Raw genomic sequence first — 139,646 nt, 5'->3', positions numbered from 1 at the left:
ACCAAGGTAGTGTGTTCAACATTATTATGCAGCTGTAAAAACAGTTAATATCACACAGAACCGAAGGGAATGTGGAGAGCAGGAGGGGGAACCTGGGTCCCCAGTGAGACCCTCTCAGCGAGGCTGGGCCTGGGTCGGGCTTGGAGGGTGTGACTGAGAGTTTGCTGGACAGGACGCCACATTTAGAGAGCCTCCCGCAGTGTAGGTTTCAGGGCTGCTTAACAACCAAGTGCAGAGCATGGTGGCTGAGCTGGTGGCTCTGGATCCTGCAGGCTGAACGCAGAACCCTGAACATTGGAGGCTGGTCTGGAGTCACAGGACGTGCTTGCTCTCTCTGCTGAGATGATCACAGGGGGACCCAGCTTCCCCTCCTGCCCTCTAGCAGCCATCAGACTACAACCACTCCAGAGGAGTGAGCCCAGAGGAAACTCGGGAAGGAAAAGACAGGATACTGGCCCCAAATGGTGAGGTGTGTATCGAAAGGAATAATTTCAGTGAAATGACCCTTGCATCTTCCCATACATAGAAAAGTGCTGAATTCCTTACTTTTAGATGGTGCCTCCAGTTTGAAGTCCTTTTAGATTCTCGCTGAATAAAACTTAATTCTCAACACCTAGGTTATAAATATTTTAATGTCTACACATATGGAGTAGACACTTTCCAAAGAACAACAAAAGAAGACAAATCTCAACATTTGGAACCCTGGCACCAATGGTGGACACTCCCCCAAAGATGCAACTGATGGAGCGATTAGAACAATCCCATCACCCCGTTTTCCAATAGATCGTGGAATGGACACTGAGAGTGGGGAACTGTTACAGGGAAGAACAAAATCTGACTCCATGTTTTAAAAAATTTTATTAAAAAATAAATCTTTTACTTTGACCTTTGCTTCCTGTTGGTTTGTTTGCTACAAGGATACTGTCCATACGTAATGGCCTGCCTCAGGAAACCCTGCCCCTCTGCCTTTGTTCAGAGCCTGTCCACCTGTGGATGGCTACAGGAAGTAACACATCTCCTCCTAAGGCTGGCCATTCCAGGAGATATTTGCCAGATGAATGGCCTTTTTACTTTATTTCCTCACATCCCCAGCTCTGTGTTCTATAAAGGACACTGGCATCCAGACCCCAACAAGATGGTTTCTTCAGGATATTAGTGTGCTATCTTCTTGGTCTGCAGCTTTCTGAGTAAAGTCATATTCCAGGCCTCAGCACCTCACCTCTGATTTATTGGACTGTTTTGCAGCAAGCAGAGCGAACTTGACTTGGTAACAATCCTACATGCCTGTGGTAAAAAAATGAAAGCATAAAATCGAAGCAATAATGTAACAAATTCAATAAAGACTCCAAAAATGGACCATATTAAAAAGATCTGAAACCAAAAACCAAAAAGAACTTAGTGGTAGTCTGAAATACTCAGAAAAGAAGTTAGTGCCCCCTTTTCCAGTACCCCTGGAGCCACACTGGACAGTTAGGCCCTGTCCATTCAGCACCCTCTCTGGACCCCAGGTGGAGGTGCTGCTGCCCTCAGTGCTCACCTGGGTCTCAGGAGGTGGAAGAGACACAACCTACAGGGTCTCTCCTCTTGTCCAGGGGAGCATCACACCAGCTACCCGGTCTCCCTGTCTCCCTGCCCATAATAAACACACCATAAGGAGGCCAGTGATGCTGTGAACAGCTGACTGCCTTGTCCTTGTGAGATTTGATGTGAAGACAACACAGAGAACCATCCAAGAAGGATCCAGTCAGGAGTAAACCCCTCTTTACAGGGACCCTGTGAGACTCAAGCACTCACTCTGCCCACTCTGCTCCAACTTTTGGGAAATGGCCTTTGTCATTCTCTGGACAGGAGGTGGGAGGGACAGCCCGGTCTCTCTTCCACTTCCTGAGACCCAGGTGGGCACTGGGGGCAGCAGCACCTCCACCTGGAGTCCAGAGAGGGTGTCCTGAATGCACAGGGCCTAATCATTCAGTGAGGCCGGCCCTTGTCCACAGCTCACTGACCTGCTGCAGGGTCTCGGGTTCCCCGGCGTCCAGCGCACCCATTGCCAACCCCAGCTTGAGGCATCTTAGGAGCCCCTCGCTGGCAGGCAGCCAGGGCTAGAAAGCTGCATACCCAGCAAGAAATAAAAATTTCCTCCAGGTTCATCTCCACATAAAAGGGAACTGTGAGCAGATGAAGCCACCTAAGAGAGGGCCAAGTTAACACTAAGGCTGAAGCCCTGTTTCATGTTTCCCAGGCTCACAGGCACCCAGCACTTCCTGTTAGCTGCAGTAATCAGTGCTTTGCAGTTCCTTTTCACATTCTTATACCAGACTTTCCCCCCATTATCCCATCTCTGTCCATTATTCCTTGGAGAAGTATATGGAAATGTCTCTGAAAGCATCTTTGGTCTAAGGAAATCAGTGACTTACTAATATAAGTCAGACCTTGGAACTGGGCCTTCTCCTCCACCTCGTGTGCAGGGAGTAGACTGAAGCTACAGGATGGTCTCCGTGAGACAGGGATGAAGACTTTCCTTCCTGACTGTGTCCTGCTTAACTGAGCAAGTTCAGTTCAGTTCAGTCACTCAGTTGTGTCCAACTCTTTGCGACCCCATGGACTGCAGCACACCTGGTCTCCCTGTCCATCACCAACTCCCGGAGTCCACCCAAACCCATGTCCATTGAGTCCGTGATGCCATCCAATCATCTCATCCTCTGTTGTCCCCTTCTCTTCCTGCCCTCAATCTTTCTGAGCATAAAGGTCTTTTCAAATGAGTCAGCTCTTCGCATCAGGGGCCCAAAGTATTGGAGTTTCAGCTTCAACATTAGTCCTTCCAATGATCACTCAGGACTGATTTCCTATAGGATGGACTGGTTGGATCTCCTTGCAGTCCAAGGGACTCTCAAGAGCCTTCTCCAACACCACAGTTCAAAAGCATCAATTCTCTGGCACTCAGCTTTCTTTATACTCCAACTCTCACATCCATCCATGACTACTGGAAAAACCATAGCCTTGACTAGACGGACCTTTGTTGGCAAAGTAATGTCTCTGCTTTTTAATATGCTATATAGGTTGGTCATAGCTTTCCTTCCAAGGAGTAAGTGTCTTTTAATTTCATGGCTGCAGCCACCATCTGCAGTGATTTTGGAGCCCCCAAAATGAAGTGTGCCACCGTTTCCACTGTTTCTCCATCTCTTTGCCATAAAGTGATTGGACCAGATGCCATGATCTTCGTTTTCTGAATGTTGAGCTTTAAGCCAACTTTTTCACTCTCCTCTTTCACTTTCATCAAGAGACTCTTTTGTTCTTCTTCACTTTCTGCCATAAGGGTGGTGTCATCTGCATATCTGAGGTTATTGATATTTCTCCTGGCAATCTTGATTCCAGCTTGTGCTTCCTCCAGTTCAGCGTTTCTGATGATGTACTCTGCATAGAAGTTAAATAAGCAGAGTTAAATATAAGTTAAATATAAGTTAAATATACAGCCTTGGCGTACTCCTTTTCCTATTTGGAACCAGTCTGTTGTTCCATGTCCAGTTCTAACTATTGCTTCCTGACCTGCTTTCTACAGATTTCTTAGGAGGCAGATCAGGTGGTCTGGTATTCCCATCTCTTTCAGAATTTTCCACAGTTTATTGTGATCCACATAGTCAAAGGCTTTGGCATAGTCAATAAAGCAGAAATAGATGTTTTTCTGGAACTCTCTTGCTTTTTCGATGATCCAGCAGATGTTGGCAATTTGATCTCTGCCTTTTCTAAAACCAGCTTGAACATCTGGAAGTTCATGGTTCATGTATTGTTGAAGACTGGGTTGGAGAATTTTGAGCAAAAACAGAGCCTTTTCCTAACTCTCCCTGGACACAGAGTAGTTGATGATGCTAGTGTCCTGTTCCACCCCACTCCACCACACCATCTCAGACAGGACCAGGCACGCCCATCATGTGTATGTCACAGAGATTACTCAGTGGCACAGGCAAGCATTCTGTGGTCCTTCAGGGACCAGCTCCGTGTCCTTCCTATAGAGCTGGCTTACAGCCCAGCTCTGCTGCCTCCGCCTCTCACCGTGGACTTCCACTCTGTTCTCCCAGTATCAACCTCAGTGCTCTCCTCTGGGGATCTGTTGGAGCTCATGACCATGCCACCACCTCAAGGCCAAGGTGCCTGTGGAAGAAGAAGATGCTGAGATAGCCCAGACCACTGTCCAGAGCCAGGTCTGTCTTCCTTGGGTGGAGCGTCCAGGGAAGGAAAGTGTGGGGAAAGTCAGGGTGGGGGTACTGCTGGGATGGATGGGATGACCAGTTATCACAGACCAGCCTAATGTGAACTAGATTTGGCTTCTTTGATTCCTGTACAATTCGGCCCCTCTGAGGAAAGGCAGTGGGAGATTTGTGCCTGTGGGTGACGGAGTGAGTCCGGAGGAGACCTGGAAGCCCCTAACTGCTGAATTGGGGTCAGGCTGAAATCAGGGCTCTGTTCCAGTGTGGGAGAGGGAAGATTTCTCCAAAAAGCATTTTGGGGATCTCCGCCTGGATACTCTGGGAGAATCTGGGCATAACATGGGCTCCACATCTAAGGGACAAATCCCTCGGCTAGAGGACATCTGGGTCACATGGGCTGAAGGAACTGGGGTTCCTCAGAAAGAGGGGATTGGGGGAGTCATTTGGCTGATGTAGAATGCGCAGGTTGATAGAATGTGGGACCTTTGAGGCTGAGGAAATTGGCGGGGGCTCTCATTAAGGGGCTTTAGGTTTCCAACATGCAGGACAGTTTGGGTCTTGAGGAGGACGGGATTAAGAGTTCCCAGGCTGAGGTATTCAGGGTCTCTGAGGTTAAGGAAATTTGGTCTCTCTGCAGGTGCTATTTTTAGGGTGCCTCAGGCTGAAGGGAACTGTGGTTCCTCTAGGTATTTGGGGATCGCAGCACCAGGGGATTTGGTGTTTCTGTGGGTGAAGGGACTTGTAGTCCCTAAGCTGACTATACATGAGCTCCCTTCAGGTAGGACCCGGGTTCCTCAAAGTTGCGGGGACCTGGGGCTTCCCAGCCTGGAATTTGAAGCCGTCAGGCTAAGGGTTTACGAGGGTTTCGCAGGGTGCGTTCCCGTCAGTCTCCCCGCTGTCCTCCGGCGCTGGGAGCTGGGCGGCCTCTAGTCCACCCTCGTCTCGTCCTCCGCAGCTGAGGCGAAGCCAAGGGCGAGCAGCGGGCTTCTGCCGGCCTGGCAGGCGCAAGCCTCCAATCGGCGTTGCCACCGAAGCAGTCCGGCCAATAGGCGCCGGCATAGTGCGGAGCGCGCAGAAGGCCCTGCCCCACCGCTCGGGGATTGGCTGCTCTGCGTTCCACGCGTGTCTGTCTTGAGGCCTCCGGCGCGCAGGTGCATCTTGGCTGTTTTCTTTGCTTGTTTTCGGGCGTAGCGTCTTAGTTCTGGAGCCTCACGTGGGCAGTGGGTCCTGAGGCTGGATGTTTCCTTCCAGTTCCCTGAACTAGAATCTGGGCTCCACCTGATTTGTTGTCCTGCTCGCGAACTTTCTCCTCGTCCACCTGTGCCCTACCTTGTGAAACCCAGTTTTGGCAAGAAGTGTATGTGATGAGTATCAGGGGGAAACGGTGTAATTAAATTCTGACGAGACACAAGATAAACAGCATATTGGTCAAAGATTTAAACGCAACGCATGGAATAATAAGTATATTAGGAAAAATGTGGAGGATTTTAAACCTCAAAGCAGTTGAAGCAGTACTGATGAGTAATCTGTATATTTAATGTAGGTATGGGCTTCCCTGGTGGAAAATCCTTCTGCAATGCGGGAGACCTGGGTTCGATCCCTGGGTTGGGAAGATCCTCTGGAGGAGGGCATGGCGACCCACTCCACTATTCTTGCCTGGAGAATCCCCAATGGACAGAGGATCCTGGCTGGCTACAGTTCATGAGTTTGCAAAAAGAGATGACTGAGCGACTTAAGCACAATGTAGCTATTAAAAGGCTGCAGAAATGAACTGTAAATAAACCCCAAAGCCCTGCAAGTGTTTTCCATAAAAGGAGGCACCAAATTGGAGGACGATGGATCCACAGAGGAGAGTTTGCTTGACACTTACTGGCTCCACAAGATAAAATGGGGACACTGTTTCTGACCCTTACCTAGCTTTGCTCACAGAAAAATAACATGATTTCCATGTACTGGAAGCAAGACAACTGACTGTAGAATTATTATCAAGGCGGGCCAGGAGTGTTGGTTGGGAGTCTGGATGGAGAGATGTTAACAGAAAAGTGGGTTTGCCTCTTGGGGGATGTTGAACCAGAAGATACAACCCACCCAAAGCTCATGGGAAGGAAAGGTGTATTACTTGCCGAAGTACGGAGAACAGCAGGGAGCTTTCCAGAGCAGTGTCTCTCCAAACTGCAAAGATGGTGAAGCTTTAATCTATGGAAACAGGCCTGTTCAGGCTTCCCTGGTGGCTCAGATGGTAAAGAATCCGCCTGCAGTGCAGAAGACCTGGCTTCGAGCCCCAGGTCGGGAAGATCCCCTGGAAGAGGGCATGGCAACCCACTCCAGTATTCTTGCCTGGAGAATCCCATGGACAGAGGAGCCTGGCAGGCTACAGTCCACGGGATTGGGAAGAGCCAAACACAACTGAAATGACTTAGCATGCACGCTGTCTCCATGGTGGCTGTTCTTAGTCGACACTGCAGCATCGATGGAGGAGGGGTCTCATTTCTCCCCACACTCTCCACCCTTGGTTCTTTGTAGAGTGTTTGACAATGGCCATTCTGACTGGTGTGAGGTGATACCTCATTGTAGTTTTGATTTGGATTTCTCTAGTATTTAGCAAGACTGACATCATTTCCTGTGATTTTTTAAAGGGTATGAGTGAAACCTCTTGTAACGGACTTCTTGAATGTCTGCCCTGTTTTTCGATGAACACTCCTAGAACATTTCTTGAGGGCAATTGACAACCTCACAGGCCTTCTGAATATTAAGTGTCCATCAGCCCAGCTTTTAACGCTGTTGTTATGGAAAATGGCCACAGAGGGGGCAGCATTTCTTCATCATTTCAGTTCAGTCTCTCAGTCGTGTCTGACTCTTTGAGACCCCATAGACTGCAGCACGCCAGGCCTCCCTGTCCCTCACCAACCCCCGGAGTTTACTCAAACTCATGTCCATTCAGTCGGTGAGGCCATCCAGCCGTTTCATCTTCTGTCATCCCCTTCTCCTCCTGCCTTCATACTTTCCCAGCATCTGGGTCTTTTCCAAGGAGTCTGTTCTTCGCATCAGGTGGCCAAAATATTGGAGTTTCAGCTTCAGCATCAGTCCTTCCAATGAATATTCAGGACTGATCTCCTTTAGGATGGACTGGTCGGATCTCCTTGTAGTCTAAGGGATTCTCAAGAGTCTTCTCCAACACCACATTCAAAAGCATCAGTTCTTTGGTGCTCAGCTTTCTTTATAGTCCAGCTCTCACATCCATCCATGACTACTGGAAAAATCATAGCTTTGGCAAGATGGGCCTTTGTTGGCAAAGTGATGTCTCTACTTTTTAATATGCTCAGTTGGTCATAACTTTTCTTCCAAGGTGCAAGCGTCTTTTAATTTCATGGCTGCAGTCACCATCTGCAGTGATTTTGGAGCCCCCCAAAATAAAGTCTGACACTGTTTCCCCATCTATTTGCCATGCAGGGATGGGACCAGATGCCATGATCTTAGTTGTCTGAATGTTGAGTTTTAAGCCAACTTTTTCACTCTCCTCTTTCACCTTCCTCAAGAGGCTCTTTTGTTCTTCTTCACTTTCTGCCATAAGGGTGGTGTCATCTGCATATCTGAGGTTATTGATATTTCTCCTGGCAATCTTGATTCCAGCTTGTGCTTCCTCCAGTTCACCGTTTCTGATGATGTACTCTGCATAGAAGTTAAATAAGCAGAGTGACAATATACAGCCTTGGCGTACTCCTTTTCCTATTTGGAACCAGTCTGTTGTTCCATGTCCAGTTCTAACTGTTGCTTCCTGACCTGCTTTCTACAGATTTCTTAGGAGGCAGGTCAGGTGGTCTGGTATTCCCATCTGTTTCAGAATTTTCCACAGTTTGTAGTGATCTACTCAGTCAAAGGGTTTGTTATAGTCAATAAAGCAGAAATAGATGTTTTTCTGGAACTCTCTTGCTTTTTCGATGATCCAGCAGATGTTGGCAATTTGATCTCTGGTTCTTCTGCCTTTTCTAAAACCAGCTTGAACATCAGGAATTTCACAGTTCACATATTGCTGAAGCCTGGCTTGGAGAATTTTGAGCATTACTTTACTAGTGTGTGAGATGAGTGCAATTGTGCGGTAGCTTGAGCATTCTTTGGCATTGCCTTTCTTTGGGATTGGAATGAAAACTGACCTTTTCCAGTCCTGTGGCCACTGTTAAGTTTTCCAAATATGCTGGCATATTGAGTGCAGCACTTTCATAGCATCATCTTTCAGGATTTGAAATAGCTCAACTGGAATTCCATCACCTCCACTAGCTTTGTTTGTAGTGATGCTTTCTAAGGCCCACTTGACTTCACAGTTCAGGATGTCTGGCTCTAGGTCAGTGATCACAACCGTCGTGATTATCTGGGTCGTGAAGATCTTTTTTGTACAGTACTTCTGTGTATTCTTGCCATCTCTTCTTAATATCTTCTGCTTCTGTTAGGTCCATACCATTTCTGTCCTTTATCGAGCTCATCTTTGCATGATATGTTCCTTTGGTATCTCTGATTTTCTTGAAGAGATCCCTAGTCTTTGCCATTCTGTTGTTTTCCTCTATTTCTTTGCATTGATCGCTGAAGAAGGCTTTCTTATCTCTTCTTGCTATTCTTTGGAACTCTGCATTCAGATGTTTATATCTTTCCTTTTCTCCTTTGCTTTTCGCTTCTCTTCTTTTCACAGCTATTTGTAAGGCCTCCCCAGACAGCCATTTTGCTTTTTTGCATTTCTTTTCTATGGGAATGGTCTTGATCCCTGTCTCCTGGACAATGTCATGAACCTCATTCCATAGTTTATCAGGCACTCTATCTATCAAATCTAGGCCCTTAAATCTATTTCTCACTTCCACTGTATAATCATAAGGGATTTGATTTAGGTCATACCTGAATGGTCTAGTGGTTTTCCCTACTTTCTTCAATTTCAGTCTGAATTTGGCAATAAGGAGTTCATGGTCTGAGCCACAGTCAGCTCCTGGTCTTGTTTTTGCTGACTGTATAGAGCTTCTCCATCTTTGGCTGCAAAGAATATAATCAATCTGATTTTGGTGTTGACCCTCTGGTGATGTCCATGTATAGAGTCTTCTCTTGTGTTGTTGGAAAAGGGTGTTTGTAATGACCAGTGCATTTTCTTGGCAGAACTCTATTAGTCTTTGCCCTGCTTCATTCCATATTCCAAGGCCAAATTTGCCTGTTACTCCAGGTGTTTCTTGACTTCCTACCTTTGCATTCCAGTCCCCTATAATGAAAAGGACATCTTTTTTGGGTGTTAGTACTAAAAGGTCTTGTAGGTCTTCATAGAACCATTCAAGTTCAGCTTCTTCAGCGTTACTGGTTGGGGCATAGACTTGGATTACTGTGATATTGAATGGTTTGCCTTGGAAACGAACAGAGATCATTCTGTCATCTTTGAGATTGCATCCAAGTACTGCATTTCGGACTCTTTTGTTGACTATCATGGCCACTCCATTTCTTCTGAGGGATTCCTGCCCACAGTAGTAGATATAATGGTCATCTGAGTTACATTCACCCATTCCAGTCCATTTCAGTTCGCTGATTCCTAGAATGTCGATGTTCACTCTTGCCATCTCTTGTTTGACCACTTCCAATTTGCCTTGATTCATGGACCTGACATTCCAGGTTCCTATGCAATACTGCTCTTTACAGCATCGGACCTTGCTTCTATCACCAGTCACATCCACAGCTGGGTATTGGTTTTGCTTTGGCTCCATCCCTTCATTCTTTCTGGAGTTATTTCTCCGCTGATCTCCAGTAGCATATTGGGCACCTACTGACCTGGGGAGTTTCTCTTACACACATGGGAAATAAAATGAATACCCTAAAGTGCTCGTTCCTAAACACAAGTGATGCTCACATGCATTCTTCCCTTCTGAGCTTTGATGGTTTCCAACATAAAAAAGTTTATAAAGTAGTTAATGGTGAATGAGTTTTAGATGATGGGACTTTCTGAAGTTATTCCACAAGTACTACAAGACCTGAGAGATGAATGTAGATATTCCATGTGTCCCTCGACAGAAGAATGGACAAGCAGAACATGGTCCATCCACACAATGAATGTTGTCCAGCCTGAAACGAAGGCAGTTCTGACACAGGCTACAGTGTGGATGGACTCTGAAGACATTATACTCAGTGACATAAGGCAGACACGGAAGAACAAATGATGTTTGAGTCCACTCATACAAGGTCCCTAGAGCAATTGGCTCCATAGACACAGACAGCAGGATGGTGGGTGCCAGGGGCTGAGGGAGGAGAATGGGGACTGAGTGTCTCACGGGGACTGTCTGGGTTTTGCAAGATAGAAGTAGCGACTGAACAACACCACACACAAGCATGCACTGCAGCAGCATTTTCAACAGCTGAGACATGGAAGTAACCAAAATGTACATGGACAGGTGAATGAATAAAGAAGTCATATATGCACAGAATGGAATATGATTCAGCCATGAAAACAAATGTCATTTGCAGGGGTAATCTAGAACTAGAACAATCATAGTAAGTGAAGCACTTCAGAAGGAAAAACTGATACCAATGAACACTTTTATAAAAGCGAAATGCACGCACAGTCAGGAAACAAACATGGTTACCAAAGGGGAGTGGGGGGTGGAAGTGATAAATTAGGAGGCTGGGATTCATTTATCCTCACAAATACATATAGAATATAGGATCGACACGGACCTACTGTAGAAAGGGGGTGCACTACACACTATAACAACATGTATGTGAAAAAACAAAGATGAATCAGAATATGTACGGGGATAACCGATGAAGAATCTCTCCACCAACAAACACAGCACCATAAGTCAGCTATCCTCCAAAGGAAGTAAACGCTAACTTTAAAAAAGAAAAACAAGGGTTAGTGAGCCACAGGCTTCTGGCATGTGCCAGAATAAACCACAAACTAGGAGAACCCTAAAGCTCTGGTTACCGTAGTAACAGGAGTAGGGCGTGAAGAAATCCTGTCTCCTTGTGGCCATCTCCTGCAACAGAAACTTTAAAGCTATTGCTTATGCTGCAGTGAAATAAGAAAAGGTTTTTTCTCTACTTTAGCTGTTCCTGATCTACAGTCTGCATTGATAACTAAGCTTCCTTCTTTTCAGAAGATTAACCTATTGACTGTTTTGAAACAATGCAAAAAGGAACAAGAACGTAGGAACCTTATACCCTTGTGGAAATAAATGTTTTTGGGGGGAAATAGACAGATGGCCTTAACCCCCAAGCTGGTAGAGGAGAGAACACAGTAGACTTGTGCCTCAAGAGCTATGTCTCCCCTGATGGGGAATCAAGGCTCACACAGCTGGGGCTCGTGGTCAGAGGCTGAAGATAAACAGCAAACATAGAAGGATCCTACATGCTTTCCTTTCGCTTTGTTTCAAAACAGTCAACATGCTGGCGTCAGAGAGCCCAGTGACTTGGGTCTGGCAGGCAGCCCCAGGAGTCGGGGCCATTGTCTTTTGTAGATTGCACTGTGGCTTTCTTTTGTGATTGCAAAAACAGAAAAACAAACTATAAGGGGAGATTTGCAGAGAGAGTACCGTAAAGTTAAGCATCAGGTTGTGACTAGCATAAAATTAAAATATAATAGATGTGAAATGTGGCTCATGCAGAGTTAGAGGGCAATAGGCACAGGATATCCCTGGAGAAGGACATGGCAGCCCACTCCAGTATTCTTGCCTGGAGAATTTCATAGACAGAGGAGCCTGATGAGCTACAGTCCATGGGATCACAAAGAGTCAGACACGACTGAGCGACTCATACACACACACACACACACACACACACACACACACACAGGTGCAGGATAGAGCTTACATAATAGGCTAGTCTTCTGAAAAGAAGGAAACAATTATCAATGCAGGCTGTAGATCGGGAACAGTTAAAGTAGAGAAGGACTCAAAAGGCAAAAGAGGAAAAACTATTTCTCATTTCACTGCCACACTTATAAACACTTCATATTCACAGGACTACTGGGTTCTAAATGATACGGGCACTTTAAACATTTCAGTAACTGAGAATAAATAACAACTGGGCAGACTGTAAAGAAGAAAATTTCCACAGTCATTTCCACACACACTAGTTAAAATCAAAGCCCGTGAAGACGTGCTGCAAACCAGGAATTGTTACAGACGTGCAAATCAAAACCACAGTGAGAGAACACTGCAGCTGTTTGAAAGGCCATCCTCAGTCTACAAAGGAAAACAGTGGAGAAGACGCGGAGGAAAGACAACACTCGCGGTGCTGTTGAGATGTAGACGCTGAGGATCACTGTGGAGAGGAGTATGGAACTGCCTTTGTTAATTTTTAGTAGGACAAACATATTGATCCCAGCCCAGGTCACAAGAGGACTTAAAACATGCCCAGCTCAGCGCTCCCTCATCGTCAGCACCAACAAGGGAAGACGGTGCTGAACAGCAGCCCCGCCCGAAGCGGCAGACAGCCTCGGTGAGGGACACACAGGCAGGTCTCCGCCTCGTCGGGCAGTTAACGAGGCTCCCCCTCACAGCAAAGGGCTCTTAACTCCAAATTCATCTTGCCAGAGAAGAGCATCGGACATAAACTGTAAACTAAATCAAGTATCTTTATTTTTAAATACAAATACAAAAAGTGAAGGATAAAGCCGTAAAAATTACACTTCAAGTGAGTAAATTACAAACCAAATCAACTATATATTCTGACTCACATATAGAACGGAGGAGGAGGGTGGAAGCCACAGACTCCGTCAGTGAGCGGCCCTTGACTGCGCGGGCACCGCCGAGAGCTCCGGGCACGCCAGCCCCAGGCTCGGCTGCAGACGCAGCCTGAAGGGAGCTGCCCCGTCACCCCGGAGGAGCGGAGAGAACCCAAGTCTGTGCCTTCAGGCGCCTCTTCTGCCAGGCTCCACGCAGAAGGCTCAGCCTGAGCCGCGTTCTTCATGTTCTTCTCCTGCAGGTCAATGGTGGTAAAATGAGGCGAAGGAAGTGCCCAGAAGCTGGGCCCCTCGCCTTTCTGCAGCTGTTTTACTTTCTTCTCCAAGTGACTTTTTTGAATCAAAAGAGAAAGGGCATATTTCCACAGTTCTCACCAGATTTGGGCTTAAAAGTTCCTCCATCTGGGGCCATTGTTGGGTTCTTATCACTCCTGGCTACTCCTCGTCCTCGTCCTAGGGTTGGTTTGGGTTCTCTTCTTCCAAACCAAGGCAGGAGTCCTGGGGACAGTGAGTGGAATTTCTTTCTTATCGGGAACACACACAACACCTAACAAGATACGATAAGCGCAAGGCTTTGCATAAATTTAAACTGTTTGTCCTGCAATACCCTCTTTGCTTCTCGCTGTTTGATTCTTCTCTCTATTTCAAAATCAAAGCCAATAGGCACAGTGGGTGGCTTCTCTGGCAGTTTCTTAGGGAAAATGTGCCCACTGTAAAGAATTCCAGAACCCAGTTTCTGTGCTTTAAATTTGTAGAGCCCTGCTTCTACAGGATTACATTTCTTGGATTTTCCACTTGTTTCCAACACCTCCACCACCTCCTGCTGCATTTTAATTCTCTTCTCTGACTCTTGCTTCTCACTACTTTTTAGGATCTTCTGTATATGGGAAGAAAAACCTGGAAAAGAATAGATATGCATTTATGCATGGCTGAATTAAGTTCCTGTACACCTTATATAAACACAACATTGGATATCAACTCTATTCCAATATAAGATCAAAATGAAATTGCACAGAAAGGAAAAGAAAAAAGGGGCATGAAAAATGCTGCCGCCTTGTGGCCGTTTTCCATAACAACAACGTGAACGTCAAAAGCTGTGCTGATGGACACTTAATACGCAGAAGGCCCATGGGGTTACGACTAAACAACATCCGCCTTCAAGGAATGTTCTAGTGTTTATCAAAACACAGGGCAGATGTTCAAGAGTCAATTGCAAGGGGTTTCACTCATACCCTTTAAAAAAATCACAAGAAGTTATGTCAGTCTTGCTAAATACTCAGTCAGCCAGTCAGTTCAGTCACTCAGTCATGTCTGACTCTTTGCGACCCCATGAACCGCAGCACGCCAGGCCTCCCTGTGCATCACCAACTCCCAGAGTTTACCCAAACTCATGTCCATCGAGTCAGTGATGGCATCCAGCCATCTCATCCTCTGTCATCCCCTTCTCCTCCTGCCCCCAATCCCTCCCAGCATCAGAGTCTTTTCCAATGAGTCAACTCTTTGCATGAGGTGGCCAAAGTATTGGAGTTTCAGCTTCAGCATCAGTCCTCCCAATGAACACCCAGGACCGAACTCCTTTAGGATGGACTGGTTGGATCTCCTTGCATTCCAAGGGACTCTTAAGAGTCTTCTCCAACACCACAGTTCAAAAGCATCAATTCTTCGGCACTCAGCCTTCTTCACCGTCCAACTCTCACATCCATACATGACCACTGGAAAAACCATAGCCTTGACTAGACGGACCTCTGTTGGCAAAGTAATGTCTCTGTTTTTGAATATGCTATCTAGGTTGGTCATAACTTTCCTTTCAAGGACTAAATACTAGAGAAATCCAAATCAAAACTACAATGAGGTATCACCTCACACCGGTCAGAATGGCCATTGTCAAACACTCTACAAAGAACCAAGGCTGGAGCGGGTGGGGAGAAATGAGAACCGTCCTCCATCGAAGCTGCAATGTCGACTGGGAACAGCCTCTATGGAGACAGTGTGTGTGCTAAGTCACTTCAGTCATATCTGACTCTTTTCGACCCCATGGACTGTAACCTGCCAGGCTCCTCTGTCCATGGGATTCTCCAGGCAAGAATACTGGAGTGAGTTGCCATGCCCTCCTCCAGGGGATCTTGCTGATCCAGGGATTGAACCCGTGTCTCTTATGTCTCCTGTGTTGGCAGGTAGGTTACCATTAGCGCCACGTGGGAAACCCATGGAGACAGTGTGAAAGTTCCTTAAACAACGAAACTGAGAACAAAATTACAATATTCCTGTCGACTTAAAAAAGACGCACAACCTAAAAGTTGAGAGTTACGTTTTATTCGGTGGGAATTTTTAGGACTTCAAGCCCAGGAGACACCATCTCAAGTAACCCTGAGAGAACTGCTCCCAGGAGATGAAGGGAGAAGACAGGTTACAGAGAACTCTATAACAAAGGGCAGGTAGTCTGAACATCAAAAGACTGTTGTTAAAGAAAACCAGATATCCTGAGTGGAGGGATTTCGTGCTTTTGTGTGTATGGGAAGATGCAGGAGTCCGGGCCCACTCCTTTCCTGTGCACCTCACCTACCTGGGGCCACCATCCTGTTTTCACATCCTGAGGTTCCTTTCCTCAGGGATCACCTTAGGCAGTGTCGGCAGTCTGATGGCTGCTAGAGAGCAGACCCAAGACAGGCAGGTCATGGTGGAGAGCTCTGACGGAATGTGGTCCACTGGAGAAGGGAATGGCAAGCCACGTCAGTATTATTGCCTTGAGAACCCCATGAACAGTATGAAAAGGCAAAAAGATAGAACACTGAAAGATGAACTCCCCAGGTCGGCAGGTGCCCAATACGTTACTGGAGATCAGTGGAGAAATAACTCCAGAAAGAATGAAGGGATGGAGCCAAAGCAAAATCAACACCCAGTTGTGGATGGGACTCGTGATAGAAGCAAGGTCCGACGCTTTAAGAGCAATATTGCATAGGAACCTGGAATGTAAGGTCCATGAATCAAGGAAAATTGGAAGTGGTCAACAGGAAATGGCAAGAGTGAACATTGACATTCTAGGAATCAGCGAACTAAAATGGACTGGAATGGGTGAATTTAACTCAGATGACCATTATATCTACTACTGTGGGCAGGAATCCCTTAGAAGAAATGGAGTAGCCATGATGGTCAACAAAAGAGTTTGAAATGCAGTACTTGGATGCAATCTCAAAAACGACAGAATGATCTCTGTTCATTTCCAAGGCAAACCATTCAATATCACAGTAATCCAAGCCTATGCCCCAACCAGTAATGCTGAAGAACCTGAAGTTGAATGGTTCTATGAAGACCTACAAGACCTTTTAGTACTAACACCAAAAAAAGATGTCCTTTTCATTATAGGGGACTGGAATGCAAAAGTAGGAAGTCAAGAAACACCTAGAGTAACAGGCAAATTTGGCCTTGGAATATGGAATGAAGCGGGGCAAAGGCTAACAGAGTTTTGCCAAGAAAATGCACTGGTCATAACAAACACCCTCTTCCAACAACACAAGAGAAGACTCTACACATGGACATCACCAGATGGTCAACACCAAAATCAGATTGATTATATTCTTTGCAGCCAAAGATGGAGAAGCTCTATACAGTCAACAAAAACAAGACCAGGAGCTGACTGTGGCTCAGACCATGAACTCCTTATTGTCAAATTCAGACTGAAATTGAAGAAAGTAGGGAAAACCACTAGACCATTCAGGTATGACCTAAATCAAATCCCTTATGATTATACAGTGGAAGTGAGAAATAGATTTAAGGGCCTAGATCTGATAGAGTGCCTGAGGAACTATGGACAGAGGATTGTGACATTGTACAGGAGACAGGGAGCAACACCATCCCCATGGAAAAGAAATGCAAAAAGGAAAAATGGCTGTCTGAGGAGGCCTTACAAATAGCTGTGAAAAGAAGAGAAGCCAAGAGCAAAGGAGAAAAGGAAAGATATAAGCATCTGAATGCAGAGTTCCAAAGAATAGCAAGGAGAGAGAAGAAAGCCTTCCTCAGTGATCAGTGCAAAGAAATAGAGGAAAACAATATAATGGGAAAGACTAGAGATCTCTTCAAGAAAATTAGAGATACCAAGGGAATGTTTCATGCAAAGATGAGCTCAATAAAGGACAGAAATTGTATGGACCTAACAGAAGCAGACGATATTAAGAAGAGGTGGCAAGAATACACAGAACTGTACAAAAAAGATCCTCACGACCCAGATAATCACGATGGTGTGATCACTGACCTACAGCCAGACATCCTGGACTGTGAAGTCAAGTGGGCCTTAGAAAGCATCACTACGAACAAAGCTAGTGGAGGTGATGGAATTCCAGTTGAGCTATTTCAAATCCTGAAAGATGATGCTGTGAAAGTGCTGCACTCAATATGCAAGCAAATGTGGAAAACTCAGCAGTGGCCACAGGACTGGAAAAGGTCAGTTTTCATTCCAATCCCAAAGAAAGGCAATGCTAAAGAATGCTCAAACGACTACACAATTGCACTCATCTCACACACTAGTAAAGTAATGCCCAAAATTCTCCAAGCCAGGCTCTTCAGCAATATGTGAACTGTGAACTTCCAGATGTTCAAGCTGGTTTTAGAAAAGGCAGAGGAACCAGAGATCAAATTGCCAACATCTGCTGGATCATGGAAAAAACAAGAGTTCTAGAAAAACATCTATTTCTGCTTTATTGACTATGCCAAAGCCTTTGACTGTGTGGACCACAATAAACTGTGGAAAATTCTGAAAGAGATGGGAATACCAGACCACCTGACCTGCCTCTTGAGAAACCTGTATGCAGGTCAGGAAGCAACAGTTAGAACTGGACATGGAACAACAGACTGGATCCAAATAGGACAAGGAGTACATCAAGGCTGTATATTGTGGTTACCCTGCTTATTTAACTTCTATGCAGTGTACATCATGAGAAATGCTGGACTGGATGAAGTATAAGCTGGAATCAAGATTGCCGGGAGAAGTATCAATAACCTCAGATATGCAGATGACACCACGCTTATGGCAGAAAGTGAAGAGGAAGTAAAGAGCCTCCTGATAAAAGTGAAAGAGGAGAGTGAAAAAGTTGGCTTAAAACTCAACATTCAGACAACTAAGACCATGGCATCTGGTCCCATCACTTCATGGCAAATAGATGGAGAAACAGTGGAAACAGTGGCTGACTTTATTTTGGGGGGCTCCATACTTACTGCAGCCATGAAATTAAAAGACACTTACTCCTTGGAAGAACAGTTATGACCAACCTAGACAGCATGACAGTTATGACAACCTAGATATTAAAAATCAGAGACATTACTTTGCCAACAAAGGTCCATCTCGTCAAGGCTATGGTTTTTCCGGTGGTCATATATGGATGTGAGAGGTGGACCATAAAGAAAGCTGAGCGCCGAAGAACTGATGCTTTTGAACTGTGGTGTTGGAGAAGACTCTTGAGAGTCCCTTGGACAGCAAGGAGATCCAACCAGTCCATCCTAAAGGAAATTAGTCCTGAATATTCATTGGAAGGGCTGATGCTGAAGCTGAAACTCCAGTACTTTGGCCAGCTGATGCAAAGAACTGACTCATTGGAAAAGACCCTGATGCTGGGAAAGATTGAGGGCAAGAGAAGAAGGGGATGACAGAGGGTGAGATGGTTGGATGGCATCACCAACTCAATGGACAGGAGTTTGAGTAAACTCTGGGAGTTGGTGATGGACAGGGAGGCCTGGCGTGCTGCAGTCCATGGGGTCACAAAGTCAGACATGACTGAGCGACTGAACAAGCCACACAGTCAATGGTATTTTGTTACAGCAGCCTCAACAGTCTCTGACAGCAAAAGAATTGACAACTGCTCATAGAAGCACCAGTGAGCATACATGCGCATGTATAAGCATGTTCATAGCAGCATTATACACAATAGCTGAAAGATGGACGTCACAAATGTCCATCAACGTATGAATGGACAAACCACCTTTGTTATAAACACACTGGAACATTATTCCACCATAAAAAGGAGTGAAGGATAAGACAGATACAAAAGGTCACATCATGTTTTATTCCATTTATATAAAAGATCCAGAATAGATAAAATCCATAGAGACAGAATGTAGACCCGTATCTGCAAGGGGCTGAAGGGAGGGAATATTGGAGAGAAACTACTTAATGAGGAAGGCATTTTACTTCAGTGATGAAAAGGTTCTAGAACTAGAGAGAAGTGGCGGTTGCCCATCAATGTAACTGTTCTAAAGGGCACAGCCTTGTGTACTTTACCATGGATAACTTTGTTATCTAAGTTTCACCTCAGGAACATATTAAAGAAGATTCAAGGGTGGTGTTCCTGTGTGCCATAATGAAATGACCTTTCAGAAGCAGGTGGATCTGAGCAATGTAGGGCTATGTGGCCATGGATGTTGCTGACACCCCACCTGAACACTTTTCCCCTACCTGCTTTGAGTGCTGAACTCATAGCTGCCTTTTCCCCAGAGACCTGCCCTTGCTAAAGCCGGAGCCACTGTGAGCTAGACACTACACGTCATCCCTTCCACATCTTCCTCTTCACACGCTTTGCTAAGTGGCACAAAAATCCTCCTGGTCTCAAAGTGGGATCACCCATGCGGGACCGTCTGCCCTCCAGAGCTCCCTTAGGGAGAGGCAGGCTGAAGCCGGCCCCTAGCAGAGACAGAGAATGGCCCCAGTAACTCAGCTAACCAAGATGTGTTGTCTTCTGGGCTTTGCTTCTATGAGAACTGATGCAAAATGGCTATGCAAGCCCAATACTCATGGTGACTTTTATGGTATTTGAATCATATCTCAACGAAGCAATTATTTTCTAAACACATTATTCATTTATAATAAAGGTTTTTTGTTGTTGCTCTTGTTTTTAAAAGCCTATCGCACCAGGGTAACACTGAATTCAGGTTACATTTCTTAAATTGAAACTGTAAGCATCAATAATTTAAAGGGTAAAAATGTTTGTTCTTGATTCCCAGACAAATACCTATTTTTTAAAACCCTAAATTCCACTGAAATGATCTCTGTGACAATAAGCGAAGTTAACCTGGTCACCCCTGCTTGACAATCACGGCCATCTCCCCCCATTTAACGCAGCTGTTGGTCCACCCATTCTTTTGTGACTTTTTGCTTAAAAAAAAAAAAAAAAAAATCCATACCCACAAAGCAGGCACATCAACTCAGTGTTTATGTAATTCAATCTTTATTGTAAAAAAAATTTTAATGGAAATGATGTACAAGATGATCATAAAAGCATTCTAGTGAGCGACAAGCCCTGGAGATAAATGGAAAAGGTGGCAGGTCGGTTCTCAGCAGCCCTCGCCACCCAAGGAGGCTCAGAGCCCACATCAGTCCCCAGAAAAATGAAATACGGATTTTAAAAGAAGCTTCCTAAAGTCAATTGCTTATCATGCATGCCTTGTGTGTGGCTGTACTGACCGTGATGCTCACAGCAGTGATGTCTGTGTATTAGTCTGCGGCCAGACCAGTCACCTGCTTTTTCTTGATGTTAACAGCAAACTTGGGCCTGTGATCTTGGCCTTGCTGTTCATCAAAGTACTGGCCGTATCCAGAAGAGCTCTAGAAAAACTTAAGGAACAAACAGCTCTCTGCTCAAAATCATTCTTAAAATGACTGGTTTAGTTGGGAGCCTAAACAGGAGAAAAGTCAGGAATTAGAAATCGTCCTCTTGGTGGAAAGGCAATGAATAGGCCCTGACATCAGCTCTCGGGGAGGGGGCGGGGGAGACCCCTAAATATCCTTGATGAGACACAGAGAATATTCCCATTCTCTTAACTGCCCCATATGCCCTGTAGGGTCCGTCCCTCATTTGGCTTCAGGGTCTGCTATGGGCCTTACGCCTGTTACTGGCGTGTACTGAAGGGTCAGCTTTCCCGGGGCACGGAAGTCAGGGTGGGGGTGCCAATGGGGCAGCTGAGTTTGTAGGCGGTGTGGCAGGGACGGCCTGGGAGAGTGCCTCCCCTGAGAGCTGAAGCGCTGCCGAGGGAGGTGGGCCGTGGAGAGTCCTCCTGTGCTCACGAGGGAGACGGGCTCTGCTGGCGGCCCGGCTGCTCCTTGTCCAGCATCTCCTCCTCCTCCTCCTCCTCCCGCTTCAAGTCGATGTTCTGTGAACAAGCGGCGGGTGAGGCCTGGCCTTGCGTGTGCCCAGGTGAGGCTCTGACACCTCCAGGGGCCACGCCCACGAGCATGTGCTGCCTGCCAAGCCAGGTCTGCGGGGCTAGCTCTGCACCCTTACGGAGAGAGGCCGTTCTCTCGATGCCACCTGACATTTGCGCCGGACCTACCTCGAGCTCCTGCAACACCTCATCCATGAAGTCCCGGGAGTTCTGTTTGTAAGACACAGCTAGTCGGATCGCATCACTGAAGAGCTGGGGCAGTGGGAGGGGAAACGAGGCTTTGGGCACCACTGGCCGGGGCTCTGCCTGCCCTGCACCCACTGGCCCATCATCATCATGCATCCACACGACACTCCACCCTGAGGTCAGCACCTTTTCCCCGTCCCCTGACCCCGTGCTGGTCAATATGCCTTTTCTTCACCAGACCCAAACCATCACCTCCCCTTCTGTCGACACTCACAACGACCCCTTCCTGTCACTACCTGGGCCCCCAGCAATGCCGTCCTCACCAACAGCCCTGCAGCCAGCCCTTCTCTCCACCACATCCCCGGAAACATCAGGCCTTCCCCACCTCACCAGACCGTCTCTGCAGTCTCCTGTTACCTTCACAACGTTGGTACCATCAGCAGCTGAGACAAAGTACAGGGGCAAGGAGAACTTCCTGGCAAAATTGAAACTTTTTTGGGTCATCTTCATGTCTGCTGTAGAGAGAAGGTAGGACATTGGCCTGTCTACCAAGGGAAAAGGAGGGAGTCTTGAAGGGTGGGTCACTGGAGGTCCCCATTCCAGGAAGTGGGACAAGCAGGGACACTCAGCAGACATGTCATATAAAGAGCTCATTCAACTGGGACCTGTGTCTCAAGGAGGCAGGTTGGCTCACGTGGATATTACTGGAAGGGGAGTGATGGCAGGCAGCCAAGGGATCTATTTTGGGAGGAACAGATCACTGGTGGTTTGATGGCCCAGGAAAGGACGACGAAACGTGTGGTGGTGGGTTCCCCCACGAATTGCTGGCACCCAGGTGTAGGGGTGGCCTCACCATCGATCTTATTGGCCACCACAATGCACGGAATCTCCGGCCTGAACTCCCGCAGCTCTGCATACCAGGTGCTGAGGTTCCTGTACGTGATTTTCCTCTGCACATCGAACACCTGAATCAGCAGAGGAAAGAAGCCCAGGCGCGTCGCCGTCTGCATATCCCCCAGGCGACAGGCACGAGCCAGCAAGACGGGCCTGGGAGCTCAGCCCACAGGCTGCTCCACACGCAGCCCCTCTCACCACAAGCCTTGCCCACGCTTCTCAGAGAATCCCTCAAGAGCCTTCATTCTGCCACCTGACTTCCCTATTTTAACCACGGGTACCATTTTACTTATTGTACCATTGATAAGTCTGTGAATAGTGAACGTTTTTTGTTTTCTTAGTCTAATCACTGCCTACCTGTCTTTAAAGCCCCTTTACGATCGTCTTCAATGTCTGCAGAGTACCCTTTCAGCTGTTTTACCTTTAATTATAAACTTTTAATTTTATATTTTAAACTTTTACGAAGTAACTTTTATTATTTTTCAGCTTACCATTTTATGAACTGTTTATAATTTATACTGTTTACTTATTTAAAATTACCAGCAAGAAGCATGAACACTGACTAGCTCTAAGGGCGAGCAGGCCAGAAGTCCTAAGATGCTTCAAGTGGCCGCTACAAGGATCCTTCCAGCTCCTCAGAGGAGCTCCCCAAAAGGTCAGCTGCTTGCCACCAAGCCATCTCCCAGAACGGACTCGCAGGTCCAAACTGCCCCAGCACAGCCGTGGGTCGAGAGAGAGACAGCCCTGTACCCTGCTGGGGCAGCAGGTCTTACTTCTTGGGAGCAGCCGTGCCTGGGGCCAGGGCTCCCCCCGCAGAGCGGCGGGCTCCAGCCAGCAGCTGGCTGCCTGAGGCAGCAGCAGGCCTGCTGAGAGGCTCTCATGTGGCACCCCCAGGCCCAACTTCAATAAATGACCATGTTTTATTGAATTCCCAAAAAAGACGTCTTCTAAAATATGCTTGTCGTGAAACCTTGGGGATCTGCTTCACTCCTGCCATCATCGCCGTCAGAGCTTTGGCCCCGGTCGAGTTTCCTTGTTTTGAGCTGAGGAGGCGCTGGTTAGGCGGAGCAGCACAGCCTTTGCAGAACCCCACCTCCCTCCAGGGCGATCAGGTCCCCACGTGGCCAAGGCCCCCCCCAGCAAGCTGGGGCTGTGAGAGGCACGGGCAGACACAGGCACGCAGGCAGGCTGGCAGGACAGAAGAGGGCCACGGGGCTGACAGGCGCGCGTCCCAGGCCAGAGGCCACGCCTGCGGGCCCCAGCCCACCCCGGCCGCCTCCCCCGCCCGCTCCTCTCCTTCTGTCCCTGCACAGCCCATTGCTGTTTAGTCAGGAAATCATGTCTGACTCCTTTGCCGCCCCATGGACTGTAGCCCACCAGGAGCCTCTGTCCATAGGACTTCCCAAGCAAAAACACTGGATTAGGTTGCCATTTCCTTCTCCAGGGAACCTTTCCGACCCAGGGATCAAGCCTGCGTCTCTTGCACTACCACTGAGCCACCAGGGAAGGCCCCCTGTATAGGTATTAGCATTAAATTCTTGAAAAAGTGAAGAGACTTTGTACCCTAAGCACAAGGGCAGGACAGGGGCCCCAGAGCGGCTGTCTGACGGAGACAACTGCCGGGCAGGGAGCTGCCCATCATGAAGCCCTGAACCTGCTCCTCCTGGTGGAAGGGCCTCCACACACCCCTTCACCCTCACCCCTGACGAGACGCTGGCCCAGGCAGGCTCTCACCCAGAACCTCTGCAGTCTGAAGCCTGCCCTGATCCTTCCCCCGGAACCCAGCCCTGGTGAGGAGGGCTCAGGCCCTCATCCCTTCACCCCTCATCCAGGCCTGCCCGTGCCTCCCTCATCCCTTCACCCCTCAGCCAGGCCTGCCCGCGCCTCCCTCACCCCTTCACCCCTCAGCCAGGCCTGCCCGCGCCTCCCTCACCCCTTCACCCCTCAGCCAGGCCTGCCCGCGCCTCCCTCACCCTTTCACCCCTCAGCCAGGCCTGCCCACGCCTCTGCCTCCCAGCAGGCTGCATACCATGATGCAGGCGTGGGCCTTGTGGTAGTAGGAGGCGTGCATGCTCTGGAACCGCTCTTGGCCTGCTGTGTCCCAAAAGTCTGCAACAGAACATAGCTCTGACTGCCCGAGGGGGTGGAGAGGCGCAGGGCCCGAACACGGAGCATCTCCGCGGTGGCGGGGAGGGCGGGCGAGCGCTCCGCTCACAGGTGTGTAGTCCGCATGTGATGCGCTCAGCGGTGCATCGGGGCGGCCGAGGGAGGCGGGGGCCAGGAAGAAGGAGAACGCAGACAGGAGACCCCATGAGGGGCAGGCTCAGAGCCCGCCCTCCCCCACCCAGTAAGACACAGGGCCCTCCAAGGTCAAAACTAAACCCAATTCCCATGAGTGCTCAGCACAGAGGCCAGATGTGTGGCCTGGCCAAGGGAAAGGCTGTAATCCCACCAAAAGCCAAACCTTTGTGGAAGACAACACTCAGGCAACACCTGTTATTTTCCTGACTGAAGAGAACTGAGGAGAACCTGTGTGCTTCTTTCCGCCTCCCCTTGCGCCTCCCGCCCCTCATCTGAGCCTAGGCCCTCGGTTCCGCCGCCTGACTCTCCCCTCCCGACTCTCCCTCTGGAGAGCTGGGGCGGCTCAGCGCTGCACTGCTCACCCACAAGGACGGTCTTGCCGTCTACCGTGGCCGTGTGCTTGTACAGGGTCAAGGCGTATGTGGACAGCTGCTGGGGCTGACTGCATTTAGGTTAAGGAAAACAATGAATAAAAAGAGACGCAAGAAAGGTGCTAGGGGTGGTTGCTGGTGTGACGGAATGGAGGCTCGCTCTCCTTTTTTAGAAAGTTATTCAGATTTTAAATTGAGTGAGTGTTGCAGACAGAGGACCAACCTCAACCTCAAACATCACAGGCACAATCTCCATGAAAAGTGAGGGGCAGGAGAGGCTGGGATTGTGTCCTGGCCACCTGAGTACATGGGAATACACACAATGGACTCTTACAGAGCAGCTGTCCGAAGCGGCATCACGTAGTTGGCAAATGCCACTGTGGATGCCCCAGCTCACTATGGATGGGGCTCTTGCAGGCAGAGAGCAAACCCAGCCTTAAGAAGCAACACAACAGCTCCAGGGGAAACAAGCCCCCTCCTTAAGCCAGCCAGCTGACAAGCTGCTGATGAGCAGCAGTTTGTCTGTGTATGAAACCCTATCAGAAAGCATGGGGAACACGACTTTCTGAAGTTGCAAGAAGCTGTGTGGTTTAACCATCAGAGTTGGGACAACACAGGTGGGTGAGCATATAGAACTCAGGAGAAGGTGAAGTAAGATACACTTGGACTCTGCCTTGGGAGGCTGAGGCCCGGGGCAGGGAGGAGGGGGCGCCAGGGCTCTTCTTACCCATGGTTCTCAATGGACTCGCTTGGGACGATTTTTACAAATCATCTCAGTTGTCTCATTCCAAACTTGCATAGTAACGACAGTTCAGGAAAGGAGGGTGGGGCTGGCAGATCCTTCTTCAGAAAGTTGATTCACACCAGAGAATTTTTAAATTATAGAGAGCTCAAGCTCTGAGGTCAGAAATGTCAAGTGACTTAGCCACTGCCAGAGCTACTGAGGAGGAGGTGGGGTGTCAGTGCAGGCATCGGACGAGGTACGGTTAGCCACTGCACTGCCTTCCTGATATAAAGCAAATCCAGATGTAAGTGAACTTCAGAGTATACTGCAGCACGCCATGTAGGTCAGCTGGTGAGAGACCAGCATGAATGAACGTCTGCACTCGCTCACCTGCCCCTCCCTGGACCCCTAGAGCAAAGCAGGGGCAGGGGCGTAGGGGCTGAGTTGGCATGGGAGCATTGCAAACTTGAAGGATACAATCCATCCATGAGGAACCTCTCCATGAGTCTGTAGGGAGAACGTGCAAGGTGGTCAGCCGCATCCCTCAGCACTCCTGCCTCCTCCTCGCACTGCTGCACCACCCAGGGGTGGGACCCTTGGAAGCCAGCTGTGGCTCCCCCCAGTTCCTTCCTCAGCTACAAGCTCCCTTTCAAGGACAATGCCCAGGGACCACCCATCCACCCTCTTCCTGACTGGGGCTAAGTTCTTGACACCCTTTGGCTGTAACACTGACCAGCACCCACAGGTGCTTTTCCTGTGAGCAGGGACCGCAGTTTAGGGAATAAACAAATGGTGGTACATCTACACCAGGGACAACCACCCAGCAATGAAAAGGAACAAATTACTGATCTACCCCAACCCAATTTAAATGGATCATAAGGGTATTACGCTGAGTGAAAAAGGCCAACTCCTTTTACACAATGTTGCCAAGATGGGGTCACTACAGAGATGGAGTATGTTAGTGGAGGCAGGCGGGGCTAGTAGAGGGTGAAGTGGGGTGGGTGCGGCTACACGCGCAGCCGCGGCCTCCACTGTGCTGGCATAGCTGGGTATCTCGACTCCAGTGATGCTACACAGATCTACATGTGATGAAATGACACGGAATTATACACAGGCATTGAACAAATGCTGATTTCCTGCACTTGATCTTGTACTCTGGTTATTTAAGAGCTAACCAATGGAGACAGTAGGTAAAGGATACACAGGCCCTCTCTGTATTCTCTTTGCAACATACTGTAAATCTGTTATTTCAAAATGAAAAGTTAAAGAAAAAACAAACAAACAAATCCCCTCACAGACTGGGAGAAGACACGTGCAATGCCAACCACTGACGAAGAATCAGTATACAGAAATCATGAACAGCTCTGATACCTAAGAGAACACACATACAACCTGGTCCTGAGAATATGAATAGGCAACTCAGATGAACAGCTAACAAACAGATGAAAAGATGCCCCATCTTTTAATGATTTTATGCAAATTAAATAAGATGAAGTAGCACACTCATCCATTAGAGTAACAAAATTGAAAAAGTCACATGACAGTCACAAAGTTAGGGACTTCGTGAAGCAACAGAAATTCCTATACTGTGCAGTAGGAGTGAGAATCTATCATACTACTTTGGAGAGAAAACGGGATAACTCAAAATTTGACCTAATGCTAAAACTGGGCAGTTTCACCCCAGCTCTAAATAGAATTTGTGCCCAAGATGATAGGCATAAAATATTCTCTGCAGTACTGTATCTAATATCATAAAAATGATAATTTTTCATAACTGCTCTTCAACAGAACTGACAGATACAGTTTAGTACAAAAAAGTAAAAAAATATTACTGAGTGCCTGCCATATGCTGGATGCTAGGCTAGGCACCAGGATATAACACTGAACAAAACAGATGGAAATTCCTGTCTTTGTGAAGCTTACATTCTACTGGGGAAGACAGACAGACAACAAACACACTCTTAAAATATGTACAGCCATGTGCATGGTCAACGGATTTAGAACCAACAGCATTACTGCAATTCAGCAGGTCGAAGGATTGTTTTTGGAGAAGGAAATGGCAACCCACTCCAGTGTTCCTGTCTGGATAATTCCACGGACAGAAGAGCCTGGTGAGCTACAGGCCATGGAGTTGCAGAGTCGGACATGACGACTGAGCACACGCACACACACAGAGGGGAGCTTTACCAGTAAACGGTGTGGAGACAACTGAATACCTGTGCAGGAAGAAAATGAACCTGGAGGACACTACACAAAGCGGTGGGGTAGGAAGTTCAAGGCGTCACTCCCTCAACTGGTAACTGGAAAAATGACCAGAATCAACCATTTCAGAGCTCTGGTATCTGACTGGACTCAACAGCCAGGAGCGTGCTGGATGAAAGGAGAGCGCTGGCCTTGTGCAGAAGACCACGCACAGACCAGCAGCAGCTCCACACCCCGCAGGCCCACCGAAGCCGTGCAGTGACTGGTGCTCCGCGTGTCTGGCTAGCAGTGGAGACGCTGTCCTCAGAAAGTCTGTCTTGCGTGTTGTGATCAGCTGGTAGATCCCCAAGGAGCCAGGTCTGAGCTCTCTCAGGCTTCAGAGGCTTCCCCTGCAACTACTGGAAATTTAACAGGATAGGACTATCCCGTTTTATCTTTTCCATTTTGGAGCCAAATATTTAAGGAAATTTTTATCAGGTCACTGTCTGACCACAGATAATGGAATAGAAATATCAATGACCACACACAAGAAAGAATAAACACTTTGTAAAAAGTATGGAAAAGTTACAAGTAGACACTCCAGCCCTAAACAAGCAGAAATCAGCCATATCCAAGGAATGGGAATATCTGAGTTCCAAAGTCACCACTGGAGAAGGAAATGGCAACCCACTCCAGTATTCTTGCCTGGAGAATCCCACAGACAGAAGAGCCTGGAGGGCTACAGTCCATGGGGTTGCAAAGAGTTGGACATGACTGAGTGACTAACACAAACAAAGTCTTCAGAGTAAAATACTCAGAATGTCTAATTCTAAACCAGAAAATTACAAAGCATACAAACAGGAAGGTATAGCCTATTCACATGATAAAAAAGAATTTGACAGAAATAATACCTGAAGAAATCCAGATACTTGACTAGTCAAAGATGTTAGATCAATTATCTTAAATATGCTCAAAAAGCTAAGGGAAACCATGGACAATGAACTAAAGGAAATTAGAAAGCAACACATAAATAGAATGAGAGTATTAATAAAGAGACAGGAAATATGAAAAGAAACAGATATTCTGGAACTGAAAAGTACAATAATTTAGGTGAAAAACTCACTAGAGGGTTTCAACACCACTTGAGAAAGCAAAAAACAGTTTATCTTCAGCAAACTTGAAGTTAAGGCACCAAAATCATCTAGTCTGAGAAGCAGAAAGAAAAGCAAGTGAAAATGACCAGTGCCTAAGGATCCACAGACAGCATTAATCATCCTGACACAGGCATCACAGATAGAAGACAGGAGGCGGCAGAGAGGTTATTTGAAGTAATAATGGCTAAAAACTTCCCAAACCTGATGCAAGACATGAATACACACACCTGGGAAGCTGAACAAACTCCAGGCAGGATAAACTCACACTGTTCCACATCACAGGCAAATTGTAGGAACTGAAAGACAAAATCCTCAATAAAATAAACAGCCAATTTCTCATCAGATGCCATTGAGATCAGAAGGCAGTGGAAACATAACTGAAGTCCCAAGGGGGAAAAAAACTGTCAACAAAGAATTCTATGCACAGCAAACTATCCTTCCAGAATGAAGACAAAATTGGGACAACTCCCAGATAAATATAAGTTGACGTGGCTCATAAGCAGTAAATCTGTCCTAGAAGAAACAGTACAATGAGCCCTCCAGGTTGAAATGAAAGGATTAAACAGTAATTTGAAGCCACATAAAGAAATAAAGGTCTTCAGTAAAGGCAGCCACAGAGGCAAATATAAAAACAGCTCTCTCATACTCTCGGTTTATAACTCCCCTTTTTTCTCCTATAAGATTTAAAAGACAAATACATAAAATTATAGTTATAAATCTATGTTAATGAACAGTTAATGTATAAAGATGTCATATGTGACAAAACAATATAAAGGGAAGGGACAGAGTGTTTGTATGGTATTATAGTTAAATTGATATTCAAATATGCTGTTATAAATGTTAGATATTAATTATAATCTTCAAGGTAACTATTAATACAAAATTTAAAAAATTATATATGAAAGAAAGAGACTCAAAACAGTATACTACCAAAAATCAACTTAAAAAAAAGTGTAATGGAGTAACTGAGAAATAAAACAGGAGACATAAAAAACAAATAGTTAAATGGCAGAAGTAAATTCTTCTTTATCAGTAATAACTTTAATTACTGTCGTTGTAAATGGGAATAGATAAAACTCTCCAATTAAAAGTGAGAGACTGGCAGAGTATATTTAAAAATATGTACCAAGTATGTGCTAACTGTAAGACACTTGCTTTAGATACAAGGTCAAAAAGAGGCTGAAAAACAAAAGGATGATAAAAGATATTCCATGCAAACAGTATTCAAGAGAGAATTGGGATGGCTATACTTCAGCCAGACAAAACACACTTTTAAGTGACAAATGTTACGAGAGATGAAGGACATTATATACCAATGAAAAGTTCAATCTGTCAAGAAAATAGAAAAGTTATAAACATATATGTAAAGAACAACAAAGTTGTTCCAAAATATACGAAGTCAACACTGACACAACTAAAGGAAGAAATAAACAGTTGAACAGTAACACGTTAAGATTTCAACATCCCACTTTCATAATGAACAGAACAATGAAACAGAGGACTTGAACTACACTATAAACCAAGCAGACCCAACAAACGCATACAACGCATACAGAACACTCTATCTAACAACAGTAGAACACACATTCTTCTCAAGTGAACTCAGCTTAGGCCACAAAAGTGTCAATAAAAAGACTGAGATTATACAAAGTATCTTTACAAATAAAATGGAATGCAACTAGAATAACAGAAAGAAAACCAGAAAATTCACAAACAGTGCAAATTAAGTCAACAACATAACTGTACGTTTAAAGGCAGTAGATATGAAAGACCAAGCTAAACACAAAGCTAGCAGAAGGAAAGAAAGCATACAGATTAGAGTGGAGATTCGCAGAAGACTGAAGAGAAAGACAAGAGTATCAGTGTAACCAGAAATTAGTTCTTTGAAGAGATCAACAACATCAACAAACCTTTAGGTAGACCAAGAAAAGAGAGAGGACAGAAATGATCAAAACCAGAACTGAAAGCTGGGAGAGTAACATCAGTCTCATAGAAACAAAAAAATTACAAGTGAACACTATGAACTGCTGCATACCAATAAGCTGGATAACCTAGAGGAAGTGCACAAATTCCAAGAAACACACAAACTACCAGGTTCAAAATGCAACAGAAAATCTGAGTAGACCTATACCAAGTAAGGAGAGTACATCAGCATTCAAACACTCCCTGTAACTAAAGGTCCGGGACTGAATTACTTCCCTAGTGAATTCTACCAACCATTTCATGAACAAACACCAGTTCTTCTCAAACTTTTCCCCAAAACTGAGGAGGGAACACTTTATAATTCTTTCTATGAGGCCAGTGGTACCCTGATTCCAAGACCAGATGACACTATTAGAAAAGAAAACTACAGGCCAATATTTCTCATGACTTTAGTTGTAAAAATCCCCCCAAAATCCACTAGCAGACTTCCCTGGTGGTCCAGTGGTTCAGAACCCACCTGCCAATGCAGAGAACACAGGTTTGATCCCTGGTCCGGGAAGACTCCACGTGCTGTGGGACAACTAAGCCATGCACCACAATGAGCCTGCATTCTAGACCCCATGCCCGGTGGATCCAGGGAATTCGAAGCGGGGATGGCATCGGCGAGGATCAGGAAACAATTGTTTAATTAAACGTTAATTAAGGATATAAAGAGTAATAGAATAAGGATAGCTCAGTAGGAAAATTCAGTGAAGAAAAGAGGCTGAAATAAGGATAGCTCAGTGAGGAAATTCAGTGGAGAAAAGAGGCTGAATAATTCAGCCAGAAGGTGAGAGAAAGAACGACATGGGGAGACCAAGTTTCCGCGAACAAGGCCCGCACTTTATTTTCCAAAGTAGTTTTTATACCTTAAGTTATGCATAGAGGATAATGGGGGAAGGGGTAGAGTCATGCAGCAAGCCAGGCTTTCTTCCTGCAAACTTATCATATGCAACAGCTTAGGTGATTTGCATCATCTTCTGGCCCGGAGGCCTGTTAACATTTTAAGACCCTTTCTTCAGAAAACTTATTTTTCTCTAAAGGAGATTGGTCAGGAGCCACCCTCCAAAAGCATTAGATAAAGTTGCATTCCTACAGAGCAAAGGTGTGGTGGGCTATAACAAGAAAAAGAATTAACTCAAGGGTCCCAGGTTACAAACATTAAAGCTACTACTTACACCAATTATATTAATCAATACACTGCTAGGGACACAGCAGGTAAGGGATATGGAAACTTAGCAGCAAACATTGGCCCAACAAGTGAAAATCCCTTCACCAATACAATTTCTAATCAATCTTTTAACTGCTCAAAGGAATCTGTATTTAGACAGTTTAGAACATCTCATGCCTCTCACAGTTGGGAGGCTCTGAGCAATCACATGTGGCCGGAAAAACCTATTCAGGCAGGCTAGAGGACTTCCAAAGGAGTTTGTAGGTTGAAACACTGTCACATCCAGGAATTATTAACTGGAGCTGTAAGCTAACTCTTTTTTCAGAGAGAGGTAGTGGGGGACAGCCCCCCGTAAAGTCACAGGTGTAAGTGAAAGCACAAAGCAGAAAGTAGGCAGACTCTGGTTTGGGGGGTAGATGCTTCCAGGGGAACTCCTGAGGCTCGATCCCGCCTTTGCATATGCCAAGCCTCCTTCCTCATGACCTTTGCCATGGGCGGAGCTCGCTCCCAGCACCCATGCTACGTGACAAGAGAAGCCACCACGTGCAGAAGCCCGTGTACCTCAACTAGAGCAGCTCCTGCTCGCTGCACCAGAGAAAGCCCATGCACAGCAACTAAGACCCAGAACAGCACAAAAAAACACAACCCACTAGCAAACCAAACCATATTAAAGGGATTATATATCATCACCAAGGGAGATTTATTCTCAATATAAAGGTGGTACAACTTAAGAAAATTAATCAAACATATATAAATAGAATGAAGGGAAAATTCCACATATTTATCTCAATAAATGCAAGCAAAGCAACTGACAAAAACCAAACACCATATCATGACAAAAACACTCTATAAACTAAGAAGAGAAGGCAGTCACCTCTAGGATAAAAGGCCACATATGAAAACCCCAATGCTGTAAAGAGCAATATTGCACAGGAACCTGGAATGTTAGGTCCATGAATCAAGGTGAACTGAAGTGGCCAAACAGGAGATGGCAAGAGCGAACATAGACATTCTAGGAATCAGCAAACTAAAATGGACTGGAATGGGCGAATTTAACTCAGATGACCATTATATCTACTACTGTGGGCAAAATCCCTTAGAAGAAATGGCGTAGCCATCACAGTCAACAAAAAAGTCCAAAATGCAGTACTTGGGTGCAATCTCAAAACCAACAGAAAGATCTCTGTTCGTTTCCAAGGCAAACCATTATCACAGTAATCCAAGTCTATGCCCTGACCAGTAATGCCAAAAAAGCTGAAGTTGAATGGCTCTGTGAAGACCTACAAGTCCTTCTAGAACTAACACCAAAAAAAAGAAGTCTTTTTCATCATAGGGGACTGGAATGCCAAAGTAGGAAGTCAAGAGATACCTGGAGTAACAGGCAAGTTTGACCTTGGAGTACAAATGAAGCAGGGCAAAGGCTAACAGAGTTTTGCCAAGAAAACACACTGGTCCTAGGAAACACCCTCTTCCAAAAACACAAAAGATGACTCTACACATGGACATCACCAGATGGTCATATCGAAATCAGATTGATTATATTCTTTGCAGCCAAAAATGGAGAAGCTCTATACAGTAGCTGACTGTGGCTCAGATCATGAACTCCTTATTGTCAAATCCAGACTTAAATTGAAGAAAGTAGGGAAAACCACTAGACCATTCAGGTATGATGTAAATCAAATCCCTTACAATTATACAGTGGAAGTGACAAATAGATTCAAGGGATTAGATCTGATGGTCCGTGACATCGTACAGAAGGCAGTGATCAAGACCATCCCCAAGAAAAAGAAATGCAGAAAGGCAAATGGTTGTCTGACGAAGCCTTTCAAATAGCTGAGAAAAGAAGAGAAACTACAGTCAAAGGAGAAAAGGATATGCCCATTTGAATACAGAGTTCTAAAGAACAGCAAGGAGAGATAAGAAAGCGTTCCTCAGTGATCGATACAAAGAAATAGACGAAACCAAGGGAAAGACTCGAGATCCCTTCAAGAAAATTAGAGATACCATGGGAACATTTCATGCAAAGATGGGCACAATAAAGTACAGAATTGGTATGGACCTAACAGAAGATATTAAGAAGAGGTGGCAAGAATACACAGAAGAACTACACAAAAAAGATCTTCACGACCCAGATAACCACAATGGCATGATCACTCACCTAGAGCCAGACATCCTGGAATGTGATGTCAATGGGCCTTAGGAAGCATCACTACAAACAAAGCAAGCGGAGGTGATGGAATTCCAGTGAGCTATTTCAAATCCTGAAAGATGCTGCTGTGAAAGTGCTGCACTCAATATGCAAGCAAATTTGGAAAACTCAGCAGTGGCCACAGGACTGGAAAAGGTCAGTTTTCATTCCAATCCCAAAGAGAAGCAATGCCAAAATGTTCACACTAATGCACGATTGCACTCATCTCATATGCTAGCAAAGTAATGGTCAAAATTCTCCAAGCCAGGTTTCAACAGTACATGAACCGTGAACTTATAGATGTCCAAGTTGGATTTAGAAAAGGCAGAGGAACCAGAGATCAAATTGTCAATATCTACTGGATCACTGAAAAAGCAAAAGAGTTCCAGAAAAACATCTATTTCTGCTTTATTGACTATGCCAAAGCCTCTGACTGTGTGGATCACTATAAACTGTGGAAAACTCTGAAAGAGATGGGAATACCAGACCACCTGATCTGTCTCCTGAGAAACCTGTATGCAGGTCAAGTAGCAATAGTTAGAACCAGACATGGAACAACAGACTGGTTCCAAATTGGGAAAGGAGTACGTCAAGGCTGTATACTGTCACCCTGATTATCTAACTTCTATGCAGATTACGTCATGCGAAATGCTGGGCTGGATGAAGCACAAGCTGGAATCAAGACTGCCTGAAGAAATATCAATAACCTCAGATCTGCAGATGACACCACACTTATGGCAGAAAGTGAAGAGGAACTAAAGAGCCTCTTGATGAAAATGAAAGAGGAGAGTGAAAATGTTGGCTTAAAGCTCAATATTCAGAAAACTAAGATCATGGCATCCGGTCCCGTCACTTCATGGCATCTGGTCCCATCACTTCATGGCAAATAGATGGGGAAACAGTGGAAACAGTAAGATACTTTATTTTGGGGGGCTCCAAAATCACTGCAGATGGTGACTGCAGCCATGAAATTAAGAGATGCTTGCTCCTTGGAAGAAAAGCTATGACCAATCTAGACAGCATGTTAAAAACCAGAGAGACATTACTTTGCTGACAAAGGTCCATCTGGTCAAAGCTAGTTGGACCATAAAGAAAGCTGAACGCCGAAGAATTGGTGATTTTGAACTATGGTGTTGGAGAAGACTCTTGAGAGTCCCTTGGACTACAAGAAGATCAAACCAGTCCATCCTAAAGGAAATCAGTCCTGAATATTCACTGGAAGGATGGATGCCGAAGCTGAAACTCCAATACTTTGGCCACCTGATGCAAAGAACTGACTCACTGGAAAAGACCCTGATGCTGGGAAAGATTGAAGGCAGGAGGAGAAGGGGACAACAGAGGATGAGGTGGTTGGATGGCATCACCGACTCGATGGACATGAGTTTGAGTAAGCTTCGGGAGTTGGTGATGGACAGGGAAGCCTGGCGTGCTGCAGTCCGTAGGGTCGCAAAAAGTCAGACATGACTGAGTGACTGAAGTGAACTGAACTGATGAAAACCCCAGAGTTAGCACCACACTCAGTTGTGAGAGACTAAAAGCTTCACCTCAAAGTGAGAAATAAGAGGATGCCTGCTTTTGCCACTTCTATTCAACACAGCACCGAGAGTTCCAGCCAGAGCCCTGTGATGAGAAAATCGTTAGTTTGAGTTTCTTCCTAGGCATTTTACAGTGACAGCCCTGCTCCACCTAAAGTCTGGGCATTGAGATGAAGGCTTAAGTTTAGGACTCCTGCTACAAGTTCCTGTTTTGCTTTTCCCAGGGCATCTTTTAAAATAAACAGCGTTGAGGTTGAGAAAAGTTAAGTTTCCACTGTGCCAACCAGCAAAGCCCCTAGGGAATTATTCACAGCTCCCTGATTCCAAAGATATGTTAATAACAGATAAAAGTGGAAAACAAGGTGGAACTGGGGCTCGCAGGATATAAGACTAAACAAGGTATCTGGTCAGGGGCGGAAATGGATGTGTGCCCCACAGCCCCAGAAACTGACAAGCAGGCTCACACCTGTGGAGACAGACTGCTGCACTGCAGAGCCTCGCTCAGAGTCTCAGGGGAGTCCCACCTGTGCACAGAGGCGCTGCATGTGATCGAGCCAACCTTTATGCTGGTTACAGTCAGTCATCATTTCTATCCACTCTTCTCAGTCAGTTCTTCCAAGAACATTTCCTCACCACCTTTCTTCAACCTGCTGCTGGTTATGCTAGTCACACTTTTCACACTTTCCTCTCCCCGTTCCCACTGTGTGCACCTTGAAATCTCTCAGCCCACAGACGACACACAGGAAAACCTCAACTCTCACCTCACCAGAACTGCTCCAGCAGTCTGCCAGGACTCACCTGGCAGAGAGGGTAAAGCTCACCTCTCTCAGTTCTGACTCAGCCCTCTCCAGCCCTCCTCCCCAGACACACACAGCTGCTGATGGAAGGCTCCCTTGTTCCCCCACACCTGGGCTCCCTCACCACACCCACAGAAACCATGCTCCTCTGTGCTTCTGGAGGAACAGAGGCACAGGTTCTGCCTCTAAGAACCCAGATCTGTTCTGGGCCTGGCTTTGCTCCCCTAATCCTCCAACATACTTGGACTTGCCCACAGCGCTGTCTCCCAGGCAGATGATTTTCACATTGTCATCAGCATCGTATTTCTCCTGGTCCAGCTCACAGGGTTTGGCTTTGTCCCTAGCCATTGGCTCCTGGCTGTAGAAAGGGCATCAGCTCAGGGGAGGGGGATCTTGTCACTGCAAAGATCAAGAAGAGGCTGTTGGTAAAGAGATGAGAAGTCCCCTCAACCAAATTCCCTTCCTCTTCCTGGACAGGGGAGACAATGACCTGATGAGAGAGGAGCCCCAGGAAACACTATTCTGTTCTATTCACTACCAACCTGGCTAGCACTTGCTGAACCATGGCACTGTAATCTTGTCCCCAACAAGATCTTCTTAGAGTGGTTTACCCTGCGTCATCTGTTTACTACAGCTATGCTCAGGACCACAACTCCCACTCCCACCTGGAGAGACTATTCTAAAACCATGTTGAAGTTTCACAAGTTTTATGTACAAACATTTGCTCACTTGTGAAGCAGGGGCAAAAATCAACGTTTACATCACATAATCAATTTGAGACATTGTGTGGGCCTGAATTATCATCGCGAATGACAGACCACACAGCCAAAGACGTCTCTTCCAGATCCTCTACCTCATGCTTCTCACCTCCACCTCATTTTCCATCCTACTGAAATCAGTAGCTGTTTTTCCCTTTCCCAAACCTGGCATTTCTAGGCCCTCTTCTCTAGGGTTATTTCAACCTCTACTAGTTTCAAGGATCTCCTAAATGCTGATGATGCCAAATCTGCATCTCCACAGAGACCGCGAGCCCCTCAGTGCCAGACTCAAGTATGCAATTGCCTACCAGGGTTTGACTAGCAAACCACTGCACACAGGCAAAAATGACCTGTGAAACCTAAGCCCCGCCCACCCCAAACTCACTCTTCGCATCCCTTGTCTGTACATCACCAGACACCCAACGCCAGCACCGAAGTGTAATATAATCTCTAGCTCTATTCCACTATCCTCATGTCATCACGCCCAAATATATTAATAACTTCACAAACATTACTGAGACTGTGCCACAGTCCACACTCTGAGCTCAACGATGCAACAATGCAGCTGCAGCGCCCACACTTACTCAGCCTTAAATACCGGCAGATCTTGCACAAGACACGAAGGAAAACTCTACTGTGGCAAGAGCTATGACAGAGGTGCACACAAGGGTGGAAAATACCAACAGGACCCCTGAGTTTCCCTGACCGCAATGCTATTGCTTCTGCTCAGGTAGGGAGGGAGTCAGCCTTGTTCACCGAGGCACCCTCAGCCTCAAGAGCAGTGACTGGGAAGTGGCAGATGCTTAATAAGCATAATAAGGGGCTGCCCCTTCCACCTCCACCCTGCAGCTGGAGCCAAACGCAGCCAAACCTATTCTCGAAGACCTTCAATGCTTGTCGATATTCTCGCGACCCACTGGATAAGCTCTCTTTCACTCAAGTAGTTTTCGAGCACCTCAACCTCTTGGCCAGAATGGGCTGCCCTCGCCTCCCTCCTCCCACCGTTGCCAGAATCACTGTCCCGTTCTTTCCCCCCAAGGCCCTCCGTCCAGCTGCGGGCCCGAGGACGGCCTTGAAGGGGCGCTTCCCACAGGCGAGGCCGCCACTCGCGCCGTTTCGTCATCTCGGCTGTTCCCGAGCGAGGACTGGAGACTAGCGGCGCCGCAGGTCTGTCCGCCCACGGCCAGCCGCCCTCAGGGCCCCTAGCCGCCCTCGGAACCCGCCCGTCCCGGATTCCTTCCACTATCGGACCCCGACAGTCAGCCCAAGGCCCACCGCCCCTCACTTGGCGTCCAGCTCTGCCCGCGTCCCCGCAGCTGCTACGCAACCGCTCAAGGACTTCAGGAGGGCTGCCCGGCCGAAGGCCTGAAGGACCCCGGGAGGCTGGCTCGTGCGATGCCGGGCCGGAGAACCGCCGGTGAACCAGCATCCGGATCAGGCCGGCCTGGGGTTTCCAACTGCCAGAGTCTGGGTGGGCTTCACCTGGGGACTGAGCCAGGATCCAGGCGGCTTTACGTCTCGGGGAGTGAGTGGAAAGTGGGAGTCCGGAGTCTAGGGAAGTGGGCCTGAGGCGCGGGGCGGGGCCTGAGGCGCGGGCGAGGCCTGAGGCGCTGGGCGGGGCCTGAGTCGGGGGGGTGGGGCATGAGGTGTGGGGCGGGGCGTGAGGCGTGGGGGCGGGGCGTGAGGCGCGGCGCGGGGGACTGGCGTTGGCCACTGGTAGGCGGCTGAGGTTAAGAACCGGAGTCTCCTGCATTGCAGGAGGACTCTTTACCAACTGAGTTATCAGGAAAGCCCTGAACAACCCTAGAATCTCTATATCCGTATAGAGATGGCATCTCATATACATAGAGGACTGATTATACAATGGATAATGCAAGAGACAATCTTATAAAATGGGCAAAATAAATGATACAGATCAAAACAATGATTAGTATAGCTAGTTGTCATCCGGTCGAAATAAACCATTAAGTCCACAGGAGAGCGTAGTGAGAAAAACATGTATAATCTTTGTTTTCAAAAATATACTGTAGCGATTTGTTGATACCTACTTAAGTATGTATCAGCCTATACATACTCATGTGCACTGGTCTAGCCTATTTCAAGTCCAATCATTCCAAACATAACCCTCCAATTTGTTGCAATTCTATCTAGTCATTTGTCTCAATTTTATAGCAAAAGGACAGAAACCCTAGTGCATTCATATAGACCAAAGATGCTAGGATGGCTCAGTCTAATGGGCTAAAAGTACATATTTTGTCCAAATTCCACAAAATTTTATGCCAGTGTCTATTGTTTGTTTTCATATCTTATTCAAGCTTCCATATTGTATTTAGTTGCATTGAGTAGCATCAGCTGCATGCAAGGAGTTCTGATAAATTCTTTTTTCATTTTTATTCTGTTACAAATATTTTCTAATTTTCCTTGTTATGGCATCTTAGATACACCCATCATCTGCCAGTGGACATTTAATTTCCAAATACATGTGTTTAAAGTATCTTTGACATTAATTTCTCATTTTGGTATATATTTCTCATTTAACTGCTTTCTTCTCTGCAGTCACTCTCTGTGTTTTTTCAGTCTTTTAACTTTATTGAGACTTTCAATGGCTGAGTCAAAGATCTCTCTTGGTAAATGTCACCTTGCACTTGAAAATATGTGGCTTCTTTTCAAATATCTTTTGACATTAATTTCTAACATAATTGCACAATAATAATAGAACAGACTTTGTATGACTTCAATACCTTTAGACCATGAAATTTTTGCACCCAACTTTATGTCCCTGTACGTTCCAGTGTCTCCTGGTTTATAGTCTTTGGGAACTTGAATAGAGTTTGTATCCTGCTGTTGTATGCACGCACGCTAAGTCACTTCAGTCACGTCCAACTCTTTGCACCCCTATGGACTGTAGTCCAGCAGGCTCCTCTGTCCATGGGATTCTCCAGGCAAGGATATTGGAGTGGGTTGCCATGCCCTCCTCCAGGGGATCTTCCTGACCCAAGGATCAAACTCCAACATTGGTAGACAGATTCTTTACCACCAGCACCACCTGGGAAGCCTGAAAATTTATCTGTCTGGGTGCATCAGGTCTTAGATACAACATGTGGGGTCTTTAGTTGCAGCAAGGACTTTTAATTGTGGCATGTGGGATCTAGTTCCCTGATCAAGGATTGAACCCAGGCACCCTGCATTGAAAGCAAGGAGTCTTACCACTGGACCTATAAATCTTAATTATGTTGAATTGGTTCATAGTGCTTTTCAGGTCTATTGTATCCTTCTACTTTTCTGTCCATGCATTCTGTTAAATTTTGAGAGTTTGATATTGAAACTCCAACTAATTATCTACTTAAAAAATAATTTTAATATACAGTAGAATTGTGTGTAACTTTGTTCTGTATTTTCCAAGTCTCCTGTAAATGTGTTACCATACTTTCATAATTTAAAACGTTTAAAAAACACATTACCAAAAAAAAAAGCAATTGAAAAGTGGGCAGAAAAAAAAAAGAAAAAGAAAAGTGGGCAGAAGAACTCAATAGACATTTTTCCAAGGACAAAACGCACATTAAAAAAAAAAAAAAAAAAACGCCATCAGGCATGTAAAAAGATGTTCAACATCACTAATCATGAGGGAAATGCAAATCAAAACCAGAGTGAGAAATCAGCTCATACAAATCAGAATGACCATCATCAAAAAGAACACAAATAACAAATGTTGGTGAGAATGTGCAGAAAAGGGAACTCTTGTGCAAGTAGGTGGGAGTGTAAAATCGGTGCAGCCGCTGTGGAAGACAGTATAAACCTAAAAAACCAAAAATAAGCCATATGACCTAACATTTTTTCTTTTATGAGCCTTCTCTGTTCAGCAGCACAGTCTATGGAGTACATACATTCTTGGTTTTACCGTGAGAATTGTAGGTCTCATCTCAAATTAGTGACTTGCCTTTACACTATACTTATATTTATTTTATTTCCATATAAGGCACTTTAAAAATGACCTTTCTAGTGGTATATTTTAGAAAATTTTGAAAGAGATTTTAATATAATACACTAAAATATTTTTTATTTTTAAAGATACAGTCTTTTTAATAATATCTCATGATGAATTTAACTTGACAGTTGAAGCATGATGTGGTAACTATGTTATACTGTTTAATTCACAGATTTAGGACAATGTTTGATTTTAAAAATATAACTAAGGTGAAAATAAAATTAAGTATAACCGGGTGAGACTGCATAGTTATGAGCAGTAAAGCACTAGGAAACAGTGACTGAAAATATAAACTTCTCTCTCACCAGTGGTCATTCATCACTTTGCTTTCAGAAGCCTAAAAGAAATTGTCTTCATTGTTTCACATCCAGTCTGGTAAAGCTAGGCATTTCTTAGCTTACTCAGTATAACCTTGAATCGCTGAAATAAGTGAATCGAAAGAGCCAAAGGTTTTTTCTTGTCTGAGACAGCCAAAGATGAACATATGGAGGATTTCCTCACAGAAGTCTACCTTGATAGACTATCAGGTACGCCTGAAATCAGTTTCCACGGGCGTTTTATATTCTTGTAGTATGAGTTGCAACCTATGCTCACCGTTGTCTACTGGACATCTCCACTTCCAACACTGGTCCAATACTAACAAATGTCCGTGGATACCGAAATAGAAAGAATGCTGCTTGTTCAGGAAAGTCAGCTGCAGAGATGCCTAACTCCGTGGGGCTGCAACCAAAGCCGCACACTATGTAACCATGGCAGCAACGTGGCAAGTGCCTCAGCACGCCTCCGCTCAGTGCTGCGCCCCGTCCCACGTGCCAGACGAGCCCGGGGACGCATGTGTGGCGCTGGTCCACAAAACCAGCCAGCAGTGCGGGCAACGGCCGATCTCGTACTTTTCTGCCCTGCTTTTCTCCATTCCTGCATCCTTTAGGGTTTAGTTGATTTTTTTGTACTGTAACTTTTTTTCACTTTTTAAATGTTAAAATGTATATATCAAGATTAACCATTTTAACTCATTTCTAAGTGTACAATTCAGTGACATTAAGAACATTCATATGTAACCTTCACCAATGTCAATTCCAGAATTTTTTTGTGATCCCAAATAGAAACTCTAACCATTAAGCAATTGTTCCCCATTCTGCCCTCCCCTAAGCACTGGTAATGCTAGAAAAGTAATGCTCAAAATCCTTCAAGCTAGGCTTCAGCAGTATGTGAACAGGGAACTCCCAGATGTACAGGCTGGATTTAGAAAAGGCAGACGAATCAATGATCAAATTACCAGTTTGATCAACTGAACCATAGAAAAAGCTAGAGAATACCAGAAAAATATCTACTTCTGCCTCACTGACTACACTAAAGCCTTTGACTATGTAGATCACAACAAACTGTGGAAAACTCTTAAAGAGATAGGGATACCAGACCATCTTACCTGCCTCCTAAGAAAGCTGTATGCGGTCAAGAAGCAACAGTTAGAACTGGATATGGAACAATAGACTGGTTTCAAATTGGGAAAGCAGTACGGCAAGGCCGTATATCATCACCCTGCTTCTTTAACTTCTAGGCAGAGTACATCATGCGAAAGGGCGAGCTAGATGAAGCACAAACTGGAATCAAGATTGCCGGGAGAAATATCAATAACCTCAGATACGCACATGACATTATTTTATGGCAGAAAGCAAAGAGGAATTAAAGAGCCTCTTGATGAAGGTGAAAGAGGAGAGTGAAAAAGCTGGCTTAAAACTCAACATTCAAAAAACAAAGATGATGGTTTCTGGTCCCATCACTTCATGGGAAATAGATGGGGAGAAAATGGAAACAGCGATATACTTTATTTTCTTGGGCTCCAAAATCACTGCAGGTGGTGACTGCAGCCATGAAAATAAAAGACTTGCTGCTTGGAAGAAAAGCTATGACAAATGTAGACAGTGTATTAAAAAGCAGAGGCATTGCTTTGCCTACAAAGGTCCATGCAGTCAAAGCTATGGTTTCTCCAATCAGTTCAGTTCAGTCGCTCAGTTGTGTCCAACTCTTTGTGACACCATGGACTGCAGCATGCCAGGCCTCCCTGTCCATCACCTACTCCAAGAGTTTACTCAAACTCATGTCCCTCGAGACAGTGATGCCATCCCACCATCTCACCCTCTGTCATCCCCTTCTCCCACCCTCAATCTTTCCCAGCATCAGGTTCTTTTCCAATGAGTCAGTTCTTCACATCAGGTAGCCAAAGTATTGGAGTTTCAGCTTCAACATCAGTCCTTCAATGAATATTCAGGACTAATTTCCTTTAGGATGAACTGGTTGGATATCCTTGCAGTCCAAGGGACGCTCAAGAGTCTTCTCCAACACCACAGTTAAAAAGCATCAATTCTTCAGTGCTCAGCTTTCTTTATGGTCCACCTCTCACATGCATACATGACCACTGGAAAAAACCATAGCCTTGACTAGACGGACCTTTGTTGACAAAGTAATGTCTCTGCTTTTCAATATGCTGTCTAGGTTAGTCATAACTTTCCTTCCAAGGAGTATGCATCTTTTAATTTCATGGCTGTAGTCACCATCTGTAGCGATTTTGGAGCCCAAAAAAGTAAAGTCAGCCACTGTTTCCACTGCTTCCCCATCTATTTGCCATGAAGTGATGGGACCAGATGCCATGATCTTTGTTTTCTGAATGTTGAGCTTTAAGCCAACTTTTTCCCTCTCCTCTTTCACTTTCATCAGGAGGCTCTTTAGTTCTTTCCTTTCTGCCGTAAGGGTGGTATCATCTGTGTATCTGAGGTTATTGATATTTCTCCTGGCAATCTTGATTCCAGCTTGTGCTTCATCCAGTCCAGCGTTTCTCATAATGTACTCTGCATATAAGTTAAATAATCAGGGTGACAATATACAGACTTGACGTACTCCTTGCCCTATTTGGAACCAGTCTGTTGTTCCATGTCCAGCTCTAACTTGCTTCCTAACCTGCATACAGATTTCTCAAGAGGCAGGTCAGGTGGTCTGGTATTCTTGAATTTTCCAGTTTGTTATGATCCACACAGTCAGAGGCTTTGGCATAGTCAATAAAGCAGAAGTAGATGTTTTTCTGGAACTCTCTTGCTTTTTCAGTGATATAACAGACATTGGCAATTTGCTCTCATTCCTCTGCCTTTCTAAATCCAGTTCAATCATCTGGAAGTTCACAGTTTGTGTACTGTTGAAGCCTGGCTTGGAGAATTTTGAGCATTACTTTGCTAGCATGTGAGATGAGTGCAATTGTGCGGTAGTTTGAACATTCTTTGGCATTGTCTTTCTTTGGGATTAGAATGAAAACTGCCCTTTTCCAGTCCTGTGGCCACTGTTGAGTTTTCCAAATTTGCTGGCATATTGAGTGCAGCATTTTCACAGCATCATCTTTCAGGATTTGAAATATCTCAATGGGAATTCCGTCACCTCCACTAACTTTGTTCGTAGTGATGCTTTCTAAGGCCCACTTGACTTCACATTCCAGAATGTCTGGCTCTAGGTGAGTGATCACACCATTATCTGGGTCATGAAGATCTTTTTTGTACAGTTCTTGTCTGTATTCTTACCACCTCTTCTTAATATCTTCTGCTTCTGTTGGCCCATACCATTTGTGTCCTTTATTGAGCCCAGCTTTCCATGAAATGTTCCGTTGTATCTCTAATTTTATCGAATAGATCTCAAGAAAATGCCCTTACAGTGTAACAATCAACACAGAGGATGCACAAATACCTTGAGAGATGCTGAGAAGCTTTGTCTTGGGTTTGACTGTTGGAGTCAAGTAGCTAGCAGTTGCAACAATCAGAGACTTCTTAAAGCCACTACTGCAGTCTTGCTTGCTAAAGAGGTTCCTGTGTACCTTTTTTCAAAATAACTTCCTACACCTCTTATATATCATATGCAGTCCAGGAGCTCAAAGCAGCTGGAGATGTGATGACTATTGCCTTTCACAGCTCCAGGGAAGACAATAGACAAAGGGTATTGGGAAACTGGTGTTTAGATCATATCTCACGATAATGTGTGTGCGCTCAGTCGTGTCCAACTCTTTGGACGCCATGGACTGTAGCCTGCCAGGCTCCTCCATCCACAGATTTTTCCAGGCAAGAATACTGGAGTGGGTTGCCATTCCCTTTTCCACCCCATGATAAAGAAAATCCAAAATGTATAGGGGATTGTGTGGAGCCCTGGAATGGTTCCTGGAATGACAATTTAGTGGATGCCAGCTTACTGGAGAGAGACCCTCTATAAGACACTTATAAGAGACAAATGGGAGATCTGAAAAACAATGATTTTCACAGGGACTCAAAGACCACGTTGAAATTTGTTCATATATCATTTCATTGGCCAGACATGACCATGTGCAGTTGACTTTGCGAGTGTTTGGTTTAAAGCCTTCAGTTCCATGACCAGAACAAAAGTTCCTGATTCTACATTTTCTACCACTTAATGCCCAAATAGGAAGAAGGAGAATCTGTGCTGGAAATTTCTCTGAGGCTGGCAGAGAAAGAAAATGCTCAGATATGCTATCCACAGCTTCTGATGCAGACCAGCTGGCAGAGGCAGAACTTCCGGAGGATGGTCAATGGAAAGTTTTCACGGGAAATGAGTTAGCAACTTTCTTTGTGGGGAGGGCTGAATATTTGGTTGCTGGAGGAAAAATCAATCAAGAAATTCTGATGTGAATAATTATGTATTGGCCACCACAGTCTCCTCCAAAATTTTGAATTCAATTGCACTTTTTAAAAACTTTATTTTGAAAAAACATTACCAGATTTTAAATGGATTAGAAGTAGGATAAATGACCTAGAAAATGGGAAAGAAATCATTTTTGAACTTTAAGAGTCTTTTGGTTTTCTGTGTGAAACTTCAGTTTTCAATAAAAATGGGGTGAGTACAGCTGTTGCTGTTGCTGAGATGTTATATTAACTGGAAACCATAACCATAACATTGAGCCAGTAACCCATTAAGGTTTGTGAAAGATAGTCATATTTCCAAAACTTTATATTTCTTGTGTTATGCTCTGACTACCAATAAAAGTATATTTGAAAGTCTTCACAATATTGATTCTCCAAAAGAATATCTACCATATTGCATAATGGGACATTATTTCTTAATATGACAGCAGACAGCCTAATAAGAAATCTGTGCTGCCTGGGAATAAAAATAACCAAATGATTACATTTGTTACCAAACCCGGGTTCGGCCGTTCAATGTTCAAAAGACAGTAATCAAGAAGCAAGTGTCAGCAGACAAGAGAGGTGTTCTAATTAGAAAAGCCAGCAATTGCGGAGAAGATCTGTGGAGTAGACTCATGTCCCAAGACCAAATCCAAAGATTCTACTTGGCCATGACAGCTTTTAAAGGGAAAGGGTAATCTTCCTGAAGGGGAGATAATCTCAGTGATTTGCTGAGGCAGGAGGCTGGGCCCCACAGTACTGTGGGCAGGAGGCTGGGCCCCACGGTGCTGTGGGCAGGAGGCTGGGCCCCACGGTGCTGTGGGCAGGAGGCTGGGCCCCACGGTGCTGTGGGCAGGAGGCTGGGCCCCACGGTGCTGTGGGCAGGAAGCTGGGCCCCATGGTGCTGTGGGCAGGCTGCCTGACTCTCCCTTCAGCTCTTGTCCTGCCTACCTGGTCTACCGGCAGGGTTGCTAATGGAGTTTTCGGAGCAGAGAGTTCATCATCCTTTAACTACTTAATTCTTTATTCTCACTTCTCTTTATCTAGGAAAAGAATAAACAGGTTAATTCAGTTCTTTACAGGTTAGAGGGGAACAGAAATGGGCAAAAGAACTGCTTTAACATTTGCTTTTCAAATGTCTTCAGACAAGCAGGACAAAACCAATGGTCTCTGCGCAGAGTCGTGCACATCACCCAACCAGAGTGATGCTGCCTTACTGAAAGAAGTGTTGGAGAAACTCACTGAGGTTCTTCAGTTAATTAATCAAGTAATCAATAGTTGCTCTAAGAAAGAAAGGGACAATTTCACTTGAGCCAATTTCAGGATTATAACCCAGGAGAGAGTCTTTCAGAAAGCTCTGAAAACTATTCTGCCTACTAGAGGTCAAAGAAGAGTTATGTCATTTTTGATACTAAGGATTATATATCAGATGACATGCTCATAGTTTACACAATCCAGATCTGCCTGTACAAGGCCGTAGTGGGTCATCGTTACTCTTTCCAAGATTAAGAAAGAAGGTTCTCACCTAAGGAGGTCTAGTTAATGCAGACACACAGCACACACTAAAGGGGAGAAGATGCCCAGACTGGGAGAAATTTTACTTTTTTTTCTTGTCTTACAACAAAACGTGAATTTTATTTCATCACTCTGATTAAAGCTTTATTGAACCCAGTAAGAATAAACCGGCCTGGCACCCCTTTCAGGTGGGAACCAGTGAGCCGCTGCTTTCACTGGCACAGGGGACAGAGCAACAGAGCTGCCCGGGTCTCGGTCGGCATCCTGTCTCTATCTCATCTGCCTGAGTGTCTCTTTTCATGTTATTTTATTCAGTTTTGGTCAACTAACTAAACAAACTGTGTAAATTTGACATGAAATTATCTGAAGGGAAATTATTTAAACTTTTCATAATCTTGAACAAAAGTCACTACATTTGAGGTATCATAACAGCATGTTGTTCTTCCTTTAATAAAAACACAACAATACAAAAGTGAGTTTACTAATTAAAGTACGATTAAGTTTAATTTCAGTCTTGTAATTGTGTATAGCACACTTTAAAAGAGGTACGTGTTATGTGTAATTGCAGAGTTAGTTAACGAAATTAATCCAATTAGCAATTGATGCTTTTGAACTCAGGTATTGGAGAAGACTTTTGAGAGTCACTTGGACTGCAAGGAGATCAAAGCAGTCCATCCTAAAGGAAATCAGTCATGAATATTCATTGGAAGGACTGATGCTGAAGCTCCAATACTTTGGCCACCTGATGTGAAGAACTGACTCCTTAGAAAAAAGCCTGATGCTGGGAAAGACTGAAGGCAGGAGGAGAAGGGGACGACAGAGGGTGAGATGGTAGGATGGCATCACCAACTCGTTGGGCATGACTTAGAGCAAGCTCCAGGAGTTGGTGATGGACAGGGAAGCCTGGCACGCTGCAGTCCATGGGGTCACAAAGAATCGGACAGGACTGAGCTACTGAACTGACTGACTGGCAAGAAAACAGCACTGTTCCTGGATCACCGTGGAAAGGTGCTAATGTCACATCACAGGTAGTTATTTACAATGAGAATGTCTACAGTAGGGCAGTTAGCATTTATCTATGTGGTTTCAGCACCGTACACAATACAAAGCTGGGTACTGTCCCCTGCTTATTTAACTGATATGCAGAGCACATCATGAGAAACGCTGGGCTGGAAGAAGCGCAAGCTGGAATCAAGATTGCGGGGAGAAATATCAACAACCTCAGATATGCAGATGACACCACCCTTAATGGCAAAAAGTGAAGAGGCACCGAGGAGCCTTCTGATGAAAGTGAAAGAGGAGAGTGAAAAAGTTGGCCTAAAACTCAACATTCAGAAAACAAAGATCATGGCATCCTGCTCCATCACTTCATGGCAAATAGATGGGGAAACAATGGAAACAGTGACAGACTTTATTTTGGGGGGTTCCAAAATGACTACGACAAAGCCTTTGACTGTGTGGATCACAATAAACTGTGGAAAATTCTGAAAAAGATGGGAATACCAGACCACTTGACCTGCCTCTTGAGAAATGTGTATGCAGGTCAGGAAGCAACAGTTAAAACTGGACATGGAACAACAGACTGGTTCCAAATAGGAAAAGGAGTACGTCAAGGCTGTATATTGTCACCCTGCTTATTTAACTTATATGTAGAGTACATCATGAGAAATTCTGGGCTGGAAGAAGTGCAAGCTGGAATCAAGATTGCCGGGAGAAATATCAATAACCTCAGATATGCAGATGACACCACCCTTATGGCAGAAAGTGAAGAGGAACTAAAAAGCCTCTTGATGAAAGTGAAAGAGGAGAGTGAAAAGGTTGGCTTAAAGCTCAACATTCAGAAAACGAAGATCATGGCATCTGGTCCCATCACTTCATGGGAAATAGTTGGGGAAACAGTGGAAATGGTGTCAGACTTTATTTTTGGGGGCTCCAAAATCACTGCAGATGGTGATTGCAGCCATGAAATTAAAAGACGTTTACTCCTTGGAAGGAAAGTTATGACCAACCTAGATAGCATATTCAAAAGCAGAGACATTACTTTGCCAACAAAGGTCCGTCTACTCAAGGCTATGGTTTTTCCAGTGGTCATGTATGGATGTGAGAGTTGGACTGTGAAGAAAGCTGAGCGCCGAAGAATTGATGCTTTTGAACTGTGGTGTTGGAGAAGACTCTCGAGAATCCCTTGGACTGCAAGGAGATCCAACCAGTCCATTCTAAAGGAGATCGGTCCTGGGTGTTCTTTGGAAAGAATGATGCTAAAGCTGAAACTCCAGTACTTTGGCCACCTCATGCAAAGAGGTGACTCATTGGAAAAGACTCTGATGCTGGGAGGGATTGGGGGCAGGAGGAGAAGGGGACGACAGAGGATGAGACGGCTGAATGGCATCACCAACTCGATGGACGTGAGTTTGAGTGAACTCTGGGAGTTGGTGTTGGACAGGGAGGCCTGGCATGCTGCATTTCATGGGGTCTCAGAGTCGGACACGACTGAGCGACTGAACTGAACTGAAAATGATTACAGATGGTGAGTGCAGCCATGAAATTAAAAGACGCTTGCTCCTTGGAAGAAAAGCTATGACAAATCTATATAGCATATTAAAAAACAGAGACATTACTTTGCTGACAAAAGTCCATCTAGTCAAAGCTATGGTTTTTCCAGTATTCATGTATGGATGTAAGAGCTGAGTGCCAAAGAATGGATGCTTTTGAACTGTGGTGTTGGAGAAGACTCTTGAGAGTCCCTTCAACTGCAAGGAGATCCAACCAGTGCATCCTAAAGGAAATCAGTCCTGAATATTCACTGGAAGGACTGATGCTGAAGCTGAAGCTCCAATACTTTGGCCACCTGATGTGAAGAACTGACACATTGGGAAAGATCCTGATGCTGGGAAAGGTTGAAGGCAGGAGGAGAAAGTGTCGACACAGGATGAGATGGTTGGATGGCATCACTGACTCGATGAACATGAGTTTGAGCAAGCTCTGGGAGTTGGTGATGGACAGGGAAGCCTGGCGTGCTGCAGTCCATGGGGTCACAGAGAGTTGGACACGACTGAGCGACTGAACTAAACTGAGCTGACATAGTGCTCAACACTTGGCTCACAGGACAAATTCAGTACCCAGGCCAGCCAGGAGGGACAAGCTGTAGCTAGCAAGTCCCAGCCTTGTTTTTTTATATTTTTCTCTACGAATAACACCATGGGAATGAATATGTTCTCCTTGATTGAGCATATCAGAACTCAACTTTCTGGAATTTGGGGAAAAGGAATAATGAATGGGGCAAGATCAAAGCATACATTAGAAAGTAACAGTGAAAACAAACAGCAGAAAGGTCAGTAAGGCCATACAGGATATGCTTCTTGAGAAGGGTGAACCTACAACCACCCAAACACAGGGCACACAGACTATGGGCAAGTTGCTGACTCGTGCTTATTCGTTATTATAAAAGCAGATAGTGAGCCGATTGTTGTCCTTTATTAGCAATCATTAGAGAGAGACCTAGCTTTAAGAGGGGTTGTTTTTTGTAGTTCAGTCGCATAGTCGTGTCCAACTCTTGGCAACCCCGTGGACCGCAGCACACCAGGCTTCCCTGTCCTTCGCCATCTCCCAGGGTTCCCACTGAGTTGGTGATGCCATCCAGCCACCTCATCCTCTGTCGTCCCCTTCTTCTCCTGCCCCCAATCTTTCCCAGGGTCTTTTCTAGTGTGTCAGCTCTTTGCATCATGTGGACAAATTAATGGACCTTCAGCATCAGCAACGGTCCTTCCAATGACTATTCAGGGTGGGTCTCCTCTGGGAGGTCATAAGTCACAAATCCAGTCCCTGCTGGCTTGTCGTCCCTTAGGGTCCTATAGGAACTCGGAAGGAGATTTAGGAGAAATAAAAAGGAATGCAATACAGATTGTAAAATAAGATCTCTGAGGAAAAGATCAAAAAGTTAAGACCATTTTGTTCTGGAGAGGAAAGAGCTGTAGATGTGGTTTCATGTCTTGTTATTGAGACTTCTATTAAAGGACTCAAAGAAAGAAATCATAAGATAAGCTGTACTCTATCTCCAGTGAGGACAGAAAATGAGGGACTCCAGATCTACTTTACTGGGGCTGAAAAAAAAGCGTGAAAATTTGAGATTTAACTTAAGTGGGAATTGTCATGAAGTCTTCTATTTGAAGTCTTTTTTATGTTAAAGACAATAAAAAATTAAGAACTTTCCTGGTTGTCCAGTGGTTAGGAATCTGCCTTCCAATGCAGAGGACACAGGTTCAATCCCTGGCCGGGAAACTGAGATCCCACAGGCCACCGGGCAACTGAGCCTGCCTGCTGCAGCTGCTGAGCCCACGGGCCAAGCCAAGAACTGATGGAGCCAAAAACAAACGAATAACTTTTTTAAAAAGAAAATAAAACATTTAAAACTTAAGAAACATACTGAATGACTTTTGAAGGTTCCTTTCAACTCTTGCTTTTTTAAAAACTCATGTGGGAACAAAGATGATGTAAAGAACACTGAATGTATTAATAAACTTTTAGCTCCATATCTAGAAGAATTAACCCACAAAATAGGTTTTGTATATTTTGTGTCGTAGACACATGAGTGTAATGAATTAAGACCTGCTTGGATGTTATTTTTAATTTAACCTGGCAAATTGAGACGTGAACACCATTTTGTTCACCTTGAAAAATGTAGAGCATTAAAAGGACACCTGAGGATTTAGTTTTAAATATAAAGTGTTATTTGGATGTAGTAACATCAGCAGACAGAGGTTCCAAGAGGTTGGATATTTTGGAATATCTTTATAAGAAATGGACCTCTCATTTCTGAAGCAGGTTGCTTCTGAAATCAGTGTTGTACTATGAACTGTTCCTATCATTATTTCTTTCAGTCTCCCATTGATGTTTGTGATGCTTGAAAAATCCAAATTCTGCTTGGATATATTTATTTTATGCCTTTTTCTACCTCCCTTTTTCCCTAGGAGTCCTTCCATATTTTGCTCTAATATCAAGAGTTATTGCCCTACCACATTACTGATACCAAATCTTAGCTGTGTTCATTTAGAATGCTTTAAACTTATTGATAGACTACATTTGTTTATGGGAAAAACTCCCCAAATGAAATATTACTACACATCTCTCAGAACCCCTAAAATTAGAAGAACTGATCATACTGAGAGAGTTAACTTAGGCAGGTTAATAAGGAGTCCAAGCCTAAGGCCCCTTTAAGGAGGAGGCAAACATTCTTTCTTTTTCACATTCTTTGCCTTAGACAGGTAGCCTTGTAGGCAACAGTATCTCTTGTTCAAAGGCATGCCTTTTTTTGAACTTTATATATGTTATGGGAAAAGCTCTGGGTAAAAACTTCCACAGCCTTGAGCTCGGGCTTTACCTGTTCCTTCTGACTAATCTCATGCTGATGTCATCCCAGGATGTATGTTACAGTAAAGGGTTTGAACAAAATTCTCACCACCTTGAAATATTTTTCATCTATTCTCAGCAGCTAGTTGACAAGTATAAACCACTTGAGCCAGTGAGGCGGGGACTGTCCTGTCCCCTTCTGACGTCCATGTCAAAAGCTTTTTCTGTCACTTTCACTTTAAATAAAATCTACAAAAAAAACTCTGAGTGACCGAGAAGGTCTTTGGTCCCAGAGTTAAATCCTCTCTTTCAGAGACCACAAATCCGGTGACATGGTTCACCATTCACCACTAAGCTATCAAGACCAGGTGTTGGTGAGGAGCTCAAGAACTGAAACTCTCTCCCACTGCTGGTGGAATGTGAAATGTTTAAACCATTTTGAAAAACCACTTTGGCAGTTTTAAAAAATGCTACGCATACACCTACCATAGGATGCAGCCATTCCACACACACTCAGCCAAGAGCTATGAAAGCACATGTCCATACAAGGACTTGTATACAAATGCACATCGCTGCTCTACTTCACATGGCCAAACATCCACCAACAATGAACAGAAAAACCGTGGGATAGCTGTGTGATTAAAGGGTCAGCAGTAAAAAGGAATGACTGCTGAACACACTGCCGTATAGATGAACCTCAAAATGATGATGCTGAATGAAGCGAGACAAAAAGAACTGCTTGATGTGTGATTCCATTTGTATAAAATCTTCAGAAATCCAACTTAATACATAATGAGAAAAAGCAAATTGGAGACTGTCTGGAGCCAGGGAGGAAAGGGCTGGAGGGATTACAAGGTCCCACAAGGAAACTCTGGGGAGTGGTGGATATGCTCACTACACTGACTGCACTGACACCTTTGGGGTGCAGTCACAGAGCAAAGCTTACCCCTCTTGTACCACCCAGCCATTCCACTCTGAAAGCACGTCTCCACGCAGACTCATCCGTAACCAGAGAGGGTCAGTGATGATTCTTTACCAAGAATGTAGTTTCTTCAGAAAACATCAATAAGCTAGCTTCTGTTTCTTGCTCATATTAAAAATGAACTACCTCCATTTTTTACCTTCCATTTAAAATGTACTACAATTATATTCATTGGTTCATTCAGCTTTTCTTTGTGAATATTAGATGTCATGTACCAATCGAATGCACAGTTAGAGCCTCCGCCCCTTTACCTGTTATCCTAACATGCCTGGTTTTCCAGTGTCTGAGTTTCACCATGTGCAAGTTTAGCCACTGTTGAATCATTTTCTGCTATTCTTCCTAGCAATAAGTTTCATTACGAATTCTAAGTTTTGAGAATACTGGTCATGCCTGACAATCCTGTAAGGAAGTAAGCGTATTCCTCAGATGCCCGACCCCTTTTGGGGGTTCTGCACACAGCTGTTCCATTTCCTCCCTGCTCCTCCTGTCCCCATGCAGAGGCTTCTGCTCCAGAATCTGTGAGCCGTTCTCAGGGCTAGAGCGTCCGCAGGAACACGAAGGCAGATCAGAGAGTCTCACTTCACTTACAAACAGCCTCATTCATAATTTAAAAATGAAAATGTAAGCATCAGTTAGGTTGGCAAGGATTGATGAATTTGCTGTGAACCAGTGTTGTCTTACATGTGGGGAAATGTGTTGAAAGACGAGAAGTCCCCTTCTGGGACACCACGGGCTCATAAATGCCCCTGCTGTGGAGCACAGTTAGAAACAGGGGTCCGCGTGTGCTAATGTGGAAATGTCTGCGTTTGATAAGTGGAACAGGAAGTCAAAGAGTAACATGGACAAGGAAATAGAAGAAGGGGATTAGGTTCTATTCACGTGCATGAAAAGCTTGCACAAGCCATCGGAGAACCCACTGCCTGTTCTCTGCAGGCTCCCGGCAGAGTGCTTCTTGAGCTTAGCCCTGTCCCTCCAGGAAGGAGACCCAAGTGTCAGCTGCAGATCACAGGCCCAGGGGGAAATTTTCCACCTCAAGGAGGAGAGAAGACACAACTAAAGACAGAGTCGTCTCGTGGGTCTGTCTCTGCACCAGGAGAGCGTGGCCTCCAGCAGACTTGGACGCACATCCTTCATTTTCAGTCAGCTTACCTCAAGGGAGTGTGCGGCCCCTTGATCTAATATGCAGAGACACCAGCATTTAATAATTACCTGGACTATGACCCCAGGTCATCTTGTTCTAGTTAAAAACCACAGCTGACTTTGGCAACTACAAGCTGGCACTTGCCATCCACCTCCACAAGAATGAACTCAGGCGCCGCTCCAGCCGCTGACCTTCAACACCCTCTGAGCAGCGTTCAGGGTGGACGGCAGAAATGAGGCTCTTGGCGCTCCAGGAAAACTAACAGGACTGGTCTTCAAACAGTTAGATATTTTCAGGAGCTGGCTTTACAAAGCCAACTCTTCAATCTCCTCATATCTAGAAAAGCACTAAAATCCTTCAGGATGATGTCTGCTCCTCATGACCAGCAGTAATCTTCAGGAGGCCAGCAGAAACCTCTAAATAAAATGTGCTTGATTGCATGCACTCCCCCTTCACCAAAAATCCCACAGCTACTGCCCTTCCCCCACTGCCTCTTTGGAGCAGTTTCTCAGAGCTATCTCAAGTGCCATTTCTCATGCTAGTCTTCATTTTGCCCCCAAATAAAACTTAACTCACAACTCACGTTGTGCATTTTTTTTTTTTAAGTCAACATCATTTGTACAATACAAGGGTGAATGGAGGCAGGGTAGACTTGATGAGGGATTAAGTTGGGGAGGGCATATAGGAAGAAGTCCAGAAAGCATCTCTTAGTGTATATATATTTATATTTGTATTTATATCCATTTATTTCATCTTTTTTTCCCTCAGGAGTGAGGGCTTCACTGGGTCCGTTGAGAACGGGTTCAGATCAGGAGGAGGCATGTTGTCCTGGAAGGCCTGTGGTTTCCATTTCATAATTGCTCTTTTCGTTAAGAAAGGTCTTTCCCTTCAAGACCTCTATGAGCTGCTGCAGTCGCTTGGCAAAGGAGAGTGCCTGGGGAGGCCTAGTGGAAGGCTGCGGTGGGGGTGGTCGTGGGGGTCGGGGGGCAGGTGGGACTGAGGGTCGGGGGCTTGAGGGACGTGAGGGTTGGGCCACGGCAATAGCTTGCTGAGAGGGAGGTGGTTGAGGAACGTGTTGGAAGAACCAAGGTGGGCGAATGGAAGGCTGAACGGAGCCAGGGCTCGCTTGGGCTGCTGGAGTAGAAGCAGGGGGAGCGGTGGGCAACTGAATCATGTGCACCGTGTTAGAGCCTATCTTGGAGGCAATCCAGTTCAGATAGGACCAGGTAGACGTGTAGACTCCGGGGCGCTTAGCTCGGGCACAGCCTACCCCCCAGCTTGTGATTCCCACGACCACATAGCTGTTTTCCACGCTGTCTTTGCACATGAGAGGCCCGCCGCTGTCCCCCTGCCCAGAAGGATACAGAAGTCACGCTCTGCCTGAGCCACGCTCCCTGCCCAGAAGGGCCGTGGCCTCTGGGCAGGTCATTTCTGCAGTCACATGGCCTCCTGCTGCCATGAACACAGGCAGTTATGGCAGAGTTTGAGGTGGTGCCAACAACTTCTCTGGGGCTGTGAGAAGGGGAGGGATTCCATGGGTTTTCTTGCGCTGATGGGGAGGACAGACAAACCCATGTGTCTGTGCACGGTTTTACGTGGGGACATGAACGTGTGTGTGCAAGTGGATTGGACCCTTTTGTGTTCTGGTGAAGAGAGGTAAATGTTCTCTTCTGGGCAGTGTTCGGAGGATATGATCTCTGTGTGAGGGTGGAAGAAAGCTCTACCTATGGTGACTGAGTCTTTGTTGGGCAGCGTATGCGTGTCACCACCCAAGCACATAGTGACTACAGGCAGTGGAAGACAGGACCAGGGAGGTTTGCTCAGGGATCCAGAAAGGAAGTGTCCACGAGCGCACCCGGTGGAGAGTTACCTGGCAGGTGTCAATCTTGCCTTCAGGGTACCCTGCGCACACATTGGTTGAACGAATGCGCCCATTGTACCATCTGGTCGAGTTACACAAGTCGAGGTCGATAAGGTCCACATGCGCCTCCTGCAGCACAGGTGATGTCCTGCGGGCTACAGCCAGGTGACTCAGTGGTCAGTAAGCATAGAAGACGTCTGGGAAAGCCCTGCCTTCCTCCCGCCACTGAGCCCCCAATGGCCTCAAATGCTCCACTTGAACCTAAGAGCCAAGCAAGCCTATGCCCCCGGCCTCTCCTTATCCACTCCTGAAGGGAAGAAAGCACAGCTGGAAGAGCACACGAGACTTGGGAGATGGAACTGGAGGAGAAGGAAGGAGGGGGACTGTGGACAGACGACAGAAGGAGGGCGGCGGAGGCAGCTGAAGAGTCATATACGTGAAGGGTGGATGCTGGCTTATGGAAGTTTGCTATGACATTAACAATTATAACAAGGACATGCTGAGCACTTACTTTGAGTCACACAGGCTTCATCTCATTCACTCCTCATAGGCACTTCATGAGTTAGAAACAGTTATTCCCCTTTTCTCCAATCAGGAGATTGGAATGCCACTTCCCAAGGTCACAGTAGGGAACCCTGGACTCACACCAAGGATTTTCGTCTCTAGACTCAAGTCCAGGACACACCGTTCACTCTGGCTGTAGGTCATCCCCTGCATTCTAGCCTCCATCCAGCCATGGACAGGACCCGCAGGACTTGGGCTGATGACTCCCTCCCATGTGCCTCAAATCTTTATTCAGATCTGGAGGCAACAGACCTACGGTGGTGCCTCCACACACAGCAGACCTGTCAGGGGCACAGGCGGTTGAAATGACCATTGAGGCCAGGTCAGAACTTCCTTTATAGCCTCAGATGCTTGGCCATGACCAGGGGTTAGGAAAACCCCAGCCTGCACTGTGGCTGGAGCAGCCAACATTGCATCCTGCCTGGAGCCCAAACCAAAGGCCAGGTACTGGAAGATGGTGCTGTGAAAGTGCTGCACTCAATATGCCAGCAAATTGGGAAAACTCAGCAGTGGCCACAGGACTGGAAAAGGTCAGTTCTCATTCCAATCCCAAAGAAAGGCAATGCCAAAGAATGCTCAAACTACCGCACAATTGCATTCGTCTCACATGCTAGCAAAGTAATGCTCAAAATTCTCCAAGCCAGGCTTCAACAGTACATGAACCATGAACTTTCAGATGTTCAAGCCGGATTTAGAAAAGGCAGAGGAACCAGAAATCAAATTGCCAACATCCGTTGGATCATACAAGAAGCGAGAGAATTCCAGAAAAACATCTGTTTTATTGACTATGCCAAAGCTGTTGACTTTGTGGATCACAACAAACTATGGAAAAATCTTCAAGAGACCAGACCACCTGATTTGCTTCCTGAGAAATCAAGGTCAAGATATGCAGGTCAAGAAGCAACAGTTAGAACTGGACGTGGAACAACAGACTGGTTCCAAATTGGGAAAGGAGTATGTTAAGCCTATATATTGTCGCCCTGCTTATTTAACTTATATACAGAGTACATCATGTGAAATGCCAGGCTGGATGAAGCACAAGCTGGAATTAAGATTTCCAGGAGACATATCAGTAACCTCAGATATGCAGATGACAACACCCTTATGGCAGAAAGTGTAGAAGAACTAAAGAGCCTCTTGATGGGAGTGAAAAAGTTGGCTTGAAATTCAAGATTCAAAAACAGAAGATCATGGCATCTGGTCCCATCACTTCATGGCAAATAGATGGGGAAACAATGGAAACAGTGACAGACTATTTTCTTGGGCTCCAAAATCACTGCAGATGGTGACTGCAGCCATGAAATTAAGACAATTGCTCCTTGGAAGAAAAACTATGACAAATCTAGACAGAACATTAAAAAGCAGAGACATTGCTTGGCCAACAAAGGTCCATCTAGTCAAAGCTATGGTTTTTCCAGTGGTCATGTATGGACGTGAGAGGTAGAGCATAAGGAAAGCTGAATGCTAAAGAATTGATGCTTTTGAACTGTGGTGTTGGGAAAGACTCTTGAGAGTCCCTTGGACTGCAAGATCAAACCAGTCCATCCTAAAGAAAATCAGTCCTGAATATTCATTGGAAAGACTGATGCTGAAGCTGAAACTCCAATACTTTGGCCACATGATGAGAAGAACTGACGCGTTGGAAAAGACCCTGATGCTGGGAAAGGCTGAAGGCAGGAGGAGAAGGGGACAACAAAGGATGAGATGGTTGGATGGCATCACCGACTCGATGCACGTGAGTCTGAGCAAGCTCCAGGAGTTGGTGATGGACAGGGAGGCCTGGCGTGCTGCAGTCCGTGGGGTCACAAAGAGTCAGACACAGCTGAGCCACTGAACTGAACTGAACTGGAGCCCAAGAGCCAAGGCGACTGTACCCTCTGAATCACGTGGTCCCACAGGCAGGAGAATCCCAACAGCCCTGCCATAGCAGCACCCACAGCCAGTCACCGCCCAGAGGGTTTGAACACCATGTGCGGTACAGGTGGGAAGGGGCAGACTCGGAGTGTAAGGCCAGCAGGGAAGCCCATGGAGCACCGTGGCTGGGGAGGGCACCAGCAAGCATTCGGTGGATGGCTGCTGAACGCGTGTCTGCAAGGCTTCGGTTATGTTCCCAACTTCCTTAGCCCCCACTTTTCCTTCCCACCTAAGCAGCATGGAGGGTTTCACACATTCACTGCCCTTTAGGTACAGGTGACATGGAACTAACAAGCACAAGCCTGGCTTGTTGGTCATTAAAGTGACCCTTTAAATCTATGGCAGAGCCTACAGCCTTGGAAGCCATGCAATTCCTTGTTAAGAGACAGGTGTCCTGAGACACAAAAGAGCTTTCTCAATCTCAGCACCTTGGTTTTAAATATCAAATGCCAAAAAGCCTGCAGAAACTAAAAGTCTGATGGAAAAAGAGACCAATTCCCAAAAGTACTCTTCCAGCCCCAAAGCATCTGAGTTCAAGGAAGTGGTAGGTCCAGATAAGGAAAGGTCAGAAGGAGTATCACAGGAGCCTGGGGGTTTCTTTAAGACTTGGCCCTGGAAGACCCAGGTTCAATCGCTGGGTTGGGAAGACCCCCTGTAGAAGGGAATGACTACTCACTCCAGTATTCTTGCCTGGAGAATTCCAGGGACAGAGAAGCCTGGCGAGTTACAGTCCAGGGGGGTCCCAAAGAGTCAGACACAACTGAGCGACTAAACACTTTCACTTTTTAAGGGATGGGTTTGCAAAAACAAACAAACAAAAAGGGATAGAAACTGCATTAAATTCAAGGTGATTATAGAACAAAGAGGCCTTGTGTGACGTCCAGGATATAGACGGGAGCCTACAATTCTCCTGAGCAAAAGGAGAGCAGAGGTGGGGTTGAGGGTTGTTGAATGGAAACCCTGAGATCAGCCTCCCAGGGACTGCAAGAACCCCCGAAAGCTGAGGACAAGGTTGGAGAGGTGGACAGAGCAGGGAAGGGGGTGGAGCAAGAAGAAAGTGTGCGCTTGCTCTGGGAGCCGCGGCAGAGCCTCGGACACCAGCAGCCAGATAGAGGCTGACACCCCAGGCCAGGGAAGAGACTGTGAGACACCCTCCCCGCAAGGCGGCACAGACAGCGGCCCTACCAAAAGCCAAAATCAACTTTGAGGGAGGAGAAGATAGAAGACACAAAACACACTGAGGTTTAAACCCCAGGAGGCCCAGATTTTCCACCAATGAACAGATGTTCCATCAGTGAAGAAAGGAGACTGAGCGCCAATTCAGTTTCAATCATACGTTCACACCCGTGACATGACTGGTGAAAATTCACGTGCCCACCTACGGGAAGCTGAAAGCACAGCTCACGCACAGAGGCCTGTTCTACTCGGTCTTGCCCCACTGGCAGAAACATGCTGCCCAGGCTGCTGACCCACACAAAGTCACGCCCAGCAGCAGCCCCTTTCGCCGTCTACAGAGGACGCTCGCAGTAACAGCTGGGTGGGACTGACGGCCGAGGGTCGGGGGCAGAGATGGCCAGGAGGGGCCACGCGCAGGAGTTGCAGAGCTTGGAGACCATGTGACCCGGCCCTTCCATTTACAGATGGGGAAACTGAGGCATGGAGAGGGAAATCCCATCCAGAGCCCTTCTCCACCTGCTGCCTGCCTCAAGGCACGACCCCCACCTCCAGAGGCAGCCCTGGAGCTCCAGGCCCAGCCTTGACCCCATTCCAAAGATGCCGAGGCGCTCTTCTGTGCGTGCCGCCCAGCCACCCCTGGTGGCCACACCAGCCACTGGCAAGGGGCCCTGGACACGGAGCTTCACTCTCAGTTTCTCTGGCTGTGAAAGGGGACGGTGACAGGATCCACTCACAGCACAGGGCTAGGGACTGGGTGGGGCTCAGGCAGGCATCAACAGATTTCCCCTTCACCTAAGACCACGTCAGCGGGGTTTGCCCCGCCCGTACTCACCATTCTCACGTAAGAATCCCCAGCCAGCCACCCAGCATGTCTGGGGAACTCTGGGTGGGCCTGCCCTAAACTGAGGCAGGCAGCCTGGTCCAATGAAGTGCCCACAGATAACAGGAGGGGTGATCTTTATGAGAGCAATGTCGTTGGCCTCTGAGCTCGCCGAGTATTTCTCATGAATGATGATTTTCTCAACATATCTCTCCTGCAGAGGCGGCTTCACTGGCTTATTGCTCCCCCACTCAACTTCCTTAGCTCCAAAGATCAGCCTCCAGTCGGTCACTTTTCTGTGGGCACAGAGGTAAGCCAGGTCACACTGGCTGCAGACTGGCTGATGACCATGACCCTCGGAGGGCCCCATCCCCAGCAGGTCCGGGTCAACCCCGCAATCTGGTTGCCACTAGGCCCAGAGCCTCAGGGACCTTTGGCACTGAGACCCTTGGAGAATGCCCAGTTCTAAGAAGAGCCTTTCTGAAGACCCCTGCTGCGAGTTCCCGCACATACTTTTTGATCCTGAAGCAGTGAGCGGCAGTGAGCAGCCAGTGGGCGTTCAGCAGGGAGCCCCCACACACGTGGTACCGCCGGTTGTTGTGGTATGTGAAGATCTGGAGGCTGACCATCCAGGGCCAGGACCCGTGGGCAGCGTCTTGCCCGCCGATGATCCGCATGCCCCCCTGCCGGTTCTGCCGGAACCGTGTCCCACAGGGGCCACTGAGGAGAGACCACAGGCACTGTCCAAGTCAAGGCCATCCCGGCGCCTCCGCAGCGGGGGGAGGAGGGCCTGAGGCTGGTCACAGGGGAGCAGCCATGGGGTCCCGGGCCAGCTGGGGTAGCCCCAGGGTGGGGGTCCAGGGGGCGCAGCTGAGCAGCGGTGCTGGGGGCCGTGCCGGGACAGGCGGCCAGGGGCTCCAGGAAATGTTCGGTGGGGGGGGGGGGTGGGGAGTTTTCTCCGGTCTTGAGGTCACAAGGTGGGTTCAGAGTGGCCACAGGCAGCTGGGACAGACCAAGGGCCCTAGCAGTGCGGGAGATGGCTGGGGGGGGAGAGGGAGCTAGCGTGGGCGTGAAGCGGGTGACCCCGGTGGAGGCTCAGGAAGGAGCCAGAGGGGCTCGGAGCTGCAGGGCTGGGCTGGGCGGCAGCAGGAGGACAGCTGCGCAGGTGGAAGTGACCCGGGGGAGGCGTGCGGGGCGGGGCGGAGGTGAACGTTCAGGGCTCTGTGTCACCGGTGAGAAGGAGGGAGTTTCTGGGATTTCAGGATACCCTGGGGGCTTGGGAGTCTACACATGGAGTGGGGGGTCCCCGAGGTGCTGCATGAGGACGCCCTGGGATCTCTGGGGTCAGCGCAGGGCTGGGGGGAGGTGCTTCCCTGGGTCTGCAGGACTCAGTGTTCAAGAGGCAGTGAAGCCAGTGACTGGCGGGGACAGGGGCACCGGGGAAACCGGCCTGTGCTTTGCGGAAGCCCCAGAGTTCCTCTCAGGAGAAAGCTCTAGATGCCAGGGGCCTGGGGGCTCCGGGCTGAGGATGGTGGGAGCAGGGAAGGTCCGAATTGGTGATGTGGGGCAAAAGCGCTGTGAGACCCGGGGGAATGCTAAGGCCCCAGCTTGGCTTTCTGCAGAGCCGCAGACAGAGGGAGTCTGGACCGGGTCGTTACTCAGAAGACACCCTCCCCCCACCCAAGTTGTCTGACACTTACTCACACGTGGTGTTATCTCTGGCGACCACAGATACTGCCAAGACCAGCAGAATGGCAGTTGGCAGCATCTCTGCCAAAGTCCTGCCCCAGCCAGGCCTGGAAGCCCAGTGACCTCACAAAGCTTCATGGCCTTCCGACCAATCAGCAGGGTGACGTCCCACCCCCACCCTCCAGAAACCAGGCCTGGCGGTTCATGCTGGAGCGACTTCCCGACGTCTTGCACAGCCTCATGCAAACTGTAACCACGGTCAGCCCCCTGTGAGACCTCCAGCACGTCAGCAGCTCAAGGGAGTCAGGCTCTACAGACCGACAGACCTTAACCCCGTAGGCAGCAAACTCTTTCCCTCTGCCAAGGCTGTGCTCTCAGGACATTTTCTGAAGACCATTTTGACTTTCCCTAGCTTAGAACTATGAAGCCCACTTTTCTGTCCACAAAGTCTCATATCTTCTACCTGGATCTCTCCAGGTCTCCTTTCTGGGAACTACGCGAAGCAGAAAATTGTCTTCTGTACCTGAGTGTCAGGAATTCTCAGCACAGTTACCTGAATGTCATGAAATAATGCTTCTTCTGCTTGTCAGGAGACAGCATCTCATATCCCAGAACAGAAAAATGCTCAACTCACCTACCTGGATGTTAAAGTTCTACCTTCCCTGCAAGAGCGTGATGAGGTCACATCTCTACCTGCTGGAGGAGCAGTCTCAGCGCCTGTACCTGGGCACAAGGTCTCAGCTGGCCTATCTGAACGTCAAGGAGTCACTCCTCACCTACGTGACAGTCACGAGGCACCACCTACCTCTCCTACCCAAGTGTCAGGACACCGCCTGTCCTCTTTCCAGGTACAAAGCGTTTCAGATAGTCAGATGACCTCACTTATTCTACCTGAGCATCTTCTCTAACTGAATGTTCTAGTTGCGAGGTGGGTGGATGGCATCACCAACCTGAGGGACATGAGTTTGAGCAAGCTCTGGGAGTTGGTGATGGACAAGGAGGCCTGCTGTGCTGCAGTCCACGGGGTCGCAAAGAGTCAGACAGGGCTGGACGACTGAACTGACTGAATTTCTCATCTCATGTAACTTTCACATCACATCCTCCTCAACTGAACATCCAGTAGGTCGCACATATCTTACTTGCTGATGGAAGCTATCATCTCCTCCCCCTGACTGTGAGGATCTCTCCTTTCTTCCAGCTCAGGACCTAAGACCTCAGACAGGAGCGTGACTTTGTCCCATCTTCTCTACCTGAGAACCAAAAGGTCTCACAGCCTCGGAGTGTCAGGAGGTTGCGTCTCACCGCTGTGAGTGCTCTGCAGCTTCAACCGACACACAGAAATGCTGGGGTTCCCGTGTCCCCACTTGACCGCCAGGCAGTCTCCCGGCTCCTGCTGGAGGAGGTCCTGGTCTCCCTGTCGGAATCCTGAGCTTTCATATTCTCTGAGCACCACGAGGTCTCCTCTCCTACGTAAGTGTCCGAATCTTCCATCTCAACCGCCTGTCTGGTCTTTCCTACCCTTCCTGAGTGTCTTGAGGTCTCATCTCCACTATCTGAGGGCCATGAAATCTTGTATCTCCCATCTGAGCACAAGCAGGTCTTACAGGCCCTGAGTGTCGGGGGGTCCTGTCTCCACCTGACACGCCTCATCTCTTCTGCTCTGTATCTGGAGGCCCTGCCTCTTCTCTCTGAGTGACCAAGGGGTCTCCTCTCTCCCGCTGTAGCACACGCACGTCTCGTCTTCCCTCTGTGAGCCTCCTCATCCCTGGGCATCAGGCATCTCCGTCTCTCCTGTCTAATCGTCAGGACATCTCATTTCCTCTCCAGAGTCCAGAGACATCCTCTCATGCACTTCGTTGTCAGGAAGTTACCATTTTCTCTACATGACTGTCCCTAAATCTACTCTCCCTGCGGGTCAGAAGGTCTTGTCTCTCTTATTACAAAGCCAGAACACACCTTTCATCTTTATTTACTAGGAAGTGACAAGGACTTATCCCCCTGGTGAGAAGCAGGATGATTTAATTTCCTTACTTGAGTTCAGTATTCATTAGTTCCCTTCCTGTCAGGCAAGAGGTTTTATTTTCCTGATAAAAATGCAATCGGATCTCAAGAGTATCAGCTATTTGAGTGGCAAAAGGTTTTAATCCCTGCTGCATGTCGAGGTCTCCTTCTCCTCACCCTGAGCGTGAGGGGCATTTGTCTCCCCTCCATCGGTTTCAGGGCTCTTAGGTACCGTGTCTGTTAGGGGTCTCTAACTCCCCATGCCTGAGTGTCACAGGTCTTGTTTCTGCTACTTGAGTTTCAGGAGGACTCTTGCCACATACGTAAGTTTCCAAGGTGTCTTTCTGTCTCTCTCTCATCGCAGGTGGCCTCACCTCCTCTATCTGAAGATCTGCAAGGTTCTATTTCACCTACCTGATAACTTACTTATTTTAACTCAGTAACAGATTGTGCCTAATAAAGTAATCAAAAAAGACTGAAAATATAGTTCAAGAAATGGCAGCAGGAATTCGATAAGTGATGTTACAGTTTTGACTGTTAAAGATTATCCAGGTGTTTTTACAGGATTTTGATGGGCATAAAATTGAAATGGTATTTAGATTCATGTGAATCCTGTAACAGAATGATGTAACCATTTATTTTAAATGTTAATATGTACAATTTTCTGGAAATCATAATGTTTGCAAGCTTGTTTGCAAGCTTTTTAAAATATAAGATGAAAATGTAAAATAAAAGTTTCAAAATGGAAAGGGGTACCCAGATTTTCAAAACATTTAGGGGTTATGCAATAAAAAAGTTTGAAGACCCAGTGTCTAGATTTTAGAAGAAAACTCTTGTGTGACTCTGCAGAGCAGCAGCCCCTTCTGACTCTTAAACAGGCTCTAGTCCCTGCTCCCAGACACAGTCGTATGCTGAGTGTCTCACATACAGACCTGCAGCTTCAGCTGTGTCATTAAATCTAACGGAAGAGGGACTCCGTTTGCCTCCTTCACACTGTTCTGAAGAGCAAGGGAGAGACGGGAAGGTACACGACAGTTAGGCTTCTGGGAACACAGGATGGGGTCTCAACGGCTCCTGGTGGCTTGACTCAGGCCAAGGTGGAGCTCCCAGCACAGGGCGGGGTCAGGACAAGGGGTCCCCGCTCCTGAGGCTCCTTCTCCCCGTTCTCGAGGCCCACCCTCCCCAGCCCCGCGAGCCCCTCGCTTCCCCAGCCTCCTTCCCGCCCTGGCTCCCTCTGCACGCCCCAACCTGGGCCGTCCTGTGCCCACCCGCAGCCCAGCCCCAGCCAGCTCCCGCAGATCCTGCCTCACTTCTCCCAGCCTGCTAACTCCCACCCACCCGGTTATTCTCCAGCATATGATACTCCCTCTTTCTCCCTGAGGAAGAGCAGGACCTTCCTCATCTGTTCAGCCTCAGTGCCCAGAGCTGCCCACAGGACCTGTAGGGTGGTCAGCGGTGAGGGCCACCCACAAAGTGCTCTCTGCTCCAGGCTGCAGACAGCGTGCTGGTGAGACGCTTAGGGCCCCTGAGGGGATAAAGCTGGGACATTCTGAGGTCGTGAGGGGGCAGGAGGAGGCAGGGAGTCCACCATCCGGAGTGAGAAAGTGTCTGCCCAGAGGTGCTGGGAGGCTGCAGCTCACTCAGCACCACGACCCTCTGCCATCCCACCACCTGCTCCTCTGATCAAGGCTTCTCTCGCCAAGTCCCGGTCTTAAAGTTTCTGACTCATTTTCTGAGGCACTGAGGTGTCTTCTGACCCGTGGGATATCTGTCTTCTCCCCAGGACCCAGGGTCAGTATGGTAATGCCATTTCCACGCCATGATCCCACTGCCATGCCTGCTGGACTGGCCCCCAGGTCCGAGCCCAGTTCCAGCCAGACGCAGGGTCCCACATGCGGCTCAGAGGAGGCTGACCCGCAGCTGCCACAGTGCTTGGGCTCAGGGAATTCAGAGACCCCCCCTGTGCCTCCACATTCAGACCCTCCCAGGTCCCCACTTCCTTCTAGGCCACTTCTGTGGACGACCACAGTTTCCAACTTGAAAATGAAGCCAAAAATGTGAAAATATGAAAATTAGAAATTGTGGGGTTTTCTAGACAGATTGCAAGCCTCTCTCAAGGACCCACTGCCAGTGGTCACCATCTCAGCCTCACAAGGGCCTTTGCCTTCCCGAGCAGGCCTTCCAGACATCCACCTGCTTCTCAGAGCTGCTCTGCCTTCCTGCCAGCCCTGGGTAAAGACACCTGAGCCCACTCCCCTCTGCACACAAGGCGTCACTCCATCCACGTTCTTATCCTTCCCGGCATCTTCTCGCTTCCCTGGAGGCATCACCCAGGCCCCATCCTGAGTCGAGGTCTACAGTTGCCATGTGTGATGTTCACACTCCACCTTGACCCAGTGTGGCGTGGCTCTGCACGCACTGCCCTCCTAGAACCCCACCAGGTGCCCAGCCGGTCTGATGGCCCGCCTCCATGGTTTCTGGCCCTCTGTCAGACCTCAGCCACGCAGCCTCCACCTCCCACAGCTCCCTGTGGGTCTCTTCTGTCCACTCGCCTCACCATACCACCCCCTTCACTCTTTGAGGTGCCCCTGCCCTTCCTGGGAGCTACCACCCTCCCCACCAGCTACCACACAGGCTTGGCCCCATCAATGGCTGGTGGCAGCTGGCTCAAGGGGAGATCTGAACTTGGGCAGGAGCTGTTGGGGCAGGAGAGCACAGGCAGACAGGAGAGGGCTCAAAGACAGGAGCAGCAGAATTTAGGGACACCTGGACACTGGCGGGAAAAGTGGACAGAGGCTACGGAGGATACCCGGACTTCTAGCTCAGGAGGGGTCATTCGCTGGGCTGGCGAGCAGAAAGAGAAGCTTCCAGTTCAGGAAGCACGGGCTCAGGCCCAGCACAACTCGGAGAGAGCGAGGCACAAAGAAGCCAGGCACGCGGGTATGGAGGTCAGCAAAGAGACCAGGTCAGAGACAGGACCCGTGGGTCATCGGTGTGAGCGGCCAGACGACTGCTGAGGGCCAGGGAGGTTTGTGTGACCTGCCCAAATGAGGGCAGAGTCTGCGCTTCCAGTATCTCCTCAAGTAGGCAGCTGAGAAATGGTTTCATTTCTTATAAATTTATTACATAATAATATTATAATTATTATCAATAATAATAATATAAGAAACATAGATCTCTGTGGGGTGTATCACAACGTCAGGGTCAGGAGGCCTCGGAGCTGGAGCAGGGGGAGAAACCCCCCAGGTGGAGCTCCGTACAAAAGGAGGGGCGAAGCGGAACTGACCCTGTAAAGTTAAAAACCCAAACTGAACGGAACCAAAACCCACAGGTGAGTGAGACGAGTGTGTATGTGGCAGTCTGTTACAGTGACTGCTGCCGTGTGTGTGACCTGGTCTGTTGGTGAAAGGGTTACTGGGTGTGAATCTGCCCAGGGCATGGGGCCGGTGGGCCGGGGCAGGGCGGGTGGGCACAGACCGGCGTGCCAAGCCCCTGGGCTGTGAAAACTTCTGTTTTCTGGGTTTTTTCATTTTTATTAAAAAAAGCTAGAAATATAAACAGAAACTCGTGAGTGACGTGGATGGAGCTTAGTCCAGACTCCAAACCCTAGGTTTAAAAACGTCCCGGGCCCCCCACCCCACAGGTCATTGCTGAGTGTGAGGAGTCACAGTAAGGGGGGCTGGGGTGCCCACTGGGGTCTTTGCCTCTCCCCAAGGCTCGCAGTGGCCTGACTCTAGGGGTGCCCCTATGATCCCCCCTAGAAGCCCAGAGAGGGCGGAGCACTGCCTCCAAGGGCCCTTGGGGGCCTCTCCCAAGCAGCAAGGCTTCACCAAGAAGGCCCACTCAGGCTCCGCGAGGCTCTGGAGGGACAGGCTGGGCAAACAGCAGGTCCCAGGGTGCAAGACGACCTCTGACTTTCTTTGGAAGTGGAGACGGGGTGCTTTCACAGGCACACACCCATGCACGCACCCTGTGCAAGCTTCCGAAGCCCCCACACTAGTCCAGAGTGGCCCCTTGGGACCACCCTCCAGTCAGGCACACAAGGGGCTCCAATGCACTCAGTCGCACCCCGAGTTTCACACACTCGCACATGTGCGCACACACACACAGGGCGGAACTGGCGACTTCAGGTCTGAGGCAGGGAGGCTTCTCTGCTGTAGTCGCCCAGCAGCGCGGAGAGGAGGCTAGACCCCTGCTGGGGGGGGACCCTGTGAGGGAGACGGCCGGGGGCAGGTGCCAGGGCCCTGCGCCCACACCCGCCCTGGGCGGCTCTCCCAGGCCGCGTGACCGTGCGAGGGCCCACAGGAGTCGCCGCCTGCCGCCCCTCCTCCACGCAGCACCTGAAGGGTCGGTGGGGAACACCATAGCTCAGCGAGGGGAGGGGGCCCAGCTGGGCCCCGGGGCGGGTGCGAGGACCCTGGCCAACCCCAGACCAGCTGGAGCGTCCCCTGCCCCATGTGGGGTGGCAGTGGCAGTTGAGGGGCCAGAGATGGAAGACTGGGCAGCCGCAGCGGAACCGGGGGCTGGAGGGGAGGGGAAGGGAAGCTATTAAGGACAGAGATATTTGTTCCTTTTCTTGTTCCAAATATAGAGTGGATTAAAATATGCAAAACAGGGGGCTCCTTGGCCCCCAACCGAGAACCCCAATGTCTTCCCCCCTCCCCCCGAGTCACCAAGGTGTGTCTTGACCTCGCATGCTGGACTAGGTTACCCCCTCTGGGAAAGTAGCCACCAGGAGCTCAGCGGGAGATGGTCAGGCTGGAGCACCCCGCCCCCGACCCCCTCCCGCTCCAGCCCCCCACGGCCCGCGCCCTTCCTGACCGTGTGCTGGGTGGGGCTCGACGGCCTGGGAGGGCGCTAAGCAATGTACAGGGCAAGTCTCCGAGCGACAGCGAACAGGACGATTCATGCAACATTCCTGGCCCGGGCGCCGGTAGGGTGGGGGCTGGGGAGTGGGCCGAGCCCGCAGCCCGGGGGCGGAGGGGGGCCCTGCCCGCAGGGCGCGGCCGGGGCGTGGGGAGGGAGCGGGGGGCGTCAGCTGCCGTCCAGCTGCCTGAGCGCGCGCTCGATGTTCATGCGGTGGCCCACGCGCGTGACGCCCAGCTCCACGAAGTCGTCCTTGGTGAGCGCCGGCAGGTGCGCGCCCTCGATCTCGTGGTCCTCGAAGCGGTCGCGGTGTTCGCCCAAGTGGATGCTCTCCAGCCAGTCGCCCACGTCGAACTTGCTCCAGAGTTGCAGGGGCTTTTGTTGGAAGGGCCGGCGCGGGCTGGGGGCCCCGGGGCCCGGGCCGGGCGCTGGCGAGGGCAGCGGCGAAGGCGAGGGCGAGCGGCTGCGCGCGCTCACGCTGCGCACCACGAAGCGCACCTCCTTCGGCTCATGCGGGATGGAGAGGCTGGACGACTTGAGGATGGTGGGGGGCGTGAGGCCGAAGGGCCGCCCCGCGCCCCCCGCCCCCGCCCCCAGCCCCTCCACCCGCTCCAGCGACGCGGGCTTCACTGGGCTCGGGGCGCGCCGCGCCACAGGGTAGCGGCCGCCGGGCCGCACCGGGTAGGAGGCCCCGCCGCCCGGGCCCCCAGGGCTGCGCTGCTGCGCTGAGATGGTGCTCAGCTCACCGAGGCTGCTGAAGAGCCTGCGGAGGGAGAGGGGGTCAAGGCCAGGTGAGGGGTACCAGGCAAGGTGGGGCCGGGCGGAGGGGGCGGGGCCAGAGGCCAGGAGGACGCTGGGGGCGGGGCCGGGGGCGGGGTAGCCTTGGGGCCGGAGGGAGACCGGAGGATAGGATCCCGTGGTTCCTCTGGCCCGGCCCCCAGAGTCAGTGCCCTGCTGGGGGAAGGGAGCCCTAGACTGAATGGAGTAAGAGCCCAGGCCCCTCTACTCCACGGGGGCTCCGAGAGCAGGCTGCCTGAGCAAGGACAGCCTCTGGGGCAAAGGGCTGACCCGACGTTTCTGACAGCCTGCGACACCGGCTCTGGACACCGCCCATCCACCCAGACCCTAGAGAGTAGGGCTGGCAGTACCCCTCAGCACTGCCCCTCTGTTATCATGAGACCCAGAGAGACCTGGGCCGGCCGCAGGGCTGGCTGAGCCGTGATCAAGGCTGGTGGCAGCACAAGACGGAACAGTCCATGAGGTCTGAGACGGACACCAGGCGGCGTTCACATCCACACAGAGAGCAGCGCGTGCAGGACAGGCGTGAGGCCGCGGGGCACGTGCCATGCGGCCTCGCTGCGCAGCGGCAGCCACGTATGTCACATACATGCAGCAGCAGCGGCAGGAGCGGCATGGCCTGCCCACGACAGGGACAAGCAGCATATGTGCAGAAACAGCACACACTCACAGACACACGCGTGCGCAGATGGTCTGCACTCCCCAGCGTCACCTGATGGATCCGGCCTTCAGCCCCTCCACCCCCCAGCATGGCCGTGGTGGGAGGCCCGATGGGAGGCCTCCTCCAGAGAAAACCCCCTCCTGTATCCCACATCGCCCCCGCCCAGTTTGTCTCCCTATACCCCTGCTGTGGCCAAGGGAAGCCTCGGGGGACCGGCCGTGGCACCGGAGCCCCACGAGACCAAGCACAGCAGAGATCCAGGCGGGCAGTGCACAGAGAGGCATGGGATGGGCATGCTCACTTACACAGCCGGCGCTCGGGACCACCGCGCAGCTAGACAGAGCAGCCACATGCAGATGGGCAGGAGAGAGCAATGAGAGAGAGAGTTAGCGCCGGCCCTGAGCGGGCGCGCCGGGCAGAACCACAGTGGGCAGCCAGGTGGGGACCCGCTGGCCAGACACCCCGGGAGGAGGCTCGGAGGCAGTGGGCCGGTGCAATGGGAAGGAGCACACTGGAGCTGCAGGGCGAGGGGAAGTGCAGGCCAGACGAGGTGGGTCTGGGTGGGCCTCTGGCCAGCCTGTGGCCTGTTCTCCGCTCTGTGGCCCTCATCCACAGGCTTCACGCAGAGCCCTGTGTGCCAGATGCTCAGCCGACACCTGGCTCTGGGGTGCTTTGTGACCTTGTGCTGCTGCTGGCCCAAGAGCTTCCCTCCAGCTGCCGGCCCGCCTCCCTTTCTCTGCCCTTGCCTGAACTGGGCTAAGGACCCCTCCCCTGGGTTCCCCAACTTTTGTGCCATCCTGACTGGTGCCTGCCCCACATTGTGGAGGGCATCCTGAGCACCAGTCGTCCCCTGAAAGCAGGTCTTGTCTTCTCCTCTCTCACCGGTGCAAGGTCAGCGTCTCCCAGGAGATCCAGCTCTGTCCTACTCGACCTGGTTTCCGCTGCCTGGCTCCCTCTCCTCAGCCTCTGTCCCCGCTGCCTCGCCCAGTTGCTCAGATCCAGAGCAGAGCCTCTTGAAGAGGCCAGACCGTGTTCTCCCCACCCCAGCAGAGAGGGGCTCCAAGAGCACCTGGGCAACGGGCTCAGGGAACAGGCACCGATCATTAGAAGAAACCCTCTTCTCCCCCACATCTGGCCTTGGTGGTACCACCTGGATTTCGGGGCAAAGTAGGGCAGCAGTGGAGGGTGGGGAGGACCCCAAGGGGCTGAAGGGAGCCCAAGTCGTAGAGATTGCTAGGGAGGGCAAGGGAGCGGAGCTGGGGTCAGCGCTTCTGTCCCCGCGCCCAGGCGCCCGCACATCCCTCCCGGGCCCGGGGACCTGCGTCTCAGGATGGAGTCCTGTGTGCCCACCCCAGGCGTCTCCTGGAGCGGGGTCAGGAGCCCTGGCAGGAGGTGAGCTGAAGGCCAAGGATGAGGGTGCACTGGCTCAGAAGCGCCAGGGAGACCCTACCAAGGGGAGATCCTGGGTGTGGAGCAGGGTGCCTGCCAGAGGCTAGGGCTGGTGCCAGGAGGCGTGTGAGAGAGGGACTGAAGGGCCACGATCCCCTGGGGCCTCAGGGGGGAGAGGGCTCGTCATGCTCCCACGGCTGTCCCCCCGAGGCCCCAGGGCCTGGCAGGAAGTGTCCAGGGATGCCACAGCTGGGTGTCTGCTCCTCCTCCCCTTCCCCTCGGGAACAGGGAACTGCCCACATTGTCCCGGGCCAGGACCCCCAGGGCGTCCCTGGTTGGGTCCACGTTTCCAGGCCACCTCTGCACAGCCGCCACTGTCTGTCACCGCTCTCCACGCTCCGGTGGCCTCCCCACCAGGCCCTGACCATGGCACGGCCCGGGCACAGCCCCGCCAGCCTCCCAGAGGGCTTCCGGGAACAGTCTCTAACACGCGTACCTCACTAGGCACCTGCACCCTGGACACCTCCTGGTCTTTCTGCAGACAGCTTAGCCAGGCTCCAGTCCTCGGCACCCTTCCCACCGATGTCTGAGTCTTGTACTATCTGGCTCACTCCTGGCGCCTGGACCAGTGAGGTCTGCTATCACGCCTCCCCTCCCCTTCCCCAGCCCCTGCAGCTGCCGAGGATGTCAGCAGAGTCCCCTTGCTGACCTGTCCACCAGTTCCCCTCTTAGGTGCCCTTCCACTTCCCTTCTAGATCGGTCCCCCATTAGTTCGCACTTTCTCCCAGGCCATGTCATCCACCTCCACCCTTTGCTGTAACCAGTGTCCACGAACGCCGCATGTCAGGCCGAGCCAGTCTCTCCTGAGCCCCAGACCTCTGCTGGGGTCCGCACACATGCTCTCCTCCCCTGGTCCCTCCCGCACCAGAGGCCTTGGAGCCCCCATCAGCTGCCCCGTCTCTTCACCCACATGGTTCATGAACCCAGGCCTTTCTCCTCATCCCCCAGCTACCTCTGATCCCAGACCTTTCATGGGCTCGCTCAGGACCTCTTGCCTGGCTTCCTAATTGTTAGCCTTGACTCCTGGTACCTAGCTTAAAGCCAGGAACACAATATGCATGGGGGAAAAATGCTATAAGACAAGAGCCACGTGATGTGTCACTCTCAGGCCTGACTGCCTGTCAGCCCAGCGGCGCCAACAGGCAAGAAGCAGCCCAGCCCGGCCCCGGCCTCTGCCTGGAACTTTCTGCCATTACACTCATGCAGGGCAGGTCTAGGCCTGTGGTCTCCTGCAACTCGAGAGGCTCATAGAAGGAAGTAGCCCTCAAGAGGAGCTCAAACAACTCGGGCTGGGAGCACCACGAGGCCCCCTTTGGCGTCAGCATCTCACCCAAGCCCTGACTTCTCACTGCCCGCACCAGCTCACGGCTCCAACCTCCAACACTCCAGACCCCGCTGGGCGCCCCCTGTGACCCCTTCCCACTCCTCCAGTGGAATTCGTGGCCCCTGAGGCCCTGATCACGGCTCCTGCAAACCCACCTCACAGGTCCCCCACCTGTGAGGACCTCCTCAAGCAAGGAACACGTGCTGGCCCTTGTGTCCTGCCCTGGCCAGCACACGACAGGTCCAGTTTCCAAAGAGCAACTCCTGTGGGCCTTGAGGCACCTGCAGTCACGTCAGACTCCAGCCAGACTCCCGGATGCGAGCAGGACAGGGCCCACAGGGGTCCCCCGGGCAGGGTTCTCCATCCCCGCAGAAATGTGCCTCTTCTGTGGGATGATACCTGGTGATCCCCTAAGGAGATGGTCAGACCACAGCATGCCGCACATCAGAAGCTCTGAGAAGCACCGCTGAGAAGAAACCTCGCCAACTTTGTGTCCAAGAATCTTTTTAGGTAAAATCAGATGTGCGGCTCAGACGGGAATAAAACCGAGAGCCAGAGCAGAGCCGAGCGTTGCTGTGGGGCTCAGAGACAGGCAGCCCTCAGGCCACACACGGGATTCAGATCCAAGCACGGGGTCTGGAAGACAGAGGGAGTTTAGAGCGGGCGTGGGGCTCTGAGAAGATGTTCTGCTTGTCAGGCTAGACTGAAAGCTGGAAGCAGAGAGAGAGCTGGTCTGGGATCAAAGTTGCAAGCAGCCAAGTCCATGGGCCTTCCAGATGCATTTCCACAAGTTACCAAGCTTCAAGTCCTTGACGTAAGCGGTAACCTCTCCTTCCCCGTCTGAGATCTTTTTAGATCTCCAGGCCACACAGTGTCTTGCAGCTAAAGGGACACAGAGCCTGGACTGAGCTATCAGTGGAGAAGGTGGGCAGAGCAAGTACTTCTTCCCTCATGGTGTCTCTGTGGTGAGGAGGCGGGCAGGCCTGGGTCCAGGCGACAAGGCTCGGGGGTGTGACCCACCGAGTGGCCGTGGCAACTGCCCTCAAGCTTCAGCTGGGGTCAGTCCCAGAAGGAAACAGCCCCACCTGGACCCCAGAACTTCCTACATTTGGGACATGTCTCCAGCAGACAGTGTCCGCAGCAGCTGTGGTCACGACGTGAGAAGTGAGGGCCAAACTCTAGCCACTGCTGGCTGCGAAGAGCCGCCCAGCAGCCCCAGCCGGCAACACGTGGGGCCGCACGGGGCGCTGACTGCACGGGGCGCTGACTGCCTGTGCTTTCACCCAGGGCTGAGGCCAAGGAGGAGGAAGGACGAAGTGTGAGCAGGAGCCGACGGGACGCAGAGGGGAGTGTCGAAGGACGGGCGGGGCACACAGGGGTTAAGGCGGCTGGGCCTGCCGAGGGCACTGACTGGGCTCAACTGTAGTGACTTCAGAATCCACGAGCTGTTTGTTGTATTCCGGTTGATAAACGTAGGTGCTGGTCTACAGAACGAACACACACGCATTTCTGCGTGAGGGAAATCACTGCTCAGTTGTGAGCCCGTGGACCGCAGCACGCCAGGCTTCCCTGTCCTCCACCATCCTGGAGTTGGCTCAAACTCATGGCCATTGAGTTTGTGATGCCATCCAACCATCTCATTCTCTCTCACCCCCTTATTCTCCTGTCCTCGATCTTTCCCAGCATCAGGGTCTTTCCAGTGAGTTGGCTCTTCACATCTGGTGGCCAAAGTATTGGAGCTTCAGCCTCAGCATCAGTCCTTGCAATGAATATTCAGGGTTGATTTCCTTTAGGACTGACTGGTTTGATGTCCTTGCTGTCCAAGGGACTCTCAAGAATGTTCTCCAGCAACACAGTTTGAAAGCATCAATTATTTGGTGCTCAGCCTTCTTTATGATCCAACTCTTGCATCCATATATGACTACTGGAAAAACCATAGCTTTAATTATATGGACCTTTGTCAGCCAAGTGATGTTTCTGCTTTTTAATACCCTATCTAGGCTGGTCATAGCATTCCTTCCAAGGAGCAAGTGTCTTTTAATTTCATGGCTGTGGTCATCGTCCGCAGTGATTTTGAAGCCCAAGAACAGAAAATCTATCACTGTTTCCATTTTTCTGTATCTATTTGCCATGAAGTGATGGGACTGGATGCCATGATCTTCATTTTTTGAATGTTGCGTTTTAATGATGCTTTTTCACTCTTCTCTTTCACTTTCATCAACAGGCTCTTTATCGCCTCTTTGCTTTCTGCCATTAGGGTGGTGTCATCTGCATATCTGAGGTTGTTGATAGTTCTCCCAGCAATCTTGATTCCAGCTTGACTCCAGCCGGCAATTCACATGATGTACTCTGCATATAAGTTAAATAAGCAGGGTGACAATATACAGCCTTGACTTACTTCTTTCCCAATCTGGAACCAGTCTGTTGTTCCATGTCTGATTCTAACTGTTGCTTCTTGACCTGCATACAGGTTTCTCAGGAGACAAGTAAGGTAGTCTGATATTCCCATCTCTTTTAAGAATTTACCACGGTTTGTTTTGAGCCACACGGTCAAAGGCTTTAGCATAGACAATGAAGCAGAAGTAGATGGTTTTCTGGAATTCCCTTGCTTTCTCTATGATCCAATGGATGTTTACAATTTGATCTCTGGTTCCTCCGCCCTTTCTAAATCCAGTTTGAACATCTAGAAGTTCTGGTCCACGTACTGCTGAAGCCTGGCCTGGATGGCTTTGAGCGTTACCTTGCTAGCATGTGAGATGCATGCCACTGTACCGTACTTTGAGCGTTCTTTGGCGTTGCCTTTCTTTGGGACTGGAATGAAAACTGACCTCTTCCAGTCTGATGGCCACTGCTGAGTTTTCCAAATTTGCTGGCCTACTGAGTGCAGCACTTTCACAGTATCATCCTTTAGGATGTGAAATAGCTCAGCTGGAATTCCATCACCTCCACTAGCTTTGTTTATACTAATGCTTCCTAAGGCCTACTTGACTTCACACTCCAGGATGTCTGGTTCTAGATGACAAGGCAAGAATACAAAGAACTGTATAAAAAAGGCCTTAGTGACCCAGATAACCACGATTATGTGGTCTCTCACCTAGAGTCAGACATCCGGGAATGTGAGGGGAGTCACTGCACACTAACCCTGTGTGTGTCACCAGAAGGGGCTTAATGACAGAGACTCCAGATTACAGTGGACAAACAGCAGGGCTTGAGGTCAGCTGCCACCATGTACTGGCTGGAATGGCCCTCCTCAGAACCTCAGCTGTACTGTCTGGAAAGTGGAGGTTACATTCATGTATCCATCCAACAGAAAGGCGGTGAAGACCAAGTGACGTGACTCGGTCTGGTCCAGTGCAGAGCGTGCTTATTTTCCCATAAGAACGCTAAGAGTCCACCCGCTGCCCTGGCGGAGCACCTGGCCACCCTCACTATTCCGCAAGCGAGGGATTGCAGTTCACTGAGGCTAAGTAGTTTGTCCAAGACTACAAACTCAGATGCAACCTGCTGAGGGTTGATATCCAGGACCATCTGACCCAGGCCAATGTCAGGGAACAAAGTGAGCTGCTAAAGCTGATGAATGCCATGGCACAAAGGAGTCTCCTGTTTTAGGCTCGCTAGCACCTGGTACCTCTGGGAATATCATCCGAGTCCCCTTTGGATACCACCCCCACCCCCACTTTAGCACCTGTCCAGTTGCTGGGCTGACCACAAGCCCTGATCCCTAAAACAGCATATTACACGGGCCTGGCCAACAGCAGCCCTGGGTCTCCCTGACTCAGGCGACCATTTCAGGGGACACAGGGGACCCAGATGAAGCCAATCGGAGCCTCGGATTTTGCAGGAACTCCTGAGGGAAAGAGACTCACTCTGCCGTGGGCCTGCAGAGCAGATACAATATAAAAGCTGGAACTGCTGGCTTTGCCCCGACCCCCACATCCAAGAAAGGAAACACACGCAGGTCCTGATGCAACCCAGAGCCACTGGACGAGAGAGCCTTGCCACGACAAATGGGAAATGCTGAAGATGACCACAGGAGACGCAGCAGGAGGCTCCTGAGAGACCCAGGGAGACGCGGCAGGAGGCTCAGGAGAGACCCCGGGAGATGCCGCAGGAGGCTCAGCTGATAGACCACCTGCTTCAGCCCCACAGGAACCCATGGAGCGAAGACGGGGCCTGGGCTGCCCTGAGCGCGGCTCTGGGTCTCGACAGCCAGCAAACCTCAACCAAGTGTCTGTCCTTCTGTGGCATCTGTCTTAAGCTGCCTGCCTAGGCCTCAGATCACAAAAGACAGCACTTGCATTTGGTAGATGTTTTATTAAGGCCTGCACTGTGCCAGGCGTGGTGCTACCCACTGTCAACGGCCCTAATTTTCATCAGGAGGGGCACAAAGGGGTGCAGGGGCTGGTGGAGGCAGGAGAAGCAGAGAGTGAAGACGGGGGCTGGTCCAGGCTGCATCAGGAAACCCCGCCTTCAGGGCTCTGTTCCTGAGAGGCCTGGGCTGCTCACTCCAACTGGACTCCCCTGGCCACACCCCTAACACCGTCTCTAAGGGCACTTTAAACATTGTCCTGGTAGGAATAAGGCCTTCACGTTCAACTGGGAGTTGGAAGAGGTGAAAAGTGGGGAGGGCGCCAGAGCCAGCCCGGGATGACAGGAGCTGGAGGGTAGCTCCCCAAACCCCTTAGGAGAGGCATCACCAGTTTCCCAAGCCCCCACCTATCTTTTGAGTCCTTAGCTGGGAAAAAAAGTAGATTGGACAAGCCCTTGTGAACCTGCATCTCCTCACTGCTTTGTGAACTCTGCGTTCCAAGGCTGGCAGGAAAGACTCACTAGGTTGGTCACATGGTAGAGAGGAGGAGTCAGGAGGTGGAGCCCCGCGTGATACCACAAAGCTAGAAGTGGGGGAGAGCCGCCAGGGTGCAGAAGGCAAAAGCAGACAAGGACTGACCGGCGGTGACCAGCTCTGACTCAGACCAGCTCTCCTACCAGCATCCATGGAGCCCACAGGCCCAAGGAGGTCCTCTCTGGGGCACACTCTTGGGAATGAGGTCCTCAAAGGAAGAGCCAAGGGATGAGCCCAGAGGCTGTGGCAGCAGACTCTGAGCCAGAGCAGCCCCCCAGTCCCTCTCCCACGTCCAGAGCACCACATGGCCTCTCTAAGTCCCCACCTTGTGCAGGCGATGGGCGGGGAGGCCAGAGGAATGGGGAAGGTACGGGGAAGAAGCAGATGGAGGTGCAGAGAGAGAGGATGCTTTCCATCTAATAGCTCCTTAATGTACTCTGAAAATCACGCACAGGAATCAGTATTTGAGGGGCTCTAAGGCAGTGCTGAGTGACAGAAATGTTTCTGGGGCAGAAAACAGGAAATTGGTGGTGGGTCTTAGGAGGAAAAGGATCCAGTGTACTCTAAGTTTCAAAAGGAAGTGAGGAAAGATGGTACCAACCACATGGGACAGCCACATGGCCACAAAGAGGACGGTGGGGTGGGTAGCGGTTTGCACAGGGCACCGAGAAGTCCAGCAGCTGGGGGCGGGGGGCAGCGGCAACTTTAGAGTGGACCACAGAAGGACCCTTCATGGTAGAGGCACCTATGGTCAAGAGAGAGTCCTCGGGGATTCCCAGGGGCACAGAGCCTCAGCAGGGTGCAGAGGTGCTCACGCCCAGCCTTCACGGCCAGCACCAACAGGGATGCAGAGAAGAGCACCTCTGACATCTCAGGTCCCTGAAAGAGCCTTGGGTCTCAGACAGACGAGGCCAGGTAAAGGACAGAGGGGTGGACAGGAGAGCGCAGGGCGGGGTAGCACGGACAGGTGACAGAGGGGATGGGATGGGCGGCTGGGGGACGGAGCCACGGAAGGACAGGGAGGAGCACGGGGCGGGGCAGACGGGACCCGACCCTCCCCACTGCCCTGCTCACCGAGCTGCCGCGATGGGAGACTTCTTGGCGGGGTCCAGCAGGCCGCCCAGGCCGCCGGCCGGCTCCTCCCCCAGGGAGCGGGTGTCTTTGTTCAGCTGCTGCAGGCGGGAGCTGAGCTCGGTGATCACAGTTGGCTTGTCGTCTTCAGGCCCAGGGAGCCCCCGGCTCTCGACGGGGTCCCCCCACAGCTTGGACCTTCTCTGGAAGAGGTAGCGAGGGCGAGCAGGCCCGGCAGCAGAGGCCAGCCCGGCGGTGGCGGCGTGGTGCTGCTGGGCCATGAGCTCACTGTCGGAGGACTGCTTCAGCAGCGGGTCCCTGAAGGTCACCGGCCCCTTCCCCAGCGGGGACTTGAGCTTGGGCTTGGGAGGCACTGGTGGCTTCTCGAGTAGAAAAGTATGTCCGTCGGCGAAGGAGGTGTGGGTGTCCGTGAGCTCCCCGCTCTCCGAGCTCAGGGTGGACATGCTGGACACGGTGGAGATGGTGCTCGTGGTCTCCAGGTGGGGGTCGCTGGAGCTGCGCGTGTCGGCCTCCTCCACCCCCGAATCCGCTGCGGACTCTGGGGCGGGCGGCGGCTCGCTGCTCGGCTTCCCTGAGGCCGGGCCTGGCACCGTGGTGGGCGAGGGGCCGGGGCCGGGGAGTGGCGTGGCCAGCAGGACCCCGTTGGCAAACTCTTCGGGAGGCGGCACGAGTCCGATGCGGGCCAGCTCCTCTCTGGTCTCCTCGTCGCTGGAGGACAGCTGGGCTGGCGGCAGGTTCACAGCGAATACCAGCTCCGGCTCCTCCTCGGAGCTGCCCTGGCCGGGCCCGGGGTCGGTGGGGGCACTGCCGGGGGGCTGGGCCCGGGGGCTCGGCAGGGGCTCTGCGACCACAGCTGACTGAGTGGGGGCCGGGGCCAGCTCCGGAGTGCCAGGGCGCTGCTCTTCGGCCCCCAGCCCACTGGGCTCGTGCCCGTTGCTGGTGGCGTGCACAACGATGAGGCCAGCGGGCCGCTGCAGGGACGTGTCCAGGACGCTGAGGATCATGGACTTCTTGTCCTCCGGAGACTTGCGCTCCTCCCGGGGCACCTTCTCGGGCTCCCTCCGCGCAGGCACGGGAACCCAGGCTGGGCTCCTGGGGGAGAAGGCTGGCGAAGCCAGAGGCCCTCGCTCCGAGTCCCGGGCCTGCACATCCACAAACAAGGGCCCGGGCCGGTCGGTGTCGGGGCTGTGCACAGGTGTCGGGGACCGGGAGGGCGCCTGGGAGGCCAGAGCCCGCTCGCGAGCCGCCAGGGCCAGGGCCAAGGGAGAGCTAGGGTCCAGGGGTTTCCCGGTGAGCGGGTGGATGAAAGTGGAGCCGGAAGGCCCAAGGCTCGGGCCGCTGACCAATGGCTTCAGAGCAGAGACTGGGGAGGGCAGCAGCAGGTCGCGGCCGGTAATGGTGGCGCCGGGTCCCAGAAGGCGCTCGTCGATGGAGCGCGAGGGCTGCAGGGAAGGCATGTCCGCGCTCGGAGAGGCGCCCTCGATGGCGCCCACAGACAGGAACACGGTGGAGCGCCGCCGCTCCTCCAGCCGCCGGTCCTTGCCTGGGGCCGGGCCGCCAAACGCCAGCCCGGGGCCGTCTCCGGGGCCGTAGTCGAGGCCGCTGGGCCGAGGACCGCGGTGCGTCGGGGAGGGCTCCCTGGCGAAGCTGCCGACGACCGGGCCGGGGCTGCCCACGGCCAGGGCCGCGCGCTCCTGCGCATCCTCCACCTGCAGCTGCTTCACCAGCGGGCTCTTGCGGCGCTGAGGTTTGGACGGCGCGAAGAGGCTGGCGCTGAAGGCGCCCAGGTTGGCGTAGGGGCTGTCGGGGCCCGGCGGCCGCGGCCGCCGCTTGGGGCGTTCCGGCGGGGTGGCCGCTGGCGGGGGCCGAGAGGCGTCGGCCGCCTCGGGCGCCGAGTCCTGCAGGATGATCATGGAGCGCGCGCGCTTCTGCCGCTCCGGGTAAGGCAGCGGACCCAGGGCCGCGCCGGAATCATACAGGCCCGGGGCGCCCGCGCCCAGGCGCGCCTCCAGGCCGGGTTTGAAGCTGGAGCGCACGGTGTCGTAGGCGCGGCCCGGAGGCGGCGGTGGCGAGAAGGCGGGGGGTGGCCCAGAGTCGAAGTAGTAGGGGGCAGGAGGGGGCGGCGGCGCGGTCTGCGGAGGGGGCGGGATGCCACGGCCCTCGCGCACCGAGTCCTGCATCGACGTGCTCCTCGGGAAGCGCCCCTCCAGCAGGGACGCCAGCTTCTCGTCCTCCCCTGCAGACAGAGGCCCTGGTGAGCCCAGCCGTGGCACCGAGGGCCAGGGCCTGCGAGGAGGCCCCTCCGGACCTGGACGCCTGCCCTCTCCCCACCCCCGGGGGCAGCCCAGGTCCCGGGCGCAAAGGCATCTTCAAAATCTGCTAGGGCTGCTGGCCTGCCCGCCGGAGGATGGAGTCAGGGTGGGTGTGGGCACTGGGGTTACAGAGCAGAGGGAGACACGGGGAGACACGGAGAGCCCAGGGCAGGGGGTCTGAGCAAGGTCCTCAGGCTGGACTGGTCCCGGAAGGCCAGGCTCTGCACCTCAAGCCGGGCGTCAGGTTGGTAGGGCTCCTGCGGACTGGGGAGAGGGATGGGTTCAAATACAGGGGAGAGGAGGGCCCAGCAGCAGAGACTTTTGAGAGAAGACTCCAACTCTGACCCATGGAGAGGGCCCAAAGACAGCAGCCCCCACCCACCCCTACCCCAGCAGTGGGGACGGAACTGCAGAGAAGGGCGAGGGGTGGTCGGAGCAGGCCTTCCCGCCCAAGATTGAGCAAGGCCTCCTCTTGAGCCACCAGCAGCGGAATAAGCAGGTGTCACTGGGAGGCCCTGGTGGCAACCGGGGTTGGAGGAAGGGAGACAGTCAGATATAAGGGGGAACTCTCTCAAGCAGGAGTGATTCACTGTAGGCAAGGGGACAACAGGACTGTGGCCAGGAAGAGAGAGCTGAGGCCCGGGTGAGTGGTGCTCTGTGAAGAGACAGGTCCAGAGAGGCTCCATCCTAGCGACCCGTGGGCACTGGGCTGAGGGAGGCTGCCAGGAGGTCATACCATAGCCCTTGTTGCTGTTCAGTCACTAAGGCATTTTCTTTGCGACCCCATGAACTGCCGTAGCCCTAGTGGCAGAAATTCGGGAAGGCTGGGCAGAGGAGGGATGGCAGGCTGAGCACGTGACCCACATTTCAGCTTGACTCCTTACTGGCTGTGTAAGCCTACGCCAGGCCCTGAGCCCCTCGACGCCCCAGTTCTCTCGTGGACAACACAGAGTTAAAATGAACCCTACCTCCTGCCTCACTCCGATGCCATTAGGGTCTGTGCAAGAGCAGGGCTGGAACGCGCAGGGCCCCCACTGTCCTGCCACCTCGCTAGAACCTGGCGGGGCCTCCCAGCTGCCCGTGTGCAGTGCGGACAGCTGGGCCGCCCACGCGCTCAGTCAGGCTGCAGGCGACGAACAGCCCAGGCCAAGGAGAGTGGACGAGCGGCTCCTCAGAGCTGACGCCCAGGGCTCTGGGAAGACTGCTTGTGGATCTACACCTGGCCTGGCTCAGGGCTTGGCCGCATTCCCGTGCAGACCGCCTGTCCCCACCCACCGCCCCCCGCCGCCGTGGCACTCTACCAGTCCACCCACATAGCACTGCCCGCCCGTGTCTGCGTAACAGCACCGCAAGGGGCGTGTGGTGGGGCTGGGGGCCTTTGGTGTGCGATAAGGCTTGAATTCCAGTTCTGCCAGTTACTGTCTGATGTTTCTTCGCCTCCTGACACCTCAGCTTCCTCATCTCTGGAGACCTGCCCCCTCCCACGGAAGTGTGACGTGGAGCCGTTTAAAGCTTAGAGCACAGGGCTGAGCACCCAGAAGCACCCCAGGAAGGCAGCTACAGTCGTCATCACCATCATCATTTTTAGGTCTGCCTTCCACCCCCACTGCTGGACACAGATTCTGGGCCAGGTTTGGCCTGGGTCTCCTCCCCGCCACATTTCTTGCGCGGCATATAAACGCAGCTCAACACCCACCAGCTTGTGCACGAGCTGGAGCCACGCGGGACCAGCTAGCGCTCCTGGAGGATGCAGGAGGTTTGGCACACCGCGTTCTAAGGCAGGGTGAAGACAAGCCACTTGCCTTGGGGTGAAAATGGGACTCTGTTCTGACGCAGAGCAGGTGGGGCCCTCTGCCCAAATAATAAACCTAGGCATTTCTCCAGCACTTTCTGTGCACCAGCCTCAAGATGCAGGACTACAGCTACTATCAGCATGAGTACAGCCCTCTGAGTGAACCTCAGAGTGGCCTTAGGAGGTAGGTACTAGATGGTCCTCAGGTTTATGGGTCAGGACCCTGAATTTCAAGGATTGAGATGTGTGGCCAGGGTCACATAGACAGGACAAGGGGTGAGGAGCCCCAGAGTCTTGATACCTCCATCAACATTCAAGTGAGTGACAGGTGGCAGGCTAGGGCATGGAGGATTAAAGACGAGCTCCCTGTGGACTGAGCCCAGGAGCGTCCAGGAAGGGAAACCCTGGCAATCTCCACCAAGCGGTTCACAGCCTGAAGGACAGGCACTTAGATCTGGACCTGCGGGGCTCAGTACTGGGACTGGGAGGGGCTGAGGGACAGGTCATCCAGAGAGAGTGAGGGTGGGGGGATAACAGTGCATGCGGAGCCAAGTCAGAAGGAGACAGAGACAAACATCCCCAGATGAAGCGGCAGAGGATGGCCTAGGGCCCCGAGGCAACGCGGAGCCCACAGAGGAGTAACTCCAGGGATGCAAGGTGATCTCTGCACTGCAGAAGCCCACAGAGGAGTAACTCCAGGGATGCAAGGTGATCTCTGCACTGCAGAAGCCCACAGAGGAGTAACTCCAGGGATGCAAGGTGATCTCTGCACTGCAGAAGCCCCCTTTGGCCAAGGAGGTGGACTGGAGGGTAAACAGAGGGTGAAGCCTGGGCGGCGGTCACAGGGAGACCCAAGCTGGGGCTTCAGAGACTGAGGCACGAGACAGCGAGGCCTGGCCAGGCAGGGCTGCCAGGTGTGTGAGGGAGCGCACCACTCCTATTAGGTGGGGCAGCCAGAGCATGAGGAGGAAACACAGATGCCCAGGGCTTAGGCCAGGGAGGTGAGGGGGACGTGCTTCTTGGCTCCAAAATAGCTGCACTCTCCTATGCCCTCTTCCCCAACCTTCCACCTACAGAAATGACCCTAGCAGTCTCTGAAGGACCACTGCTCAGCAACTCACCCCCTTATCTCCCAGAAACCCCCAGGCGCCCTGCATGTCTGAACCCAAACACACACTCCCCAGCCTTCCTTGACACCCAAGCATGACTGGTCCTCCCTAGTAAATATGCCTGCATACCCACCATGCAACTGCTGAGCTGAGCTGTCTGCAAACATGTCACCTCCCCCAACTGAGTCCCCAGACCCTGCCCAGCATCAGTTTAGAGTGTGTATTAAGCAGCAGAGCCCTGGGGTGAATAAGGGATTGGGTTTGCCATCAGTTTGCAGCTGATTGGCCAGATGAGTGGACAGAAGACAGGCAAGGCAGCTGTGTGACCTGGAGCAAGTCATTTTTCCTCTTTGCCTCAGTTTCCTCATCTGCAATCTAGAGGTACTGACAGTGTTGTCTAAGGAAGGCTACTGTAAGTAGTAAATGAACCAGCACATGTAAACACATGCTCGAGTAAGCACTGGCATGTACTCTGCTGGGCATCGGGCACACAGGAATAAAGGGGTGGGCAGGCAGAGGGGTCAGCGGGTGAACAGATGGACAGAAAACTGGACGTGTCTGTGGGTGGATGGATGGACAGGTGGGGAGGTAAGGGGGCCCCGATGCCTACAGGGAGGCATGGTGGGGAGGGCTTCTTAGATGATCCAGCCCAGGGTCAGGGGAGGAGGTGGCCAAGGGTGAGGGGAAACGAGGCCCCATGGGGACAGGTGCCGAAGGCAAAGAGGCCGACACAGCCTTGAGAAAGACCCACGTCCCGCAGGCGAGAGATGGAGACTAAGAACCGAGGGGGAAACGGCAACTGTCCTTGAAGTCCTAGAGAGGAAGACTTCAAGGAGGAGGGAGCAGGAAAGTCAAGTGTGTCCCCTGGGAGGGATCCCCTGGTGGGAACAATTTCAGTGTTAAGTATGGACAAAGCTGGCCTGCCCCAGGCCAAGAGGCAGGTAGGGAGACAGCAAATAGGGAGACTTCTGCAGAAAACTGCCTGTGAAGGAGAGGAGGGACGTAGAGACGTAGCTGGAGTGCTGGAGAGGGGAGGAGGCGGTTCAAGGGGAGAGTAGCTTTAGCATCAGAAGTGTGACATGAGCTCGGGCTGCAGGGGCACAGCCAGGCAGGGTACAGGAGAGCCAGGGACAGGGACGCCGGTGTCTGTGGGACGGCGGGACCGGGGTGCCCGCTGGTGGGGAGGGATGGGGAGAAGCCTCAGGGGTATCTTTCAGCAAAGTATCTCTTGGTTGGGTGAAGGACTGACATCCCCTCGCCCCCATCTATGTCCACAAACAAATGAGATTCCTGGGCCGCCGCCAGGCAGAGGCAGGACCCGGAGAGAAACTGTCAACCTCAGTTGAAGGGTGGGAAGAGACAGGGGCCTCCAGCCCGGCACCCACTCCAGACCCACCCAGTCCTCCAGCCCCATGCAGCCCCCAGCCCAGCCATACCTACAGACTTGGTCCGTGGAATCCCCTTCCGCAGGGAGCCTGGCAGCTTCTCCGGGCCTGGGAGGCCCTGGCGCTCAAACAGTGACTGTGAGAGTTGGAGGGGGCAGGGGTATATGGAGGTTCTAGAGCACCAGGGTCCCTAGTTCCCCATCCAGCCCCACCCATCCTCCTCCTAAGCCTGAGATCAGCCCCTCCATGTGCTAATTCCAGCAGCCCTGGTGCCCATGGTGCTGACACAGAAGCCAGACCCAGGTCCTGCCTCCGAGGAGCAGGGGCAGAGCTGTGGGACCCAGGCAGCCTTGGGCAGGGTTCTTGCAGACAGGGGCCTCGGTGAGGCTGGGGGGGGGGGGGGGGGGGCGGGTGGAAACAGCCCAGAAGTGGGCGGTGGGGGACAGAGGCACACCATGCTGTGGCCTCAGCTGGGCTAGGGTCCTTGCTCCAGGGGGCAGAGAGCCTGCCTAAGGCAGGAGGCATCGAGCACCACAGCCAGAAGGGTGAGCACTCAGCACGCTTTAACTGTGGCTGTTCGGGGAACTCAGATGGCCCCCAGCGTCTTCGGAAGAGGCTTTGGGGTCCTTCACCCCCACCCCTGAAGAGTGGAGTCCAAATGAGGGACCCTCACCCTCCACATGCACGAGCGGGGGGAGGGGACGCGGCCCCGTGGCCCCGTGGCCCGCCCACGGCCCTGCCCCCGGCTCAGGCGGGCTTACGCTGATCTCAGCGGGGGTGATCCTCCGGCTGGTGGGCCGCTGCTTGACGGTGGCCGCTCTCGAGTCCGCATCCGCGATGTCGGGCCTCAGTGCCGGCTCCGCGGCGGCCGCCAGGATCTCGTCCAGCTTCTCTGCACAGCCAGAGAGGTGCTGCCTCAGCCACGGGGCCCCTGAACCTGCGACAGCCCTCTGCAGCCCCAGACACACCCTCCCGCAAAGCTGGTCCTCCCGGGGCTGCTGACAGAGGCCGCCTGGCCCAGCCCGGCCCGGCCTTCCCTCCCCAAGGCATGCGCTCCTGACCCAAGATAGGAGGCCTGGGACTTGTGTCCCATCCAAGCCCCGCACCCGCCAGAACCAGCCCCCACTCCAGCCTGGCCTCTCCTCTCAGGGATGCTCCAGGTAAATCCATGATCGCGGCTCCAGGAAAGCCTGGCTGGCCATGAAGGGGAGGACCAGGGCAGGGGCAAGACTGTTCAGAGCCAGAGACTTCCTGAGTTTCCCAGTTTCCCGCTGCCCTTCCGTTATTCCCATCTGCACCCTCACTGCACCGAGGCAAGCAGCAGCTCCAGAACAGACCCTGGTGCACAGCCAGGTCCATAAAGATGTGCGTAAACCAAAACCAGGGAGGGGGTAGCGAGCGGTTCACTGCCCCAGCTAGAGACCTAAAGCACAGCTCTATGCAGATGAGGAGGCCCCAGAACCTACAGCTCGAAAGGCAGCTCCATCTAGGTGGGAAGTGCTAAGATGAGGCTATTGGGAGAGGCAATGCTGAGGGGCTTCCAGCAGCCCCTCAGAAAGCTGCCCCAGAAGCTAGGAGGGAGAAGGACCAGCCTGGGGCTGAGGCCTAAACCAGGTGCCCTCGGGAGGCACTCTTTGCAAATCTGTTATGAAAGAACAGCTTTGCTTGCTCGTTTCTCTTAAAGCTATTTAATGTTTTGGAAAGCAGTAGTTTTAATGAACAACATGACTTGGAGATTCTGTTAAACAAGTGTGTCTGGATGACTGGGGAGGGTCCACTTAGGGCCAGCACGCGGGACACAGCAGAGAGGGAGGCAGCCCCACTGTCTGCCCGGCTGCCCCCTGGCCTGGCTGTCCGTAGCCCCACTGCGACCCACCTGTCACTCAGCCACCAACCCCCCGAGCCCCACCCCCCACACATCTGCTACAACTAGCCACCTGACGCCCCAAGTGCCCCAGCGGGAGCGCGGCGGTCAGCACGACACCTCCTCCCAGCACTGCTCGGCGACTGCCACAGGGGCGGAAACAAACTCCTCTGAGATCTCCAGTCCCATCCTGTATGCTGACTGTCCTGACCTAGTCTCTTTGTGCCTTGATTTCCTGATCTGATAAAACAGGCATAAAAAGGTGCCCGCTTCAGCACCAGTGTGTTGTGAGAATCAGCACATTCGGCCCAAGGGCTGCAGCTGCGTCTGGCTCAAGGCAGGCACTAAGGATACACTTTCTACAGCCCTTCTTGTCTCTGCACCTCACCTCCCCAGACAGCCCGTGAGGAGGAGAGAGCAATCGGCCGTCCGTGCCTTCGTGTCCTGAGCATCCAACCCAGGCCCCAAATACATGGAAGTTCAGCAAATGCTGGAGTCACCAGCAAAACACACTTTTATCTGCAGACCAGCCCACTTGGCCTGTGCACAGCTCTCAGCACCCCCAGGGGCAGTGGGGGTCAGAGGGGCCTTCCTTTTGCTTCTGGAATGAGGTGAGTGATTTCCTTTCAGAAGCTGAATCCCCATCACCACCATTTGCTAAGTCCCTTGTGGCTCAGCTGGGAAAGAATCCAGCTGCAATGTGGGAGACCTGGGTTCGATCCCTGGGTTGGGAAGATCCCCTGGACAAGCAAACGGCTACCCACTCCAGTATTCTGGCCTGGAGAATCCCATGGACTGTACAGTCCATGGGTCGCAAAGAGACGGACACGACAGAACAACTTTCACTTTCACTTTTCACTTGGTGACTTCCAGCGTGAGAAGAGACCACGATTCCTCTCATCCCGCAACAGCCACAGGCAGAGGACACAAGTACTGTCTCCACTTCACCAGCAAGAATCTGAAGCTCTGGGGAGAGGAGCTGCCCCAAATCACAGATCCAATAAGAGATCAGGCTTCACAACCAGATTATCCAGAAATCGCAGACATAACGACATGAGCAGAGAGAAAATATTTCCATGTGCCACACAGGGTACATGCTCACCTGAGCTGGGTATTTACATGCTGCATCTCTAGGTCCAGAAGAACTCAGTTCCAGAGACACAAAGCAAGTTAGCAAAGCAAAACCACCACTGGCCACCAGCAAGGGGGCCCGAGGCCAGACAAGACTTATTTTCAAAAGGAAAAGAACGGAGAATTCTGCAAACTACAAGCTGGTGAGCTTGACCACAATCCCCAACAAAACGAGAAAAAATATATTCTTAAATAAATTATTTTAGATTCTTAAAGAAAGAAGAAATGAAGGCCATTAGGAACCAGGCCTGGGGCCCTGGAACTGCTCAGTCCCACTGCCCGCAGCCACGCTGGGTGTGGGGACCAGACACGGCAGGGATGCAGCTGGGGACGCACCTCTCTGGACCAGGACCCAAGAGGGGATGAAGGGCCTTCAGGGGCGATGAATCGCCACCACGTCCCCTACAACCGGAAGCATCACACAGGCCACAGCAGAGCACCCTGGAAGCCCCGCTAAATGAGCTGAGGGCAGAACCAAAACATTCCTAAGATAGCGTCTTTGTCTGCCTCAAAGGTGCGAAGAAAAGTGTCCCCAGAGGAGACCCAGTCATCTGTTTTCTACCTGAAAAGACCCTGGGGAAAGCCTTTCACCTGGGACTGGGGCAAGGACTGGGAAAACTCAGAGGCAAGATCGCTGGTCACACGGGGAACCCGGGCTGAGACAGGTGAGTGTGCCCCACACACAGGGAACGCCCAGCAGACCAGGACTGGGGAGGCACCAGGCACAAAGAGGTCGGGACACACAACCGAGCCCTCGCAGGCTCCCCTCTGGCATGGACGGCCGCATGGCAGACAGAGGCTCACGGCCACCGGACAGGTGGAGCCTGCAGACGCGGGAACTCAGCACCCAGGCCCAGCCTCTCTCCTCCCATGGATGCTGCGCCCGGTGCAGCCAGGCCAGACACACGGATGTGCAGGAAGGAGGCTCAAAGGATGGAGGGGGCAGCCTGATGGGAGGAACGGGGTGCTGAAGGCCACCCAGCTGCGGGGCCCTGATCCCTGCCCTGAAAGGATGTCAGCACTCGCCTGAACCCCACAACAGACCAGGGCAGAAACAGAACCCACACACCAGGCACAGGAGTCCCAGAAAACAATCCAAGCTCGGGCTGAGCACCCGGGCCCCCGCCCCCACCGGCCCAGCCACTCTGTCGCCCCAGGGAGCTCCTCGGCTGGGCCCCCTGGAAGCCCTCCTCCGCTCCAGGCCTGGCACAGGCCGTGGCTTCCCCTGGGGGGCTCTTCTAGCTCTATCTCAGACTCCCACGCCCTCACACCACCGCCCAGCCCGCCCGAGCCCCCAAGGCCTGTGGCTACACTCACCAGCCCAGCCCAGCCCGTCTGACCCTTCCCAGGTCTTTCTACTGTGCCCCTAAACAGGAGGGTACAGCGCAGGCCTCCAGACCCCCTGACTTGACACACCTTCCCTCGCCAGGGGTCAGGCAAAGCTGGGCCTGGGGCACAGCAGATGACTCACCCCCTTTCCTTCTCCGAATGGAGGCTTGGAATCAAGAAAGAGTAAACGGGGTGAGAGGCAGACTTTGTCCCTCGGCACCTGGGCTCCACCCCCGCTCCCACCCCCCTCCCCCACCCCCTCCCTCCCAGCCTGTACCCCGGCAGGTTGTAAGTGGCACATCTACCCGAATGCCAAGTTGGTACAGGAAATTCAAGGTGGGAACCCAAGCAGGGACAATGCTGTGTGCATGCACACACACACACGCTCACACACACATGCAGACATGCACACGTGAATGCATGGCTAAATCATACTTGGTTGAATCAAATGTTTGTTCAGAAAAAAGGCCAAACCTCATAAAAACCCACTTCAGAGACCATCAATGGTGCGATGGTCGCCCATGAGCGTTCCGGAAGTATGCTTCCAAAACAGGCAGGTCAGTGTGCCTGCCGGACCATGGCCAGTCAGGGAGCACCCCCAGCACGGCCACTGCCCTGACGTTCTCACCCCTAAGTGAAAGGAGCCCAGCAGTCCCAGGGTTCTTATGAGAAACAGGACGAGCCGGAGGTGCTCCGGCCCCTCAGGGCCCCTCGGCCTTGGCCCCCGCTGGCTTCTACTGCCCCAGGATGCCCGGGCCAAGCTATGGGCTGAGCACTTGGTGACTGAGACGTCCTGCCCGCCCCCCTCCTCCCCCTCCTCGCTTCTTCTCACAGGGAGAGTCCCTACCCAACCCCTTCCTCTAACCCAACTTCCGCCAGCCTGCTCGGCCCCCTCTGCTGGGACACCACCCCCTGGACACACCTCCCTTCCCCTTCCTCCTGAGGACCCTCTGAACAGCAAGGCACCATCTGGCCTGAGCCCCATCCTTGCCACCTGCTTCTTCTGTGGCCTCATATTTTCTTTTTTTTCCCACATGTTCAGGTCCTCGTCTCAATAGATTGCAGGACACCTGAGGGCCCTATCTGCCCTTGATGTTGTGACATAAAAGTAATGTGTTTATGCTGGCAAGGAACCCATGGGTCTTATTTCCACCTTTTAAAAGCACAGTGAATCATGGAATGATTGCTTAGGCACCTGAGAAGACCCTGATGCCAGCCTGGCTTTCTCAAACCATATGTCAGGAGAAGGTCAGCAAGTGGGCTGGCTCCCCAGAACAACTGTCTTCGGGGGCAGGAGTGGTCTTCCTGTGCTCCTGGCCACCGAGGCCCTTCTCACAACAGAGCCACAGGAAGGGCTTGGGTCCAGTTCAGTTAAAACTGCGACCCCTCACTCAGCAGTGTGCACAGAGGCTCTGTGCGAAGCTGTCCCTTCCCCTTCCCCAGACTCTGTTCAGGAAAAGCTGGTGGAAGGATCTGACCTCAGGCCGCAAGAGTGAGCCCCTTCCCTCTGGAAGACGGGCCAGCGGAGCAACCCTGTCAGAAGGCAGCAGAGGAAACACCCAGACCTGAGAGGAAGAAGCCTCTTCTTCCACGCACTGGTCTCTGCAGACAGAAGCAGCCCAGAAAGCAAAAGGCAGTTCTGTTTCTGCAGGGCAGAGTCCCTGAGTCCCTGGATGACAGGCTGTCCAAGCACCTCTTTGTGCAAAGCGGGGAGGATCCCTTCTGAACGTGCAGCTGAACAGGGCCTCTGGCAGGAGACTTCTGGGAACCACCCACCAGAGCCTAGTGTGGGGCCTAGCCACATCCACTGCTGACTGGCATCTGTCTATCGATCGGTTTGGAGCCTCAATCAGTGTGATGGATCAGCTCCCCCTGACTAGTCTCAGACCCCTGTGACCCTGGGGCCCAGAGTCCGCCCACTTCTCTCCCGTACTCTTGACTGAGGAGTTTACTGGACACAGAATTCCAGGTGGAAAAGCATTCTGACTCAAGACTTTGAAGTTACTGTCCCATTGTCTTCCAGAATCTGCTGCTGCTGACGATGACTCTGCTGTCGGTCTGACCCCTGTTCTTTCTAAGTCATCGTTCTCTGGCAGTTAAGAGTCTCCCTTTCACCTGTGGTGCTGTGAACTCTTACTACCAGAGGTAGCTTTGTTTCCACTTCACTGCTTCAGACTTAGACTCCTGCATCCTGGATCCTCACGTCCTTGTTCAATTTTAGAAAAGTCTGTCATTTACTCTTCAAATACTGCCTCTTCCTCAATTCTTTTACCCTTTCCTTCTGGGGCTTTATTTAGGCTGTCTGGTTTGCCCTCCATATCTCTTTTCTGCTCTTTGATAATTTCCATCTCCTTATCTTTCTGTGCTGAATTTTGGGTAATCTCAGATTTATCATTTAGGTCAGTATACTGTTCCCCAGGCATAGATTTTTAAAATCTCAGTGGCTAAACTTTGTTTCAGTAACAGTTCTTTAGGAATCCTCTTAAAATCTGCTTATTTTTCTCACTGTCCTGTCCTTGCCTTATGAGTTCTGTTAAACTTGGTGTTTAAACACCTTGACTTGTCTCTTTCACATTATTCTAGGATTCCTAGCTCTTCTGATGCTAATTCCAGTTTGGGGCTTGGTTTTAGCTTCTCCACATCTCTTGGGTTTTGTAGGGGCATCAGAGCCCTGATCCCTTGCCCTCAGGATCTGTATCTGTCCCAAGACCTCATGGATTATGGAAGCATTAGCTTCCTCGCACACTCTTGGCTCTGATTTCTCTCTTCATTTTTGAGAACTGAGAAATTCCTCTCCCTTCATTTTGAATTGGCTGTATATTTTTTTAAAGTTTTGCTTTATTCAGAATATTTATGGGAAGACAGTCCTGGCCACGTCAGCTCAATCTGTCTTGGTGGCTGTCCTCCCCACTGAACCAAACTGCAGTCAACAACACCTGCTTGGAAGGGAGTGGCTCAGCAAAGGACTGGGTCAGGGGTCAGTCCATGAGGAAAATCAGAAGTAATTTTAGGGAACAGGTAAGGGCTCTTTCTATGGCTGGGGCAGAACCAAGCCTGAAACCAGGGTTGGGGCTCAGTCTAGAACCATGATCAAGGCCCTTCCTGTGCCCAGCACTGGGTCACAGCTCATCTTAGGACCAGAGTCAGGGTCCTTCTATGGCTGGAACCAGACTAGGATTGAGTCCAGATTATAGAAGGATAGAGCATGTTAGCAGTCATGTATATTGGAACATGCCATGATGAAGATATTCATGGTCATATAAGTTGGGGCATGACCACTACTGACTGTCCATATGTCAGGACACGGTCAAGTATATCCGAACACGCCAATGATGAGGCTACTGGTGGCCATCCTGGGACTGTGGCCCCCACATGTCCATCCAAGCCCCAACACCCTCTTCTTTGCCTCCGGCCACTCCTGAGGGCCTGTTCCACCACTGTACCAGCAATGTTCACGCAGCCCTGAGGTCAGCAGGTCACTGTAATTACCCTGCTTAGCGGATGCGTACGTAGGTGCTAAGAGGGTTAGGGAGGCACAGACCGCACAGTTAGTGCCTGGAGCAAAGCTCAGGGCCCCTCTTCTCACTTGCATGAAATGAAGGAGCAAAGGCACACTGGAGGCGGGGGCACCGGGGCAGCACGTGCACATGCAGGCCAGCACCCTGGCGGCCAGGCCCTGCTCCTGTCCCCCAGACCCAGGCACCCCACTGTCCGTCCCCAGCCCTGCCCCCCGCCCCATACCTCCTCCCTCTTCAGCCCAATTCCCCGACCGCTCCAGCACCCACGCATCTACCTCTGACCTATCCATACATCCGTCTGTCCATTCGTCCTCCCTTCTGTCTCTGCCTGAGTTTGGCCGGCTCCCCCACCCGGCCCCCCACCCGGGCTGTCTGCCCCCACCTGCCCCGCTGCTCACCAAGCTCCTCAAGCTCTGCTGTCATGGACTTGGAGCGCAGGGTCAGCGTCGTGCTGGGGGCTCTCTTAGGGGGTGGCGGGGCTGCAAAGAAGAGGGGGGCCTTGGACCTCCTGCCCAGCAGCAGGCAGCGTGGCGTGGCCAGGCGCAGGTGCCACCTGTGCCCCACCGCCTGGACTTCCTCGTACTCCCGGGAGGACGAGTCACACTGAGCCAGGATCTTGTTGAGGCTGCGGCTGGATGCAAACTTCTTCATGGTGCTGGGAGCTCGGCGGGGCTGAAGGTCAGGCTGGGCCAGGGCCACTGGGGCCTCAGGAGGCGGTCAGGGCCCCAGGGAGCTCACAGGCCGGCGGGCCCCGGCCCGGGACCCAGGCTGCAGTTTCCAGGGCTGAGCAGGGGACCCCAGAGCCATGGGGTGGGGGCTGGGAGGGGTCTCCCGCGAGCCGGGCTCCTGCCGCTCCAGGGCTCCCCCAGGCCCCGGAGGCCACTGCCCCGCTGGGGGCCGGGGTGTGGGCAGCCAGGCCGGGGCCTGGGCAGGGGCGGCGAGCGACACAGCCCGGGCGGCGCCGGCGCGGGGAGAAGACGCTTTTCCTGTTCCCGCAGGTGCCGCCTCCCCCTTCCCTCCGACAATAAGCGGCGGCGGCGGCGGCAGCGTCAACCTCACAGTTGCCATGGCAACCCCGGCCTCCAGGCAGCTGCTGGCAGCGTTGGGAAGGAGGGCTCTTCCATGCCAGGGGCTGGGGGGCACCGGGAAGGACGGGGCAGGAATCTTAGGAGGGCAACCTGGAGTCAGGGGTCAGAAGCTGGGGAAGGGCTGGCTGGCTGACGTCAGGGATGGGTGCCCAGGCCACGCACGTGGGTGTTCGCCTAGGTTCAGGCCCCCGAGGTCAGCAGTCTAGGCTGCAGCGAGGAGAGGAGCGTGGGCCCGGGGTCAAAGGTCTAAGGTCAGGGGACAGAAGGGGAACCCAACACTCACCTCTGCGTCGAGCCCCATCCTCTTCGGGCTTCCTGGTCACTGACACCACCTTCATGACGAGGCGGTTCCCGCCCTGGCGGATCAGAGCCACGACCTGCTTGTGTCCGACTTTCACCACGTTCACGCCGTTCACCTGCGACGGCCAGGGCCGGGGTGGGGTCCAGTGAGGCCTCCCGGGCGTGGAGGCCAGTACCCACGGGCGCGCGCGGAAGGCCCAGCCTCACCTCGATGAGGAAGTCTCCCGTGCGCAGCCCTGCCCTCCAGGCCACGCCCTCCACATCCACCGACTCGAGGTATTGGAGCGCAGGGAAGGCCGGCGTGGGCGTGAACTCCTCGATGGGAGTCTCTGCTGTGGGGCGGGGTGGGGGCGATCAACTGGGGCGCCGCCAGGGCGGTCCTCCCGTGCCCGGCCTGGGCCGGAAGGCCGCACACAGGGCTGCCCAGGGCAAGAAGAGCCGGCCCAGCAATCCGGGACGCACGCCTCTGAGAGGCCCACCCCACATCCCACCAGAAAGGCCCCTACTCCATTAGACACCCTCAGCAGAGGCCCCGACAATCAGGGAGGGAACACAGCTGCTGCCTCCTACCAACATCCCAAGCCCAGAATAGACAGTCACGGCGGGGAGACAGGAAGGGAGCGGGCAGTGGGGGAGAAAGGGGGCAGAGGCCAGGCAGGAGGCGAGCATCGCCAGTGGGACACCCCCCTGGTCATTACCTTTGGCCCCCCGGAGCACAAAACCAAAGCCTTCGTGGTCCCGTTTCTGCAGGACAGCCACCTTGTCGTCAATGACATAGTCACTGATGAAGGAAAATGGAGAGGTGAGAAGAACCCTGCTGAAGCACCCGGATCAGGCTGACCCCCCACATGCCCCAGACAGGGTCCATGGGCAGCGCCCGCCCTAGGAGTCGTCCCTGGACTGGCCGGGGAGGCAGCAGACGTGCGGGTTGGGCACCACCCCGCCCCGCTGACTGCTTCCCCCCGGGCCTCCCCCATCTGACCCCCTTGCCCACCGGCCCACCTGCCCCTTCTGTACCTGTGTGCAGAGAGGCTGTCGTAGGAGCCCACCGTGTAGTGGCGGAAAAGTCGCTTTGTCCGGTCCTCACGGGTTTCTGAAGGGAGGTTGAGGAGCTGACGGAGGGTCTCACCCTCCAACTGGCCTGAACCCCCCTCACCTGTGTGGGCCGCCAGCCTCTGCCCACACACATGCCCCTGGCCTGGCTGTGCCCACATGGAAATAGGGGTCCAAAGCCTGGGGTACTGGGCCCAGCAGTCCTAAGGTGAGAAGGCTGAGGGGACCATGTAGGAAAGGGTCCAGGGTCCAGAATGGGCAGGGGCTGTGGCTCACCCTTCTCCTGAGCAGCTGCACAGAGCAGACCAAACAAGGCCAGGGCAACCACAGGGAGAGCCAACAAGCCCCGAAACTCAGGGCAGAGAAGGTGAGCACACACACGTGTGTGGCCTGGAGCCGTGTGCAAGCGCTGTGTTCAAACAGGCATGTGTCTGGGTGACCTGCAATCACGTGCAGCTGTTGTGCTCACACACGTGGCTGTACGTGTGCGTGTCTGTGTGTGCAAGTGCAAGCGTCACGCTACATACTCTCAAGCTCTGGCATGGAGGCAGCCTTGTGTGGCCAGCGTGTCCCTCACCACAGGGATGCTCGCCCTCACGGGCTTTTGCTCCAGATCGTTTCTCTGAGCGGGCAGGGAGGGCTTCAGGTTTGGGGGGCGGGTCCCCCTGCCTGCTCTCACTGCCTCCCACAGAGCGTTACCCATCGTGCTCTCCCTGCAGAGCTGGCCAGCTGCCTGCTACCCCAGCTCGGCCTTGCTGACGTCCTGCAAGCCAGCAGGTCCCAGGCCACACCTCTAGCCATAACCGCCCTGCTCCAGACGGACTTCTCCCGCGGCCTGTGCGCTGGGCTCTCCAGTACCCTTGCACCCACTCCTGCCTCCGGCTTCCCAGGACCTCTGTTCCAGCTCTGCAGCTCCACCACCACCTCAGATTTCATCCCTCAGCTCCTCCCTCCTTCTCTACCAGCTTAACATTTCGCAAGATTAACTTATTCGTTAAAGAAGTATGTACTGAGCTCCTACTACGCACCAGGCTCTGCGAATACAGCAGAGAACAGAAAGAAGCCTCTACGCTGCGCAGTGTACAGTCTAAACCGTACAGCTGAAGAGACAGAGGAGTCAAGAACCAGGCATACACAGAACACGTCGAATGCTGGCAAGCAGTAGGAAAAAGTAAGCAGATGGGGACACGGCAGCTCTAGGTGGTCACATGAAGGCCTCACCGTGAAGGGAGAGTTGAACAAAGGAAAGAGGGCATAAGGGAGCATCTCTTTATGTGGGTAAAGGGCCTTCCGGGGGTGGGGGTGTTCAGGGCAGAGTCACATGCCAGGTGCCAGCTCGGGGTTTTCAAGGAACAGTGAGCAGCCTAGGCAGCTGGGGCAGAGGAGTAAGAGACAGCAGCGGGGAAGGAGAGCCAAGAGGGAACCACAGTTCTGACGGCTGGTCTCCTCCACTGACGGTGAGCTCCCTGCAGGCAGGAGCTGTGCCGTGTTTATTTCTGTGATCCATACCAGGCGTTCCGAGTGCTAACTGGGAGGGCAAAGCGGTAGACAGCTGACTGGCTGGCTGGTGGATGGCTGGATGGCACAAGGGACAGACAGGCCAAGTCAAACAGTAAACACATACATAAGTGGATGGAGGGAGAGCGTGGGTGGGGGCTTGCTGGGGGGTTGCTGGAGAGCAGGCGGAGGGCAGGATGGGTGGTGAGTCAAAGGACAGAAGGAGCAGCGGCAAGACAGGAAGAAGCGCTCGTGTTATCGTCAGAAGACAGATATCGGGAAAAGCACTGGTCTGGATTTCAGAACGCACAGATGTCGGGAAAAGCACTGGTCTGGATTTCAGAACGCACAGATGTCGGGAAAAGCACTGGTCTGGATTTCAGCACCCTACCGCTAACTTGTGTGATTCTCTGCACGTCGACAGTCCCTCTTGGCCCTCTCCTTACAGAGCAGGACAGTTCACCTTGGAGGCCCCCTCGGTTCTGACAGCCTGTAGTTTTACCTCACTGGCTCCCTCCCAAGTACTGGAGTCTCTCTCCCCTCTGCAGCACACCTGCTCCCACCACCCTGCAGTCCTCAAAGCCAAGCCTCGCCCAGCCCTGGGGGCGGGGCCCAGACCGCTCTCCCCTCCACTGCACCGTTCTCCACACGGACCCAACTCTGGAAATGTTCACAGTGCCTGCCTGCAGAAGGACCGCCCCCACCCCCAAAAAAAAGAGCTTCTGCAGATCACTGGCCTCCTGTTTTTATATTTATCGACCAAACACAGTGTATTTATTACATAACGCAAATTCATTTTCCAGTTTTATTAATCAGACACGTAAAAGCCAGCTAAAATGCAAACACACACATGGTCGCCCGAGTACTGGAAGAAGGGGGAGGGAGGAGCGGCAGAGCCACGGCCCGGGGCCCCACACCTGCCGCCAGAACTCCCAGGCCGCCCGCCCCGCCCCCACCGGCTCACCCTCCCTGCTGCACCTGCTCCCTGCACCCAGACGGGCACCATGGGAGCCGCGCTCTGCAGACCACGGGTGTCGCCTGGCCCACACATGTTGGCAATGTCCCCTCCTTGGCCTCGAAGTCCCTGCTCCAGTCTCAGAAACAGATCCTTCTTTGGATCTGGGCCTGTTGGAAGCAGGTTTGTGTTCCTGGGCCGCCCTCTCACCTCTGGCAGAACTCAGCCCTTGGGTCCCAGACCAGAGGCTCTGTCCAGAGCAGCTGGGCCAGGCCTGCAGGTGAGGACAGAGGTGATTCCCACCCACCAGCAGGCAGCCTGGCAGGCCTGTCTCCCTGCCAACCTATGAAACGCTCCCACCTACCCAGTACCTTCTGACACCTTCTGATTGCACAGACCAAAGCCCCAGCCCTTGTCCAGGGCCCCACCATTGCCCAGAAGCCTACAGCCCCCTCAGCAGGGTATTCTGTGTCCTCTCCCACTCCACGACCCTGGCCCAGCCCTGCCCCCCGCCCCTGCTCCATCTCCTCACTTTGTCCTGCCTGGACCGTCACCCTAATCCTAAATGAACAGCACAATCAGGACAGCAACCCCCTCCCCCCAGACTCCGCCTCCTATGATACCGCCATGAACTAACGCCCCTGGTCCCAGGACCCCTGCCTCCAGCCCAGCCCCTGCCCCATTCAGGTTCACTCACACCAGAGCCCGTGAAGTGTGGCGGTGACAGCACAGACCCTGCAGCCCACCGCCTACACTGCAACAAGGACTCTGCTCCTTGGACTGTGGAACCCATCCTCCTAGAGATGGACTAACAACAACTGTCCCCACCTCCCAGGCCTGCTGGGATGAACCAATGAATTCTTAGATGTGAAAGAGGGAAAAACCAAGCCAGGCATCCCGACACTGCTCGGAGCACGCCGGGTGCCAGCACGTGCAGATGCAGCAGGCCATGCCACACTCTGGCCAACAGGCTCTGCCTCACCCCGTCAGCTGACCCCCTGGCAGGCCCCAGCCACCCTTCAAGGCTCAGTTCAAACAACCCCTCTGCTTAAAAGCCCTCTCTGACTCCTTCAACCAACTCAGGGAGCCTCCCTGGGCTCACGCCATCACAGTCACACCACAACGTGCCTGCTGGAGCACGGCGCACACCTGCTCCTCGTTCGGCACAGAGCCAGCCCCTGTGATCCCAGCTCCCAGCACAGCATCCAGCACATGCCAACCACCCAAGAAACATTAGCTGTTCTCAAATTCTGAGTCCAGTCCAGACCTCTCTCCCTTCCTCCCCAGCTTCAGACTCAGCTCCAGCTGCCCCTGGACCCACACAGCTCTCAAACCACAACCTTTATTCCCCACACTACGGGGCAGCAGACGGCTCCACCCTAGGCAGGTCTGGAGGCTTCCTCCCGCCTCTCCTATCCACAGTTGGCACCAGCGCCCAAACTGCTGAAATCATTTTCCACCTCAACATACCACCCCACCTGCCCACCCTGGGCAGACCAGAGGGGGTCATGTCCCTTCCAGGCTCCTAGCCACAAGGAGAGCCATCAGAGCAAGGTGGTGAACAGCCAAGGATAAGAGTAAAGAATCCTGCCCAGGAAGGGATCAGCGGCCACGTTCTACCCAGGGCAGGGGCCCAGGCCACACGGGGTGGGCTGCCCTGGAGAAATTCTCAACCCAGGATAAGGAAGCACGGCAACACTGGGTCTGAGCCCCTCATGTGCAGAAAGACAGGTGTGTGCACCCCGGGTCCAGACACACCATTAGTGACCACCACGAGCCACCACTCAGGAGGGGGCTCCCCTGTCCCACTGTGGGTCGAGAGGCCTCCAGGGCTTGCAGTCAGCTCTGGCTGGGGTTTGAAAGGACCAGTCTCTCCTTTCTACTGGCAGGACCGCCTCAGATCCCAGCACCCAGAGGGCTCCTTCCTGGAGGTGCAGGTGACCGGCCCCAGGGTGACACGGAGGCTGCTGACCAGCCCCAGGAGCCACAGCCTTTGCCCCCACTTCCTCCCTGCCGGCTAAGGATGCAGTCGTCCCCCACCTGCTGCCTTTAGACCATCCTGGCCCCAGGGTACCCATGACAGCCCCTCTGGGCCCAGCTGGCCTCGTTTCCTCTTGGCTGGCCCAGGCCTCCCTGCGCTGCCCACTTGGACAATCTGTCCACTTTGGAATGACGCCTCTTTTCTCACACTGACCTCTTTACTTGCTTGCCAGCCACACAGCAGTCACACACTCCAAGTACCCAGCATTGATGGGAGAACCTTGTCTGGGAAGGACTGTGGTCACGAGAGCCACATGGGGGATCCCAGACTGGTGCACACTCACACGAGTCCATCCTGTGGGCATGTCACAAGTGTCTCCACAGCTGTCCAGGGTCCAGATGTACACATGTGTGCTGGTAAGTGTGGGGCATGTGGCGTGTCTGTCATGTACATGAGTTTGCATCTACTTCTGTGTGTTTGAATTTGTTCTAGTCTTTTCTCTGTGAATATAATCTGGATTTGCCTCCAAGCAAGAGCAAGGGGAAGCTGGAAGAGGAGGTGCCCTCAGGAGCTGCCCAGGGAAGCGGGGGTCACTCACCGTGGCGGGCGTCATACTGTCTCATCTGCACCTCCTCCACGCAGTCAGCTGGGAACCAGCCCGTGCGGCCTTTCACGGTCCCCTCCCAAAAACCGCCCTCCCCAATGCTGAGCACTGGGGGGACAGAAGCCAGACAGGCTGTCAGGGCAGAGGGGCGCAGCCGGAGCCCACCTGGCCGCACTCCGCCCCCCGCCCCCGACCACCATCTCCACCATCACCACCCAACCTTCCCGTCTCTCTCCTTCTCTTCTCTTCCCTCCCTTCATCCTCCTGGCTTTTTCCCTGGGAAAATTTTGGGATCCACACGGAAGAGAGAAAAGAACAGATGGGCACGGCACAGGATGGGCATGTGGGGGACAAAGAGATGCACAGATGGACACACTCGAGGGGGGACAGGCGGCAGAGGCAGGGGCCACAGTCCTCTCCTGCCCGCTCTCCTCCCTGCTCTTGAACCAACTCTCCCATCCCAGGGGTCACTGCCAAGAGCTGAGGGTCACTGTGCTGTGGCCAGGAGATTGGGCCCCATGATGGACCATGGGGAGCTGACCAACACAACCGCTTCTTCCTCAGGCTCCCTGGACAGAGGGCACTCATGAGGGGCGGACCCCAGTGACAACAGAGACCCCATAATGGGAGGAGCTTGTCATGGCACAGGATCCCCTCATTACAGACACCCACAGAACTGGCAGAGAATTCCACATATCACAAGCGTTTCCAATGAAGAAAGTCCCAGAAGTGACACAGGAACCCCATAATTCAAGGAAGCTCTGTAACCGGATAGGGTCCTACGAACATGAGAACCCCACCACCAGCAGCCCCCAGAACGACACAGAAACACCCCCGTGAGGAGAGGAGCCCCCGTGGTGACATTTTGGGGAGCCCAAGATGACAGAGGATGGAGAGAAACCCGCATGACAGGAGCCCCGTGAAGACGAGCAGCCCTCCCTCCACGGTGACACAAGGCATCCCCAGGGGCACGGACATCCCATAATGACCGCGGCGGCCCAGAGCTCCCGGGGACACCCCTGGTGACAGCCCCTCCACGCCGCCGCGAACGCCCGCGGGCCCCAGGAGGCCCGGCGCCGCGCCCCCCGCGACCCCGCCCCCCGCGCCCCCTCACCCTTCACGGCCTCGCCGCGGTGCAGCGGGATCTCGCCCTCGCCCTGCGGGCTGTGCGCCTTCACGGCGATGAACTTGCGGCCGGGGACTGCGCTGTAAAGTTTCCGCTTCGGGCCCCGGGGCGGCGGCGCGGGGGGCGCGGGGGGCGCCGGGCCGGGGCCGGGCGCGGGGCCGGGGCCGCCGGGGCCGCCGGGCCCGCTCGGGCTGTAGACGAACACGTAGGTGACGGACGCGATGCCGGGGGGCAGCGGGCACGCGAAGCCGGCGCCCGGGGCCTCCATGGCGCGCGGCCCGGCCCCGCCGCCGGCCTCACCGCAGCCGCCGCCGCAGCGCCCGCCGCCCGCCGCCCGCCGCCGCCCGCCCGCCCGCCGGGGGCCCGGCCCGGGGCCGCTCCATGGGCCGCGCCGCCGCGCCCGGCCCGCTCCCGCCAGCGCACGAGCCGCGCCCGCTCAGGGCTCCGGGGCCGCGGGGCTGCGCTCCCGGGCGCGCCGGGCTCGCTCCATGCCGCGGCCGCTCCGCGCGCCCCGCCTCCTCCGCGGCCCGGCTCCTCCCTCTGCGGGCGGCGGGCCGGGCTCCCTCCTTTCCCCCTGCGGCCCGGTCGCCGCGGCCCGGACGCGGGAGAGGCCACCGGGCCGAGGAGGACTACGGTGCGCGGAGGGGAAGGCTGGGGAGGGGTCGGTCCGACGGAGGAGCGCGGGGACACCGGGAGGCGAGGCCGGCCAGGAGAGGAAGTCCGAAGGGGCTTCGGACTGGAGAAGAGCGTCTCAGAACCGGTTCGGGGTTCGCCTAGCCTCCAGGAGGGGCTCCCCCGGCGGGTCCGCGCCCCCCTCCAGCCAGGGCCTCGGCCACCTCACACCGTGGCCGCCGCGAGTGCTGGGCGCCCGAATCCCCCTCTGGACCTGGGTCCTCTCCTCCCGGACATCCGCCTCGGATGCTCATGCCCTCTCCACGCTGACCGCCTGGGCACCAAGCCCGAGGCCTCAGCCCTCAGCCTTCGCCTGCTCAGGGGCCTGCACCGGCTCCCTAGCACCTGGGCGGACCACGTCCACAGTCTTCGCCAACAGCCAGGCTCTCGGAGGCGAGAATTAGCTGCACTTCAGTAATACAGCTGGTGCCTTCTTTTCTCGGCCCTGGCCGTTCCCAGCACCTCAACTATCCCACTCCTGCTAGTCTGTCCAACTGTGGCCAACTGTGAAGTTACCGCTCAGCTTCCAACACAGCCTTCTCTGCCCTGCTCTGTGATGCGGGTGGGGACTCTGACATTGCAGGCCAGGCTTTGCCAAGAGGGGGCGCCACCTCCCCCACCTCTATGCCACCCCCTCCGACAGCAGCTCAAACTCAAAACACTTCCTCTCCTGCAACCAAAGGTGATCCCCCACTGAGGCCCTCTCCCTCCAGAGTGCACCAAACTTCCTCAGCCCAGTCCTGGCCGCTCACTGGGAGGCCCCCTTGCCTGGATCACTCCCCACTTAATTGCTTCTGAGCCCTGGGCCCCAGCTGTCAGTGTCCTGAGACTCTTAGAACTCCCGGCTATCAGCCCCCACCACAGTTGGCAGCCTAGGCACCTACTCAATGTTTGTTGGAAAGAGTAATAAAAATTTTATTCTCCCCACAGAGCAGTGAGCTGGAGCCCCACCAGCAAGGCTTAGTTTGTGTTTGCTAAAAGGATGAGTGAATATACAAAAACCAAATCAAAGCAGGGCTTCCACAGCTCCAACTCAGGAGCAGCCTCTGCAGAACTGAACCATCCCAGAGTTTGTTATTTTAGCTACAGGGCTATGCAAAATTTGGGGGGAGAATTGAAGTGACTTGGGGCAGGACAAATAGCCTTGCAGTCTGGGTAGGGACACAGAAAGACAGAGAGGACACCACAGGTCAAGGCTGTATGAGCAGGGGCAACAGCAGAGGAAGAAATGGCTTTTATAAGCTCCTGTTGCACCCCAGGCCCTCTGCTGAACGCTCACACTTAGCAAGTCTGGGAATCAGGTCTACCTGGGGGCAAGTTAAGCTGCTTCCTAGCTCTGTGGCCTTGGCCAAGTCATTTACCCCACCTGAGTGTGAGGACCCTCATCTGTAAAATGGAGCACAGCCTCGTACAAGGTCAAGGTTAAGTGAGATGACACGCACTACGCTGCTCAGCCCAGCTGTCACTGTGGAAACAAAGCGCTACTTGGGTGAGCCAGCATGTCTCCAGAGCACCTTCTATGTGACTGGCTCCGGGGCAACTGCAACTCCTGCCCTGAAGGTGTGGGGAGGCGAGAGGCCTTAATCGGCAGCGCTGGCTAGTGCTGTGGCCAGGGGTCCAAGTAGGGAGCCTTCACTGCCAGGCTCCAGATGGCTTCCCAAAGGCAGTGTTTTGGGTAGGATCGGTCACGCCTAACTGATGAGAGACCCAGGCACAGAGTGGCTGTGGGTGCAAGGAGTGCACTGGACTCCGACCGTCTGTAAAGCCAGTAACCACCTTTCACTCCCACTGCTCGGCTCATTGGGCTTCCAGCCCAAGAGTCTAGTGGGGCTCCTGCCCAGGCTTTTTGCTGTAAATTCTGGGAATGACAAATCCTTGGTTCTCAGGATCCCAGCACTCGTGCTGAAGGGTAAAGAGGAGAACCATGGAGGCCAGAGGGGTTGGGGAAACACCAAGACTCTCCTCTGGGAACAGGGTTGGGGTCCACCTATGCATCTGGAGCCCTCAGGGAGAGGACGCACCAGTCCCTAAACTCTTAGCACAGCTCACCCAGCCCTCGTCCTCCTCCCTGGCACGAAGTTTTCTAAACCACAAGACCCTCTCCTCCCAGCGCCCTCCCGCAGCTGCCCACTGCCCTCAGCACAAGTCTGACTGCAAACAGAGCTCAGTGTCGGGGAGCCTGCCCCAGGCCAGGAGACCTCACCGTTTTCCCTTCCCCACCCTGGGAGGCCCCCACCCAAACCTTGGCTCATCCCTGCAGAGCCAGGCCTCTGCAGAGAGCGGGCCTCTCCCTGCCACTCGCCCGCCCGCCCATGCCAACCCTTCCTGGCTCAGGCCCACCTCCTCCTACCTGATCTTGCTCTGGCTGCCCCTGCCTGTGGCAGGGCCGCTGTCGTTCTGCTGGTCCCCATCCCGGTCCCGGTCTTTCTCCTCCTGCAGTCGCTGGAGCAGCAGCTGGTGGGGGAGGCTTCGCAGTGAAGGCCCAGGAGAAGCTGCCGGCTGCACCTCGCCCTTCAGGTTGATGTCACTGGCTGAGCGCTGCAGGGGCCGAGGCGAGGCCAGGGCGCTGGGGCCCGCCAGCCGCCGCCGCTTCGCGTAGCTGGGGGTTTCCCTGAATGGCACTGGGGTGGGGGGAGGGGAACAGGTGAGACTCCGGGCGGCCAGATTAGGGAACCAGCTTCTCCAGTTTTGCCTGGTGTCTCTAGATTTCAAAAGTAAGATCCTCTGTCCCTGGGGCTGCCTCAGTCCCAGGCAGAACAGGTCAGGTGATCACCCCATGACTGAAGCTGGGATGGGTGGGAGAGGACAGGGTCACATACCAAGCTGCCTCTAACTCTAGCTTCAGAGGTAAACGCCTGCCCTTCCTGTCAGCCAGATGAGTCTCGGGACTCCTTAGATCTGCTCTTGGAACTGCCCATCTCACAGGCTTCCAGAGAGACAAAAAACCGGCCACATGTGACACACCTCACCAGCCGACCACTGTATGGAGCTATTTGCAGTTGACTATCACCAGAGAAACTGTAAAAGAGATATTCTAGACCAGGGGTTGGCAAACATCTGTAAAGAATCCGATAGTAAACAGTTCAGGCTTTGCAAGCCGTTCAGTCTCTGTTGCAAGGACTCAGCCCAGCCACTGCAGTGTGAAAACAGCCTCAGATAATATATATGAGCAAATGGGTGTGGCTGAGTTCCAATAAAACTTTATTTAAATAGCAGATGGTGATTAAAACATGATCCAACTATATGCTTTTACAAAAGAGTCACTTTAGATCCAAAGACACAAGTAGGCTTAAAATAAAAGGATAAAAGAAAATATTTCATGTAAATAGTAACCAAAAGAGATCTAAGTACCTTCATTAATATCAGACAAAACAGACTTAAAAAGTATTAAGGAGACAGAGGACATTATATTTGCTAAAAGTGTCAATTTGTCAACTAGATTAACAATTATTAGCATATATGTAACAAACAACAAAGCATCAAAATATATAAAAACAAACATTGATATATTTGGAGAAATAGACAGTTCTACAATAATATTTAAGACTTCAACACCCTGCTTTCAATAATGGACAGAGCATCTAGAGAGAAGATCAGTAAGAACACAGAAGACTTGAACCACTTGGACCTAACAAATATATACAGGACACTCCACAAAACAAAAGCAGAATACACATTATTCTCAAGGGCACGTGAAACATTCTCCAGGATAGATCATTTGTGAGGTCACCAAAAAAGTCTCAATAAATTTAAAAAGACTGAAATTATACAAAGTATCTTCTGCAGAGAGGATGGAATGAAGCTCAAAATAAATAGCAGGGGGAAAAAAACCTGGAAAATTCCCAAATATGTGAAAACTTAAACAACACTCTTAAACAACCAATATGTCAAAATAGAAATCATAAGAAAAATTGAAAACACTTTGAGAAAATAAAAACAAAAATACAACATACCAAAACTCATGAGACGCAGCAAAAGCGGTACTAAAAGGGAAATTTATAGCTGTAACACCTACATTAAAAAGGGAAGTCTCAAAAAAAAAAAAAAAGGAGTGGGGGGGAGTCTCAAATCAATAACCTATTTAAGGAACTAGAAAAAGAGAAGCAAACCAAACCCAAAGGAAGGAAACAGTAAAGACTACATGAGATGAACCAAATAGAGATTAGAAATACGGAGGGAATCAATGACACCAAAGTTTGTTTCTTCAAAAATATCAATAAAGTTGACAAACCTTTAACTAGGCTAGGGAAAAAAATTAGAGAAGGCGGATACAAATAACCGAAAACAGAAATGAAAATTGATATGTTACTACCTGATGTTATACAATTAAAAAGGAATATAAGAGAATACTATGAATAATTGTATGCCAACAAATTAAATAAACTAGATAAGGTGGACACATTTTTAGGAAAACGCAAATTACCAAAACTGACTCAAGAAGAAATAGAAAATCTAAACAGACCTATAAAAAGCAAGGAGATTGGATCAGTAATCACAAATCTCCCAACAAAGAAAAGTCCAGCATCAGATGGCATCACTAATGAATACTACCAAACATTTAAAGAGGAATTAACAAAATCCTTCTGAAATTCTTCCCAAAAAAAATAGAAGAGGAAGGAACACTTTCTAGTGTATTCTATGAGCAATTTAAAAATGATCAAAGAACTTGACATTTCTCCAAAGAAGATATACAAACACCCAATAAGCACATGAAAAGATGCACCAATAGCTGTTAAGAAAATGCAAATCAAAACCTCAGTGAGATACCTCTTCACTTGGACTAGAATGGCTATAATTTTTTTTTAAGGTAATAACAAGTATTGGTGAGGATTTGAACAATTTGGAACCATCATGCATTTCTGGTGGGAATGTAAAATGGTGAAAAACAATTTCGCAGTTCCTCAAAAAATTAAATATAGAATCATCATATGACACAGCAATTCTACTCTAAGTATGTACCCAAAATAACTGAAAGCAGTATTCAAACAAATACATTTCACACACGTCCATACAGCAATATTCACAATAGCCAAAGGGTGGAAACCACTCAATGTCTACCAAAGGATAAACGGATAAACAACAGGTCACAGATACAAAGAGTGGAATAACATTCAGCCATAAAAACTAACGAAGTAGTGATACATCCTACAATATGGATTACGTTGGAAAACATGCTTCAGTTTGTTGAAGGAAGCCAAACACCAAGCGTCATTCCACTTACATGAAATATCCAGAACAGGCAAATCTATACAAACAGAAAGTACGTTAATGGTTGGCAGGGGCTGAGGGAGGGGGAATGTGGAATAATTGCTTAATATACACAGAGTTTCCATTTGTGATGATGAAAATGTTATGGAATTCAATAGAGTTGGTTGTGAATGTCTTAAACACCACTAAATTATTCGATTTAAAATAGTTAATTTTATGTTACATGAATTTGATTTTAACTGAAATTTAAATCTTTGATTTTAAAGCCTCAATTAAAATAAACAACAGACGGAAGGCTGGATTTGGCCTGGGTGCAGTTTGCCAAGCCCTGTCTAGACTCTGGTCATGCAGACCAGCAGCCTCACCTCCAGCTCCTTAGGAAATCTCAGGCTCCACCCAGACCCTCTGAGTCGGAATCTACATTTAACTAGATCCCTGGGTGACTCAAATGCACACTACGAAGTGAGAAGCACTTTCCTAGGGCACTCTTCAAAAGCACTCTGGGACAAGTCAGTGAGAAGTGTGCCTCAGAGTGTGTACACCAGAGCTGGGAGGAGGGCCTGAGGACCCAGAGGCAGCCCGAGGCAGCAGGGAAGGAAGCAGAGGCGGCTGCTCCCAGGCAGGGTCCCTGCTTCCTGCGGGTCAGGGCAGGGCGGCTGCCAAGAGGCTTCCAGGTGACCTGTCCCCTGAAGGGTGACGACAGGGCTCAGCCTGCAAGATCCCTCCAGGCGGCTTCATGCTGGAGGAAAAGGAAGGCTGGCTGGGCAGAGGCTCCCTGCTGCTCCTCCTGTTGCAGGTCCCACCTGGGTCCCCAAGCTGAGGCGAGACAGGACCTCTGACTCCCAGAGGGAGCGTGTGCCGAGGGGAGGGGGGGACCAAGTGTGGATCTCTGGATCACTCCAGTCTGAAGACAGGCTCTGCTATTAATCCCTCTGTGTCTGGGGTTTCCTCCTCTGTAAAAATGGACTAACAGCACTCACTCACTGGGGGCTTGTTGAGAGAGTTGTCATAAATGCTCAGAATATACTCCCCTGTGACTCAGGCACATCTGGCTGTGTCATCTGAGTATATGTGTGACATCTGAGCATGTAGGGGTGCGTGGCCAGCAGAGCTGATGCCAACTGTGGGACTAACTGATGTGACCTCTCAGCTCAGCCACAAATGCCTGACCCCAGCCAGGTGAGCGCACCCTGGATCAGCCAGACAGAAGCTGATAATGGTGACCACAGGACCCCCAGCATCTCTGTCCAAAGACGAGGGGCAGCTGAGGCCTTCCTGACTCTCAGCCTGGACCACAGAGAAGCCCCCACCCTCCCTCCCACCAGCTGGACCAAGGCTACCTGCCAGAGTCCAGACCCGTGGAATCGAACACTGCATAAGGTCAGCGGGGGAAGGAGTAAAGAACCATAAAAGACTTTATTTTACCTAAGGAAACTGAGGCACAGAAGTCCCAAGCTGCTTTCCCAAGGTGACCTCACAAGCAGCAGACCGAGCCCCACACGTCCAGAAACCAAGCTCGTCCCAGGCTGACGGCCTCCTCCAAAATAAGCAGCAGCCGCAGCCAGGCCATCACTGGAGCCTTGCTCTGCCTCTCACCCCAGTTCAGACCTCAGGCTTCACCACAGTTCTCTCCCAAGCAGAACCCGGACCGCAAGTCGGCACCGTTTCGTTGGCTCAGTCACGTGCTCAACATGCATCAGCTGCTGCTGCTGGAGGGTTCAGGGTCTGCCCACTGTCACAGACCCCTGACCCTGCCTGGAAACGAGGGGCTCACAACCAAGCCTCACTGCCGGCAGGTCTGCTCAGGGGAGCCTATATACGAAGACTCCTTAATCGTGGACTTGACCTTATCCTAACCGTAACCTACCCTAACCTCACATGAGAAGCAACAAGGACTCAGACCCTGGGACCAGCCTTAGCCCTCTGCTGTCCACTGCCACTTTAAACTTTGTAAAACTGGAGGCACCAGATACTGCAGTCCCAGCAGAGAGGGAAGCCTGGGAGTCTACGCTCCCAGGAGAGCCGTGGGCAGAAAGCCTTGTCCACCCAGGACAGAGGGAGCAGAGACAGGGCTCGCTCTGTGGCCAGGTGGCTGGAAGGGGCAGCCGCTGGCCAGAAAATACTCTTTTCAGGAGGAGAGGCCCACCTCCAGCCACTCCACATGGGGAGGGGAGACTCAGGATTTGCAGGACAGCTTCCCAGCCAGCCCCACAGGCAACACTGCCCTGGGAGAGGGTGGCCCCTGAGGCCTGAGGTTCAGACTAGGCAGCAGCTCCTGGGCTCCCTCGGGCGCGTGCCGGGCCCCCCGAAGCACTGGCTGCTGAGGGCTTAGAGCCCCTTGTCCCAAGACGGCTGCCGCCTTCCCCACACGCATGCCTACCACTGCGCTCTGATTTCTTCACACATGCATACAGGTGGCCTTGTTGTGTATGAAGCTTGCCGTGGGCCACTTAAAGTGCGTTGTTTCCAGCTGAAGTGAAACACCGAGCGTCTGCGGTGGCGCTCCATTTCCACTTGTCTCCTGCTGGCCCTTCACACGACCTCACAGGAAAACACCCTGACCTAACTCCAACCCTGCTTCCAACCTAAGCTGATCCCTAAGTCCACAGTGGTAACAATTACGACTGGGGGCAGGAGGGGAAGGGGACGACAGAGGATGAGATGGTTGGATGGCACCACCAACTCAACGGACATGAGTTTGGGTAAACTCCGGGAGTTGGTGATGGACAGGGAGGCCTGGCGTGCTGCGATTCATGCGGTCACAAAGAGTCGGACACGACTGAGCGACTGAGCTGAACTGAACAATCACAACCATACCCTTAACGCTGACCTGACTAACAGATCCACAGCCTTCACCTAACCGTGACCCTAACCTGACCCTCTGTCACCTGCACTCCCTATCCCTGCGGGGCCCGCTAATGGGACCACTGGGACCACTCCCAGTTGCACTGGGAGAGTTGGAGGAAAAGGCTCCGGGTTAGGGGCTCCCTTGTAACAACCCCACTCACTCTTGCCCTGTTGGGCCCCGACAACCCCCACAAATCCACATCGGCAGGGCCCTTGGTGGGCAGAACTCACCAACATCCGAATCTTTGTGGGTCTTGATGACCTCCGCGAGCTCAAAGTTCCCTGCTATGATGGCCACCTGGGGGGTGGGAGGGAGATGGAGGGAGGCTTAGCAGCACAGACTTGCCTTCTCTCAGCCCTTGGGGTTCCCTGAATGCCCAAGCAGGCTCAGACCTTGGCCCCTGTTTGACCCACCACCCCAGTCTGTGTGGGACTGAGGGGTCTCCTGGGACACAAGACTCTTGGAGCTAAAGCTGGAATACACTGGCCACCCTGCCCATTCTCGGAACAGCCCCTCCACACGCCTGGTCTCCCCACATGACCTGTGAAGGCCCCTGAATGGACAGTCACGAGCCAGGCCTGGTCTCCCCACGTGACCTGTGAAGGCCCCTGAATGGAGAGTCATGGGCCAGGCCTGGTCTCCCCACGTGACCTGTGAAGGCCCCTGAATGGACAGTCACAGCCCACACCTGTTCTCCCCTGGCCCCAGAGCCCTGTCACCCTCCTCTCCTCTCCCTGGAAGGGGGGCCGAGGGAGTCGTCCTCAGTGAGCACCCCTCATAAGAGCGAGGCACTGCCCTGGCTCACACCCTTCCTCCACCTCACCCTGGGATGACCCTGGGCCCAAAGCTCTCTCACGCTTTACAGGGAATAGACCAAGGTCCAGAAAGACCAAGCCACACAGAGATGGAGAGACGCGCCCCAGGGAGCCCCACACTCCTGCAGACATTCACTTACCTGGAAGGCTGTCTGGCTATTGTAATTGCGGACATCCTTGTTGGCTCCTCGGAAAAGCAGGACACGGGCACAGCTCTCCTGCGGGAAGATGGGAGGAGGGGTCACAGCTGGGGCAGCACCTGCACACACAGGGCCCACGGCTGCGTGTTCAGCACACACACGTGTAGCATGGGGACGAGCAGGGCAGGTGTAAGTGTGCAGGTCCTAGCTAGCTCAGAGGGTCCAGATGCACACAGTGCACACGTGATTGTTCAGAACACACACGCGTGACACGTGTTCAGGGAAACGACAGGCACACATGGACCGCAAGGCCACCCAGCTCAGTGCAGGAGGCAGAACACGCAACTGTGGTGTGATCACAGGGTCAGACATGCACACACACAGAGTCACTGCACAGCACCACCCGTGTGCACACGTGTGCAGACGTGCAGACCGACCTGGTTGTAGAGGGCACAGATGTGCAAGGCTGTGTTCCCAGAGGCGTTCTGAGCCCCCATGTCAGCTCCGTAGAACAGGAGGTGCTCCAAGTGCTGTACATGCCCGAAGCGGCAGGCCTGGGGGAGGGGGCGTCACTGCTGGAGCCCAGACCCTCAGGCCGACCCCGGGCCCACCCCTGTGCCCCCGCCTACCTGGTGGACTTCCTGCCAGCCGTTCTCGTCGGTGGTCCCCAGCTGAGCATGGTCGTGCAGGAGCAGCTCGCAGCAGAGGGCATCCCCCCCGCCCAGGGCGCTGTGGTACAAGGGCGTCAGACCACGGCTGTCCTTGTAGTCCGGTGAAGCGCCCAGGTCCAGCAGGGTCTGAGGGCAAGAACCCCAATATTCATGCCAGGCCAGCCTCTTTCCGCTCCTGGGTCACACAACGCTCCGGCGAGGGCTGGGCCTGAACTGACCGTCAGGGCGGCCGCATTCCGCTGGCGCGTGGCGCAGTGCACGGCCGTGAGCCCGTCTCTTGTGCGGAAGTCCAGGTGGGCGCCGCCGTTCTTCAGCACCTTCAGCAGGTCGGTGGCATCGTCCAGCTGGGCAGCCAGGCTCAGTGGACACTCTGGGTTCAACGGACAGGCAGAGGTCACAGTCCTGGCCATTCCCAGACCGTGCCCCTCCCTGATCTGCTTCTCACCTCCTGAGTCAGGATCGTGGAAATTGGGGTCCAGCCCCTTGTCCAGCAGGCGGGCCACCTTTTCCGTGCTGTGCAGCTGGACATATTCCATAAACTTCTTCAGGTTCGCCTGGAACAGCCAGCCATCCGGATCAGCCCACACTTGACAACCGTCCTCTGACCATCGCCCACATCACCCAGGGAACTGCCGTACCCCTCAGTTGGACCCGCCAGCCTAAACCACGACCTTCTCCCTTTCCCGTGGTACCCTGACCATGCACTCCCACTGTGGCCCCAATCCCAGCTCCACTGGATCCGCATGCTGCTCCAGGTCCTTCCTCGCCTTCCAAGCCCAGCTAAGGTGCCTGAGGCCCCAGGCCCTCCAGAGACAAAACGCATCAGAAATAGGACAAGGTGCCATAGGGGCAGCTCCACATGAGGGGGTACCCTCTGGAGGGTTAGGACAATAGGCCAAAAGGAAGCACGGTCAGAGCTGAGAGGAAAGATCTCGGCCCCACCGGCGTGGGGGGCGGGAGGCTTAGTGTGGTGCTGGGGGCCGGCCGGAGACCAGGCAGGCAGAAACACGGGACTGTGGCACGGAGTTGAAACTCATCCTAAAATCAACTGAGACTCACTGAAGGTCAAGACTCATCGGTGTCCTGCGGGTCACTGAGGTCAACTTTAGAGGAGGTGATGGGTTATACCAACACCACTGAGGGAGTCTCTGCCCAGCCACGGAACCAAAGCAGCAGAGGACTCTGGCACGGAGACACCAGGGTCACAAGGGGGTGACGGGGGCACAGGGGTGAACGTGCAGATCCCTCTCTTAGGCCCCAGAGACTGCCAAGGAAGTGTCCAGCAAGCAAATGTCCACTGGCCCACAGGAGCCTGGGATGGGAACTCAAGGAGTCTGCCTATGGAAAGGGCCAGGGTACCCATCCTGCCCCTCCTACATTCAGAGGAGGCAGGGAGGTGCCCCCCAAAGAGCATGTGGCGTCAGACCCTCCTAGCAACAGTACCCAGGAGTAAAGACCCCACAGGTAGGCCTAGGGATAGGGCCTGGGAGTCAGAAGATCTGGGTTCAACCCCAACATCACTGAATGCAGAGCTGTAGGCAAGTCACTTAGATTCTCCTGGATTCAGTATCTTCATCTACGAAATGGGATAATAACAGTTCCTCCCAGAACAAAAAAAAATAATGAGATGCCTAATTTCAAGTGCCTCACACTGGATGACCACTAAGTCCCGGATGCCCTGTTCTCCCCACCCCAACCCAGCTCCCCTCAACAACCCCATCTCCTCACGTCGCCCCCACAAAGACACTGTACCCTACTGCACTCCACCCCTTAACCAGGGGCCCACCAGAGGGCTCAGCAAGTCTGACCTGAGTGGAACCCATCACCAGACCGACCACCCCAAAGTCATGGTGCCCGGAGTCTGCATCCGGCCCTCTAGCCGCCCCCAACACCCACTCTGGGTCCCTGATGACAGGAGAAAGCAGACTGAGCCAAAGCGGGCCAGCCCAACCAAGCTGGGATGGCCGTTCTGGGGACAGGGGGAAGGCCTCAAGAAGGGAATTTTTCAAGGACATTTTTGACATCACAAAATCCAGCTAAGGCTGAGCTAGGGGAGCACTGGCCATGGTGGGGAGGGGACTGGAGGGAGTGCAGAAGATCACCTTCGAGTACCCTTGCTGTGGCTGCCTCCTTACCTTTGTGTGAAGCTTTGCAAACTGCTTATCATCAATGAGGTTCTGGGCATAAACTCGCCTCTTGTATCGAAACTGCTCAGGTAAAGACAAGGCAGAAAAAGGCACCCACCTGGACTGAGTAAGTGAAAGCAGACACACAGTGGAGTCCTGCCCACTGCTGTGTGGCCAGGGCCCCACTGCTCATCGCCCCATAACAAAGCTCCTACCACCGACCTCACCAGCCCATGCACACGCCATGGACACGACCTGCACGGAGGGCAGGTGTGCTGCACGCCCAGCGGTCCCTCTGCCTGCTGTGCCCTTCCTGTCTCACCCCCACCCCCAGGATTCCCTGGAAACCCTCAGTCCTCTTCCAAGACCAGGTTCCAGGCCTACCTTCCTAGACACCCCTCTCTGGACAGAACTGTGCCTATCTGCCTGTGCCACCAGGGAGGCCCAGTCAGCTGAGCTCAGCGACCATAACGCTTGTTCCAAAGCCCATTGCACTTGCCACCCCCACCTTCAAACCGGATCTGGTCCCCTTGCTCACAGGGTGCTCAACGGCCTTTACATCATGAACAGGTGAGCAAACGAGGAAGACTTAGACTGTCCTTAGGACGACTGCACGGGCGGTGGCAGGAAGACAAGACACAGATGTGCACACAGCCTGCGGCGGGCGCACTCCACGCGGCGCTCTGGGCACTCACGCCCGCTCAAACCCCGTCGCACGTGCTGCTGACCGCGTGCCTGCACGCGGCTCACTCCTCACTCGCCCCGTACACACTAACTCCCCGCGTCCGTGCCCCTCGCTGCCGCGCCCTCTGGAGCTCGGGGCTCTGCCCGTTCCCGGCCGCTGCTCACCTCCAGGTAGGGCAGGGGCGTGTCCAGGTTGGGCGGGTATTCCTGCAGAAGCCGCTCCTCGTCCAGGAACTTCCCGGCGCGGCCCCGGGAGGGCGGCTGGAAGAGCCCGTAGTTGAGCGCGTCCTGGAGGCTGTGATTGAGGGCGCAGAGCACGCGCTGCTTGGCGGCCCAAACGGGCGCGGCCGGGTCCAGGCGCAGGCACTTCTGTAGCGGAGCGCGGTCGTGAGCCGATCGGGCCTCCCGGCCAGCGCGGGGCACGGAGGCCCGGGGCGCCGCCCGAGTCCCGGCGCGGGAGCGGAGGCCGCGGACCCCCGCCTCCGCGCCCAGCTCGCTAGGCCTCGCCCCGGGGGCGGTGCTTCCCTGGGCCCCGCCCCCGCCCGGCTGCGGGGAGGGTCCGGGTGGAGGCGGCGGGGGAGGGGCGAGTGGCCGGGGCCGGGGTCTCCCGCGCACCGCTCGCGACGCGCGGGTAGGGGGCCGCGAGAGCGGGGCGAGGGTGACGCCAGGACCCGGGCGGCGAGGCTCACCGTCTGCTGCAGGTCTGGGATGCCGACGCGCACGATCACGGCGCTGGCCCCGGGGCCGTCCATCCCCGCGCCCGGGCCGGGGCCGCTAGCGGCCGGGAGCTGGGCGCCCCGGGGCTCCTCGCCGCGCCCCGGCCCCCCCCGGCCCCCCACCGGAGCCCCGTCGGCCGCGCTGCGCGGGAGGGGGCCGGGGGGAGCCGGGGCCGGGGCCGGCGCCGGGGACAGCGGCTCCGAGGGCTCCGCAGGGGCGGCGGCGGCGGCGGCGGCGGCGGCGCGGCTCAGCTGCATCGGCCCCGGCTCCGCTCGGCGCCTGCCTTCCCCGGGGGCGGGGGCGGCGGGGGGAGGGGGCCTGAGCCGGGAGGGAAGCGGGGGTGGCAGGGGGCTGAGCCGGAGGCGGGGGCCGGGACGCTCAGGGCCGGCGAGGGCGAAGGGGATTGTCTGGGGTCCCGGGGTGGGGAGGGAGGTCCGTGCTAAGGGCGAGGGCCTCGCTGCAGGGTGGGGACCCTGGGGGCTGTGCTGGGGGTGTGGGGACTCCTAGGCCTCGGTGTGGGGGGAGTGGCTGAGCAGCGAGGACCGCGCCGCCTTTCGGCTGCGGAAGAGCATCCGTGGACCACCGGGGAAGATGCGGCGAGGCGGGGGGTCTTGGAGCTGGGATGGGGGCCGCTTTGGGCACTGGGACCAGAGACAGGGAAGGAAGGGGAGAGAAAAACTGGAGAATTAATTTCCGGGGGTGGCAGCTTCTCCCCACTCTGCCGACCCCCTCTCCCCACCCTACTCAAGACCCGGGGATGACAGGGACCAACCCGGTCCCAGTCCTGGGGGTAGGACGGCAGGGACCTCAGAGCCCCGGGGTCTCTCCCACCACCGGAACCATTTAACCCTCCAACTTAACCCTTAGGACCTCGCCGAACTGTGTTCAGCGCGGCTCGCGGCTCCCGCATCCCTAGCCGAGTTTGGGGAGTTCGCTCTGGACTCTGAGGCCCGCCGCTCCTCCAGCCCCCTCCCCAGGTCCCCTGGTTCGCCTAGCTCCGACGCCTGTCACCCCCCCCCCCCCCGCCCCGGTCACCTTAGCGACAACAGGATGGGGCCGCGACCTAAGACGCAGGGCTTAGGGGAGGGGGCGCTACTAGTCTCCACCTGCACCCGGGAAGTGAATTTTAGTTTTACGCGTTGTCGTGGCAACGCGGGAGGGGGTGATGAGTAGGCGGAGGAGAGGGGAGCACAGTAAAGAAACTAGCTCAGGCACCACCGCCCCATTGGAGCGCGCCAGCTCCCCCCCCACCCCAATACTCGTCAGCCTCACAGAACTACCCCCGAGCTGGGAAACCCGAGCCCTCAAGGTTCTTAAAAGCAACGAGCAGCCCCTTCACGTTGAAATAGCCCTGATTTCCCGAGAAACAGCTTCTGACTCCCACAAAGCTCCCCCACCGTGCTGGACTCCTCCCCAGAGAACAGGCCCTGACCCCCATGGCCACTCCCCTTCTCACAAGACACACTTGCTAACCTTCACAGAACAACCCAGCCTGGGGACACCTTCTGGTCCTGGTAGAAAATACCCCAGCCTCACCCACCTTCTCCAAGAGCAGCCCTGGATCCCCTGAGCCTCCCAGGAATAAACTTGAATGAACCGCCCCCCCACACACAGACACACAGAAAACCTCCCTACCCTTTCCCAACATCCTGGAAGCATCCTACCCCCACACAGACCAGTTCTTGACACCCCGTTGGAGAACAGTCCCCACCCCAAAAAGCCCCACAGTACCCACCGCTCCGCCCCTGGAACAGCCTCTGGTCCCCCCAGAGCAAGACCCACTTCCCCAGGACCAGCCCTGACCCCTGAGGGAAACCGGGCTCTCTCCCTCCCCAGCCACCACCCCTCCAGGAAAAATCTCTGCCTCCTAGGAACTCCACTGACCCCACCGAGCGTGTGTCCAGCGCTGTCTGCAGTCTGCTGCTGCTTTCTTCCCAGGCCTGGGTGGACCCTCCCTGCCTAGGAGTATGACCCCAGGATGTTCAGGCTCTTCCCAAGGCCACTGGCCTGGCCTGAGTGGAGGAGCTGAGGGTCCCCAGAGGCTAGAGCGGATGGGAGGGATAGGGGAAGGGGGAGCAGGAAGGGGCTGCCGGAAGCCCACTTATCTGCAGGAAGCACCTTGGGAAGCATGTGGCCCAGCCCTGGAGAGAGGAAACGAGTGCTTCCCGGCCCCCCTGTCTCCACTGTCTTCCTGCCCCTGGTCTCCCCTCCCTGAGTCACCCAGAGCTGCCCCTCCCTGTGTCCCTCCCCCGCCCGCTGTGGCAGCTGTATGGCCATGGCCACATTCACCAGAGTTGCGATGAGACTGAAGAAGGAGGCTGCATCTCCCCACAACCAGCCTCAGAGCAGCCCCAGGCCTCCAGGCTCTCCCTGCAACCCAGCCCTTGACCTGGGTGGCCAGACACTCACCTGTCCACCGAGACGACCTCATGGGGACCCCTTCAGCCTCCCCAGGGGCCCATTGGACTTGATACACCCAGTACCATGAATGCCGCGCTTTCAGGAGAAAACCTCACATCTTAGAAGCAACCAACACATCCCTGGTCTCCAGGCTCAACTGGGCCTGCCGTGTCAGGGTCAGGTCCACAGAGCACCTGGCCCAAAGAATGGGCACATAATGAACAAATTCCAAGCTGGCACCACTCCCCAACCCACCGCCACCCTGGCAAACGGCAAAAATCCCAACCCCCAGAAGCACCTTTCCCACAGAATGTCCTCCTGGCCCTGAAGCCTGGTGGGTTGATGGAGCAGGAAGCCCAGGGACAGGCTATTTTGTTGAGAATAAAAGACCCCAGCCTCCTCAGCACCTCCCAGCCCAGCCCTGCCTCTCCGCCCTCCTATCTTAGTCCTTGAAGGCAAGGAGTCCCCAGACCCCATGGCCCTTCCATCAGGGCTAAGATTCCAGAAAGACTCATGGTTCTCCCAACCCCACTTCCTCCCAACACAGGTTCGGAAGCCCAGGGCCTATGGAAGCTCATGTGGGCAAAGCATCCGGAACGTGCCTGGCACAGGGTCAGACCTCTCCAGTGGAACACTGCCCACCACTCCGTGGCCCCCCAGGCCCCCAGCCACTGCAGAGGCCGTCTGTGCCCGCACCCTCAAGGTCCTAAGCAGCCCCGCCCCGCAGGCGGGCAGAGCAGAGCACCCCACCTGCGGCTTCCTGTTGGGCTTCCTGGTGAGGCTGCGTCCCCCTCCCTCACCACGCCCTCCTTTCACACTCCTGGGCTTCCTCACCCAAATCCCAGCTTTTCCCTCCCTCTCGCGGTCGCCTACAGAGGCCTGGCCCACAGCCCCCTCTTACTGCGAGCCCTGCAGGCCTGGCCTCACGCCCGGTTTCCATGACGGGGCTGGAGTGGGGGGCAGGGGGCGTCCTGCCGTCTGACCCTCCCCAGGGGCCTGTCTCCCCCCCTGTGCTATTCTTCTGCCCCGACTCTGGTCTTCCCTCCACAGCACCCTAGTGTCTGCCTGCCCTGAAATCACTTGTTGCTTATGGTCTAGGACCTGTCTTTCCCCCCAGGATGCGGGCTCCCCGTGGGGCGGGAGCTTTCCTGATTTGGTACACCCCTGTGTCCGAGGCCCTGGGCTTAGTCCGAGCTCAGTGGACATTTGCTGAACTTTCATCTTCAAACTGTTCACACCCAACTCTTTCTGTTCAGGGCAGAGCCTCTCCAAACTCAGAGCAGGTTGTAGGGGCAGAATGCCTGAGTATTCTGTCTGGACCTGGTGCGATGCTTCTGGTTAGGTTTCTGTTTTGTTTTGTTTGCTTCAAGTTATTTAACATCTGTCAGTATATTTAGGTCCAATTTCATCCTAAGTCTGATAAGTTTTATTTTTCTAGGAATACAAATCTTCTGCTGAAGAATCAACTTTTCATTCTGCTAATCTATTTCTATTTTGTTTTCTTCTGTTTCTTTCTTTCTACCGCTTTGATTGTTGTTAGGATCCTTCTTCTAATTTCTTCAGCTGGGTACCGAATTCAATTTTTAGTCTTTCTTTTCTCTGACAATGAGTGTTTAAGGTTATAAATTTCCAAGTTCCACTTTAGTTATGTCCATTAAGTCGGGTCTTAGTTTTGGCATGTGGGATCCAGTTCCCTGAAGGGATTGAACCCAGGCCCCTGCATTGGGAACTCGGAGTCTTGGCCAATGGACCACCAGGGAAGTCCTCCATTAAGTCTTAATAAGTAGTACTTTTAATTTCACCTTGTTGATTTTCTAATATCCATTGTATTGTTTGCTTTAGGGATTACTGAAAAGTATGCTACTTTAAGCTTTCAAATGTATAGTAGGTTTCTTTCTTTTTATTTATTTCTTTTTGAGGAAGGACTCGCCCTTAGCTACTGATTTCTTTTTTGTTGTGTTATGATCAGAGAAGATGATCTGCATAATACTGATCTTTGAGTATATTTGACTACAAATACAAATATAATTTATTTGTTAAAAAATAAAAAATAAATATAAAAAAATACAAATATAAATATATTTGAGTATATTTGAATAATACTGACTTTATAAAGACTTTCTGGTTGCCATGTATGTGGTTCAATAGGAATTGTTGGATGCAAGGAGGTATGTATGTGTGTGTGTGTTTGTGTGTGTGTATATACATATATCTCCATATATATCTCCAACAATATACACACACATAAAATCATACCTCCATTGTATCAAGTTTGTTAATTGTATTATTCAAATATTCTATGTCTTTTCTAATGTTCCCTTTGCCTGATTTATAAATTACTAAAAGAAGTGGGATAAAATTCCACTTTAGCAGCCTCTCCACGAAATTTTGGGATTTATATGTCTTTGCCATTTTGGGATTTATATGTCTTTTCAGGCTTTGCTTTTAATGCTAACAGATTTAGAATTATTATAGCTTTCTGATAAATTATTCCTTTTATCATTATATGGTACCTTATTTGTTCTTAATGATGCTTTTTGCCTTAATTTTTTTCAGTATTTAGCCGGCACAGCGCTGTGCTGTGAGTGTTGACCTCATGTATCTTTTCCCCTCATTCTCCTTTTATTCTTACTGCATTTTATACTCTTAGACGTGCTCCTGGTAAGTAGTGTGTGTGGCCATTTTTTAAATTAACTTCAATGGTGTTTTATGATGATTATTGATGTGTTTTACCTGATTTTTGCCTTCTTATTTTGTGTTGTCAGTATTTTTTTTGGTTTTTTGTCTATGCTGCTTTTTTCTCCCTTTGGGCTCTTCCTTTGATTGATCACGTTATCTTTATTCCTCTTTCCCTCAACTCCCTTTGTTTTTGGAGTTAAACATTCTTTCTATCATTTTCATAAATACACTTAGATTTGTAACATGTGGGATTAACAAAGCCCAAAGTAAAGGCTGTCCCCCTCCCCCTTTCCTGCACTAGAGGGGCTCAGCCTTAGCCTCAGGCCTTTGTCCACATCGTTCTAGCCTCCAGCGAGTCTGTTGTGGTTGCTCGTGGAGTCATATGCAACCCACTCTTTACTCACTTTCCTTCTGACTTGAATTTTCTTCTTCCTGAAAGTAGTGACAAAGTAGTGACTTTGAAATGTCTTATTTCACCCTTATTTTGAGTGATAATTTAGCCAGTGTAGAATGCTAAATTGACAAAATATTTTTTTCTCAATACTTCGAAGATTTTTTTCTGTGTGTGCTGTATTCTGGATAATTTTTCTACTTCTGGCTTCCATCTCACTGATTCTGTTTGAGTTTCATCTGTTATTAAGTCACTCAGTCGTGTCCGACTCTTTGCAACCCCGTGGACTATAGCCCACCAGGCTCCTGTGTCCATGGGATTCTCCAGGCAAGAATACTGGAGTGGGTTGCCATTTCCTTCTCCAGGGGATCTTTCCGACCCAGGGATCGAACCCAGGTCTCCCGCATTGCAGACAGATGCTTTAACCTCTGAGCCACCAGGGAAGCTCTCATCCATAGGTTTTATTCCCCCCACCCCATAGAGTTTTAAATTTCAGAGACCATAAATTTTATTTCTGTAAGCCGTACTCAGTACATTATCAAATCTGCTTGTTCCTTCTTTACATTGACTTTTTATTTAATGCAATTTTTTAAAGACAGAAGATTTCTTTTGTCTTTAGTTATTTTTAAAACATTTACTTTAAGGTTCTAGGCAGTAGCTCACATATGTGAAAGTTTCGGTGGTCTAACCTCATTTGTAGTATGTACCAACTCGCTCACTGCAGGGGGACTGTGGGTTCTTTCTGTGACAGTTTTGTGACTTGGGGTTATGAACTCAGCTGGGCCTGGGAAGCCTAGATGTGTCCCTCAGAGGAGTACAACTAACCCAGGAACTGTTTCATGTTAATTTCTTGGCTTGGTGGTCCTGGGGACTCCAAAGGGTAATATAATGAAGACTCCAAACCTGGGGGCCAACAGTGGGTACAACTTAACATGGAGACTTCTTCGCAGAGAGGTCACCACAGGCTTTATGAAAACTGCTTAAATAAGAGAGAAATATATAGTAATAATTATGAAATGGATTACTCCCCAGATTTTTGAGCACTACATGTCATCCCAAGTGTATGACGTGTATGAACTCATTCAGTCATCACTAAATCACTGAGCCAACCCGTTACTGTCCTCATGTAACAGATGAGGAAACAGAGCAAATTAGAAACAACTCACCTTGTCCGAAGTCGCATGTGGTGAGTCAGTGGAGAAACCAGGACTTGGAACACCACAGTGGGCATGTGACCCAACAGGGCCGATGAGAATCCTGTTCTGGAGGCTCAGGCTCGTAGCTGAGGGAAGAAACCCTTTCTCCACGCTTGGGACACATGGGAGAAATGAAGCTCGATAGACACTAGTGACCAAGATTGCAGGCTTGGGAAAAAGCAGCCCTGGGAGGAATATAGACACGGGAGACAAGGAAGGTTCTGAAGAGGCTTTGAATCTCCAAACTTAGTCCCTGAAATCTGCTTTTCTCTCTTTTGGCTCCGAGAGCCAAGGGTACCTGAAAGTCCACACAAAGGAGAGGGGAAAGGCCTCTCTAAAAGGGAACGTGACTGTAAGAGAGGTGGAAGGGCTGGCCTTGGGCTGAGCTGGCATCCCAGCTCAGCCACCAGATACCCTGGTGGCCTGGGAAAGCTTCCTGGCTTCACTCTGCCTCCCTGTGAGCTCTGGTGTGTTAGGGATAATGGTAGGACTTGATTCATTCCCTCCCTCATTCAGGCCACATGCCAGGCACCTGCTCTGGGGCTGACGAGGTGGCTCCAGCTCCCCCTGGGCCCTGGTGCAGGTTAGGAGAGCGCGTGGGTGTGACATGCTCACCATGTACCTGGTGCCTAGTGAACACATTCTAATATAACCATAAAGCTAGTTCTGTGAAGACCTCCAAGACCGTCTAGAACTAACACCAAAAAAAGAAGTCCTTTTCATCACAGGGCATGGGGATACAAAAGTAGGATGTCAAGAGATACCTGGATGGAAGAGGGCATGGCAACCCACTCCCGTATTCTTGCCTGGGAAATCCCATGGACAGAGGAGCCCGGCGGGCTTCAGTCCATGGGGTCACAAAAGAGCTGGATATGACTGAATGACTACATAACAACAACAGACACACACATATATATATATGTCTTTATGTATTATAACTGAATCAATCTGCTGTATACCTAAAACGTGAATTAATTATACTTGAATAAAATATAATTTTAAAAAGAAAAAAAGAGAGATACCTGGAATAACAGGCAAGTTTGGCCTTTGAGCACAAAATGAAACAGGGCAAAGGCCAACAGTTTTGCCAAGAGAATGCACAGGACAGAGCACGCTGGTCTGCCAGCAACACAAGAGAGGACTGTACACATGGACGTCACCAGATGTCAACACTGAAATCAGATTGTTCATATTCTTTGCAGCCAAAGATGGAGAAGCTCTGTACAGTCAGCATAAACAAGACCTGGAGCTGACCGTGGCTCAGGTCATGAACTCCTTATTGCGATTTCACATGCTAGCAAAGTAATACTCAAAATCCTTCAAGCTAGGCTTCAACAGTATGTGAATCGAGAACTTCCAGTATACACGCTGGATTTAGAGAAGGCAGAGGAACCAGAGATCAAATTGCCAACATCCATTGGATCATACAAAAAGCAAGAGAATTCCAGAAAAATATCAACTTCTGCTTCGTTGACTATGCTAAAGCCTTTGAGTGTGTAGATCACGACAAACTGGAAAATTCTGAAAGAGCTGGGAATACCAGACCACCTGACCTGCCTCCTGAGAAACCTATATGCAGATCAAGAAGCAACAGTTAGAACCGGACATGGAACAACAGACTGGTTCCAAACTGGGAAAGGAGTATGTCAAGGCTGTATATTGTCACCCTGCTTATTTAACTTCTATGTAGAGTACATCATGCGAAATGCCCGGCTGGATGAGCCACAAGCTGGCATCAAGATTGCCAGGAGAAATATCAATGACCTCAGATATGCAAACGATACCACCCTAATGGCAGAAAGCAAAGAGGAACTAAAGAGAAAAGGTGAAAGAGAAGAGTGAAAAAGCTAGTTTGATATTCAACAGTCAAAAAACTAAGATCATGGCATCCCTTTCCATCACTTCATGACAAATACGTGGGGAAAAAATGGAAACAGTGACAGATTTTATTTTGTTGGGCTCCAAAGTCATGTCAGATGGTGACTGTAGCCATGAAATTAAAGATGCTTGCTCCTTGGGAAAAAAAGCTATGACAAACCTAGACAGAGTATTAAAAAGTGGTGAAAGTGAAAGTATTAGTCACTCAGTCATGTCCAACTCTTTGCAACACCATGAACTATAGCCCGCCAGGCTTCTCTGTCCATGGACTTCTTCAAGCAAGAATACTCAAGTGGGCTGCCATTCCCTTCTCCAGGGGATCTTCCCCACCCATGGATCAAACCCGGGTCTCCTGCGTTGCAGGCAGATTCTTAACTGTCTGAACCGCTGGGGGAAGCCTTAAAAAAAAAAAAGTAGAGACATCACTTTGCTGACAAAGGTCCATATAGTCAGAGCTATGGTTTTTCCAGTGTACAGGTGTGAGAGTTGGACCGTAAAGAAGGCTGAGCACCAGAGAATAGATGTTTTCGAACTGTGGTGCTGGAGAAGAGAGTCCCTTGGACAGCAAGGAGATCAAATCAGTTAATCCTAAAAGAAATCAACCCTGAGTACTCACAGGAAGGACTGATGCTCAAGTTGAAGCTCCAATATTTCGGCCACCTAACGCGTAGAGCTGACACTGGAGAAGACCCTGATGCTGGGAAAGATTGAGGGCAGGAGGAGAAGGCGGAGTCAGAGGATGAGGGTTGGATGCATCATTGACTCAATGGACATGAGTTTGAGCAAACTCTGGGAGACAGTGAAGGACAGGGAAGCCTGGTGTGCTGCAGTCCATGGGGTCGCAAAGAGTCAGACACGACTGAGCGGCTGAACAACAACAACAGCATTTCCAAATGTTTTACAATAGAGGTGTTTTTGATTGTGTTGTTGGAAATCTGTTTTTTGTATTCAGTCACAGTAGTCAGCACATAGAAATGCTTAATGATGGGTAACTGAACAAAAGGACATCCTGCATTTAAAATGTTGATTACTCACAAACACACACACCAAAACATGCGGGTGAGGCACTAGGAATAAAGCAGTCACCAAACAGCCCCCCTTGGCCAACCATGTCCTCCCCCTCACTGGGAACTGTGGCGACGGGCTGTCTCTCACCCCGTGTTCTGACATCGCCCATGTCTCTCCAAGGGATCCCTCACACTATGGCCTCCCAGTTCCTCGACCTCTCATCTCACTAACTGTAAAAGTCAGGGTTTAGGTATAGAGCACGGACCCATGTACGACTGCTTTGAGCTGAAAGGGATTTGGTACATGGAGTTGGTGCCTGCAAAGTCATCGGAAGTCCTGAAAGAAGCATCTAGCCTGAGCTCCTAGAAATACACTCTCCCTCAGCAGCGCCACAGAACTAGTCCCCAGGGATTTACTTTTTGCCACATTCAGCAAACTGAGATGTCCGAAAGCTGATATCCCACCTGCTGACTCCAACAGACCACCCCTCTGAGTCTGAATTCCCAGCCCCTTTTGCATCTAGGTAGGGAGGGCCAAGTCAAGAGTTCTGGAATCGCGGCCACTCCTAGGCCTAATCAGTAAATACCTCCTTCTTATCCTGCCTGCTCTCTATTTAGCCTTCTGCATCCAGGATGATCTTAAATCCATGAGTCAAAAATGGCAGCAGTTCCTCAGCTACCAGGGAAGCCCCTACTTCCTCTTCTATGGGTCCCTAAATTTCCTACATGGAGCAGAGACTCACCCACCCCTATTTCTGCTTATGTTGCAAACTGGATTTTCTGTGACCAAGAAGCAAATATCTGTTGTGTTAAGTCACTGAGATTTGGGGGTTTTATCTGTTAAGGTAGCTAGTGTTTCCTCAACTGTTACAGGAGGGGAACCCCAGGAGCCTCGATTTGGGCCTACAACCTTGAGTCCTTGTCTAGATCAGCAGGTAGTATTGCATTGGCCTGCTGCTCAATACATGTATTAGAATGATATGCTTAAGAACCAGGGAAATTAATACAAAATAAATTCACATAATCACCGCATCCACGGTGAGATGGACTGTGGCCCCATACGCTTGTCTTGTGTGACCTCCAAAGCCCTCTCTGATCAGTGGACTATGGGGGCATCAGAATGTCTGGGAAGTGGTATTCACTCAGAATTAGTGGCCAGCAACCGCTGAGAACCTGACTGTCCCTTCCCCTAGAGCATGGCCATCCTGGCTGAAGGCCATACCTCCCTCCAGGGAGGCCAGGGAGAAGACTCAGTACCGCCTTGGGCGTTTCCACCAGGTCTTTCCCTCTGGCAGCTCCAGGCCGGTGAGTGACTCATGTCCAGGAATTGGATGTGGACCTGCATTGTGAGTCAAGTCTGGGCCACGTGCCCGAAACCTAGGGTCTTTCCACCACCAGCCCTGTGGCCACTGGTGCTACCCTCTGTGTTTGTCCCGGAGTATGACTCGATGGCCAGGGAGCCAAAAATCTCTGAGGCCATGCCATCCCGCCTGGCCCTGTGGCCCCTGCTGCCCTGCAGTAGCCAGCTCCCTGGAGTGTAAAGCGTACTGCTGCTCCCCCCTCGACTCCGGAGCGCAGCTCGCTGTCTCCAGACCCTCACGGAGGACAGCGCGGGGACACCTGACCAGGTCACGCACAGTACACTTCTTTCTCTCTGTCTATGGGTGCCTTTTTCTCTATTAAACCAAAGAGGTTTCCAGCAGCTTGGCTTCGTTCACTTGGGCTGCTGTGAACCCTGGTTTTAAAAACCAGAGCACACTCAGCATCATCCGAGGCCCTGGATCTGAATCCAGAACCTGCTCCCTGTTAGATCTGACTGATCTTTTGCCTCCAATATCCTGGGGTTAGGAATAATGGTTGTTGAGGCCAAAGAGGAGGGAGCAGACCCAAGGAGGGAAGTGGAGGCCTGCACTCAGGGCCCTTGGCATCCTGGATCCCTGACATCAGCCATTCCCAGGAATCACCACAGAATACCTTCATATGGGCCAAGTGCTGCACCAGCCCCCGGCAGGCCCAGGAAATGGAGGCCCCTCCCTTGTTCCAGGTGTAGAAAGACCAGACCGGCACCGCTCACAAGGCCCCTCTCTTAACTGTGGGTGTTAGTTCCAAATTAACAACGTCCAGAGCCACTTCCCGCACCCTGGCAGGCTGCCTCCCACTGGGGCTCTGTCCCAAACTGACCCTCCTGCCGGCTCCCACAGCAATGCCAAGAAAGGCCCACAATCGCGGAAAGACTCGGATGCCCACAGAGCTCAGCTTTGAACAAACATAGATGGAGGCACACGCGTCCTCTCCCCACCCAGAGGTCAGGGCTGCCTGCCGTGGGCACACGCCTGAGCAACCTCCAGAGTCTGCAGGGGAAAGTGCCAGCCATTTGCATAACATTACAGCAGCAGGCCGGCTCTCCCGAAGAATAAGGGTAGTTCCCAGCTTGCAGCAGAAAGGGAAGAAAGAGCCTTTGGCTTATTCCTTTTAAACTCCAATTCACAGCGCCAACCAGCTGTGATAGTTCCAATTACAGGTTCAAAGATTTCTGGGCCATGGAAAAACTTTCTGTCCTGGCCACCCACCCCATACTGCTCCCACGCACAGGCACAGAACCCATACTGGAGTGTGACACCAAAGGGATGGTTCACAGGAGCCCCTTCCATTCCCAATGAGGCCAGCAGAAGCCTGGAGCCCAGCCCCGTCTCAGGGAGATCCCTGCCCTCAAATTTTGCTCCTTAGTACTGCCTCTAGTCTTAGCTTTCATCTTTCACCAGGAAAATGCCAGCTCCACAGCTGGGCTTCAGTGGAAGCTGTGTCTTGGCCCCACCCCAGTGACCAGAGGCCTTACAAGGACCCTGTCCATGCTCCCGCTGGCACCAGGGACAGGAACTATGAGAAACCCTCTGCAACAGCAGCCCACATCCTGCTGGTCCTGAGGTCCGACCCTGTTGGGGAGCCTGAGGTCAGAGAGCTGCCCCGGGGAGGGTTCCAGGGAAAAAATGTCCTACCGGAGCTGCTGTGGGGAGGCACTCTCCCGGAGGCACTGACCTTGGGGTGTTTAGTTACACTGCGTAAGATACCCGCCTAACCGCCTCGTGGGGCGCTCTCTTACTTTGAAACAGCTAAACAATCTGGGGACCAAAACCGTGAAGTCACTCATACAAGGCTGTCCAGTGATGGGCCAGGACCGGCATCTCTGTGGATGAGCCCTTCCCATTGGTGTGACCCGGATGCAGAGAAGACACCGCCCTCCAGATGCCCCACCACCCCCCTGCCCGACACACACACACACACACACACACACACACACACACACACACACACATCACAAATACACCACACCCCCACCACACACACCACACACACACACACACACGCCCCATCACACCTGCACCACACACACACACACACCACACACACATCACAAATACACCACACACACACAAACCCACCCACCACACACACCACACACACAGACACACATACGGCCCACCACACCCCCACCACACCCACATACACACAAACGGAGGGGGAAAGGCTGGAAAGAATTTTTGATCTGTTTCAATAAAACACCAAACATAGCGTTGAAGGAAAAGCCAGCAGCCCGCGGACTCCACGGTTTCCGTTCCGATTTGCTCATTCCATACTCTCCAGGCTCAGGGCCTTTAAGGAACACTAGCGCGCCGAGCGCCAACACTAGGATCCCTCCTGCGCGCGTCTCACGCGCCGCCCGCCTCCAGCGCCGAAGGCCTCGGGGCGCAAACCCGGGCGCACCCGCCCCGCCCCGCCCCGCCCCCTGTCGGAAGGGGCCCCGCCCCCCAAGCGGCGTGCCCCTCCCTCCCAGCGCCGTGCCCCGCCCCGGGGCGGGCCGCGCGGGAGTCACGGGTCAGGGGGCGGGGCGGGGCGGGGCGGGGCCAGGCCGGGCCGAGGCGGAAGCTCCCGAAGGGCCCGGCTGGCTGGTGTCCTGCGCTTTCCACCTCTTCGGTCCTGAACTGTTTTGTCCCGCTTCGTGGGCCCCCGCGGGTCAGTGTTCTGGGACTTCTGCCCCCTGACCACGAGCCTAGGCGGGACCTTTAGCAGAAGATGGTCAGATCTCCACCTGAGAGTCTGAACGTGTCCTGGCCCTTTAGGGTCTCCAGGGAGTTAGATCCCGGGCTACAGGCTCCTGGGTTTTGTTGGGGTGGAGGGTCTCCGGGTGCCGAGGCATCTGGAAAGGGGTTGTCTCCGTCGAGGGAGTATTTGGGTCTGGGGTTTCAGCGGAGGGTAGTGCCTGAGCCTGGGTTCTTGGGGGAGGTTAATGTCCGGGTCTGGGGAGTGGGTAGCGTTCAAATCTGGGGTCTCCGAGTTAGAGCTTGCAGAAGCCAGTTTGCCTTCTCTCCCAAGGGTCTCTGTTACAGGCCTGTCTGTGCGGTGAGCCATGGAGGCTCTGTGGACCCTCACTCTGGCCTTGGCCGCAGGTCTGGCTGCTGCCAGCCCACCTAACATCCTGCTGATCTTTGCTGATGACCTGGGCTACGGGGACCTGGGCTCCTATGGGCACCCCAGCTCCACCACTCCCAATCTGGACCAGTTGGCCGCAGGGGGTCTGCGGTTCACAGACTTCTACGTGCCTGTGTCTCTGTGCACACCCTCCCGGTGAGGAAGGGAACCGGGAGCCCTCACCCCTGACTGTTAGGTTCCTCCCAGATTCACTCCGGAGTGCAGAGGGAGGAGCAGGGTCTCTGTCTCTATAGAGAAATTCACGTCTCTGTTTTCTCCTCTCTCCCCTTCTTATCTGCATCTTGGTTTTGCCCTGTCACATGGACTCTGACTTGCCCTGCAGGGCTGCCCTCCTGACCGGCCGACTCCCAGTTCGGATGGGTTTGTACCCTGGAGTTCTGGAGCCCAGCTCCCGAGGGGGCCTGCCCCTGGATGAGGTGACCTTGGCTGAGGTCCTGGCTGCCCAAGGCTACCTCACAGGGATAGCTGGCAAGTGGCACCTTGGGGTGGGGCCTGAGGGGGCCTTTCTGCCCCCCCACCACGGCTTCCATCGATTCCTGGGCATCCCATACTCCCATGACCAGGTAGGAACCACCAGGGTCCTTCCCCTTGACCCCAGAGCCCCACCCCGCAGTCTAGACCACTGAAGGAGCTGCTCCCTCAGGGCCCTTGCCAGAACCTGACCTGCTTCCCCCCGGCCACCCCCTGCGAAGGCATCTGCGACCAGGGCCTGGTCCCTATCCCACTGTTGGCCAACCTGTCGGTGGAGGCACAGCCCCCTTGGCTGCCTGGACTCGAGGCCCGCTACGTGGCCTTTGCCCGCGACCTCATGACTGACGCCCAACACCAAGGCCGCCCGTTCTTCCTGTACTACGCCTCCCACGTGAGTGGCCGTGGCCCCCCCACCCGGGCTCCCCGTGACGCCTACCTGGTGCTAACTCCAGTCTCCATCCTCAGCACACCCACTACCCCCAGTTCAGTGGGCAGAGCTTCCCAGGGCACTCAGGCCGAGGGCCATTTGGGGACTCCCTGATGGAGCTGGACGCGGCTGTGGGGGCCCTGATGACAGCTGTGGGGGACCTGGGGCTGCTTGGAGAGACGCTCGTCTTCTTCACTGCAGACAACGGGTACTCAGCAGGGGCAGGGGGCTGCTCTTCCCATGTTGACGCTGGCCAAGAACCTAGTGGGCTAAGGGGGTCTTGGGAGTTGTTGGCCATATATGGTGACACCCGGGTGCATGTGGGAGCCTGGCAGCTGTGAGTACATGGAGGTGCTGGTCTTGGGAGGACAGGGAGTGGACAGACACGTGCTGGCCATTTATGTGCAAAATGTGTGACTTATCGGTCTGGGGCTGGGGTCCCCGAGGCCAGCTGGAAACCCTGGGCTCCTCATTGCTGACGTCCTCCCTGTGTGTCCCAGGCCTGAGACGATGCGGATGTCCCATGGTGGCTGCTCTGGCCTCCTGCGATGCGGAAAAGGAACCACTTTCGAAGGGGGCGTCCGAGAGCCTGCCTTGGCCTTCTGGCCAGGTCACATCGCTCCCGGTCAGTTTTCAGGCCTTCTGCTCCTGGACTCCTGGTCCCATCTTCCCGGCCCTGATCACAAATGGAGTGACTGTACAGCCCTCTACTCCCAGGTGTGACCCATGAGCTGGCCAGCTCCCTGGACCTGCTGCCCACCCTGGCAGCCCTGGCGGGGGCCCAACTGCCCAATATCACCTTGGATGGCGTTGACCTCAGCCCCCTGCTGTTGGGCACAGGCAAGGTAGGGCCCGTGAGCACATAGCCACAGCTCCCCCGACCCCCATCCTGACCTCCCTTCCCCCCACCCCCACCAGCCACTCACCCTCCCAGAAGTGGGTGTGGGCAGCTCCTGAAGTCCCTGGGGCCAGGTGGACCCTCTGTTGAGCTGCATCCTACAGGTGCCAGCCAAGGGCTTCTGGGTGGACAGGGAGCCAGTGCACGCCCAGGGCCCAGCACGGAGCAGACAGTGCTGGGCACGTGCAGACCCCCCGACTCTGCCTCCAGAGCCCCCGGCACACCCTCTTCTTCTACTCGGCCTACCCGGATGAGGTCCGAGGGGTCTTTGCAGTGCGGAGCGGGAAGTACAAGGCACACTTCTTTACCCAGGGTAACCTCCTCTCCCCCAGCCCCGCCCACCCCTCCCAGCCCCCGAGCCCAGCCCCCCTGCCCTGTGCACAGATGTGCGCCCCTCCCCAGGCTCTGTCCACAGCGACACCACTGCAGACCCTGCCTGCCACGCCTCTAATCCTCTGACTGCCCATGAGCCCCCGCTGCTCTTTGACCTGTCTGAGGACCCTGGTGAGAACTACAACCTTCTGGACAGTGTGGATGAGGTTGCCCCAGAGGCGCTGCAGGCAGTGAAGCAACTTGAGCTGCTCAAGGCCCAGTTTGATGCTGCCATGACCTTCGGACCCAGCCAGATGGCGCAGGGTGAGGACCCCACCCTGCAGGTCTGCTGCCAGCCCAGCTGCACCCCCCGGCCGTCCTGCTGCCACTGCCCTGAGTTCCAGCCCTGAGGGTGCAGACGGAGGCCGTCTGGGGTTCCTGGCTGTGCTGTGGGGGTGTGGAGGTGGTTTGTACCCGAGAACTCTAATAACACCAGCTGACACTTGTGTGATAATTTGTGTGATCCTTGTGAGAGCCCTGAGCTAGGTGTTTTTCTCCCTGTTACACGTGAGGAGCCTGAGGCATGGAGAGTCCAGCGACTTGCCTGAGGTTGCCCAGCCTGAGAGAGGGCCACCTTCCTCCCCCTGGTGATCGCTTGTGTCTGCACACAAGCGTGGCGGCGAGTGCGGCGTTCGCCGGAGCAGCACTAGGGGCTTCTGTGTGCCAGGGGAGGGTGGGGAGGGGGCGAGAGAGTGGCAGAGACCAGACCCTGAGAACACAGCGCCCGAAAGAGCCAGGTTTTCCCCGGCGGAGAAGCACAGGAGCCAGACCTGCCTGGCTCTGAGAAGCCTGTCTGCAGTTGGGTGAGGAGCCGCGCATCCTGCGTGGTGGAGTGGTCAGCCGGCGTGGTGACGTGGGCTGGGGGCCCCGCTCCCAGAAGGCACAGCAGCAGCTCCAGAGGCCGCCCTCGGCCCCTGGCGCCTCCTCCAAAGCCCCGAGTTTCCTGCCTGCGCACACGTTTGCAGTCTCCTGGCTTCACCTCTGCCCTCACAGGAGCCATTCTCCACCAAAGTAATCGCTTAAGAGATGTGCCGGTTTGGCTCCATCTGCTCAGAACTGCAGGCTTCCCATTGTGCTCAGAACCCAGACTCCTCGGGTGGCCTGCCATGCCTCACCCATGCCCTCGTCCCTTAGCCCTGGCAGCTGGCCAAGATGCCCGTCCTTGACGCTGTCTGGCACCTTCTCTGAAGAAAGTGCGCCCTGACTGCCCACTGCATGCATCTGCACAGCAGCGTGTAGCCCTCACGGGTCACCTGTGTGTGTACTGATATCAGGGCCCCCTGCTCACTCATGGTTCAGTGAGAAGAGTGGCTGTGCTGTCTTCATGTGGACCAAACAGCCATCCCCTTCTACTGATGGAGTCCACCCTTTTGTTGGTGGGCTGAGACCTCTTGACCTCTCAGATGCAGCCTCTCCCGGTCCCAGGAGAGTGGAAGCCAGTCTTAGCCACTCGCAATCCAGTGATTGGCCCGAGAAGGGTGTGTAACCAAGGATCCTTGTCAGAGAAAGCTCAGGGCATCTGCTGGAGCCCAGGGTCTTGTTCAGCATCATCCCTGGAGATGGTGAGGACGATGCTGTGTCATTGCTGGCCCTGACCAGACACTGTGCAGCTGCTAATCAGCGTCCCCAGCCGTGTCCCTCCGGAGCTCATAGTGTGAGAAGACAAACCAGCCTCCTAAACCGCGGCTACTGGCTTGTCTGTTACTTGCAGCCAGAAGCAGTCTTGCTGGTTGCATGTGTGAACGGGATGTGTGGAGGGCATGTGTCTAGGTACAGGGGCCCCTTCTGTGTTCTCCATGTGACCCATCACTTCTTGTCTGGCTTGGGCGCTGCACTAGCCATGCCCAAATCCCACTGCATCCTGGAACTGCCCCTCTGAGGCTGGCATAGGGAGGACACACGTGCACAAGTGCTCTGGACGTGCCCACCCCCTGCCCCCTGCACCCTCCTCCAGGGGGCCTGCAGGCACCTCAGGGTGCCTTGGTTTCAGGATGAGGACAGACAGGAATGGAAGGAGGTGCACGATCTCTGTATCACATCCAAACTCCAGCAAGACTGAAGGAATGCCAACCCTCAGGCACAACCTGCAGGCACCTGGTTGCCCAGCTGGGTTGTGAGCATCACCTCACTAGTTCCACAAGCCTTTACTGGCATAGGGCTGGGGCCCGGATCAATAGAGGGGACTCATCTCTGCTCCTGTGGGGTTTTTAAATTAAATAGATATTTACTTGGTTGCACTGGGTTGTAGTTGCAGCACACAGGATTTTCATTGTATGTGGGGTCTTTATGTCGTTTGAACTCTTAGTTGTACCATGCACATCTAGTTCCTGCACCAGGGATCGAGCCCAGGACTCCTGCTCTAGGAGTGTGAAGGCTTAGCCACTGGACCACGAGGGAAAGTCCCGCTCCTGTGGTGTTTAGTGACTAGCAAGGTGATGAGCATCAATCCTGAGCACCCAGACAGAGTGGAGTTCAGTGCAGAGACGCCTAGACTCCCCGGGTTTTGGTGTGTCAGAATTGACTGGGTACAACAGGAGGGAGCCATCAGATGCTACTGAAGTTCCCTCCTCGACTAAGGGCTAGAAATGTGGTGTGTACTCATGCATAAAGCACTGAAGCTACACACTGGAGATTTGTGTCCTTATGACACCACCCTTATGGCAGAAAGCGAAAAGGAACTAAAGAGCCTCTTGATGAAAGTGAAAGAGGAGGGTGAAAAAGCTGGCTTAAAAACATTAAAAAAAACGAAGATCATGGCATCCAGTCCCATCACTTCATGGCAAAGAGATGGGGAAACGACAGAAACAGTGACAGACTTTATTTTCTTGGCTCCAAAATCACTTCAGATGGTGACTGCAGCCATGAAATTAAAAGACGCTTGCTCCTTGGAAGAACAGCTATTACCAACCTAAAGAAAGTGAAAGTGAAGTAGAAAGTGAAAATGAAGTCGTGTCCGACTCTTTGCGACCCCATGAACTGTAGCCCACGAGGCTCCTCCCTCCATGGGATTTTCTAGGCAAGAATACTGGAGTGGGTTGCCATTTCCTTCTCCAGGGGATCTTCCCAACCCAAGGATCGAACCCAGGTCTCCCGCATTGCGGGCAGACGCTTTACCGTCTAAGCCACCAGGGAATCCCATGATCCAACCTAGACAGCATATTAAAAAGCATAGACATTACTTTACTGACAAAGGTCCATCTAGTCAAAGCTATGGTTTTTCCAGTAGTCGTGTATGGATGTGAGAGTTGGACTATAAAGAAGGCTGTGTGCCAAAGAATTGATGCTTTTGAACTGTGGTGTTTGAGAAGACTCTTGAGAGTCCCTTGGACTGCAAGGAGATCAAACCAGTCCATCCTAAAGGAAATCAGTCCTGACTATTCACTGGAAGGACTAATGGTGAAGCTGAAGCTCCAATCCACCTGATGCGAAGAACTGACTCATTGGAAAAGACCCTGATGCTGGGAAAGACTTACGGCAGGAGGAGAAGGGGACGACAGAGGACGAGATGTTTGGATGGCATCACAGACTCAATGGACATGAGTTTGAGCAAGCTCTGGGAGTTGGTGATGGATAGGGAGGCCTGGTGTGCTGTGGTCTATGGGGCTGCAAAGAGTCAGACATGACTGAGCGGCTGAACTGACTGATAACGTTGCAGCTGAAGATGGAGAAGCTCTATGCTGCTGCTAAGTCACTTCAGTTCGTGTCTGACTCTGTGCGACCCCACAGACGGCAGCCCACCAGGCTCCCCAGTCCCTGGGACTCTCCAGGCAAGAACACTGGAGTGGGTTGTCATTTCCTTCTCCAATGCATGAAAGTGAAAAGTGAAAGTGAAGTTGCTCAGTCGTGTCCGACCCCCAGCAACCCCATGGACTGCAGCCCACCAGGCTCCTCCGCCCATGGGACTTTCCAGGCAAGAGTACTGGAGTGGGTTGCTGCCGGGGTCCAGCCCCGGTGGACCCAGGGAAATTTGAAGGAGAGATGGCTTTGGCGATCAGGATACGATAGCTTTAATTAAATATTAATTAGAGATATAAAGAGTAATAGAATGAGGATAGCTCAGTAGGAAAATTCAGTGGAGAAAAGAGGCTGAATAATTTGGTTTACGTGGAAAGCTACTAAAATTCCAAGGCAAGGAATTTGCGTCACCTACGTAGGCCGCAGGCATCCTCCCGTTCTCCCGAAGGAGAGGAGACACTAAGGCCTCCCCGGTCAGATCTTAGAAGCCCAGGCATAATTGGTAGGCTTGACAAGCCTTCACGCCCCAGATGGGAATTCAGCCAGAAGGTGAGAGAAAGTCTTTTGAGGAACTGATCCCATTTTTTATTTGTCCAGGGTCTATTTTTATACACTGAGATGTTACACAAAAGTCACGATTTTATTAAAGTCGGATGCTCCATACAGATGTATACAGAGGTCTTAGGGGTTTACATCATCTTCTGGCCAGGGGGCCTGCTGACGATTTATGACCCTCTCCTTGTGACAGCGGTCAGTGCACCAGAACACTTATTTCTCCAGGGGTGATTATTCTTAAAACAGACGCCACCTTCCGAAGGCACCAGATAAAGTTACATCCCTATAGGGTGGGGGTGTAGTGGATTTTAATTAAGAATTTACTTAGCTTAAGGTCTAACGTGATTAATATCAAAGGTTAACACTTATTTCTCTTATATGTTAGTTATATTCATTAATGTGTATAAGGGGCAAGGGATATGGAGATGTAGCCGTAAACATTGGCTCAACAAATGAAAAACCCTTCACCAATACAATTTCTAATCAGCCCACTATACTATACTAATAGTTTTCTAACTTCTCTAAAGCACCTGTTTTTAGAAGGTTTAAAGCATCTCGTGCCTCTCATGGTTGGGAGGCTGTGAACAATCACATGTGGCCGGACAAGCCTGTCAGGCAGGCTAGAGAACCTTCAGAGGAGTTTGTAAGTTAAAACACTCCTGTCACACCCAGGAATTATTATTAACTGGAGCTCTAAGTTAACTCCTTCTCCAAAAGAGGTGGTGGGGGACAGCCCCCCGTAAAGTCAGAGGTGTAGGTGAGAGCACAAAGCAGTAAAGTAGGCAGGCTCTGGTTTTGGGGGTAGATGCTCCAGAATTTCTGGGGGGACTCCTGAGGCTCGATTCCGCCTTTGCGTATGTCGAGCTTCCTTCCTCGTGACCTTTGCCATGGGCGGAGGTCCTCACGCTGGCTCCCCGAAGGTTGCCATTGCCTTCTCCAACAGAAGCTCTATACAGTCAGCAAAAACAAGACCAGGAGCTGACTGTGGCTCAGATCATGAACTTCTTATTGCAAAATTCAGACTTGAAGAAAATAGGGAAAACCACTAGACCATTCAGTTATGAAAGTGCAAATTGCTCAGTCGTGTCTGATTCTCTGCGACCCCATTGCCTGTATAGTCCCTGGAAATCTCCAGGCCAGACTACTGGAGTGGGTAACTGTTCCCTTCTCCAGGGGATCTTCACAACCCAGGGATCAAACCCGGGTCTCCTGCATTGCAGGCAGATTCTTTACCAACTGAGCCACCAGGGAAGCCCAAGAATATTGGAGTGGGTGGCCTATCCCTTCTCCAGCAGATCTTCCCGACCCAGAAATTGAACCGGGGTCACCTGCGTTGCAGGCAGATGATTTACTAGTTGTGTAAATCAAATCCCTTATGATGATACAGTGGAAGTGACACATACATCCAAGGGGTTAGATCTGATGCCCGAAGAACTATGGATGGAGGTTCACAATATTGTACAGGAGGTGTTGATCAAAACCATCCCCTAGGGAAAAAAAAGCAAAAAGGCAAAATGGCTGTCTGAGGAGGCCTTACAAATAGCTGAGAAAAGAAGAGAAGTGAAAGGCAAAGGAGAAAAGGAAAGATATACCCATCTGAATGCAGAGTTCCAAAGAACAACAAGGAGAGATAAGAAAGCCTTCCTAAGTAAACAATGGGAAAAAGACTAGAGTCCCCTTCAAGAAAATTAGAGATACCAAAGGAACATTTCATGCAAAGATGGGCACAATAAAGGACAGAAATGGTATGGACCTAACAGAAGCAGAAGATATTAATAAGTGGCAAGAATACACAGAAGAACTGTACAAAACAGATCTTAATGACCCAGATAACCATGGTGGTGTGATCACTCACCTAGAGCCAGACAACTTGGAGCGCAGTCAAGCAGGCCTTAGGAAGCATCACTGTAAACAAAGCTAGTGGAGGTGATGGAGTTCCCTTTGAGGTATTTCAAATCCTGAAAGATGATGCTGAGAAAGTGCTGCACTCTATATGCCATTAAATTTGGAAAACTCAGCAGTGGTCACAGGACTAGAAAAGATCAGTCTTCATTCTAATTCCAATGAAGGGCAATGCCAAAGAATGTTCAAACTACTGCACAATTGCACTCATCTCACATGCTAGCAAAGTAATGCTCAAAATTTGCCAAGCTAGACTTCAACAGTACCTGAACCGAGAACTTCCAAATATTCAAGCTGGCTTTAGAAAAAGCAGAGGAACTGGAGATCAAATTGCCAACATCCATTGGATCATAAAAAA

The 139,646-nt window shown here is 52.2% G+C and overlaps 4 protein-coding genes, 2 long non-coding RNA genes and 1 pseudogene across 18 annotated transcripts; 4 read left to right on the top strand and 3 right to left on the bottom strand.

Moving 5' to 3' along the window:
- Window positions 1-20,094: 20,094 nt before the first annotated feature.
- On the bottom strand, window positions 20,095-38,773 carry RABL2B (RAB, member of RAS oncogene family like 2B). Of its 7 annotated transcripts, none has more exons than XM_070790715.1 (10): window positions 38,750-38,773; window positions 36,751-36,908; window positions 29,084-29,152; window positions 25,999-26,028; window positions 24,789-24,868; window positions 24,155-24,234; window positions 22,085-22,196; window positions 21,649-21,746; window positions 21,214-21,297; window positions 20,095-21,033 (listed from the first exon to the last, which is right to left on the bottom strand). In XM_070790715.1, exons 2-10 carry the CDS (start codon window positions 36,855-36,857, stop codon window positions 20,944-20,946), a joined length of 750 nt encoding a protein of 249 aa, XP_070646816.1. In that variant the 5' UTR covers window positions 36,858-36,908; window positions 38,750-38,773; the 3' UTR covers window positions 20,095-20,943. The 7 variants fall into 7 exon arrangements, with proteins under 7 accessions (XP_070646816.1, XP_070646820.1, XP_070646818.1 ...); XM_070790719.1 differs by lacking the exon at window positions 38,750-38,773 and adding an exon at window positions 38,553-38,731 and having other exon boundaries at window positions 21,649-21,743; window positions 22,085-22,181; XM_070790717.1 differs by lacking the exon at window positions 38,750-38,773 and adding an exon at window positions 38,553-38,727 and having other exon boundaries at window positions 21,649-21,743.
- On the top strand, window positions 37,978-47,653 carry LOC139183055 (glucose 1,6-bisphosphate synthase-like; annotated as a pseudogene).
- Window positions 47,654-55,375: 7,722 nt separating this feature from the next.
- On the bottom strand, window positions 55,376-63,076 carry ACR (acrosin). Of its 2 annotated transcripts, none has more exons than XM_070790712.1 (5): window positions 62,942-63,076; window positions 61,755-61,961; window positions 61,254-61,537; window positions 56,777-56,922; window positions 55,376-56,254 (listed from the first exon to the last, which is right to left on the bottom strand). In XM_070790712.1, the coding sequence occupies exons 1-5, from the start codon at window positions 63,007-63,009 to the stop codon at window positions 55,715-55,717; spliced, it is 1,245 nt and encodes a 414-aa protein (XP_070646813.1). In that variant the 5' UTR covers window positions 63,010-63,076; the 3' UTR covers window positions 55,376-55,714. The 2 variants fall into 2 exon arrangements, with proteins under 2 accessions (XP_070646813.1, XP_070646814.1); XM_070790713.1 differs by having other exon boundaries at window positions 62,946-63,066.
- Window positions 63,077-63,123: 47 nt separating this feature from the next.
- LOC139183319 (uncharacterized) lies at window positions 63,124-65,805 on the top strand. Its single transcript, XR_011566920.1, has 3 exons — window positions 63,124-63,778; window positions 64,129-64,400; window positions 65,296-65,805. It is a non-coding gene; the product is annotated as an uncharacterized lncRNA (long non-coding RNA).
- A 2,228-nt stretch (window positions 65,806-68,033) lies between these two features.
- On the bottom strand, window positions 68,034-118,929 carry SHANK3 (SH3 and multiple ankyrin repeat domains 3). 4 transcript variants are annotated; one of them, XM_070790710.1, is made up of 24 exons: window positions 118,774-118,929; window positions 116,862-117,530; window positions 116,338-116,541; window positions 115,498-115,569; window positions 113,808-113,916; window positions 113,581-113,732; window positions 113,321-113,488; window positions 113,129-113,245; window positions 112,692-112,769; window positions 111,967-112,033; window positions 106,031-106,301; window positions 102,997-103,199; window positions 101,877-101,990; window positions 96,810-96,885; window positions 96,491-96,573; window positions 96,000-96,124; window positions 95,776-95,908; window positions 94,803-94,883; window positions 91,029-91,052; window positions 87,324-87,454; window positions 86,614-86,698; window positions 79,947-82,200; window positions 71,562-71,589; window positions 70,396-70,560 (listed from the first exon to the last, which is right to left on the bottom strand). In XM_070790710.1, exons 2-24 carry the CDS (start codon window positions 117,144-117,146, stop codon window positions 70,540-70,542), a joined length of 4,881 nt encoding a protein of 1,626 aa, XP_070646811.1. In that variant the 5' UTR covers window positions 117,147-117,530; window positions 118,774-118,929; the 3' UTR covers window positions 70,396-70,539. The 4 variants fall into 4 exon arrangements, with proteins under 4 accessions (XP_070646808.1, XP_070646810.1, XP_070646811.1 ...); XM_070790707.1 differs by lacking the exon at window positions 71,562-71,589 and having other exon boundaries at window positions 68,034-70,560; XM_070790711.1 differs by lacking the exon at window positions 70,396-70,560 and having other exon boundaries at window positions 71,562-74,665.
- Window positions 116,759-130,023, top strand: LOC139183318 (uncharacterized). Its single transcript, XR_011566919.1, has 5 exons — window positions 116,759-116,873; window positions 119,837-120,064; window positions 127,634-127,745; window positions 129,203-129,390; window positions 129,551-130,023. It is a non-coding gene; the product is annotated as an uncharacterized lncRNA (long non-coding RNA).
- A 301-nt stretch (window positions 130,024-130,324) lies between these two features.
- ARSA (arylsulfatase A) lies at window positions 130,325-133,550 on the top strand. Of its 3 annotated transcripts, none has more exons than XM_070790704.1 (9): window positions 130,325-130,451; window positions 130,826-131,063; window positions 131,251-131,491; window positions 131,572-131,790; window positions 131,865-132,034; window positions 132,327-132,451; window positions 132,544-132,671; window positions 132,935-133,037; window positions 133,127-133,550. In XM_070790704.1, exons 2-9 carry the CDS (start codon window positions 130,846-130,848, stop codon window positions 133,444-133,446), a joined length of 1,524 nt encoding a protein of 507 aa, XP_070646805.1. In that variant the 5' UTR covers window positions 130,325-130,451; window positions 130,826-130,845; the 3' UTR covers window positions 133,447-133,550. The 3 variants fall into 3 exon arrangements, with proteins under 3 accessions (XP_070646805.1, XP_070646807.1, XP_070646806.1); XM_070790706.1 differs by having other exon boundaries at window positions 130,337-130,451; window positions 130,886-131,063; XM_070790705.1 differs by having other exon boundaries at window positions 130,337-130,451; window positions 130,812-131,063.
- The last annotated feature ends 6,096 nt before the right edge of the window (window positions 133,551-139,646 follow it).

This window comes from Bos indicus, chromosome 5, assembly GCF_029378745.1.
Source record: "Bos indicus isolate NIAB-ARS_2022 breed Sahiwal x Tharparkar chromosome 5, NIAB-ARS_B.indTharparkar_mat_pri_1.0, whole genome shotgun sequence".
Lineage (NCBI taxonomy): Eukaryota > Metazoa > Chordata > Mammalia > Artiodactyla > Bovidae > Bos > Bos indicus.
Note: the sequence above shows the minus strand (reverse complement) of the source record. Positions and strands in the feature narration are given on the sequence as shown.

Bases quoted from the DNA above. Each gene is read 5' to 3' on its own strand.
- ACR (XM_070790712.1), bottom strand. From the start codon at position 63,009: ATGCTGCCAACTGCCATTCTGCTGGTCTTGGCAGTATCTGTGGTCGCC. The intron at 61,962-62,941 runs GTAAGTGTCAGA...GTCTCTCCTCAG, and splicing joins AGAGATAACACCACGTGTGA to TGGCCCCTGTGGGACACGGT. The intron at 56,923-61,253 runs GTGAGTACGGGC...ACCTGGCTGTAG, and splicing joins GGGATTCTTACGTGAGAATG to CCCGCAGGACATCACCTGTG.
- RABL2B (XM_070790715.1), bottom strand. From the start codon at position 36,857: ATGGCTAGGGACAAAGCCAAACCCTGTGAGCTGGACCAGGAGAAATAC. The intron at 26,029-29,083 runs GTGTGTGTATTC...TTCTCCCTACAG, and splicing joins GAGTTTGTTCAGCTTCCCAG to ACTCATGGAGAGGTTCCTCA. The intron at 24,235-24,788 runs GTGAGCAGTGCA...GTTCTGTTGCAG, and splicing joins CGGCAAGACCGTCCTTGTGG to ACTTTTGGGACACAGCAGGC.
- SHANK3 (XM_070790707.1), bottom strand. From the start codon at position 117,146: ATGCAGCTGAGCCGCGCCGCCGCCGCCGCCGCCGCCGCCGCCCCTGCG. The intron at 116,542-116,861 runs GTGAGCCTCGCC...GCTCCGCTACAG, and splicing joins TCCCAGACCTGCAGCAGACG to AAGTGCCTGCGCCTGGACCC. The intron at 113,246-113,320 runs GTAGGCGGGGGC...CCCCTCCCCCAG, and splicing joins GCTGGCAGGAAGTCCACCAG to GCCTGCCGCTTCGGGCATGT.
- ARSA (XM_070790704.1), top strand. From the start codon at position 130,846: ATGGAGGCTCTGTGGACCCTCACTCTGGCCTTGGCCGCAGGTCTGGCT. The intron at 131,791-131,864 runs GTGAGTGGCCGT...CTCCATCCTCAG, and splicing joins TCCTGTACTACGCCTCCCAC to CACACCCACTACCCCCAGTT. The intron at 132,035-132,326 runs GTACTCAGCAGG...TGTGTGTCCCAG, and splicing joins TTCTTCACTGCAGACAACGG to GCCTGAGACGATGCGGATGT.